Source organism: Centruroides vittatus, unplaced genomic scaffold, assembly GCF_030686945.1.
Source record: "Centruroides vittatus isolate TY-2023 unplaced genomic scaffold, ASM3068694v2 scaffold_149, whole genome shotgun sequence".
Lineage (NCBI taxonomy): Eukaryota > Metazoa > Arthropoda > Arachnida > Scorpiones > Buthidae > Centruroides > Centruroides vittatus.
The window spans coordinates 165,060-309,238 of record NW_027122681.1 but is presented as its reverse complement, the minus strand read 5'-3'; the positions used below and the strand labels follow the sequence as shown (position 1 = coordinate 309,238).

The 144,179-nt window shown below is 34.2% G+C and overlaps 4 protein-coding genes and 1 non-coding gene across 11 annotated transcripts; 3 read left to right on the top strand and 2 right to left on the bottom strand.

The window, feature by feature from the left end:
- Positions 1–23,594: 23,594 nt before the first annotated feature.
- On the top strand, positions 23,595–45,486 carry LOC136987295 (nucleolar and coiled-body phosphoprotein 1-like). Its single transcript, XM_067285007.1, is given in 9 exon segments — positions 23,595–23,782; positions 32,240–32,292; positions 32,362–32,465; positions 34,297–36,943; positions 36,945–37,323; positions 37,403–37,474; positions 38,314–38,382; positions 42,276–42,356; positions 44,834–45,486. Coding segments are annotated over 9 exon segments (3,666 nt in total). The 5' UTR covers positions 23,595–23,677; the 3' UTR covers positions 44,990–45,486.
- A 3,819-nt stretch (positions 45,487–49,305) lies between these two features.
- On the top strand, positions 49,306–73,075 carry LOC136987264 (TGF-beta-activated kinase 1 and MAP3K7-binding protein 3-like). Its single transcript, XM_067284971.1, has 8 exons — positions 49,306–49,502; positions 59,872–60,021; positions 60,660–61,758; positions 61,832–61,974; positions 71,311–71,407; positions 71,477–71,551; positions 71,617–71,784; positions 72,864–73,075. The coding sequence occupies exons 2-8, from the start codon at positions 59,920–59,922 to the stop codon at positions 72,869–72,871; spliced, it is 1,692 nt and encodes a 563-aa protein (XP_067141072.1). The 5' UTR covers positions 49,306–49,502; positions 59,872–59,919; the 3' UTR covers positions 72,872–73,075.
- On the bottom strand, positions 73,050–119,759 carry Dap160 (dynamin associated protein 160). Of its 7 annotated transcripts, none has more exons than XM_067284963.1 (42): positions 119,612–119,759; positions 109,989–110,130; positions 109,814–109,877; positions 108,497–108,684; positions 107,607–107,712; positions 107,364–107,534; positions 107,129–107,295; positions 103,857–103,940; positions 103,633–103,783; positions 101,346–101,457; positions 101,122–101,271; positions 100,908–101,048; positions 100,299–100,389; positions 100,071–100,210; positions 99,837–99,975; positions 98,554–98,613; positions 98,318–98,478; positions 98,020–98,228; positions 96,271–96,409; positions 95,448–95,594; positions 94,659–94,720; positions 94,529–94,590; positions 94,241–94,431; positions 92,174–92,212; positions 90,950–91,012; positions 89,277–89,321; positions 86,352–86,498; positions 86,115–86,280; positions 85,834–86,031; positions 78,571–78,692; positions 78,353–78,453; positions 78,212–78,284; positions 78,030–78,137; positions 75,902–76,000; positions 75,665–75,832; positions 75,526–75,597; positions 74,667–74,807; positions 74,483–74,601; positions 74,329–74,411; positions 74,161–74,244; positions 73,589–73,762; positions 73,050–73,522 (listed from the first exon to the last, which is right to left on the bottom strand). In XM_067284963.1, the coding sequence occupies exons 2-42, from the start codon at positions 110,089–110,091 to the stop codon at positions 73,374–73,376; spliced, it is 4,989 nt and encodes a 1,662-aa protein (XP_067141064.1). In that variant the 5' UTR covers positions 110,092–110,130; positions 119,612–119,759; the 3' UTR covers positions 73,050–73,373. The 7 variants fall into 7 exon arrangements, with proteins under 7 accessions (XP_067141064.1, XP_067141065.1, XP_067141067.1 ...); XM_067284964.1 differs by lacking the exon at positions 74,161–74,244 and adding an exon at positions 73,840–73,914; XM_067284966.1 differs by lacking the exon at positions 89,277–89,321.
- Positions 119,760–120,031: 272 nt separating this feature from the next.
- Positions 120,032–127,746, top strand: LOC136987182 (enoyl-[acyl-carrier-protein] reductase, mitochondrial). The gene is made up of 4 exons (XM_067284873.1): positions 120,032–120,337; positions 124,365–124,475; positions 124,886–125,160; positions 127,259–127,746. Exons 1-4 carry the CDS (start codon positions 120,044–120,046, stop codon positions 127,671–127,673), a joined length of 1,095 nt encoding a protein of 364 aa, XP_067140974.1. The 5' UTR covers positions 120,032–120,043; the 3' UTR covers positions 127,674–127,746.
- A 1,146-nt stretch (positions 127,747–128,892) lies between these two features.
- TRNAF-GAA (transfer RNA phenylalanine (anticodon GAA)) lies at positions 128,893–128,965 on the bottom strand. Its single transcript has one exon. It is a non-coding gene; the product is annotated as a tRNA-Phe (tRNA).
- Between the last annotated feature and the right edge of the window lie 15,214 nt (positions 128,966–144,179).

Sequence of the window (144,179 nt, the reverse complement as noted above, 5' to 3'; positions counted from 1 at the left end):
GTGTGATAAATTAACTTTTTCCCGTTTATGCATTTAATTGTAACTGACTATTATTTAACAAAAGAGAATCGTCGAATGAAAAAATTTATAATAATTTCTTTCTTTTTCAGATGTACGACAACTTCATAAATATTGAAAAGATTTCTTCCGTGGCCTTTCCTCTGGAGTTTAAGTTCAAGGTAATGGCTACTGTTTCAATTTTATTTATTATTTAGTTTATAGTAAAATTTTTGCTTCAGATGGACGATTTTATGAAGAGATTTGGAAGGAATCCAATTGGTATATCCGTTGGTGGATTCTTTTATATTAAGAGAAATTTTGTGATCAGAGTAAGTATTGAACATCACTAATACGGGACAAGGTATACACTTTTTATCGTAAGTTGTGATGAAATGAAATTTTAGAAAACATAAGAAAAACTAACATTTTATCGAAAATTAGTAAGAATTTAATTACGTTTAATTCGAATTTCAGGTAATTAGCGGCTTATACTCCATATTGTCTTCACTTGTGCAAATTAGTGGAGTATTAGAACGCGAAAATAAGTGTCTTTTGCAGTACAGAAACAGCACAAAATTTAACACATAATGCAACTGTTTCGTATTATTCACTCATTTGATTAAAATAAGAAAATGACCAAGGTTAATAATCCTACATATCATTATGAGGCTTCAAGGATGAAAGCCGGAAGAGGACTCTGCTAAGACCAGTGAGCATAACACATTGTCAGAAAAAATTAGTGACATCGATGAAGACGACAATGATGTTTATTGTGATGATTCGTTGGGCATCAAGTACGGGTAAAATAACTGCTTCACGTGACGAAACGATGGCTCTGATATATTTACGCGTGAAACGAATATCCTGGCACAAGAGTTGCAGGTAATTGTGTCCAAAATCAGTGGACAGCCAGCAACAGAAGCAGAAAAACTAGCTCCCGTCGTCCCAAGAAAACCAGAGCAAGTTCTGCTGTCATCAGTGTGATCAGAAAATTACCTCGAGACTATGCACTCTGGACTCGCTCTCCTTATCAAATTTTCTCGAGATCTGTCACGTGGAATCGGAGTAATTTATTATTAATGTTAAAGAAATTATCTTCGCTCGCTCGGTAATGCAAATTACATTTTTATATTCGAGGTTAACAATTCTTTAATGTGAAAATTAATTTAAAATTATAAATAAAATCTACAAACATATTGCTATTTAAGAATATAAGTAGATGTTTCTGACGTTATATACTAATTTATGTTGGGTAGACATTCAAATTTATCAAGAAACAAAAAGTTTGTTTCTAACTGAACCGTTCGGTATTTATTGTCTCTTTTCATATTGTTGGTACAAACACATCATTTTAGAGAAAATGACAAATAGACAGAGTGAACAAAGAAGATGCAAATCTTGCTAGAAATCTGATGATGCGACGACGTTTCTATCGAAGTGCATTTATTGTTATTTACTTCTACATTTTTTCAGTCTTTATTTTTCTTCACGATGTGACAACTTAATACAGGAGTGGGCAAGCAAGAGTTCAGTGGAAGCCGAAATGTAGGTTTTACAGAATGCATGGGAACCGCAGTTCTGTACTGTCGTGGCGGATAGTATGGTAACACTGGTAAGAATAGCACTTTTAGCAAGAGCCGCATATAACTCAAAAAGAGTCGCTTGCGGCTCTCAAAGCCACATTTGCCATGCCTGACTTATTACATTCGAAAAGTTTTGGAATTGTATCTATTTTTGTTATTTTTTAACCATTTTACTCTACTTTTACTATATGCATTTATAAAGATAAACAAGTGGTTGAGGATTTAGAAAGTTAAACGAGTACGTCTTGGTACGATTCTGAAGTCTTCATTGAAATTAAAATCGAAAGAACATCAAACATAATCTTCAATGATTCGACCAAGTTGTTCCATTTTCTACATGAAAACGTCTCATCGATAATTTTTAGTTTTCATAAAATATTTTAAATAAATATTTTCCTCTTAATCTCTGCACTTTTTATCGCTAACTTATAATTTTCTTTTTAATTAGCTGCATTTATTTCTACGAAAAGTATTTAATTACTATTTCTGCTTATCAATTCTTCTACTAGGGATATTCATTGACCTCAAACAATTTTATGTAAAATGCGCTGTTTATTCCAGAATAGAAGGTGTAGAAGCTGCTCTACTCTGACCAATCAAAGCCTTAAAAGCACTATAGAATTCCAACTGGAACTGGAATTCTAGAGTTGGCCATTAATTGTTCAACTAACTGAAAGGTTTTCGTACTGAATTCGTGTACATTGTACTGTTTCCCATAAACTAATGTTCTGCATTATCCGAGGTGAATTGTAGAAGAATTCTTTTTCAACGAATGCAAGAGAACGTATTACATTGTGTTGTGCTGGTTATTTTTACACCTGTGGAAACCTAAAGACTGGAGTTTCCGTTCGGGTTATATCGAGTTTAATCGGATGATTCGGAAGTGTTTTTGTTCGGGATCATGAACGTCTGCAAGAATTTATAGCGATACGTTAGAAAAAAAGTTGTACAAAAAAAACAGAACGTTGTGTTAATAACGTTTGCGCCAAGACTTCGCCTAAGGAAGAAACGATCAAAACGGCAAATCACTTACCGAGTGATCTAGCTAGTGTCATTGGTACAAAGGCTGTCCACACGTGAGGCACAAATTCTAGAACTGCAATCGGAGAACACATTTGGAAAATCTATCATGACAATTGCAGTTAATGGAAACTTTGTCGACTACTATTTACACAGCGGTTCTGAAATTAACATCATGGATAAAACTACGTACGATGCCATCGGACGACCCACAAATCAGTTATGAACAGAACGAGTCAGATCGTATGATGCAAGTACTCTTTCGCACCAATCTTACTGAAGAACGCACCATCTTCTGTCACAACATCCTCAATTAAGAACCGTTCTAGGTAGCAACGAGAGAGCTTCCAACTTCCTCGGAATGGATGACATGCTCCACTTCGGATTTTTCTCTGCAAAGATTTATGACGTTAGCCTGTGTTAAAACTCACCGGAAAATTGTAGGGCAGCTTCCCAAAAGTTTCGAAGAAGAACTGAAACTCTGTAAGATAATCTTTAAGCTCAGAAATGATCGGTGCTCTTATTGCAGTAAAATCAGATTTGCACACAAAAGAATGAGCTGTGGTAATTATAAATTTAACGGTAACCATTTTAAACTTTAATTTGAAATCAGAATCAGAAGCTCATATACAATTAATCGGGGTCTGCTGCTCTTAAGCCCTTATGTTTTTCATATTCATGTTTATTATTTTTCCGGTTGTGTTTTATATAACATGGGAAATATTAGTCAAAAAGCTATTAGTGAAAAATTGACACCTTCAGATTATTACATTTTTGGACTCGGACTTTGAGACGTCGAGAAATGGAAAAGAAAATTCGGGGTTTCTTCTGTATATACGTATGTTATTGTAAGTGGAAGACCTGATTTTGTTCACCTTCGTCTGAAAGTTAATAACGCCTGCGCCTTTTGTCGAAAAATTTATAAAATTTTCAACGAAGGCTTGTGTATTAGGGGGATTGATGTCATTAAATTTTAGTGATTAAATGTCGAAGGAGCGGAAAGATAAAGGGAGTAGTATCTCAAATAAGGTCGAATTTAATGACGATTTCACTCGTTATTAGCATTTACGATTTTTGTATAAAACTCGTTTCCACTCTCATAGTTAACCATTTTGCCAATTTATAATAATTAAAAATTATTAATTTTTATTATAAAATCTCATAACAGATGACGCCATCAAAGTTTTTAATGTCGCCGGGAAATTTAAGCAATCAATTTTCAATTTTTAAGCTGTATTTCTTTAAGAATAAGTTACTTGAAAGAACTTTAAAATGTCAAATTCAAGTTTTTCTTCACAAGTCTCTCAGCGAAGACTTTGTAGAGAAACACACTACCGTCAGTGAAACCGTAATTGAACTGCAATTTGAAAACATTGTAGACCTATACACTCTCTCTTTCGTCTGTTTGTTTGCCTGTCTTTCCTTTATCTCGAGAATGATGTTAGATACATTAAAGTCGAGAATAGATGTGGAAAGCTACACTCCCGAGGCTGGATTAACTACACACGGTCTTTCGTTTTTCACCGGAAGTGACGTTATTTCAATTCAATGATTTTTCTGTACAGAGTTAGATACATGACCAGTATAATTCCTATATTAAGTACGATACACGGGAGCAGGAGATTAGTAAACTAAGAGCATTATAATGAAACATTTCAACCCGGCATTGTAATGATCTCACAAAAAATAATTGCACGTTTCACTTATATGTTTTAAATGCGTTGACCGATTTTAAATGAGTATTGTCACATTTCACTGCAATTAATGTGGCATTCACTTTTCGCTAAAGGGTGTTACTTAATTGTAAAATTAGTGACACATGGGCCAATTGTTAGGGCCAGATCTCAGGTAAATTACAATTGGTTATTTCGAAATATTCACAGATCGATTATGAAGATAAACTCGACAAAATTATAAACAATTGTGTATAACAAAATTCGGTTACGCATCCGAGCTGTAGTAATTCATCTCTCTTCGTGTTAATGTATATCCTTCTGTAGCATCAATTCTTCAACAAAAATATAAAATCTTTCATGAAATTATGAAATAAATTTTAATATACCACATATCTGACATTTGATACTTTTATACGGTTTAATTTTTTAAAAAATATACAGAAAATCCTCATTAATTCGATCTCAGATAGTTCGAGTTGCGTTAGTTTGTAACTGTACTATTTGTCCCAGCAGGGGAAATAGCGATTTACGCGTTAAGAAATTCGGTTAGTTCGAAATACGGCTAATTCGAAGTAAAACTTCTGTCCGAAATTCTGTCATATTACCGTGTTAACTCGTTCGTCGAGATCGAAGTGTGTCCGTGCCATAAAAGAACAATCGCCCGAGAACAATTCTAATGTGGAAATGTGGCATTCCTTTACGGTAACACATTTTTGGGTGATACCTTATTCACGGACTACTCTTTTTACTCTTGTCTTATAAAATACGAGCTGGTTTTAAAGATTTAAACATTGGGCTACAAATAGCAGAGATTTGTATAGCAGTAGGCTATTACGTTTTGGTAAAATAGTACTTTTTGGACCCGTTTTTTAAAAATTTTCAGGAGTTCTGCGTTACATTTTATAAAACCTCTCAGGCGATCACAGAACACGTGCTATTTACTTGAAGTTTATTTATTTATATTATTACAGTAGAGAGTCGTTAATCGGAATCAATTGGAAACTGGGGTTGTTCAGATTAGTGATTTGTTCCGATTACCGATTATCTACGAAAAAATATATTAACCTGTCCGATGTTCAATTTTTTTTCCGTTGCGTGTCGCTTCGTGTTGAATTTTCGTCCATTTTAAGCCTAACGAAAATTTTTATAATAATAATCGAGGCTATCGTATCGTTAAAAATTATTTTTTCATTTTGTACAAACAAAATTAATATATTAAAGAATATAAAAACATGTAAATTATACTTTAGAAGTAAATCTAGTATCAAAAGCGTTCGATTCGGCACGACACAGTCCGACTGAAAATCGTTCCGATTACCGGAGATTCCGATTACCGGGGTGCCGATTAACGACTCTCTACTGTACTGCTATTTATTATTTATTAAGGAAAGTAGCATTCTCTATTTATAACCGTATTTCGTTTACTTAATAAATTACATCGGTTACTTGGCATTTGACATATTATACTGAAACGCTTGTATATAAATCTCGGAAATTAGAAATTCATTAATTGGAAGTAGAGAATTTCTCATTTTTCAATTTCAAATTGAATTTTGAAGTGCTTTATTAATAAACATTCTGTCAAATATTCAATACAATTTCAATTTTTGCATTACAAGGAACAAACTGCTTTTAGATTATATTGGCTATATCTAGTACGAAATGACGTATTTCATGTAATTTATTTATGGTTCAGCAGTAAAACTCCCTTTTAAGATTGAAATTGAACTTATGTAATGTAAGGCGATTCAGGTATACAAGAGAGTTAATTGAGAATCTCTAGAATTTGGTCAATAAAATTCGAATTGAAACATTCGTACAATTCTTATCTCGTATAATTGAAATATTATTGATTAAATTAAATATTTCAGTTTCTCTACAGCGTTAGATAATATTAAATTCGTTATGAAACTTTCATTATAAGAATATAATACGAAATACGAAAAAAGCAAGTACACCAGTTCCGTAAATAGAAATGTGCCAGAGGTGCCCAGGCAAAGGGCGTAGACCCTGGAAGCGCAGAAATGACTTGGACCAAGTTTTTAAGCGTAGTTAAATATGCTCGCACCGAGTGCATAAAAAGTTAGTTAAAGCGCTGCCGCACCCTTGTTTCCTTTCGCTCCTTTACATTTACTCACCGCATAAAGATTTTTATTAATAATGGAGTAAACACAAAAGAAACAGATTGGTGCTGTAATATTCTAACAACTAATTTACATAAAGACATTAATAAAGCGTTGTATAATAAACACCGATTTACTCGATTAGTTTTATAATCGATGTGTATTATAAAACGATTTCCAGAAACTGTAGTGCTTCTCTCTGCAATTTTAATTTTCTTCTAGAAAATCAAGGCAAATAGAACGATACAATTAAACGAAATTTAGCAGATTTGCTACTAAATCGACTTTTTTAATTTCTGTACACGTTGATATCAGTGGATTTGGTTAATTGATAGAACGAATCAAAGCCATAGCATATAACAATGGCGTACAAAAACCCGATAAGTTTGGATTTTATTTTAGCTCCAATTCTAAAATCTGCTAAAGTTTACAAATTAGATTTCTGTATTCGATGCGATTGCATTAAAAGTGAAAAAAACAGGCAGAAAAACAATTACTTTTCGACGTTATTCTTGATATATAGCGGGGTCATCGAAGTGTTTTTATGGATAATGACATTTCTTCACATTATAAGATTATATGACATGAATTTATATGCTTTTCGTTTAACGTACATGTATAAAGATTATGCTTTTTCAGCGGCAGTTGCCATCGCTTTTTTATCCGTTTATGTCTCTGTCCAATTCAGCATTCTGAAGAAGAGCAAGATTTTACTTCATTGCGTAATTAGTAGTTACCAAGGAGAATGGAAAATCATTGAGCAGATAAAAATATATTTGATTACTAGTCTTTCTAATTTATTTTTTGTATCCATGGTACTCAATATAATGGTTGCGATTGTGTATTATTCAACAATAAAGTCACTAAACGGTACAGACACGAAAGCCTTCGTTTCTGTCTTTATTTTCTCACTTTGGTTGTTATTTGTAGCAGGACAAATCATATCGTTGCTATTAATATGTACAATATTATTCATTACTTTGGGCAAAAGATTCATAAATTTGTCCGCAGATCTATTGAAATTAAACGTGAAAAACCTTTTCTCATTAGAACTGAGTTTAAGAACAAATGCAGTTAATGCACTAATGTGGAAACATCAAGAACTTTGGGAGTACATCGAAATGGTTAATGAAAAATGGAGTATTCTCATACCATTTATATACACTCACTTTATGTATGCCACCTGTTTTCTTCTGTATGCCACATTATTTGTGAACATAGAAATGACTCTAAAGATTTCTTTTGCAATCCTTTCTCTCGTATTTCTTTCGGGAATGATTTTAGTGAGTTGGAGTTTATCGTTCTGTACAACATTGGTAAGTATTTAATACTCGATAAGTGTTTGAAAAATTTCATATTTTTAACTATTATAATATGTCAAAATGTTCACTTTTAAGGGTAGGGTGGGTTTTATGAGAAACTGCAAATGCTAATACAAGTAAAATCGTTATTACGTCTGATCCTACTGGAGACACATACGGCCCCATTTATCAGTCTACCGCTTTGACTTTTAATCCCAAAAATTTTAGAGCAGTAATCTCCTTAACAAATAAATTACCTTGCGAAATTTCATAAATTTTCCAGAAAAAGCACAAGAGTTATTACAAAATCGAGCGCAAAAAGAAAAGAGAAGATTCTAAGTAAGGAAAATTTAGAAAATAAGAACAAATTGTAAATGCAATGCCATTGGTACAGCTATCGAAGCAACAGAAATACTCTACCAAAATGAGGAATTCAAGTTGAGATATTCTATAGAACAAGGGTCGCCATTCTTTTTACACAGCGGGCCAAGCACCTGAAAGAATGACGAGCGCAGACCACATAACCATTTGTTCAATGTAGTATACTGAACATTAGGACTGTAGAGTCATGTAAAAATATACCGACTTAGCTTTGACTTGGGGCGGAATTGTTACCAAAATTAACCCGGAACTTCGGATGTCATCACCTGACCTGAAAATAAATTATTCTATAAATAAAGTTCTAATAAAGATAGAACGTAAAAACTTTTTTATTCCAAAGCTAAAAGACTGCTCTAAATAATAACACATTCAATATATAAATATGTATTCGATAACTTTTACTTTCCCGGCTGTTATATATAACACAGATGAAAGAGTAGCGATCGGTCAAAAAATGACCCGTCTGGAATTTTTACATTTCTGGACTCGGGACACCTTGAAATGTCGAAATATGCAAAAGTTTCGGGGTTTTTTCTGTATGTATAAATGTTAGACTGTATGTGATTTTGTTCACCCTGTTTGAAGTCTGAAGCCTAATAACTTCTGTGGTTTTTAAATCGGAGTCAAATGGGTTAACACAGGAGTTATTAAGCTTTAAAATGGTTGAACTAAATCGTGCCTTCAAAAACATTCTAACTGCTTAACTGAGAACATCTTAACGGGTTTTACTGTACTATTACGAAATGACAAAAAGCTTAATTTTGAGGGTAGACACGAGTTTTATTTTTTTTTTAAATTATTGTAGGGCAGAGGGCGCCACCGCGATTTTGGCGTGCTGACAAACTTCGCTCTTGGACGCTGTCAAGGAGAGACGTTATTCTTTTTGTTCCGTGCCGACCTAACCTACTGTAAATACCTTTTAATAGTGAATGATACTATTGTATATATCTAGCAAACGTGACGAATAAAGTAAGATACTTCTCGAGGATCAGTGTCTCCGTTAATCCTCACAGACGAGCAAAGGACGCGGGACACGCCGTCGAGATCGAAGCGATCGTCATCTAAGGTAGGACCAAACTCGAACCAATTCTATCGAAACGCGCCGACGGATTTTAGTCACATCGCTAAATTATGAACGCCAACAACGAGTAAAATATCCATTAAGTTCGACTGCACTGGAGATATGACACATGACACTTTTTATGTCTCCATTCTGTGGACTATTCATTAAGAACCAAAATTTAATAGCATAAATTTCCCTCTTTCTACACAAGCAACCGTGCTAAATTTCGTTTCTTATACTTTATCCATTTTGAGATATTGTTTAATATCTCGGAACACAGAATAATGAAATTAAACAAATTACAGTAAATGCCAACACGCGCGCGAATTTTTCCCCTTTATTGACAACTTTGGGGAGGTTCGAGAGTTCTACAAGCGTGTACATTTGCAAACAAAATTTGGAGTGAAATTTGACACGATTTCAATACTTTTCAGTTTTATATACATAACAAGCTGAGAAGTAAACTGGGGGCCGGATCAATTAGCGGGCCAGATAAATTCTTATCTAGTCTTCTTCAGATCCGACCCGCGAGATCCTAGTTTTCTTTTCTATGTTTCCAAGTAAAATTCTGTAAAGCAGGGTGACCCCTGCTATTCAGGAATTTACTAAGAAACAAGGAAAAGAAGACAAGCAGATTGTCCTTTTTCGTTGTACATTTTAATATTTTTTTGACAGATGCTATAAAATCAAGAATGTGATTTCATGAAACAACATGCAAGATTTCGAGTGTTTGGATCATTCTTGAAAACTTCTTCTAATTTCAGTTATAAAAATATAATTAATATTAATTGTGATCAGTGTGATAAATTAACTTTTTTCCGTTTATGCATTTAATTGTAACTGACTATTATTTAACAAAAAAGAATCGTCGAATGAAAAAATTTATAATAATTTCTTTCTTTTTCAGATGTACGACAACTTCATAAATATTGAAAAGATTTCTTCTGTGGCCTTTCCTCTGGAGTTTAAGTTCAAGGTAATGGCTACTGTTTCAATTTTATTTATTATTTAGTTTATAGTAAAATTTTTGCTTCAGATGGACGATTTTATGAAGAGATTTGGAAGGAATCCAATTGGTATATCCGTTGGTGGATTCTTTTATATTAAGAGAAATTTTGTTATCAGAGTAAGTATTGAACATCACTAATACGGGACAAGGTATACACTTTTTATCGTAAGTTGTGATGAAATGAAATTTTAGAAAACATAAGAAAAACTAACATTTTATCGAAAATTAGTAAGAATTTAATTACGTTTAATTCGAATTTCAGGTAATTAGCGGCTTATACTCCATATTGTCTTCACTTGTGCAAATTACTGGAGTATTAGAACGCGAAAATAAGTGTCTTTTGCAGTACAGAAACAGCACAAGATCCAACACATAATGCAACTGTTACGTATTATTCACTCATTTGATTAAAATAAGAAAATGACCAAGGTTAATAATCCTCCATATCATTATGAGGCTTCAAGGATGAAAGCCGTGAGAGGGCTCTGCTAAGACCAGTGAGCATAACACATTGTCAGAAAAAATTAGTGACATTAATGAAGACGACAATGATGTTTCTGGTGATGATTCGTTGGGCATCAAGTACGGGTAAAATAACTGCTTCGCGTGACGAAACGATGGCTCTGATATATTTACGCGTGAAACGAATATCCTGGCACAAGAGTTGCAGGTAATTGTGTCCAAAATCAGTGGACAGCCAGCAACAGAAGCAGAAAGACTAGCTCCCGTCGTCCCAAGAAAACCAGAGCAAGCTCTGCTGTCATCAGTGTGATCAGAAAATTACGTCGAGACTATGCACTCTGGACTCGCTCTCCTTATCAAATTTTGTCAATATCTGTCAAGTGGAATCGGAGTAATTTAATATTAATGTTAATGAAATTATCTTCGTTTTCTCGGTTATGCCAATTACATCTTTATATTCGAGGTTAACAATTCTTTAATGTGAAAATTAATTTAAAATTATAAATAAAATCTACAAACATATTGCTATTTAAGAATATAAGTAGATGTTTCTGACGTTATAAACTGATTTATGTTGGGTAGACATTCAAATTAATCAAGAAACAAAGAGTTTGTTTCTAACTGAACCGTTTGGTGTTTGTTGACACTTTTTTATATTGTCGGTACAAACACATCATTTTAGAGAAAATAACAAATGGACAGAGAGAACGAAGAAGATGCAAATCTTGCTAGAAATCTGATGATGCGACGACGTTTCTATCGATGTGCAGCCATTGATATTTACTTCTACCCCCTTTCATTCTTTATATTTACCGACGATGTGATAACTTATCACATTCGAAAAGTTATGGGATTATATGTATTTTTGTTATTTTCGAACCATTTTATTCTATTTTTTTCTATATGCATGTATAAAGGTGAACGAGTGGTTGAGGATTTAGAAAGTTGAACGAGTACGTCTTGGTACGATTCTGAAGTCTTCATTGATATTAAAATCGAGAGAACATCAAACGAAATCTTCAATGATTCGAGCAAGTTGTTCCATTTTCTACATGAAAACGTCTTATCGACAATTTTTAGTTTTTATAAAATATTCTAAATAAATATTTTCCTCTTAATCTCTGCACTTTTTATCGCTAACTTATAATTTTTTTTTCTTAATTAGCTGCATTTATTTCTACGAAAAGTATTTAATTGCTGTTTCTGCTTATCAATTCTTCTACTGCAGATATTCATTGACTTCAAACAATTTTATGTAAAATGTGCTGTTCATTCCAGAATAGAAAGTGTAGAGTACTTCGCTGCTCTACTGTGACCAATCGAAGCTTAAAAAGCACTATAGAATTCCAATTATAACTGGAATTCTAGAGTTGGCCATTAATTGTTTAACTAACTGAAAGGTTTTCGTACTGAATTCGTCTACATTGTACTGTTTTCTATAAACTAATGTTCTGCATTATCCGAGGTAAATTGTAGAAGACTTCTTATTCAACGAATGCAAGAGAACGTATTACATTGTGTTGTGCTGGTTATTTTTACACCTGTGGAAACCTAAAGACTGGAGTTTCCGTTCGTGTTATATCGAGTGTAATCGGATGATTCGGAAGTGTTTTTGTTCGGGATCATGAACGTCTGCAAGAATTTATAGCGATACGTTAGAAAAAAAGTTGTACAAAAAAAACAGAACGTTGTGTTAATAACGTTTGCGCCAAGACTTCGCCTAAGGAAGAAACGATCAAAACGGCAAATCACTCACCGAGTGATCTAGGCTAGTGTCATTGGTACAAAGGCTGTCCACACGTGAGGCACAAATTCCAGAACTGCAATCGGAGAACACATTTGGAAAATCTATCATTGACAATTGCAGTTAATGGAACACTTTGTCGACTACTATTTACACAGCGGTTCTGAAATTAACATCATGGATAAAACTACGTACGATGCCATCGGACGACCCACAAATCAGTTATGAACAGAACGAGTCAGATCGTATGATGCAAGTACTCTTTCGCACCAATCTTACTGAAGAACGCACCATCTTCTGTCACAACATCCTCAATTAAGAACCGTTCTAGGTAGCAACGAGAGAGCTTCCAACTTCCTCGGAATGGATGACATGCTCCACTTCGGATTTTTCGCTGCAAAGATTTATGACGTTAGCCTGTGTTAAAACTCACCGGAAAATTGTAGGGCAGCTTCCCAAAAGTTTCGAAGAAGAACTGAAACTCTGTAAGATAATCTTTAAGCTCAGAAATGATCGGTGCTCTTATTGCAGTAAAATCAGATTTGCACACAAAAGAATGAGCTGTGGTAATTATAAATTTAACGGTAACCATTTTAAACTTTAATTTGAAATCAGAATCAGAAGCTCATATACAATTAATCGGGGTCTGCTGCTCTTAAGCCCTTATGTTTTTCATATTCATGTTTATTATTTTTCCGGTTGTGTTTTATATAACATGGGAAATATTGGTCAAAAAGCTATTAGTGAAAAATTGACACCTTCAGATTATTACATTTTTGGACTCGGACTTTGAGACGTCGAGAAATGGAAAGGAAAATTCGAGATTTTTTTTGTATGTATGGATGTTATTGTGTGTGGGAGACACGATTTTCTTCACCTTCGTTTGAAGGTTAATAACTCCTTTGTTTTTGTCGAAAAATTTATAAAATTTCCAACGGAGGCTTGTGTATTAGGGTATCGATGCCATTAAATTTTAGTGATTAAAGGTCGAGGGGTGGGGAGATAAAGGGTGTCGTATCTCGAGTAAAAACGAACTTAATGACGATTTTACTCGTTATTAGCATTTACAGTTTTTGAATAAAACTCGTTTCCACTCTCAAAATTAACCATTTTTCCATTTTATAATAATTAATAATAATACATTTTTATTATAATATCTCATAACAGATGACGCCACCAAAGTTTTAAATGTCGCCAGGAAAGTTAAGCAACTTGCAGCTGATGGTTTTTTTTAAATCATTATTTATCTACAAAAAAAATCGCAGCAATCTATTTCATTTAGCACCAAGGATATATTTATCTCTCTCCTCTCTGGTTACGCCACTATAAACCAGATAAGATGCAGATAAATAGATTATTCTTGAACTTTCATTTTAAATGGAAATTATACAATATTACTTGAATAATATTTTGTATTGTTTATAATCTATTGACTTCAAATTCAATCTAGAAAAGTTTGTTAACAAGTCTTGTCGAGTTTCGAGTAAGTTGAAAAACTTTCAATAATAATAGTTGCATAGTTGCATATAACTTAGTTGCATAGGATATACTTTGCTACTTACGTAATATTTTTGCAAATTTGCTGACTATTAAAATATATAGTTTGATACACACATAGGTTGTCAGCATAACTTGGAATTTAACTTTGAATATGCAAATGAAAGCTGCCTGTACAAAGTGTACGTACGTAAAGTTAAAGTAGTTCAACCAATATTTACTGATATTTACTGACTGACTTAGTGACCGACTAACTTTTTATGGTAAAGTAGTACAGTACATACAGTATATCTTTCCTACCGTGACAAAGTTTGGCCACCTCCGCTAGTTAGTACAATACATTACATGTATAATAAATAACGTGCTAAAAAAAACAGGATATTGTAACTAATTAAACGAGTTATTGTCTATGTTTCAGTTCCTATATGTTTTACCTGTATGGTGTCAGACTGCAGGCGAATTTAAAATTGTTCAAGATCTCACCATTGAAGCTATCTTATTGTCACCATTACTGACTATACTGTTTATACGTGTAAAAAAATGTAATTTTATTAGTAATTTTAAGTGTTATTAAAATACAATCTAGAAATAGGCATCCTTTTTTTCACGTGAGTCTCTAGTGGATATTAATCGCGCAAATTTTAAATTTAACGTCACCAGTTTCTGGTCAGTGCTATATTTATAATTTTTAATTGGCATATTATGCAATAACCATTGTTTTAGAATAATTATTTAAATACATTATTTCGAGGCTCTCCAGCGGCCTGCAATTCCGTTTCCTGAACACTGGGAGTTTGGTCGTGGGTTCGTGCCCCTTCAGAACCGACTAGCCACGTGGTTTTCCGGGTTTTCTCCACCTGTAACGCCTGAATAGGGAACGGTCCTACAGCCAACAATAATATACAATGGTTTAAACCACGCACAATTTATTAATCAATTTTCTCTTCTACATATGCATTTTGGGTTGACGTAAATTATATTTATATAGATTGTTAATTTTCTTTAAATTTCTTATAATGACATTTACTTAATACAGAGTTACTCTTTAATTGCAACTTGTCTAAGTACAGTACATTATCGAAAGACAGTAATGGAAAATGTCTGTGAAGATAAATATGCTTTCTCCAAAGTTTACGAAGATCGAAATTTCGCAGTCAATTATCGAAGTAAGGTGCTGAATGAAATGGAAGAAACGGAAGAATTTATTTCATTTTGCCTGCATAAAATATTTCGTGATGGTAAGTTTAAGTTTAAATGGCAATTTACGTTGGTAAAGATTTAGTTTATCCTTTAATGAAATCATCTAATTCTGTTAAATAAAGAAACGAATTACAAGATCATAAACTTTCTGTTATAAATAACAATTAGACTATGATATTACCAGGAAGATAACTTAACAACGAGTTTCGTAACTTTCCCGGCTGTTATGAGATTTTATTTAAAAAATAACTTTTATATTATTAATCTTAGTATTAATAAATAAATTGTGCGGGGCGCTATCTATTATGAGATTTTGTTATATAAACTTTCTATATTTTTAATTATTATAAGCTTAACTATAGTTAATATACTTATTACTATATTTTAATTATAATTATTATTATAATTAAATAGCATAAATGGCCCTCATTCACAAGCTAATCTGCTAGATTTTGTTTCTCAATCGTTACACCATCTTAAGATATTCAACGAAATAGACTCCAACACGCCCGAGGGGTCAACTTTGACACGACTGGAATCGTCTCAAAATTGAGCCTCCTAGATTTTTTCAAATATCCACGTTTTGAAACCTCCTAAACCCTAAAAAAGCCAAAAAAAAAAATTCGTTACTATGTATATATTTGTATGTTTGTGTGTCAGTGTTGGCATTTATTTTTTTTTATTATCTCAAGATGGAGCAAAGATTAAAAAACAAAATTTGGCACGGTAGCTTGGATATGAGGTGCATTGGTGCTGTTTAATTTTGGTGGTTAAAGGTCGAGGGGTTGAGAAGATACAGGGTTGTCACGTTTCAAATCTCAAGAGGGGTCGGACTTAATAATGATTTTACTCGTTATTAACATTTTTCAATTTTTATAAAACTAAATTCCTATCCTCAAAATTAAACCTTTCGCTATTTTATCAATATAATAATTATAAATATGAAAAGATTTTATAACAAAATCTCATTACAGATAACGCCGCACATAATTTTATTTATTTATTATGATTAATAATATAAAAGTTATTTTTAAAATAAAACCTCATAACCGAGAAAGTAATGCAACTCGTTGCTAGATCTTTTTTAGATATCATCGATTATTTAATTATTTTGAATTAAAATCAATCGAGTTTTGATTCATTTCGAAAATCTACACAATATATATATATATATATATATATATATATATATATATTTTTTTTTTTTTATTTAATAGAGATCTTTCATGGTAAAAGACTTCTTGAAGTAGGATGTGGTCCAATTGTTCACAGAATAGCAGCAGCAAGTAAAATACTTCTCGGAAATTATTTTATCTGATTATTCTGAGCACAATCGTGAAGCTGTTCAACAATGGATAAAAAACGAATCATCATCAAAAGATTGGGATACTTTGATGCAAATGGAGGCATTACTTGAGGGATTCGGGTATGTTTAGTGAGTCGATTTTATTATGTGTAGAATTTATTAAGTATTTTTTAATTTTTCTAAAATAAAAATTTTAAAATATAACAGTATAGAAGTTATTCCCAAACTTCTTCGAGCCACCGCTTCCTTTGTTCCATAAACTTTAATGCATTCAACTGTACCCCATCGCCCACAACCAGTTTTCCATGGTGGAAATATTTTTAGAAAAACTTTTCTACGAACCTCACTCTTGTTTCCTTAACGTACAGTACAGTCCATAGTTTTCCACATCTGGAAAATCGAGACCAGATTTGGAAACCTTAGATCCTGGTTAACTATATACGAAATTTCGATACGAACCCGAAGCCATGTTATTTCAATTCAAAACTTTCCCTAAACGGTGTTAGACAGATGATCAGCACGACTCTATTGTTCAAGGAAAAGTATGATATACAGGGGCAAGCCACTACCAATTTTAGGTGGAGAGCATATATTTAAAGCGTTTAATGTTACCTATGGTTCCAAAATGGCGGCTCGTCTCTGATTCCAGCAAATAGAAGAAGGGAAGCAGTGGAGATGCACGTTCTAACCTAACCTAACCTACTCTAATAAATTACCATAATTATTACCAACAATATTATTAGAATGGGTTAGGTTAGGTTAGAACGTGCGTCCCCACTGTCTCCTTGCTGGAATCAGACGAGCCGCCATCTTGGAATCATCGGTAACATTAACCTTTAAATTTAATTAATTTAAAAAAAATATATATGATTAAAAATTGCAGCCTGGCATTGTGACGATGTCACAATAAACAGTTGCTCGTAATGAATTAAACATTTATTATAATAATATTAATGATACACTGTAACTTTTCGAAAATAAGTTATTGTTTCTAGTAAGGTAATCTCTTATTATTAATTAAAAGAATTATACAAATTCGCGTATTTCATTTGAATATTTATTTAACAGAAACGTAGAGGAAGGAACAAATGAAATTAAATTTCGCTTGAGACGGAAAATAAAACAAGTAATTCCTTGTGATGTCTTGAAAAAAGAAATCATTTCTTCAGACGTCGGAAAGTTTGATGTGCTGTTCACGTCATTTTGCTTAGAGGGGGCCTGCACCACATTAGAGGATTTTAAATCTGCTGTTAAAAATTTCAACAATTACATCTTGCCAAATGGAGAATTAGTAATGGTGACGATATTGGATAGCCCCTATTATTATGTAGGAAATAATAAACTTACAACTCTGTCAGTAAGTCTAGAGTTTGTAAATGAAACATTAAAGGAAGCGGGATTCAGTAAAAAGCATTGTTATCTTACAGAAAATAACCAACAAGAACGAATTTGTAATTTCAGCGGTATATTAATATTATCGGCTATTAAATTAATTTAATTTTGGCTGCAATTTGAAAATAATTGTATACCTATAAATTCCCGCTGTCGTCTGTCTGTCTGACTGTCCTCGAGAACGGTTTTAGGTATGTGAAAGTAGTGACAAGATATGAAAAGGTTAATAGCTGGTTCAGACCATCGTGTGATTTCAATTTAACTATTTTCTCCGGGATAGAGTTGAATAAATGATAGGTATGACTCAATTGTTAACGGGAAAAGTGTCATATACAGGGGCAAGATAGAGCATATATTCTAGAGCTAAAATCGAAGCATATATTTTTAATTAAATAAATTCAAAATATGATTAAAAATTGCAGCCCGGCATTGTGATAATGTCACAATGATTTTTGCTCGCAGATTTTATGAATTGCTTTTACTTGGAATGAATCATAAAAAAAATAATTCATTTTTAAACATTATAATGTCTATGAAAATTTTGATTGTACAATATTCCAGTATGTAAGATTCAAAATAAAATGTTCGCATTAAAGGCGATAAAAGTATTGTTATTATATTTATTTTATTATTAATGTGTATAACTCTATTGTTAATTTATACACGAAACAACAACAATAATAATAATAATATATAATAATATACAATATGTATTATACATGCTTTTATCTCAGCAAATTTTTTTGTCAAAAAGAAAGAAGAAATGAAGAGCATAATGAAAACTCCATGTAAAATTTCTCTACTTCTTGGGCAGAAGAAAAAACCCTTTTCGGATGGTGAAATAATGAAAGAGAGCTTATCTATTTTTGCTGAAAACAATGGCGATTCTAGTGTTAAGAATGGCTGAAAACATCACCCTTTCCCGTAATACAGTCTTGAGAAAAGTAGAAGGCATGGGAAATAATGTACCGAAACAAATTAAAGTTGTTATTGCCCTTTCCAAATACTCTTCAATTACAACGGACCAAAGCTGCTGTGATATTACTGATAATGCACAATTACTCTTTTATGTTCGATGTGTTAATGAAAATTTTCACGTTACTCAAGATGTTCTTGGTCTCTGCCAGCTTTCATCCGCAACTTGGAGACTTTTCCACCGAAAGTCTTCCCGGAGATAAAGGCACGTGTACTCTGTGGTTTTTTTCGGAGAATGTTATTCAATTGCATTAAAATTACTTTAGTTGCCTAATCTCAGCTAATTGACGTCACGCAGCGGCCAGATAGCCGAGCGGTCAAGGTAGCGGCCTACCGCTCTTGGGGAACCAGAATCGAGTTCGGACGGATCGAAAAAATCCCGAGGGAGTGGTCCATCCGAATATGTCGGGTCCCGTCCCTCACTACCCGGCCACCCCATTGTGGGCCTGGCCGAACCCATAAAGGGCTTGGTAAATAAATTTCTCTTGGTGCCCACAGGGTGGAAAGAGTTTTAAAAATAAAATAAAATTATGTCACGCGATATGTGTTGTTATATTTAATTTTTATTTAAAGTAACAAACTAATTACATTGGCACTAAGGCCAGGGTGATGCAGCTCCTGAAGCATCCTTTGGATACGCTCTCTCACTTTATACCAATGCATCGCGCGACTTTACAGAAGAATTACAGAAAGCCTGACTAGATCCCTAGAAGTTTTGGAAATATTATTTCCGTAGTCACTCATATACAAATAATTTTGCCACTATTTTAATCACTAAACGCAAACTACACAATGTATTTCGTGTTAAAATTTATCGTGAATTCAATACACGTTTTTCTGCTGTTCACACATAAAACAATATCCGCGTTTTAATACAGAACAACAGAAAATTAACTTAATAAAATGTAATAAAAGTCATTGTTAGTACGCTCGTATTTTTGCATGTAATCGGTGAAGGAGAAATACCTGTTGTATGTTATACTTTTAGCTTAAGAGTAGAATGATGGAATAGGCAACATGGGCGATCTGCCAAAGGTGGTGATTCCCAAAAGAGGTTTCTATCTGAACCTGAATCTTATTTAAACATTAGCAACGTGAAGAACACCCGAAAATCTCGACAACACGTTGGATAGGTGCGAACCCGAGACCAACTATCAGTTGTTTTATCCTCCCGGCCACCGGTAGACCCATTTACAGATTAGGGCTAAGTCCAGCACTATCGAAAAGTGAGGTTTTCAATCTTCAGAAGAGTCTACGTTTCTGAATTAAAACGAAATATATTTATAGTCATATTGATTTTTTCTATTTTGAATATCGTTTCGCAGGAAGATTCGCCTTCCAACAAATCTTTGATTTTCATCAAAAGAGTGAAAGCACTGTACAAAGCTTTAGAAACCTGAAAATATAATTGAATCAGTACTGAATTATAATTGTCTTTCTTCTCCTTTAACAAGTATATTGGTAGAAATTATCAATGAATGATAATTTGCTTTAAAGAAAACTACAAACCATTAATGGAAAAGATCTGGAAAGAGTGAAGAATTCACCGCAGGAAAATCCAATTTCCTTGTTATAGAAGAGCTTCATGAAACACAACATCTGAAAAATTCGTGAAATTTTAGATAAGATTTTCGTTAGTTTTTCATTTAATCGCTTACCTTTAGTTTTGTAGTCAAAGATAAAGGATAAAAGGAAAATTTTCGAACTTCTTGATACGATCCATAAAACTGAAAACAATTAAAAATAACACTTTAGTTTCTTTGCGTTAACGTACGCAGATAAAATTTCATGAAAAATCTTTCGATTGATCCTTCCTAAATTTTAATTCATATGCAATATGTCTTCTAAAGGTATTGTGAAAATTTTTGAAAATTATTTATCCTCGAAGTTTGAAATTTTCCATAGGTATTCCTTGAATATAATTTAATTATTTAGTTAAAATGTGTATGGATACCAATAGTATTTCAGAATCCGTACTTATACACGTGACTGTGTTACGTTGTTAATAGTTGCACGAGTGCCAGCAAACCATACCGTGCATTTCCAATACAGGAATTCACACGCAAGTTTCGAGGAAAAAGCCATAAAAATTCAGATTATGCTGCAAGTACGATCGGTATTTTTATAAATACTTCGTGGAAAATTGTGATCTGAAAGCATTCTATATTCCTATAACATGGAGGACGAGTCTACTAAAATCTAGAACAATCCATAGTTGCAACTAACTAGATAAACCATTCTGTGATAATGATATACAGTATTGTGTAATATGGCATCGGTAACAAAACGACAACATAATAAATTTCAAACCAGCGATGGCCAATCAATAACGGGAATTTCAGTCACCTGACATTTGTACTAAATAGTCCGCGCAACGAAAGAGTAGACACGAGTCATCCTAAGGGTCTATATCAGATGAAAGGGATGGCAAGAGACATGCGGGAGTCGACACGTGGATCTGATGCCGCGTATCCTTCCATCCCTTTTATCTGTCATATACCTTCCTAGTTATCAGAAAACAATGGTTTAAAGATTATGTTTGAAAAGTATTTAAGTTAAACAATTACCTGAACAAAGAGTTTCGAAATTTCATGAGAAATGAATATAAGGCTAACAATCACAAGAATACAATAAGGAGTTAGAAAGTATCTCAAAACAACCACTCCAGATCCTCCGAGTGTTATGTTGTAAACAGCCAGACACAGGGAATAAATTGCTGCGAAATAGGCAAGAAATGTACAGTTTTTAAACACTTCATTTATGTAATTGAGAAGTTGATAAATCTCGTCGTGACTCTCCATACATCGTTGCATTTCTCCAACATCCGTTTTTAATAACGCTTTCCTACTGCTATGAGCTATGTTCGATAACTTGAATTTCATGATATGTATGATAACGTACATTGCTGATGTTAAAAATATAAGTAAACTGACTTGATATGTACTATTTACACTATTCAGCAACACGCAGAATAGTGCAAAATCACCATACTTTTTGTATCTTTTACTAATTATAATCATCATGGTCGGAAATAACGATACTAAGAAAACGTAGAGTGATCCCCAGTATATAAAAACACGCGATTGACGACGTTTTATCTTCTCGTATTCGTTACAATCGACTCGGACATTTAACGATAGCTTTTTCCCTCGAAGAAAGGCAGATATCAAGAAACAAAATAAAGAAAGAGTCAGGAACATGCTGGCGAAGAAGACTGTGCCTTGTTTCGAAGCGTGATCTAGAATGCAACCGATATGTCTTCCTCTTAATTTGTAGAGAATCTCCACAGTCTTTGAAGACAGATGAGCAAAGAAGACCGACTGTACAAGTGTGAAATAAATGTTTAATGCGGTTATTTTCAATGTAGATTTCTGTTCTTTGCAATGTTTTAAGATGTCTAAACCCACGAGATTCGTTAGAGAAAATACTGGACGAAGCAAACAAGTCAGACACAATTGATTTTCGGCAATTGTTCCGTTTGAAACTTCCACGAAGAGATACATGATTGCGATATCTTCTTAATGCATAGAAGTATGGTGCGTTATAGATTATATATGGTAGCGAAGTATGTTATATAGGTTTATACAACCAATGCCATAAAACTTCTCTATATTATAAAACACTAGATGATTATCGTGAATCAGAGTGATATTTTAACCGAGATATTACTCAATGTTTGCTTTCATTTAATTCTTAAAATACCATTACACGTAACGTAAATGTTAAACTCTACTTATTTCTCAGTATTAACGGAAGTAGTAAACAATGTTTTGAATTCTTTGCGTGAACAATGCGCATTCATTGAAGGAATTTTATTTCTGTCTCACGAAATCTTCATTCTTTGTGTCGTTCCATGTTGACTTTAGCATATAAGATTAATAACTAGAATATTTCAAAAACAAGTTTTTCGGGGATATATTAACAATGGATTTTTAATTAAATTTACATTAAGTTTGAACGTAAAGGTATTAACTATTAAGATCCATCACAGGCGAAGTAATGACTTTTTGGTTAATGCTATAAAGTGACGTTTCGCTGTCGTTCATGTTAATGGACGCCCTGTAAAACAAGGATCTACAATTGTATACATAATAAGTTCCGTCTTATCCTCGGTATTTCCTGGACGATTTTCAATGCTCTTGAGGAAAGAGGATTTTATTGACGTTATTTCGGGAATGGTGACTTCCACATTTTCTTTTGTTAATGGAATTATTTTACTCGCGGTAGCAGTTTTATCTCCAAAGATGCAAATGGTTGCGTCTTATACAAGTTTCATCCAGCAGACTGTTTCTTGAAACATATCCCAATCATATTTTGTCGGTAAAGCGAGTTGCGTCGCGAAACATCATTTAACATCGAGATGTCGGCTTACTTCTCTGGAGTACCCGTGATTGAATCCAAGCAGTCGAAAGAAACTCTATGGATTTTTCGAGGGTTATTCTCTTTTTAATATGTCTCGCTACCCGGCGCCTGGCCAAAACCACAATGGGCCTGAAAAGAGGATGGCCGTCTTATGTGACGTGTAACGTGGCAGCCTACCGCTCTGGGGACTCAGGATTGAACCCGGACGGGTCGAAAAATTTCCAGGAATTTTTCGGGGCGGTCTGACCGGATACGTCGTCCCAGTCCCTCACTACCCAACCGCTTCATCGTGGGCCTGGCAGAACCCGTAATGGACTTGCTTAAAAAGGCCCTCTTAATGCCACAGGGAGGAGAGTTAAAAAAAAAAGTCCAATAAAGTTTCTCGCACGTTAAAATATTTATTATTTAATATAAATTATATTGAAATAATATAATATAATAATTATTTTAAATTACTGAAATATAAATATTTTTCACATCTGGCAACACTTTACAAAGAGTGCGACGGTACGTTCATCGGATCGTTAATGTTTTCACGTTTTCTGTGAGTTTCGTGTAATTTACAAAAATTTATATTAAAAAAATGTCCGTGAAAGCTGACAATTCGGTGGTAGATTCTCTCGTTTACGAGTATTTAAAGCAAAAACATAACGATTTAGCCGAAGTCTTTCGTAAGAAAACAAAAGCGGTAAGTGTGCTTTTCCACCACGTGGTCGATACGTAAAAGTAGTCAATTTCATAAAATTTCTATAAAAACTCGCTAAATAACTGATTCTTCTTAAAGCTAATTTTAATTCTAAGCGCGTTTATTAAACCTTTATTCGTATTTATTAAATATCGACTTTAATCAACAAAAATCTACTCAAATTTATAATTATATAGAATATATCCATCCTAATAAATAGAGGTTTACTTCCTATTGTAAGTTATAGTGATATAATATAATTATATTATAATAATTTACAATATGTTATACACAATATAATTATAACACGTATACTCATCATATTACAGGTTTTTGTATAGAACTTAGCAAGATTGTTTGTTCATTGGGTATAGTAAATATTAAAAAAATCTTAACAATTTTTGCTTGTATCTATCCGTAATCATGTAAGGTAACATTACGAGATAGTACATGTTATTACGCAGCATATGGAAATCTTTCGGAATTCTCTGGGTGTTTAAAATAATAATAATAAATGTATAATTTATATACATTGTTAACTTCGAGCGTATTAAGTATACCGATTTCCAGATCTATGTTAATCGAGTTAAACTGAATGACCTAAATATGGAAGCGCGTTCTGACTTGCCTGTAGGAAATTCTTGGTTTGAATGAGTTGTGTAGGATGAATGTACTTCCTCGGTGAAATATTAATCACTTTTCTTTAAGTGTTAAAAAAAAATTGGCATTACCAAAACATTATATAAGTTTTATTGTGAAATATGAAAAGTATTCTTAGTAACAGAGCAATTTATCATTGGATTAAAGCCAGGCAATCTGCCAAATTATCCGGTTATAATAAGGCTAAGTTAATAATTAGATATGAAATAATTCGTTTGGATATCTCTGAAGAAATTATTAAGCCACCAAACGCTACACCGTGATAATTTCAATAATTATTATAAATTATTCATTTGTATTATACATCTTTGAGTAGTATCTATTATATAAAGTAATTACATTGTACAAATGAAAATTTTCAGGTATATTAACCTCTGTATTATGGTTATTATAAATATAAAAATTAAGCTGATCAGTTAATTAGGTATAGACTCTTGTGTTTTATGTTGATGTATCATAAACCAGCAATTGTTGTAGTTATTGTCTATATTTCATACTTTGATTTAAAGTTTCAAACTTCTATAATTTGACCTAAGGATTTCATTTAATTCAAATTAAACAAGTCAAGAAGTCTAAAGAACCGTTTATTAGGCTTTTATGGTTTATTGTAAATCAAATTATACCGTTTTACATAAATTTTTATTGATGTTTCTTTGAACTGTGATAAACTTTATTCTCTTGTCAAAACTTTTGTATTTTAATTCTAGATTTTGATTGCTTAATGTAGGCCTATTATTTTCTTTGGACTTTAAGCTAAAACTTCTTGTTTACTTTGAACTATTTGATTGGCTTGGCTTCTTATATACATATATATATAAAGAAATTTTTCTGTTTTGTTAAAGCTTGATCTACACATGTTGTTTAAAATGAAACCAAACTTCTGTTCTAGAAATATAACTAAATGGTACAACTAACATTAACAGTCAAATTCAAAATTTTGAACATTATATTACCAATCATGTGCAATTAGATTTGAATCAGTTGATAACAATCCTCTATTTGGTGTGAAATGTAAGGGTTATTTCGCGACCCTCACCAGAAAATAGCAACGGAGCAATATGCCAACATTAAATTCTGCATAAAACTAAAACAAAATTTATTTTTATGCAGAACTCTGTACTAAAATTAAAAGAAGTTTTAGTTTTAGTACAGAAATGTTTAAGTTACTGAAACAAGTATGTGGGGATGATTGCCTAAAGCCGTGGTTACACTATGCGATTTCCAGCCGCGCAGGCGACTGCAACCGCGGTGACTGTTCCCCGCTAATCCCCCCCTCGAAAACCGGCGCGACTGCAACCACGACTAGAAACAAAAAGTTTGTTCTACTCGCGATGGTTGCAAACGCCTTTGAGCCACGTCGTACGATGGCAACATCGAAAATAGTTCGTCATGGCGGATAACAAGAATATGGATGACACGTGTATAGAATCCAGGTTGATCGAACTTATCCAGTCTCACGAATGCCTGTGGGACTTTAATTCTTCATTTTATCGAAGAAAAGATAAAAGAGCGCAGGCATGGCGTGAGATAAGTGAAAGTCTCGGCATTGATCGTAAGTACCATTTTTAGATTTCTGGATATAAAATGTTGATTGTTTTTAGTTTAATAACAGCAATATTGTTTTAAATATAGCTAAAGAACTATTAAAGTAGGTAAAAATTAATTAAATATAGCTTATTTTTATTTATAGTTAAATCAAACACAAGAATCCACTTCTGGCTGCACGTCTGATGAGGCAGAAGAAACAAATATAGTAGATGTACATGACGATAATGAAATCTTTAATGAAAGTCTTTCATTGTCGCCATGTACATTTGATGCACAGCCACCAAAGAAGAAGAAAAAGATGGCAGGAAAGGAGAAAGAAAATTTTTACAAATGTGCAATGAATGTATGATAAGTTATTTAAAAATGTATAATTTATTTATTTATAGTTTACAGTTCAGAGTGAACAACTAAAAAACTCAAAATTATTGAGTAAGTGTTCACTTTAGTAACTGATACTATAAATATTACACAAATACAAAAATTATTATTAAATAATATGACTGAAAACATGATCTGCCTCTTCATTTAAGATTGTTTATTAAATATTTTTTCAGGCTCTCTGTAATGAACCGAAGAAGGATGTGCTTGATCAATTTGGCAATCTTATAGCCGCCAAACTAAGAACACTTCCTCGGAAAAATGCCTTAGATTTGCAGATGAAGATATTTTCCCTTATTGTAGAAGAAGAAAAAAATATTATGAATAATAATTAATTAATAAATATCTTTCACTTATTGTATCAAAGTTGTATTTCTTAACTCAAAATAGTGTATCATTTATATGACATAATTATAATAATTCCAAACTTTTTAAATATTTTTACATTTCACATTTATTATTTAATAATTTTATAAACAAATTCCATCTCATTGCCATTCTACTTGGCCGACAGTATTAAAATATGTTTTGAATTCGTCACGGATTGCTTTCGCCACTGCCGTTGACGGATTTAAATTACGACTGCTTTCCGAGGGTGTAAACTGTTGATGTTGCTCTCCGAAGTTGTCACTGGTAGTAGCTGCGAGATAAGATTTTATTTTTCTTTCCCGTAACATGTGAAGAACACAACATGTTAGAATGATTTTTGCAGTCTTAGGGTCAATTTACACACAACAGTGATGTGCAGGCACAGTGACCGTTTGGTGCATAAACATCAATAAATATCACACACAGCCAATCAGAGTTTCATCTACAACACGCGATCTGTATTCTGTCAATCATATAAGTGTCGTACATGAAATTCTGATTGGCTATGTGTGATATTTATCGATGCTTACTGCACTGTGCTGGCACGTCACTGTTATGTGTAAATCGACCCTTATCCGGGGATGATAAAATCACTGTAGAGAAGACTCACCAAACAGAAGTGAGGATTCCAAATGCATTTTCGACAACTCTCCTTGCTCTTGATAATCTAACAATAACTTCAATTTGAATTAAATTAAACAGTTTTCATGAGTTATACACTATTATTATTAATAATCATCTGTGGAGGATGGATAGGGTGCTTATTGTACCTGTTGTTCTCTCCTCTACAGGTGTCATACCACACACACTACACAAAAGCCTGGGCACATTACAATTGAATAGAAACACATACATCACACTACAGAAGGCCACTATATTGAATACATGTCATATTGTGAGAAAATTCCTGAATACAGACACACACACTGATACACTTCTTTAATTTCTGTTTTGGTTACTATGCCTTGACTTTGGTCCGGCATAGTACACAGCCACCGGTGTTAACCGAGTATATCTCACTTAACCCAACATAATAATAATAATAATAAACTGTTTTAAATAATTAATATTAAATAGCTCTTTTACCTATAATTAAAGATGGATTTCTCAGCTGTCGACTGTTTCGTTGGTAAGGCCTCATTACTCGTGAAGACATACCAATTCCTTCATCTGTAACAAATACATATGGAATTGGCTGTCCTCCACTTTGAAGAGGACTATCAGGTGGAAAGTCTAACTTTCCATCATTAATGGCTTTCTACAGATTTGATGCATTCCAAAGTGAAGAATCGCTCTGTCTCCCATTAGTGCCTGCATCCACATATATAAATGAAAGATCTGCCTGCACTATTGCCATCATAATCACACTATAAAATTTTTATTTGGAAAAAATAGAGTTTTAGCAAACAGAATAACTGAGTACAACCTTAAATAATTGACTAATAACAAAAATACTACCTTTGTAGTTATAATAAGCAGATCCAGATTGCTTAGGACATATGATTTGTACATGTTTTCCATCTGTTGCACCAAGGCAATGAGGAAATTGCCACATTTTATCAAATTCCTAGCAATATCTTTTCATTAGCATACCGTAGATGGTACCTTCGAAAAATAAACAATTGAAAGTTATTGTTAGATTTATTTTGATTACATTTAATAATATACAATTGAATAAAATAAGTGCTTATATGAAAGAAAAAATATATCGATTAAAAATGAATTAAATCATTCAAGCTTTCCTCTAAACAACACTTACCTTCAAATATTCACTTTTATAAGATTGATAAATAGCATCCAAAACTTCTGGGATAATGACTGATATCGAATTATTGGCCACTCTAAATTGGTGTGCCAAACTACGAAACATTTCACCTAAATTATATATGAACCATTTTAATCATAAGATTGCATAAAATATAAATTAAATACAAAATATATTATATTCTTACCGGTGCTAAGTAACGAAGTGTCAACGAAAGACGTTCTCCGAGTGAAATAGAACCTCAAAGATGTGTATCTTCTTTAGCTATTATGGGGGTTATCCTCCTTAAAATACTTTGGAAAGTATTTGTATCCATACGGATATATCCCTTATAACCGTCGGCATCCGAAAGCCTTAATTCGTTCATCAGCTGGTGGAAGCACGATTGTTTAGCCCGTTGATTTTCATTTCACCAAGTTTTAACCCAGAGTGAGCGTTTTTTCTTATTTTTCTCTTCGTGTATTCTTGCCAGCTTTAACAAAATTATCGCCTTTTTTCTCTTATTTGTTTCAGAAAAGGAACTGCTTGCCATTTTAATAATAAAGGTGGCTAAATTCACGAAAATAGACAAAAACAAGCTACTGTAATTTTATTGGTTTATTATAGGGTCACGTGTTCCGAGTTGCAACATCAACAAATAATGTGTGACCGCGAGAAGACGCACGCGATTCGCACTTGTTGCAGTCGCCTGCGTGGCTGGAAATCGCATAGTGTGACCGGGGCTTAAGCCTACAAGTTTACGACTGGTTTCGTTGATTCAAAGATGTCAATTAAAAACGATCCAAAAACTGGTCGTCCAAAGAAGTCGACTGCAGAGAGTAACATTGATAAAGTGTGACAAATATTAGGAAAGGATCCGAATGTGGCCTGAAGAATGTTGTTAGATGAGTTGAGAGTGTCAAAGGACTCTGTCCACAATTTTACATAATCATTTAAAGAAATGTAAGATCTGTTTCTGCTTTGTTCGGCACTCACTCAATCAGAAACAGAAAAGGTGCGCATTCATCGTGCTCGGGATATCATCAAAAGGGCTCGCTGCAATCCAAATTTTTCTGAAATTATTATTATGGGTGATGAGACATGGTGTTGCTAATACAACCCATTGAAAAAACGTGACAGTTTCATGTGGGAGTTGTCAGACGAGCCCACACCGGAAAAACTTTGTTTTCAAAAATCACAGGTCAAGACTGTGCTCGTTTGTTTTTATGATTTCAAAGGTATGGTGCATAAAGAATTTGTCCCAAATGGCCAAAATGTTACTGGAGAATATTATTTGGGTATTTTGGAACGTCTCTGGAATCGAATTTTATGTGTACGACCAGAATGTCAAGCTTGAGGAAGCCGAATACTGCCACACAACAATGCACCCTCGTACAAGAACGCCGCCATTCGTCAATTTTTGGCTCGAAGAGGTATTGTAACCCTAGACTGTCCATCCTGTTCCGATCTGGCTCCCTGTGACTATTTTCTGTTCCCAAAACTTAAAATTCCAATGAAAGGGACTCGGTACGGGGACATTCCCGAGATTGAGGCTGCTGTGACCGCAGTACTGAACCAGGTGCCAAAACAGCTGAAAAAGTCCTTTGAAATGTCATTCTAAATGTTATATTGCTGCAGAGGGGTCTTATTTTGAATAAATAAACATATTTATAAAAACATTTCTTGTAGTTTTTCTTCCTAGAGCAAAAGTCTGGGTTCTTTTTTGAAAACCTGTATAATGCATTTGTTGCTTTTGTTGTGTATTCTAAATATGGCAATACTCGACACTTCTAGAAAAAATAGCTTATTGATTTAGCTAGAATCACGCTAAAATAATTTAAATCTTGAAAGTTTCTTAATCTTTCACAAGATGATTTCATTTTTCAGATTTTATAGGAATGAATTTACTACGTATCAGATGATTCCTTATGTGATAAATTGATTTGTTGGAGTATAGTTGTATGTGTTTATAGTTATATGTACAAAATCTTTTAAAATTCAAAGGTTCATCTACAGAGTAATTTGAATGCAGAATAAACATCAGTATTAAAAAGTTTGAATAGAAAACTTTTAATATAGAATACTTGCATTGTTTGTTGTATACAAAGACAAAATACGAATGAATAAAATATATAAAGTAATTTGCCTAGAAGTTGTTTGTTAAGGAAGATGCACACATGCAGCGCGGCAAGGAAAAGCGGTGTCGCAAACACAGCACAACCACACAAGCAGCAATCTGCTTACATTTCGGCGCATGCGTTTAGTATTCAAGATGTCAAATGATACCAACACTGCTGCTGCCGCTATCCATGTGTTTACAAGTTTTGTTTTGTACAGCTTGCTTTATTTAGCTAACTTTTGTTGAAGATTTTGGATTATAGATATTTCCTTGGATCGAGAAAGAACTGGTGTACAAAATACACTTATTCCTCGATTAAGATCTCTCGATAAAGAATACTATTTCGAGTAAGATTCGGTTGTTTTGTTCTTTGAATTAAATTATATATGATTATTTGTGTAGAATTTGTGTTAAATTTATTATCCTTTCCTCTTTATTCTGATGTTTGTTATCTCGGTTAACCGCATCAAACTTTCCGCCATTAAAACATCACGTGATTGTATTTTCTCACGTGATTACCAGAACTGTTATTGGCTGATAGAAACGCGTCTTGGCAGCAGTTGCCACAAAAGATAGAATTCAACCAACTTTTGTGGCACAAGAAAAGCGGCACAAAATCGACTTCTATGACGAGAAAAAGTGTCGTCATTCCGCCACTTTTCCTTGCCGCGCCGCATGTGTGCATCCTCCTTTAGGCTGCAATTTCCTGATAAATTTAATATTAATTTATTAAATTTATCAAGAGATAACAGCCTAACAGCCATTATTAACACTGGCCTCTAAGCTAGTTAACACAAACTGATATATTGAGGATATTCGTGGTGGGAAACTTTTGCGTTTAGAAGAGTTGCATTCTTCGGAAGCTATGAACTGTGAATTCGATTTTGCCAAAAGGATTTGCAATCATTATTACTTTCCTGGGTTCTGCTACATATAACAGAGAGAAAGTATGAGGACTGGCTTACTGAGATTTTTACATTTTTGGACTTGGACCTTGAAACATTGAGAAATGCAAAAAAATGTGGGGGGTTTCTTTATGTATGGATGTTAGTATACATATGGGAGGGCACAAATTTGCTCACCCTCTTTGAAGCTTAATATGAATGATTAAAAGTTGCAGCTCGGCATTGTGAAGATGTCACAATAAGTAATTGCTCATTTTTATTAATCAACTTATTAGATTTACTTTATAAGCGTATGAGGAGTAGAGTATTAGAGACATTTTATTTTTTAGCCAGAACCAGTTGTATCGGAAAGTAGCACGAAAAAGTATTGGTAGCCGGTATAAAGTACTTAGCAGTTGCTCAATAAAAACAATACTATGTTAGTCACCAATTACGCATGCTAGTAGTAATTTTAGAAAAAGAGCCTTAATTATGCCATTTCACATTTCAATTAGAAGTCTGCTTTTATCGAATGTTTCGTGTGAGTGAGGGCATTGTAACGTTGTATACATTTATATATTGCACTATATAACACACAAACACCTTCCTTCCCTCCCTCTCGTCACCTAACTGAAAATTTGGCAGATTAATATTAAGAAAGTAAACTTGATACTTTCAATAAAAACAGATTAATTTTTATTATCACCATTGCATTTAATTAACATTTTGTAATTAAAACAAGTCATTTTCTTTTATAGAAACCTTTGCCTCCAAACTCACCTAACATTCTAGAAGTTTATGATGGCTTCAAGTAAGTACTTGTGTGTTAAAAGATTAATTTCTGTTTCTGGAAACTAACAGAATATTATCTTTTAAACAGAAATTCATTTCAAGCAGTGAAACGTCCACTTCCGAGTTCGCCAAGTAATGCACTGACGGGGAGTCCGGCAAAGCGAGCAAAGAAAGATAGTAGTTCGTCGGATTGTAAGTACTTTCTGGTCAAAATAAACAAGTTTTGATAAATTAAATATAACAAATCTCTTAAAGCAAACTAATCTTGTTTGTATAATTATCACAAAACAAAGCAAAACACTAAGGAAGTTAACACGCCAATATTTTATACAAGATTAAACACTTTTTGAGACTTAAGCCCGGTGCAAACTAGTCGATGCTATTGCCTTTGATGTGATGTAGGATGAGATTTGTGTAGTCACGTGACTGTTTTCCTTTGATGATCTCATTGTGATCATTTGATCGATGGTTAAACCTGTGACTATTATACAAATTTAATTTGGCATTGTATCCGATCAGTTTGCCCCAACATTGACTAATGTGAGACGTGTAGGGCTAAGCGTCTTATATCTCTCGGGATCAGATTTTACACAACTCTTTTTAATTCAAACATAACGTCACACTAGCATTTGAAAGCCATTTGAACCCCAAGAAGGGATTCAAAACATTCATATACAGGTGCGACGTTATATTTGAATTAAAAATAGTTTTGAAAGATTTGATGCTGTGACACACAAGTTTCATAAAAGTATTTTATTGTATATTAAATATTGACTCCTTCACTTTCTTAGCATCTTGAACTGTTTAACGTTTGTACATTTTATCGTTAAAACATTATATAATTATTTTGTCACTTTATTATTATTTTCAAGGAATATTACTATGAAATAAAGCAGAGGGTTTAAATAAAGATGTGGCTACTGAGAGAAATAGAATAGCAAAGAAGCATAAGAATATAATAATCACATTGTATAACGTGCAGTAACGGGACCGTCCCAGTAATGCTCTGCATTCATTTTACACTACCCATGCTCTGGGTATATTAAAGAAAGTGGCAATACAAATGGCGGTGATTTTAAAATTTACATTCCTTCTTTCCACTATTGTTCATTTTGCTATATAAAGCTTCATTATACATTTACACAAAGTTAATTAAGATCATTTAAGTACTACCTTCAAATAATGTTATATGTATTTCTCACAGTATTCTAATTTAACAATTTCACATTTTTCGGAGTTATCTTTTCTAATGATAGCCCACCAAAATGGAGGGGAAATTGTCAAGGGGACAATTATTACAAGAAGTATGGTGATAATGTACTGTACACTCTCATTTAATATTTAGTAACTGGTGTTGTGATACACTAATATAGAATTAAAAAATACAGTAGAGCATCGTTTATCCGACCCCCGATTAACCGACTTATCAGTTAACCGACCGCGTTCTAGTCGGCAAATTCAAATGTCTGCTAGTGATGTGGCGCTACAATATTTGGTTATGTCTTGGCTACTTTAATATTATTTTTGTTAAATTTTTGCATGTTTTAGCTGGCAGCACTGGCTCGACCATGAAAGGAAAGCTATATTTAAACCAAGCCTAATACATTATACTAATAATGTATTTTTTCATACTTTTCGGTTATCCGACTTTTCAGTTATCCGACCAACCCCAGTCCCCAATTAAGTCGGATAAACGATGCTCTACTGTAACTGATAAATAAGTAACTTAAGGTAGTAAGTTGAGAGTTTGTCTCTCTCCAATGGGCTGACCATGTGGAGTTTACTTGGTTTTTTCACATGTCTGGCACCTAAATGGGCCAGTTTCCTCATAGAAAGCCCTCCCGGGGTCATCCTTCTTTGGCAAATTTCCCGTGCATTGCATTGTTGTATCTCACCAAACCAAACCTTTAATAAATGAAGGAAGAATTTAATGATTTAATTTTGTTAAAATATATTTGAATAAGTTTCTATTTTTATAACAAAAATGATTCAAATTAAATTAATTCATCTGAAATTATTTTAGCCGACTCAAGTGACGAGGAACGGCCTCCTACCAAACAAAATGGAATACAAAAGTCAAATGGTAAGAAGTCGTCGTCGTCTTCTTCTGATAGTTCGTCAGAGGATGAAAACAAGAAAAAGATACCTGCTACTACACCTTTAAAAAAGACTTCACCTATTAAACAGATTTCATCTAAATCAAATGCCACAACCAAAAAACAAAGTGATAGCTCAGATTCTAGTTCAGATTCAGATACTAATCAACCTGCTACCAAACCTGTTATACCTCAAAGAGTGCCTAACAAGCCATCTAAGGCCCCGATTAAAGCTCCCGTTAAAACTCAGTTTGGTTCTTCAGATTCAGAATCCGATTCGAGCAGTTCGGACGATGATAAAGCTCCTAAGAAACAACTGTCGTCTGCAAAACCATTAATCACTAATGCGAAACCAGTCCCAAAAAAGGCAGACGAAGACGATTCTTCCGACGACAGCAGTTCCGAATCTGAAGCGGAAAAGAAAGTGCCCCAACTTCCCAAAAAGCCGGTTCCCATTGCAAGTAAAAAGAAGGAAAGTAGTTCCGATAGTTCCTCTTCTGAAGATGAGAAACCTAATTTAAATAAAGCTGCCGCTAAGCAACCGGTGCAGTTATCGACAAAAGTAGTAAAACCTGTAGCTAAAAAGGCTAGTTCGAGCGATAGTAGCGATAGTAGTACTGATGAAGATACAAAAAAGAAGATTAGTTTATCTGCCAAAGCATCTGTTCCTAATTTGACTACCAAGGCAGTAGTTAGTTCAAAAACTGCATCCAAAAAGGAAAGTTCAGATTCTAGTTCAAGTGATAGCGATTCTGATGATGACATGAAAAAGAAGGCGAGTTTACCTGATAAAACTCCAGTAGTTAAGAAGCCAATTGCTCCTAAAAAAGCACCAAGAAAGGAAAGTTCAGATTCTAGTTCAAGTGATAGCGATTCTGACAATGATACAAAAAAGAAGCCGAGTTTACCTGATAAAACTCCAGTTCTTAAGGAGCCGATTGCTCCAAAAACTGTATCTAAAAAGGAAAGTTCAGATTCTAGTTCGAGTGATAGTGATTGTGACGAAGATAAAAACAAGAAGGCAGGCATCTCTGTTAAAGCACCTGTTCCCGTTGCTAAAACTCTAAATGTTGCTTCAAAAACTGTGACCAAGAAAGAAAGTTCTGATTCTAGTTCTGATGATGACGATGATGCAAATTTACCCATTAAAACACACACACCCTTTCCAAATGTAACTACTAAAACTCCGATTATGTCGAAAGCTAAAACACAGAAAAGCTCGGATTCTAGTTCAGGCGATTCGAGTTCAGATGAGTTAACTAAGAATAAATCTGTTAGTTCTCATAATTCGAAAAGAATTCAATCTCCTACAGTTTCCAGTAAATCACCTTTGAAAAAGACAAAATTAGATCTTAAGAAAGCTCCTGCAGATAGCAGTTCAGATTCATCATCCGATGAAGAAGATCAGAAGAAATTACAACAGAAACCATTACAAGCAGCAAAACAGACTAAAAAAGATTCGTCCGATAGTTCTTCAGATTCCGATGAACCGTCTAAGAAAGTACCGGCTGCCCCGAAAGTGCCAATAAAAGCTGCCATCGCAAAGAAAGAATCCAGTTCCGATTCTTCAGATTCATCTGATTCCGATTCCAAGAAGAGCAAACAAAAGTCAGTTTCAACTCCTGCTGTAAAGAAACCTGTCAGTACTAACGTTGTAAAGACCCCAGCAAAAAGTAGTTCAGATTCGTCATCAGATGATTCTTCGGATGACGATAAACCAAAGGTTAATATAAAAAAAACTTTATTAAATAAATCGCTCGGTGTTACAGATTCGGCATCCAAAACTACAACAGGAAAACAAGTAAAATTAAATTCACAAAAACAATCAAAATCGTCTAGTGATAGTTCAAGTTCTGATTCGGATGAACCGAAAAGTAAAACAGTAACTCCAATAGTGAAGAAATCGCCTCCAAAGCCAATAACACTTCCGAAGATGTTAAAGGGAAAGTCGGATTCTTCTAGTGATAGTTCGAGTTCCGATTCGGACAAAGAACCTCCGAAAAAAATTGCAAATGTTAGCATAAACAATACAAAACCTGTATTAAATAATGTAAAATCTCCAGTTAAAAGTAATTTGGTTACTCCATCGGTAAAGAAAAAGCCAAATGATTCTAGTGATAGTTCAAGTTCCGATTCGGATGACGAACCTCAAACTAAACCTGCGGATGCTAGTTTAAACAATGCAAAACCTGCTAATGTCAATGTAAAATCTCCACCAAAAAATAATTTTAAAGTTACTTTGCAGAAAAAACCAAATGCATCTAGCGATAGTTCCAGTTCAGATTCTGAAGATGAACCTCCAGCAAAAGTTGCAAACATTACCACAAATAATGTAAAATCCCCAATAAAGAGTAACTCTGTGGTTATGTCTCGGAAAACTTCAAAATCCTCAAGTGAAAGTGATAGTTCAGACTCTGACGGCAAGTCGCAAATGAAGAACGTAACTCTGAGTGCAAAACCTGGGAGCAATACAACACTGCAACCCAAGAAGTCACAGTCAAGCAGTGATAGTTCTGATTCAGATTCAAAAGCAACAAAAACAAGCACCTTCTGCATTGAAAACTCCTATAGTTAGACAACCATTTGTTAAAGCTACACAAGATTCGGACTCTGATTCTTCATCCGATTCGGATGACAACTTGCCAAACAAATCAATTGGTCAGACCAAATCGACAACGAATTCTGTACAAAAGGATGTTGATAAAAATGTATCCAAAGAAGCGAAAAAAGGTAGCAGTTCTGATAGTTCGTCGGAGTCTGACTCGGAAACTGAAAAAAAGACTCTAACCGTGAAACACAGTACCCCCGATGCCATTCAGAAGACCAAGATGGGAGCTTTCGAATCGTCAGATAAGGAAACTGAGAGTGAGCTATTTATCACGCCCATTGCGAAAACAGACAATCAGTCCGAGGCTAAATCTAGTAAAGGAAAGAGGAAAAAATTTGAGAAATCGGTAAAATTTTTAACTCGTTTAGCGATCAAGTAATAATTGGAGATTATGATAATTACTTTAATATGCTTTTTCTTTTCAGTCTGATACTCCGACTTTCAATAATTCACGAAGTTTTAACAATTCCAATAGATCATTTAATCAAAGAAAGAATGTAAGTTATGTTTATTTTCAAATGTAATATTTTAAAATTAACGAAGATAAAATAGAATAGCAAGACTTATTTATACTTCCAGCATTGAGCGAGGAAATTACTCAATGCTTAGTCGATGTATTTCTGTTGTAGTCATTTATACTTCTAGTGCGGAGTGTGCAAGTAAACGAATGCTTGCAGATTACTCTCCGTCGTATGAACCAGTACTAACAAATGAAACAAAATATTGTCCACGTTATACTATATAACACAAACTAAGTTAGGACGTAATCAGTTTAAAAGGTTCTGAACATTAGTTGATTGGTCAAAAGAACTGAAGTTCCACAAAAGTCAAGACTTCTCGGCTCTTAACAAACTGGTCAACACTTGCCAAAGGGGACAAACTGGCAGTTTGTATCCGCTTCACAGTGGTTTGTATGCTAATATGAACTTAGCTTCAATGTTCGACTGCCATATCAGATTAGTAGATCAAGCATATTCATAGTGTGCACATACCCGCCACTGAACCATCTTTACAACTATATAATGACGCACGATCTCTCTGCTCGTACACTTACCGGAGTATAAGTACGTCGATGCTTTTCCACTTGCCAGTTTTGTGTTTATTCCCATACCAGAAGTATAAATAAGTCCATAGAGTAGGATAGAATGTCATTACTGTTGTAATATCTTAGAAAAGTATTAATAACGAAGTTCTACAATCTTCTAAGCAATCCTGATTGATGCAAATCGAGAAGTGCTAGAAGGTGGTATTTTTGTTTTAGTTTTATTTAATGTGCCATTAAAGCAAATATTTTTCATTTGCAGTGTCGTATACTAAAATTAATTTCTTTTTACAGGAAAATTCATTCAATTCCAGCAACATCAGTCAAAACAAAAGTTTTAGTTTTGACAACAGCCAAAATAAGGTAAGTGTTGGAGTTAATTTTTTATTTTAAATGTTAAGTAAATCTGAAAAAAAAAAATAGAAAATCAATTTGACAAATTATAAATGCTCTCAAAATATCAATTAAATATTGTACAAAATATATAAAGGAATAACACCGGAGTGAAAATAAATGAAAATCAACAACTTTAGTGCCTTTGACCGGTCAAAGGCACTAAAGTTGTTGATTTTCATTAATTAAATATTGATGATTTAGAAGAAATTAATCATTATCAGGAAAGTCTCGCATAAAGAAATGCTCTTAAACTGTTTTCTTTACATTAAAAAACTCGTGGATGAAGTACGGCGGTGCTTCAAACTTCAAATCATTTGAAGTCCAAATCGGCTTTTTCTATTACAAACAAACAATTATTTATTGTGACATAATCACAATGCCAGGCTGCCATTTTCTTGTCACAATACACTTAAGTTTAGTAGTGTCTTGGCCCTTTACATCATACCTTTCTTGTTATCAATGAAGTCATGCTGGTCCTGAGTCTGTTCAGGAGAAAATTTTTGAATTGAAATAACATTACTTCTGATCCAAAGTGGAAGTTCATATATAGTTAATCTGGCCCTCCTGCCCCTAAGTTTCCGTATCTGGTCTTGACTTTCATCCATCTAACAACATTCTCGAGATTAAGGCAAAACAGACGGACGGACAACAGTGGGAATTTATAGGTCTACAACTTTTCAAATTGCAGCCCAATAATGGAAAGTGAATTAATATGTTCTCACACTTTAAACAATGCCCGTTATAAGTTGTGAAATTTAGCCTATGATTGCTAATATGAGATTGTATTCTTTGTTTAGAAGCTTACTGTAAAGGTTTATACAGGCAGTCCTCTACTTATGAACATTCGGAGTTATGAACAAAGTTGACAGATGGTGGGTTAACGTAAGCGTGAGAGGTAGGTGAGAGGCTCTGAGTTTGGACTGTAGTTGTGTGTGGTGTCATTTGTTTACTATTAAAGTGCAGTTGGTTATTTTTTATGTACAGTCAAGTTTATTTTTGAAGTTTTACGTTAAAACATTTACAGTACATGCATATGTACATTTGTAGTTGTTTTAAATGAGTAATTTTAATAAATAATGTACATGTGATTGATTTGAATTTATACTTCCCTTTAACAATCTTAATTCAACATTATTCAAGTAGCCTAAACATTACATAATTGTAAAAACAACGTTGTATTTGAGTTTTTGCACCAAACCTCGTCTTTTCGACTTGCGAACGACCGCTACGAATGGATTAAGTTAGTAAGTAGAGGACTTACTGTACTTCACATTTTGTTTACTGTCAATAAAATCAAGTTGAAATGTCTCCGCATAAAAAGTATATCAGGCATATTATGCTTAATGACTTTCAGAAAGGATAAAAAGCCATACAAAATGTAAGAACACTCGAAAGCTGTCTATGAAGAAAATTGCAGGAAGGAATTGTTAAAAATTGTACACAATATATGTAACCAAACTCACCTAAAATAAAGTGAGAGGGGGAGACGACTTGTACACAATAGATCATGTTTATACTTTCAGTGCATTTTTTCACTGCACAGAAAGTTCAAACTCTGAAGTGTTTGGAAGTTACAGTCATCCGAAATACAAGGTACTACTGTATATTTACAATTTAAAGACACACAAAAGTAATTGGGAGGCATTGTGGTATTTTTCTTTGTAGACTTTCCATCCTGTGGACACTGAGAGAACCTTTTAATCTAGTCCAGCCAGACCTATAGATTTCCATTGTCATCTGTCTGTCTATCTTTCCTTAATCTCAAGAACGGAGTTAGATAGTTGAAATGTGAGACCAGATATGGAAACCTTAAAGGCATGAAGCTCCAATTAACTATATATGAACTTTTGATACAAACTGGAAGTCACATTATCTCAATTCAAAACTTTTTTCCTGAAAGCAGCTAATAGACGATTGGCATGGTTATTTTTAAAGGAAAAGTATGTTGTACGGAAGCAAGCTGCCACTAATTTGAGGTGGAGGACATATATTTTAAATTAAATAAATTAATAATTGCAGCCCAGCATTGTGGCACCGTCACAATAAATAACATTGACCAAAAGACTTCTATTTTGCAAGCATCATTACCAAAATAATGGTTGAAGTGCCAGCATGTGGAGAAAGATTACTTAGAGAAAGTAGCATAAATTGGGATTATGTGTAATAGGTACAGTTCAATTGCCATTTCCAAAGTTCAGACAGGAATTGAACTGCCGTCATACAATATATTAAAAATAAATCTGGGGTAGAATTCAAGATTTTTAAGTGTTTTTGTGGATGGCAATAATGTCGTCTTATACATGAGACTAGGGGTAAGAGGATGGAGTAGGAAATGATGAGATTCAGTTAGAAAGGAGTCACTCAAAACAATTAACTACACTTAAACATTTATTTGACAGCATGAACATTTGTACAATATGTTACACAACTAAAGAAGACACAGTATTTGCATTTATGCACATTATCATCACGGAGAGAGAGAGTTTACAAAGTTTGGTACCTTACGAGTCTGAACTAGAAATCCCACATTGAAGAGAATGGAGATAAGTTCTTGACATCAATTAAGTCCTGGAGAATAGCAGCACACAAACAGAAGGACAACAAGAAATCCAAACACAAACAAAACTCCAGATGGTAAGAGCACACAGGCACAGATCTTAAAGCAATGAAGAGTGTATGACAACTGACTAAAATAGGCCATTCTTTGTCACATCAAAGGTGCAAATTCCTTAGAGGTGACTAAAAGTCGAGGGATAAGGTGGCACTATTAATTCTGAGAAAGCACTTTCAAGTCAGAACATTGACATATACTAGCTTCTGACGAGGTTATCATTGGGTTTGCTTTCCTTTAATTCGCTCAATTCTCACAGTTGGATTACTGTTTAATTTGATATTGGGCTACTGTCACGAAGGATCTTTGTTCAAATTCAGTTCTGTTATCTCAATTTATCATTGTTTGTCAGAATTCGGGCATTATTCCTCATTTCTTGTTGAATTTGTGATTATAAAGTAAATATTAAAATAATTTTTACTTCACCAGTACTGGGACTAGAGTACTAATGATACTATTTATTTATTTATTTGTACATTAAATGGTTTTGTTTGATAGCTTGCTGCCAAATGTAATTGGTACATTAAAGTTAAGTACAGCGGTGCCTCATATAACGTACTTAGTCCGTTCCAGGTGCACTTCCGTTAAGTGAAAAGTCTGTTATACGAAATGCATTTTCCCATAGAAATACATGTTAAAACATCTAATTCGTTCTGCAGCATAAAATAACCGTACTGTACCATAAAAAAAAAAATGAAAATGGAGCAGTTACCAATTATGCTGGGTAGTCAGATGTTGTGAGGAAGATGTGAAGGAACACTTTCTTCACACATTCATACAAACACACACTTTTTACACATTGCAGCGGCTCTCTTTATATTGTTTTTTAATCTGAGTCAGATTCAGGTGAGGCTACTGGGGCTTGCAGGGTCAACTCCTCTTGTTCCATCCTTTGTTTTTTGGCAGCTGGCTTCTTGAAAAACATGTCCAAGGTGGTCTGTTTCTCTCTCTTCAACACCTGTTTTCCAAAATACCTACATCAAGAAGCTATTCTGGGAAGCCAAGAACGGAAAAACATCTAAAAATAGTAGATTGTCAATGACAATGGCAAAAGAGTGGAAAAATCATTCGCACTTGATCGCAGAAAGTCCGTTGATCGCGTTACGTAATGGCCAAACAGAAAGTCCGTTGTTTGCAGCGTATGTTATACGAGGCACCACTGTATATGATAAATTAAAAAATTGATATTTAAATTATTAAAAGTATACTTCATGGGCTTGAAACATCATTTATTTTTCTGTCTCAATAGGCACCGTCGCCATTTCGTAGAGTACGATCCGAAAGCATAAGCGTCGACCCAAAACTCTCAAATAATTCTTTCGAAGCAAAGGTAAGTACACTCATTACATTACCAGTAATGTTTAATACGTATATTTTAATTAGTTACTAGTAAACGTTTTCAATTATATCAAAATACATTACGTCAAACAATCGAATGCAAAGTTTACTTTTGAGAAATAGACTTGACAATGCAGCAAGCCATCTTAATTAAACATCGTGAGAAGTTCTTTAATATTTATTCACTGTGGACTAGATGAAATGGGTGACTCTTTAAAGCACACAAATAGGAAAATACAAATGATGTAATTCCCTTAAAATGAATCGCCAATACACACGAGAAAGAAAATGCTTTCTACCCGGTTGACGTGCGCATTTAGAAAACTTACTGTCCTGTTTAGAATGAAGACAATGCTAACCTGATGGCTCATACCTTGGTTTTTAAAACCCTTATTCGGGTGGAGCATTAGCAAAGCCTCTTCTAAAATTTGATTTGTCTATTTTGATTAAACTTCTTCATTTTACATAATATGAGACAAGGGAATTAAAAATGTAATAAAAATAAGGGTGCCCCGTGATTTCATTCTTGAGATACAAGGTCACTAGTACAAGCTTGTACAAAACAATATTTTTTTATGTCAGCAGCAACATCACTGCTACAGTAGCAGCAAGTGATCGTCTTAGGGCCCCAAAACGTTATTATTGACTTGCTAACAAATTGACTCAATTCTTAGTTTGTATACATACAGAAAGCAAACTGTGCCTAGTAAAGCAATTAGTAAGGAAGACATTCGAAATTCTTCATTTGCATTGCAAGGCACATGGATAGCAAAATTAAAACATCAATAAAAGATTTTTTCTTTTAATTCTTTCCACCTGTGGACACTAAGAGGGCATTTCTTTTAGAAAGTCCACTATCGTTTTGGCTAGGCTTATAACGGAGCAGCCGGATGAGGAGAGATGCCTAACGTATTCAAACAGACCACCCCCATAAAATTCCTGGGGATTTTCGACTCATCTGGATTTGATCCCAGGGGCCGTATTCTGGTCACCATCTCTGATCTCTCATCTCTCACGAGCTAATCCAAATGATTAGCCAATCAGTTACCGGCTTGTGAGAGACGAGAGACCAGAGATTGTGACCAGAATACAGCCCCAGGTTTCCCAGACTTGTAGCCATCCAGCTGTCATCGGTGAGAGATAGCTGTTGTTGAGTCTGGACTGTGTGAATATATATCATATGCCTACTGCTAACTATGCTGATGTTATTTATATTAGTACAATTCTAATCAATAGTCATCATCTAAATGTAGAGTTGTGAGTAGCAAAAAGTAATATATAGTTTTTTCTAATTGCAACCCCTATGTTTAGATGTTAATTATACATAAATCTCTTAAATTTCGATCTTTAATCAGTAAACCTCCTGTGATCCTTAGGTTATGCTTGTCTGGTCTATAATAGTTTGCCAATATGCTTAAATATGAAGTACGTAATGCATAAATTGACTAAATAAATGCAATAGAGCAATTTAAAGAACACAGGGCATGATTTTTGTGCCTGTCGACTAGTTTTTATTTAATTGAAATTATTTCTGTTATGATACTGTAGTGTTCTTCCTAATCTTCGGCAGAAACAAGTACAGAAAAACCTCGTTGGTTTGAAATTCGGGGGACGAAACAGTCACAACTTTCGATTTGAATTATCTAATATTTATATATTTCTGTATAATGTGCCAAATACCACATAATTTATTAAGAAACTGGAATATGGCTATAAATACAAAACACTAATTTTGTTAATTAATAATTATTAATAAAATAAATAAATTGCAAGTAAACAGAACGTATCTGGTGAGAACCACCCAGGTTGCCAGATAGGTTTTATAAAAAATAAAGCAGAATCCCTGGAAATGTAGCCCAAATTATTTTTACAGTAGCCCAAAAAGTAGTAAGTCACCCAGTAGTAGTAGCCTAGAGCCCTACAAATATCTCAATCTTCTACTTGCAATCCCGAAACCCAGTTGTATTTTACGAAATGAGAGAAAAAAGCGGTAGTCCATACATAAGGTGACACCCAAAAATGTGTTACTATTATAAAAGCAAAGCCATAATGACCAGATTAGAGTTGTTCTTGGTCTATTGTTCTTTTATAGCATGGAGGCACTTTGATTTAAGTAAACGAGTTAACCCCTGCAGAATGTGGAGGGCCGACCATACTGCCTAAGTGCCATTATGCCAAATTAATTGTATACAGAAAACTGATGAAAGTGATTAACCTTAAAGGTTTTGTACTTTCACAAATCTTGTCTGACTGTAAAAATACACACTATTGGACCAGTTTATTTACTTAGTGAAGGGAACATTGCGTGATGACTCTTTGACATGTCACTGTGCATTACCAAAAGGGGATCTTAAACTTGTTAAAGTTTTAGTCTGTTAGCTGTGATAGCAAATGTAATACTACATTTCGGTATTTTACAGAACTGCATTTACTTTAAATACACTTAATGTTTTTGTTTTGTTTTTACAGAAAGGTGCCAGAGGTTCGTACGGAGAAAAGGCGTACGAGGTCCTCAAACACGTCAAAGGTAAGAACTTCAGACACGAAAAGACGAAAAAGAAGCGTGGTTCTTACACGGGAGGAGTCATAACTACAGAAGTTAACTCTATAAAATTTGAAGATTGAATAATTTAAAGACATTTGGAAGAACCTTTTCCAAACTAAATGAAATGTTCAGTGTCGTTACATGGACTTTAGATATCGTCCTCTGCGGGTCACTTTGGAAGCAGCGTGTTTCGTACTGATAGTTGTTGTTTGACAAATGTGCACTGTCTAGGCAATTGTTATGGTCTTTTTTTTAATATATATATATTATTTTTTTGCAGGTTGGAACAAGCCTTAAATTCAAATCATTTCTCATTACAAATTTTTCATTTCAGAAATAAATGTGTATGTATTAAGTATTGATAGCAATTCTTTTTTCTGTTTTATCATATTGTATTATGTATATAATAATGATAATTCAATTAAGTAACTTACATATCATGGCTTTTCTTTATATTTTATGCAATGTATTGTTAAACATGCATCGTGCGACGTTGCACTCTGTTTTAAGTGATTATATTGTATTATAATGGAAGAGATGATAACATTGAAATAATTAAATGGTTTTTTAAAGTGTATGGTTGTTAGTTTTATATATCTAGTGCATTATATATATATAGTATAATCTCTATCGTGAAGTTTTGGGACTAAAAAGTACAGACCGTAATAACGAGATTCATATTAACCAAACACTGCTACTTCTCGGATCTTCTCCCGACTGCTATAGATTGATTTCTTCTATGATTTTAAGTTTTATCTCTAGTGATGAGTCTGTGCACCTGTGTTTTGCCATTTCCAGTCACTCAGAAAGACTGGCACTCTAATGGAATCTCCGACAGCATTCTTGCTTAGTCTTTCCCCGAAGTGAAGAAAGCATATGAAGCTAGTGTGTGTGGCCTGCAGATGACAAGAAGTGCTGCGGTGACGTCAATGTCCTGAAAATTATGGTACGTATTATCTTTTTATTAACCAACCTGAACGACATAGCTCATATTCTGGAAACCAAAATACATTTTGTGTTACTTATTAACCAAACAGCTTCATATTAAAATCCCAATCTTTTCTCACAGGACCGGAAAATGATTTCATAGTAAACGGTGCTTCATATTATTTAATGTATTGGATAAAAGAAGTTATATTGAAATATGTTTTCCTAACAAAATCAATAAAACACAAACATTTGCCAGATTGCAATTCCTAAACCAAGTAACTGTGAGGATTTGGTTTAAATCAGTGCCTCATAATTTACTGTGGTTGATTCAGACAAGTGTCATTTTCATATCTAACATTGGCTAACTCCGTTTTAAATCACTCTGACTTATAGCAGATGAAATTCTCGATCAAACAGATCGTCATACTGTTTTTTATTTTTCCTCCGTCCTGTGGACACTAAGAGTAACCTTTTAATCTTGTTCGCATGGGTTTGGCGTTGCCCTCAATGGGCAACTGAGTGGAGAAGGACAGACAGACACAACCTCTGAAAAATTTCCAGGGGTTTGTCACGACAGCTTTGATTTGATCCCGGGCTTCCAGCTTAGACGGCCGAGGTGGTTAGGGTGTCGGCAATGCCATTTGGGCTTGAATCCGAACAGGTCGAGATACCCTGGGAATCTTTTGGAGTTGTCCGTTTGGTTATGTCACATGCTGTCCTGACCTTCATTCTATTGTGGGCCTGTCAAAATCCATAATCGGCTTACTAAAAAAGGCCTCTTGGAGCAGAGTTTAAAAAACAAAGGACATTTGGGTAGAGCAGTTTCCGCTTACAAATTTAAACATGTCATTTTTCAAATTATTTACGTATAAATTCAGGTGTAATCAGAGTGATAAATATCTGGTATCGAAATTACGAGTATATACGCATTTAAAAGGTATTAATAATGAATTGCAATCGGTAATTATCGATTGCAATACTATTACAAATATACATTTCATTGGTCAATAATCAATGTCACCACTCTTCCAGGACAACCATGATATTGTAGTTTCCTGCAATCTACAATGTCATGCATCAATATAATAAATATATATTACATTTAAATGAAATTTAAAAATGCAGTCAGGTGCCTACAAAAATGCCACGTAATGATGATATGAATTTTTATAAACCAGCGTTACTTAGTACCCCAACAGAATAATTGTTTCATTAGATTTGATTAATTTAAATGTTCTGTGGGCACTAAGAAAAGCCTTTTTTCATACTATGGTAGGTTTGGCCAGAGACCCACAATGGCGAGGAACAGATCGTCCTTGAGAAGTTTCTGGAGTGGCTTGCCCGAATTCGATCCGGGACCCTCCAAAGCAGTGAGCCAGTGTTTTTCAACCTTTTTCATTGAGTGGCACCCTTGATTGAAAAATAAAAAATCGTGGCATTCTTGACCGGCGGCGGATTTAGAATCTGAAAAGGGGGGCAGATGAATTTTTTGCGAAAACGAATATTATGCGCAATGCCGGGGAGGGAGTTCCCTCCCCGGGAAGAAAAATTTTAAAAATTGACAGTTTTAAGTAGCGTTTTAATGCAAAAATAGTGTTTCTTCGTGTACAAAATCAAAATTTAAGTCCATTGAATTTTGTCGAAATACTGACAATGAGTTATCTTGATCTACACTTGAGTAAATTTCCAAGAAAATGCCTAAAGGTCTTAAACTTTGTGACACCCCAATCGTGGCGCCGTGGCACCCCGGTTGAAAAACACTGGTCTAAGCAATCATGTAGACTTGTCCATGGATTTTCATGCAAAACGTCCATCGTCATAACATTTTTAAAGCGTTTTTAATATAAATTTCCGGCTTTTTATACGAAAATGGCCACGAATCGTATAGTATCTTCGTAAACACGACCGTATTCTTCAGGATCTTGGAGCCAGTGCCGTCTTTAGGGGAGGGCCTGCGGGGCCCGGGCGCAGGGCCCCGAGGTCGTAGGGGCCCCTGAATCCGAAATTAATAAAGTTACAAAGAAAACAAATAGGTTACTTGAAATGAAGAAACCATTAATAATACGATTGAAATTACTCCTTCAACACGTAGTGTGAAGTGTTGAGTACGGGGTGAAAAATCTCACTGGCTAAAAGAAAAAAAAAACAGGTCAACAGATTTTCTGGGATATGTTAAAAGTATAGGTGATAGCACGATATCCGTAACCGGTCTCGCCCGTCTGTAATCTAGCATTGATTCTGTTTCTTCGTGGGTGCCCCCAACATTCTTCTGGCCCAGAGCCCCTTACGTTCTAAAGACGGTACTGCTTGGGGCATCGTTTGCATATTTTGATACATGAAAACGTGATAACAATGCAAATATTAGTGATTATTAAAAAGCACTTTTAGTATAAATTCCTCTTGCACAATCTAAAAATGGCATTTAACCATAACAGCCGCTTCGACGCAAAAATGAATATCCCTCTTAAGAAAATTGGGTTTTTTTTTTTTTTAACTCTTTCCGCCCTGTGGGCACTAAGAGGGCCTCTTTTAGTAGGCCCATTATGGGTTCGGCCAGGCCCACAATGGGGCGACCGGGTGGTGAGGGACGGGGCCCGACCTTTCCGAACGGACCACCCCCCGAAAAATTCCTGGGGATTATTCGATCCCGGGTCCCCCAGAGCGGTAGGCTGCCACCTTTACCGCTCGGCCATCCGGCCGTCAAGAAAATTGGGTTAGATTTAGCTTAAGTAGCCAAAATGGCGGCTCGTCTCTAATTCCAACAAACAGAAGAAGGGAAATAATGGGAACGCACGTACTAACCTAACCTAACCTATTCTAATAGTTATGGTAATTTATTAGAATAGGTTAGGTTAGAACGTGCGTCCCCACTGTTTCCCTTCTGTTTGCTGGAATTAAAGACGAGCCGCCATTCTGGCTACCTAAGGAAAATCTAACCGAAAATTGCCCTTTTTTTTAGTTTCAAATTACTGTTATAAATTACACGAATCTTTTAAATGTCTGTTAAACATTGTTTACAACATTAAAAGGTATGATAAATGCAACGAGTCGGTCAGACAAATTCTTTATCTTTAACCTATTACAAACTTTACAACGAAATGACGTGAAGCGGTTTAAAATAAGAAACTGTTGGAAGCCATTCAAATAAGTATTTTTGCCAAAAACCAAAGATATTTTTGATGTATAGGTATTTAAAAATGAACTCGACACTCATAACCCCGAAAACCGCATTCAAATTTTAAAAAAGAAAACAATTAATAACAAGTAAATATACAATAAATTATTATAAAAAAATAAAATATAAAATATTATGAAATTATTAATTTATGTTATATAAAAATAATAATAATAATAATAATAATTGTTATTAATATAAAACGCTAAATAGTTTTAAAAAATATATATTTGATAATAAATATGACGTAGATGTATCCCCGATGCTAGCTCCCCAAGCGTCAAAAATCACTCCTAAGTCATGTCATGTGTTGTGATGTTTCGTCATCTTACGCTGATTTGAGGCAAGAACTTGTTTTTTTCGACTGAATTAAGTGCTTCATTTACTCGTAACAGTAAAAAAAGTAGGAATTTGTAGTGTATGGAGGTCGTTTATTTAACTTTAAATGAGTTATTTCTATCAGAAATATGCTTACAGATCACTTACAGGTAAGTCTATGCAACAGTAACATTGTACTTGTACAGAGATGTAAACATGTCTGTTGACAAAATAATGTTGTTTACTAAATAAATCTCCCATGTATTCAACAATAAATTAAATATTTAGTAAACTAGATAGGTATATTAACTCTTAAATGCAAAAGAAATTGAATTCTTTATATATTAATTAAGATCCAATACATTTTTGACAAATTATTTGCTGTAATTTCTAATTAAAAACTTACATTGACAATTTCCAGAAAATCCATGACAAATTTGTCACCTGAGAAGTGTCTGTGATCATCATGACCTATTAATTCTGTTATTTTATATAAACAAACTGAATAAGTGCTTAGCTTACAGAGATGACGCTTAACTGCGGTCGTGTCCGATTGTCTACAGCGGAAATTGTGGACTTGCGGACCGTTCGGTAAAGTCGAGGCTTCGAATGGAGGGGTTTGGACTTTAACTTGGCCGCGGAGCGTGCCTACGGGAGTAAAAATGGACGATATCTGTGCTCTCGTCTGCTTGTCCTATAAATGTTACTTTAGTTAATTCTCCCATTCCTCGCGGACGGCTTCCTCTTATAACTCTGGGAGAATCTTGATTTCTTCCGATCCTTGTTTGGTTTGATACGGATACCCGCTTCCTTCCTATTTCTCTTTGATTTTACGCTCTTCATCAGCATGGTCTTCTTTGGAAGAATATATTTTTTTTGTTTTCTTCAAATTCTCCTTCCGTCACAAGTGCTTCCATATTTGTTTCAGATTAAAGTTAGAAAGAAATTCTTTCTTCATTCTACATAGATTAGTTAATGACATAAATGGTGTGCCAAAATATTTTGTCTGTTTGCTACGTGAGAGGTGTGATGCGTGAAAATCTTTTTCTCCGCCGAGTGGCATAGAATTGCATTTTGGAAGTTTGCGTACGACCGGTGTTCTCGGGTTTACGATGGTTCGATGGCTCGGCGGATTGAGACGACGAAGAATGCATTTAAGATACGGTTGAATTATTAGCCGATAATTTTATTTATCGGATTGTGCTAACCGTTATGCGTGTTATAGTATTACGAGTTATTTACTCGTGTAACTTGACGCAAACCAGTGATTTCTTGTGTTGTTTGATAATAAATCATGTATTATCTAACAACATTTTTAAATTTTATTTTATTTTGTATAAATATACTTTAGTTGAATGCTCTATTTATAATAATTAATAGAATTAATAGATTGTGTTACATATTTTAAATTGTGTATTCACTCGATTTGGAACTCGATACAAACTACTAATTTATTGCTCTGTTAGATAATAAAATGTATTACTTACAGGCACAAACATTTTTTAAAATTTATTTAATATAAAATATACTCTCGAGTAAATATTTATTATTTAAACTTTGCATGAATGTGTTTTATTTACTTATATATATATATATATATTTTCTACGTATAATGTAAATCATTATCCTACCTGGTATGCAGAAGTGCTGGTTCGAGACTCATTCTAGGTCATATTTTTCTTTCAGCATTTAAATTTCTAATTGTTAATATTTATAAAAGATGGTGGCAAAACTTGACCAAATTCCAGAATTATTGATTAAAAATAAGCTGTAATTTAGCCCTTAATTAAATCTGCTTTTAGCTTTATATTGACAGTTTATTACGTTTTGTTTCTAGTTTCGAACTCAATTAACAGTTTTATATCCGTTGATGAGCGTTATCCTGTCCGTTCCTTTTTAATTCCTTATAGTTTTGAAACATTATCATTTGGGAATGGGAAGGAAATTGCGGTTAGGTTGATATATTTGTATACTTTGACTTCCTATTTCTAAACATTAGCTTCCTTTCTAAACATTTCACCAATTTGATAATACATTCATTCGTTTACAAACTTAATTTAGATGTAGAAACTATTTAAAAAGATCTTTTAAGAAATTTAGAAGTATTTAAAGTACTTTTTGGGTATGAATGTAGCTCTGAATGAGATGGTTGGGATCTTACCAGCCATCGCCATCGGATGGTCCGTGGAGAAATTCGGACGTCGATTGACTCGAGGTTACACGAAGTATGACAAAAGAAATGCAAAATACTCAGTTGTTTTTCCCTTGCACAAATCATAAACTTATTTCAAACAACCGGCAACAAACTTCACACTAATTTGTTAAAATTAAACAAACGAATTTCGTATTAATAAAGTAAAATGGAACTTTTACGATCATTATTCTGCAGATGTTTGTATTGTTTAAAAATGTTTATGATAGTAGTGCGCGGAATTCAAAATTGTGAGTTTAGCGGTCCGTGAGGTCAGAAAGGTTGGCGACCGCTGCTACGGACTGCGCTCGTAGGAGTAAAAAAGCGAAAGGAGCCAATGATCTACATGTGATCCTTTGCGAAATAAGTACTAATCTGTAAATAGTTAAATTTAAGCAAATATTGTAAAAATTAATCTGAAATACCATGTTGATAATGAAGATAATTTGACTAATTAGATAAATGAAGACATTCTTTCATATATTATCAGTTAAAAAGATTAATTGTTCATTACTTTATAAAACTGCAAGATTATTTCTAGGCTGTGTTACGGTATATTTATTCACTGAAACTTTGTGTAAAGGTAAATATAAAATTAATTTCTAGTTATTGACCTTGATAAAGACAGTAGTGCAACTGCCTGTGTTTAGGGAAAACTTTGGCAATGATAAATAAGTACAACCCAAAAATAATTGGGCAGTTTATGTTTGGCAGATTATTCGTTCATTAACATAAGGTAATGCAGACACACATTCAGAGAAGGACTGGATTGAGACTTTAGAAGGCCTAAATATTCAATACTTAAAATATTTTGGCTCCTCTATATACCATATAAGTAAATTTTATTACAACTTTACAACTAAGGATGTTATGTGGTAACTTATTCAATGAAATTGTTCATTAGATGAATTAATATGGCTACGTCATTGAAGGGTAGACACCCCAAACACCCTAGAGGGCCCAAAATTGAATCTGGGTGAGCAAACTCCAGGCTTTCTGGGGGGTAATCTGTCTGGAATATGTTACTATCCTCGCCAGTTGGCTACCTCGTTATTGACCGGCCAAATCCACGATGGGTGTTAATAAAAGGCCCTCTTGGTGCACACAGGACAGGAAAAGAGGGAAACTGAATCCCTTAGATGTTAGCTTACAATACATCTGTAACATTTATTTGTTGTTTAGTGGTTCCTTATTATCTCTATAACTGTTTTAATAATGATTAATTTTGCTAAAATCAATATAATAACTTGTTAAACGTTTATCAAAATGAAAGGAAATGGTTCTGACTATAATTTAAATTTTGGCTCATAGGACACTTAAGAGATCTGTTAAGATAAAATGATAAGTTACATCAGAATGTGTAGGCGTTAGAAGTTATATATAGAGAAGCAACATAGTAATTGCAATTGAAACCACTTCCTCAGTGCAATGTAAAGATCATATCTACTGAAATTGATAACAATTGGCTGTTATGCTAATTTGTTTTTCCAACTAATAAGCAGATGAGTCAGAGCAGTAAGTGGGCTAAGTGTGTGTATAAACAGCCAATTAGGCCTAATTTAACTGTTTAGGCTAGGTTAAAATTCAGGTTTTGTTTAAATTATTTTGAATTTTAGATAATGTATGTGATATAAAGAACTTAAAATATGCGAAATTGATTATGCAAATGGACCTTGTCTGAACCTAAACTGCCAGATTATTTTCATTTGGTGAATAACACAGATATTCATTTGATTGGCTGTTTGTTTGTTTATTAACTTATGGCAACACGCACTTGGGCAATCTGCTTATGGGAGGATGCCTTCCAAGAGGTCTTTTAAGGGTAACTGGCCCCTATTCGAGCATTACAGACATGGAGAAAACACGAAAAACTCCTTGTGGCCAGCTCATCGTGGCGGGGCGCAAACCCACGACCGAACTCTCAATTTCCAGGGAACAGAACCGCTTGGCCACTGGTGGGCCCATTCGAGTGGCACAAAAATTAGTAGATAAAAAGTGGAATTTACTTATTATAAAATAATTTTCATAAATTATCGTAATTAACAATACCCAAAAATACTGATAACACAAACATTGAATGACACAATTTTTTTATGTTCAGATATGCAAATGTGACAAAAAAATAGCAGTGTCTCGTAGTTATCTATTTCACTTTTAGTATTTTGTGATACAGTGCAATTTTACTGGGAACAAGTGAAACGGCAAGGTTGTTTTTCGGACATGTCTCGGAGACTCACTACTAAGCGGGATCACTTCGATGCTCACGGCAGGTCTCGTTCTCATTCTTCGATCTTCTTTGGTGTTGCTGGTTTTCGGCACAATCATTCAAACTTCGCCAGCCACGACCACAATGTCATCCACAATGCATTTTCAGTGAAATTAACCTATCCAATGTCAAAATTTCTCTCCGTTGCATGTCGCCTGTAAAGGATTGCTTTTAACAGAGTAGGGACAAAAGTGACACGACCTTGTGAATTGATCCTGACTGGAGTTGTATTTGTAAACAGGAGGGGAAACAAAGGGAGCATTGTCTTTGTTTATTGGACTTGCGTGAGGTTGGGGAATGTGTTTGCCACATGTTAGCTTGCTAGAAAAAAATGTAAACAAGTGACAGACATTATGGTGAGCTTGTTTCGTTGGAAGAACAGCTGACGTCTTGAGAAACTTTTGACGAAAGGAAGGATTGTGATTGGTCGGAAGTTGTCGTCCAAAAACTCTTTAAATAATAAGACGAGCGAGAGAAAAAGGGAGAGGGGCAAGAGACCTAATACGTGGTAGTCTCTGACACTTTGGAAGCCCGCAGAGTGTAGAGTGCTCTCCTCTTAGAAATTCCTCTGGGAAGGGTTAGTGTAGAGACAGGATGGCCGTGCAGTTGAGCCGACTCCCCAAGTGACTAGGCCTTTTCAAAGTTGTGTAGTTCCAGATAACTAATCCATTATGTAAGACACCACCCATTGTTATCTCGTAAATACTTTGTTTTCAAACTTGTATATTCTACCTATTGTAAATAAACTGTAAATAGTGTATAATTTGAGTATGGAGGTCTGCTTTTCTGCAAACCCAAGTAACAACATTCTCGAGTCGTAAGAACCAACTCAAGACAGATTATCATAAAGATCTTCACTGACGCTGTAGTCAACTGGAGCAGCTTAGTAGATCTTCACTTCGCCCCAGGTTGAATTTTTGTCCATGCCTAACGAAAATTTCCCATTTTTGAAAAAAATAATCATGGCTATCGTATCGTCCAAAATTATTTTTTTATTTTGCACCAAAAAAAATTATATTTCGGAAGTTAGCTTTAATATAAAATTATAACAATTAATGCTATCTAGTTTCAAAAACGCACAACATTCACATTTCCAACTTCCCAACAAGCAACACATGCACAAATCTTGCACTAGTTCCTGTTTGTAGAAAGAGCGTCGCCTTTTTGTATTTTATTTTGACTCGGTTCTCAGTCCCCTGACTGCCTATAAGTCTGGTTTTTTTTGGCGCACGCATGATTTGGGTATCAAATACTCTGTGCCACCCCCGACATGTACTCCTTCGTACCTCTAAGGTGTTTAGCCGTTGACGGCATTGTGATTTTATAAACAAGACGTAGTCTTGTCAAAAATTACTTTTAATTACAGTTATGGGTTGTTAATCAAAAAACCTGTGTGCGGAATGGCTCAAGCTTATAATATCTTATTATGCAGACGTACGACCAAGTGGACGAGTGGCACCCACCGCTCAAGAATCAAATTCAAGTCTGGGAATTTCTCTGAGGGTGGTCTGACTGGATACGTCATTCCCCATCCCTCAAAACCAGGCCACAAGGAGTGGAACATTTCTAGACACACGAATGGTTTAAAATAGATGCAGTTTGTTGTATTTCTTACGTCAAACACTGAAAATATTCGCCACCTCAAATTCATTAGTTAGAAAATTTCCTGTTACAAGGCTATTTTAATATTTTATATAGCTTATTTTTAATCCTTTTTTATTTTCCTGGCTCTTATATAACACAGGAAAGTATTGTAATCATGTCAAATTTGATCCTCGGTTTTTCGAAAATTGTCACATTTCGAGACCCCTTAAATCCAAATTCCAAAAATTGCACGCGCTTGTGTTGGTGCCTATTTTGTTCAATATCTCAGGATGGGGTAAAGATTAAGAAACAAAATTTGGTGTGGTTACTTGTATGTAAGGGGCATTGATGCTATTAAATTTTGGAGGTTAAAGGTCAAGGGGATGGAGAGATAGACGAAGTCCTACGTCGTGTCTCGGGTGGGGTGGACGTAATGAAAATTTTAATCGTTATTGGCATTTACAATAAATAAAATCTCATAATACCTAGGAAAATTAGAACATGTTGCTGCATTTTATTATAACTTATTGAAATTAGTAATATGTAAGAACAACAATTTTTACATTATTATACAGCTAATAAACATAATATAGGTATTAGAATAAAAATGTGTATTATCAAAGTTACATTTTAATATAAATGGTTTGTCACACCTTGAAGTTAAATGATTAAAGACAGCAGAAACAAATTATTCTGTGATATATGTTATCATTTTAAAGTTTTCTTGGAATTACAGCATAAGAAGTGTAGCATATTTGCTTATGGATTACCCTCGGATAATGCAGAACTTTGCACGATTGGGGTTTTACTATACATCTGTACGCATGGATGTCTGCAGAAAGTTTTTCACGAGTAGATTATAGGTTACAGTATTGTACCAATACAAAAAGACAGACAAAACACCCGTGGTTGAAGGTGTAAGGTTATGTATCTTAATCACTTTTACAGTTATAATCTGTAGAATTTTTTACACGATCCTAGGTGGGGTGAAGTGCCCCATTTTCCCCTCTACGGATGACCATGTCAGTAGGCAAGATTAATAATAGCTCCGAATGCTCGATCTCCAAAATGCAAACCGGTACAAAAGTTTCCGTTTTCCGAACGTAATACAAATGGGTATATTTCGAGTGACATTAAATCTGCATCTCGCATAGTTAATTTACGTATTAGAATTCCAAAAACTGTTATGGGAATTGGAATATTTAATTTTGAAAGTTGACGTCGATTGTCGTTCAATTGGTTGCAAACTGGAGGTTCTAAAAGTTCACGACAGGGACGTACCAATTGCAAATTTTAAACATATTAATAAATATTGATCTAGTAAGAGTTGTAATAGCAGTTGTTCTCTATTTTGAAATGTTTCTAATCTGTAAACGTTATCTTTTCACTTTTGTCAGAGACCATCCTTCTTATCTGAGTCCGTGTTTTGTTATTGCCTAATTTTGGCATTTAAGATAAAAAATATGTAATAGATTAGGTGTTATGTTTTTGCTTTTTAACTCATTGCGTCACATCTTTATTGCATAATAAACAGGTTCTTGAATATTCTTAGTGTGATAGTGTTAAAATCTAGATAGCAAATGAGAGAGAGAAATAAATAAACTCAGCACTTGACACGTTGATTCTTTTGAGTCGTATTGGTGGTGTGCATTATGTTAAATAAGCCAATAATTCCTGGATTTGATTTTGTTACGAGTGAAACCGTACTGTCGTGGACACTTTATACAAACTAACTTCTGTGTGTACTTGTGTAAACGTTACTAGATTCCTATACTTATTATTGACTTTTGTTCTCAATGTATTTGATATCGTAGCTTGACAAATATGTGAATTTTGATAATGCATTAAAAAAAAATTCTCCGTTTATCAGTCGATATCAAAATAGCATTTTATCAGATTTGTTTGATTTGATTTCGTACGAACCCAAATCTACCGACGTGTCTAATTTATTTCCGAGATAAAAACTAGTGTGAGAAATTCAGAATCTATAGATTAAATTCTAAATTTGCAGCATTTGGAAGTTGCTTCTGCCATTCGTTTACTGCATTCTTTGCAAACAATATTGCGAGCCAAAATTGGTCTGGAAACATTTCTCCTTTACTAAAAGTTCATTTCTTTAAATTAGCCATATTTTCTTCAAATATATGACCATCAATTGTATAGAACAGGGGTTCCCAACCCTGCGCCCGCCGATCGTTTTACGTGTGCCCGCCGCCGTGCGACCACAATAAAAATAAAAATATTTCAGTTTTCGATAAAATGCTATGTAAAAGTTTTTTCATTTTTAATGATTAACCAGACAAAAGAAGAAATGGCATCCAACACAGATAAAAGCACAAAGCGAAATGCGACCGATCTCTTTTTCCCCTCGCGCCAAATCTTCGCCAACCAAATTTCCCATAACTAAAGTGAAATGAATCGGTCTGTTTCTATGGTTGCCGTGACAATGCGAACATTTGTGTGGAGCTCATCCAGCGTTGCCATATTTGGCCACTTTGCGCCAAATTCGGCTACCCTTTTTTTAGTTTGGCGTAAAAAATATCATCTGGTGCATTGGCTACTACTATTGGACCATCCTGAAAAATTCCCAGGGATTTTTCGACCCGATCGGATTCAATCCCGGGTCTCTCCAGAGGGGGTAGGCTGAATTATTGTTAATATTCTTGTGTATGTTAAATTACATTTTTGAAATTAAATGTTTTTTGTATATCATGTGTATGTATTATTAACTATGTCCAATTCTAAATTTACCTTAAAAAAATAAATGGTGCCCGCCATTCGACTGGTACTTTAAAATGTGCTCTTAGGTTGGGGACCCCTGGTATAGAAGTTCCTGGCAATTTAGTATTTATTAGTACCGAATGAAAAATTCAAAATGTCAGACCTTCAGAAAATAGGCTCAATACTCTGCTATTTAAATTATCCTCTTTTCTGATTGATTATGTAGAGGATACATATGTATAAGGGAAATTAAATAACTCCATACTTAGTATAATGGAACTATTTATTTGAAGTAATGTACTTTGTTTTGAGAAGTGCACATTGATGCGCGGAAGTTATCACGGAGTTGGCAAAGAATTTAAGATTAGTACAGGATATGCCACACTATGTGACATGTGTCTGGGAGATTCTTCTGTTAAATTCCTTTGCAATTTTGGGATAACTTTTGGATTCTTCTAAGGTAGATGTAATTGTCTTCTGTAAAAGAGAAGACAATTACATCTACTTTACATCTACCTTAGAGATAAACATTGCGGGAATGTACCCTTTTATGCAGTTATCTAAATAGAGAGGGTCAGAGCGTTATTTGCAAGGTTTCCAAAAGATGTATGCAGATATTTTACAAATTAGGTGTTTTTAAGCAAAATTTAAAGTTCTTTGCATCTGTGTTCTTACAATGGTTACGTCCAATCGCTCAAATGAAGTTGGGGGAAATTAATGCAGTTCCCGGTTGTTGGCTTTTTGCAAAAACATTGGTGCCTTTTTTAAATGTCTGTTTAAAAAACATTGTGTGATCTTCAACGTCATAAATTCCTTTTGGACAGCAAGAAGTTCATTAGTTTGCTTCCTGCACTAAAAATAGCTCTGACTTTTGTTTTATTCTATTAATTAACATATTACGTCGAGTTTATAATCGTACACGTTATTCTGCGGCGGCGACACGTGTTTAAATTTTAAAAGTTTTAATTTATCGGTTTAGTGTTTCAGGCAATTTATAGGATAGGCCAATTTGATTATTTGTATGATTTAATTTGAATTTTCCAAAGTTTACAAAATCCAAAGTTCTGACTTTGATAATGCACATATTAATAGACAGGAGGGCAATACAGAAAGCGAAACCCGTTTAATAAGAATTTATTTTATTGGTTGGATTGGTGCGTTCGTTTGGCTGCCTTTTCGGTGGTGGGCTCACGAGGCGAATTGCTCAAAGGAAGCTTGGATATTTTGGTAAAGGTGGCTATCCTACTCTCTGTAGTATGTTGACGATACTTTAATATGAACTCTCCGACAGAAGGCATTCGCCTGCAGTGGGCAATGCACTAAAGTATCTTTTCCTTGCATACGTCTGTTCTGTCTGTCCGAAACTTTTTCCGGCACCAGGGGTAATGCTCTCACGTATGGGAAGCATATTTTAATTTCTGGTCACTGTTGCTTTAGTTAATGGCATGTTTTTATGTAAGGTCGTGTTTTTACTATTTAGCCAATTGAAAAGGCTTTATTATGTGTAATTCCATTTCTGATTCACTTCTGCCATTCTATACAGTCAAAGTTACGGGATTGTCAGTAGAATTGAATGTTGATTTCTTGTGTTGTCGGTTAGAATATTAACTTGTCATTGTTCTAACTATGAAAGGAATCTGCTAGACTTTGTCTCTCGTGGATGCTTAACAGAATCTCTGCAGGAATTTATCATTTTATCTGTAATGGAAACATCCTACAATTTTGATATTAATTATGTTTAAAGTTTTTTCATATAAACATCACTTTAAAATTGCAGGTAATTTGGAGACTGCATCATTAGTCGAGGATAAATCAGATCACAGCAATGAATTCCCTAAAGACAGTTAATGTAAAGCAGTTGGAAGAGGAGTTCAAATCCCAATTTCCGGATTTGCCTAATGAAACCATACTGGCTTGCATTAATCAGGTATGTATGACGATTCTTTGAGGAATAACTTGATCCACCAATTGATTGATTGATGTGCTATAATATATAGTGCAACACTTGGACGATCTGTCATGGGGGTGCCTCTTGGAAAGGTTTTTATGGGAAACTGACCCCTTATTTAGTTGTTAAACGTGCAAAGAAAACCCAGAAAACTCAACATGGTCAGCCCTTTGGTTAGTGGTAAGTGATGACCGACTACCAGTTTTCGGTCATTTTAACTGCCCGGCGACTGGTGAGCTCGACTCTGGCTGACTCAAAAACTTTTGTTGTATAGACGGCCACAAGATGTATCCTGTACTAAAATGGGCTAGCATGTTCTGGATCTGTTTCAGGTTGCCATAAATTATTATAGTTAGCAAGGGTTTGGGAATTGTTTGTCTGGTCTTTGGCCTATGCTGTCTGATCCTATATGGATCAGGTTGTCTACATTTGTGACTGACCATATTTCTGTAACTCATATCAATTAATCAATCATTATTCACTTGGTGATTTCACATAACCTTAATTGGTGATCCAATTATAGTTATGTGAAAAACAAACTTCTTCAATTAATCAATGTCTTTCCCATAGATAAGTGGTGATATTTAATTTGATGTAAATTTTTCTTCTTCCTTTAGCATGGACCAGATAAGGAAACATGCATCAAGATCTTGAAAGACATAAGACAAAATTACATGCCATTGCAACAGATGGATAAGTTTAACAGTGAGGAATTGAGTGAGAAGATAGATAGTTATGATTTTAAATTCAACAATTATGGCTTTCAAGACGATAATACATCTTTAGCAAAAGATATGGATAATCTTCTGATTGTCGACAGAAAAGAAAATGTGGATCGGAACCGCATTGGCAATGAAAATTCCACCGCGGTGCCGGAAAACCAGTCGATCCACGTGACAAATGGCAACTTTCTGCCCATGCGGAAATCATCTGCATCAAACGTGTACAAGCTGTCATCTCATTATGCAGTTAGTTCGGGATACGGAGACGTTCCGCCTAACTCGTATGTTCCGCCGATCAGAAATGCGTATGTGGTCGACCAAGACAGAAAACCCGAAGTGTCGACGCAGTACGTTCCTAATTATGCTAGAGGCTTTTCTTATCCTGTCACTAATAATGGAAATGTTCCCTACAATTCGCAATTTTCTCATCCCATTCCTTGCTCTGGATTTTCCGGAGAGATGAAGACGAAAGATTACAGCATGCCGCTTTATGTTATGGTCACGTCGGCCTCAAATTATTCTTCCCCGGTATTGACAATGGCCCAGCCACGGCTGGTGCTGCAGTCTCCCAACCTTTCGCAGTCATCTTACTATTCTCCAGTATTATCTCACTTACCTCCTCCATATCATGCCACCAGGATATCTCCCATACCATTTTCTCACTCGTCTTCGTCTTCCCCATCTCCACACTATCCGACTTCTGCCACTCCCACTCCCCCTCTTTCCACTTCCAATGCAAACGGTCCTCCCCTCATTACATATACTTATCAAGGGCCATTTTATTTTGCCGAAAATCATCAGAGAAGCAACGAAATCCCAAATCATCAAAATTACAAATTATATTCTGAAAATACATCCGGAAATATTGGGAACCAGAACGCCATTTTGAATCTGCCGACTGCGATCACGCCTCAACTTTCCGAAGTTCTGTTTATTCCGAAGCACCAGATCAAAGAAGTTAAAGAAAACAAAGTCGAAAAGGCTTACGAGAAAGGTACGGTGACAATTTCTTGATTTTTACAAAGAAATTTTGTCGCATCTTTTCAATATTTCTCTTTGTTATTTAGCTCTTGTTGATCATCAGAAGATGCAACTTCAAATGCTTAACTTTGAACTATATAAACACAAACAGTTTTGTTACGCATTGAGGAAAGATGTAAATTTGCTAGAAGAAAGACTACAGGGAAAACGGAGAAATGAATTTATTAACGTGAGTGAATACAAAAATTTATTATTGTTGCCACGTAAGTTAATAGATTATTAGACTATAGCTTTCCTTATTAATGTCGATTATCCACCGGAACCGACTAAAAAATGAACTTACAGGACACACAACACCTCTCATCGGGGAAGCACTCAAATGAAGTCCTCGACTTTAAAAATTTCGTATAAAGCCAAAAACGTTAAAAAATCATTTTGAATTTTCCCAATATAAGCATGCATACATGCGCACACGCGAGTCTTGAACAACATTGTTTTGTGAAGCATGAAATGTGAAAACAAAACCTAGTCAAATTTAATGAGTCATAAAACACAAACACTCGATCCACCATCACTAAAATTATAAAAAATGTTTTAGCAATTATTTTTTGCTCAATCAATCAAGCTTCTTTTAGATAATATGACGAATTTAATCTCTATAATCCAAATTATTATTGGTAGACCAATCTCACAGCAATCTCATTGGCAAATTGATTTTATTTTGTAAAGACTTCATCATCAGCATTTCGGGCTGGTCTAATATTTTCCAGCCCCTCTTCAGTGCTAAAACACTAACAAAAAAGTAAAATGTTTAAGTAAACATTTCAATTTTCTTTTTTGTACATAACTTATTAATATATGGCTAATCTAAGTAATATTGTAAACAACACTTATACTTACAAGTTTAAAAAATGTTTCCACCACACACGTATAATAAACACACTAAAAATACCAATTACTAAATAAGCCGATAAATATTCCCAAAGCATAAATTACGTCGTAAATTTACGACATTATTAGCACCCGTATACATCATTCGACACATTTACAACAGTAATCGTGCGATGACGTCTTAATATTTTACGATTTATTTTATCCCGGCGCCGTCTATCAGATTATACCAGTTATAATTAATTTCCATTCCTTTCGACTGATTAATTAAATTATTATTTTTTTGTTTTCTAATTTCTATATGTTCCTTAAATTTCCTTTTATACATGTCTTTTTCAACATGCAAAAATTTTATATTGTTTCTATTAATATTACAGTTATTACTATTAGTGTGGTTAAACCACGGAGAATTATTATACTTAAGCCGAATGGCCGCTTCGTGTTCTTTGACTCTAATTTCTAGCACACGCCCGGTTTCTCCTATATACGTACGCGGATTATGACAATTACGTTCGATTTTATAAACAACACTAGCTTTTTTTAAAGGATCTAAATTATTATTACTAATTTTATTAACATATTTACAAATATTTTTTGAAATTTTATTGGTCAAAGATGGGGCCAAAGAAATATTATGATTATTAATACTTTTCTTACAATTCTCAAAGATATTTTTAATGTAAAGAAACTTTTTATATGTTTTAGTGTTATACCTATTCCTTAAATAATATATTTTCCATTTTTTAAGAATAAAGTTTGGATAATCGTTCAATAGGAATTTCGTATCTAATTCTTTTAGTTTAATATTTATGTTATAATTATTGGATATTCTTGTATATATGTTTTTTAATTCAACAAGGCATGAATTCTTTTTAATGTAATCAGGAATGTAAGAATGGTAATTAATAGTTTTGTTAACGTTACATGATTTTTTATAAGTTATAAACTATGGTAATATCTAAATAATTAATTTTCTTATTTACTTCCTCTTCGATATCAAACTGTATATCCCTGTCTATGTTATTTATTGAATTGTATATAGTTTCTTTATTAGTCAAATTTCTATTATATACTATCAAATAGTCATCTACATACCTCATTAACTTTACACCCTTGATTTTACTAATTTTTTTATCGATGTCAATCGTTACCAATTCAGCTAATTTTGGCCCCATCTTTGACCCCATACTGATGCCATTTTTTTGTCTATAAAACATACCTTCAACTTCAAAATAATTATTTTTGTAAGCAAATTCTATTAAATTTATCAAATTCTTATGGATACTAAGGTCTTTTAAACTATTTTCTATCATAAACCAAGTTATGCTAGGATACATATTTTTTACGTCTAAGCTCATTAAGCAATCTGAATTCTCCTTATTTAATTTTAATAATTTATTAATAACTGTATCAGCATTTTTTATACTATGGATAGAATTATCTATAACTTTTAATTGTTGTTTTATGTATTGTTCTAGATCAGGGATGAGCAACACGCAGTCCGCAGGCCGCTTGCGGCCCGTTAAACATGTTTATGCGGCCCGCCAAGCATTTCTAAAATTGAATTTATTTTATCGACTTTCTCCCATCAATATATTGTTATAAAATTAATTATAATAAAATGGTAGTACATACTAAACCGAAACAACTTTTCGTGGCGATTTACTCACTTGTCGGCGACTTGTTTAAACATGCAGTACGAACACGCCGCGTCTGTGCTTGTTTGTGTTTGCTTCTGTCACACAATCAGTCAGACTGGTAAACTGTTAACTAGCAATTTTAGAAATTCTTGTGTTTCTTGAAAGGCGTGAGTGCAATATTATTGTCAAAAAGGTAATATTAGAGTTTTTTTATTTAAAATTAAGTTTTTCTACAAATTTTTTTAACTTTCAAATTTTTAATCCATAATAGCATGTCAGAAAAGCAAACAAAAACACGGAAGGTTGCGGATAAGCACAGGCATTTCTAAGAAAAGTGGAAATTTGATTATTTTTTCACTTTCGTCAAAGATAAAGCTGTATGCTTAATATGCTCAGAGACTGTGTCGACATTAAAAGAATATAACATAAAAAGGCATTACAATACAAAACATGAACGACAATATAAAAACTTAACAGGACAACTCTGGATAGATACGTTTAACCAAATGGAGAAAAACTTGGAAAACCAACAGGCCATTTTTAAAAATCAAGCTATTTTATCAAATACGGCAGTAAAGGCTAGTTTTGTTGTCAGTCAAATACTGGCAAAAAAAATGAAACCCTTTGCGGATGGAGAGATGATAAAAGAATGTCTGACTGCTGTTGCAGAAATAGCATTTCCTGATAAAATAAATATTATTTCAAACATTAGTTTATCAAGATTCACCATTGCAAGGAGAATTGAAGACTTGTCCGAGAACATAGCAACAACGCTCCATGAACGCATTGCAAAATTCGAATACTGTTCTTTGACACTTGATGAGAGTTGCGATATTAGCGATACAGCACAACTGGCTATATTTTTACGTGGTATTGACACCAAATTTAATATTACCGAAGAATTGTGTTCACTGATTCCAATGCAAGGGACTACAGCCGGCAAAGACCTGTACGACGAACTAAAGTCTGTGTTGGAAAATTTTTCAATTTCATTAGAAAAGATTATTGGTATGTCGACAGATGGAGCACGAGCAATGTCAAGCATGGAGGTAGGAGTATCGGGAAGGCTATTTCAAGACATTAAGGTCACAGGAAGGGAAATATTCATTAACCACTGCATAATTCACCAGAAAAATTTGTACGCGAAAAGATTGAGTTTACCAAATGTCACAGTACCAATAATTAAACTAATCAATTTTATAAAGTCGCGCGCATTAAATCACAGTGAATTTAAAGAATTCCTGAAAGATTTAGAAACTGAATATGGCGACGTGGTTTTTAATACTGAAGTACATTGGCTTAGTAGAGGTGCAATGCTAAAAAGAGTATACAACTTAAAAAGCGAAATATAATTGTTCTTGGATATGAAGGGATATGCCTTTCCTCATTTTGGTAATAAAGAATGGATGTGCGATTTTGGGTTTCTTATCGACACGACTCAGCATCTCAATGATCTTAATGTGGAACTTCAAGGCAAAGGACAGTTTATTCACAATTTGTATGATAAAATTCAGGGCTTTGAGCACAAATTAAAATTGTGGAAACAGCATCTTTTGCAGAATAATGTGTCTCACTTTCCACATTTAGAAAAAGAAAACGTTACTACTTCTCAAAAATACGCACAATATATAGACATTTTAATCGACGAATTTCAATTGTGATTCCAAATGTTCAAAGCTGAGAAGACAGCGGTTTCCACGAAAATGTTTTCCTCGCCATTTAATATCGATGTGGATACAGCTCCCAAAGACTTTCAAATGGAAGTGATCGACATGCAGAATAATACCGATTTAAAAAATGTATTTTTCTCAGTAAACATCGAAAATTTATATAAATCTTACGTGAGCCCTGAGAAATTTCCGCTTGTGACGAAAAATGCAAAGCAAATGATGTCTCTGTTCGGAAGTACGTATGTTTGCGAACAATTATTTTCAACCATGAAATTAATCAAAAATGACCACCGATCGAGACTGAGTGATGCACGATTAGAAAGCTGTGTACGTGTAGCTACCTCATCAATTCCGGCTGATATTGATCAGCTTGTATCGAAAAAACAGTGACAAATTTCTCATTAAAAATTTCAAGTAAATTCGTTTTTCTGTTCTTGTTTGTTTTTATTTTGCATTAAAATTTGTATATGAAAGCTTTACTTTTTTTTTAAATTTTATATTTTTATTCTAAAAATTATTATTAATAATTTACAAAACTTTATTTATAAGTGTTACTTTATGTGCGGCCCGCCAAAAAATTTTAAAATTTAAATTGGCCTGTTGAGTAAAAAGGTTGCTCACCCCTGTTCTAGATTATATAGGATAGAAAATTTAAAGTCTACAATAGGTCTAAATTTTTCTTCTATTTTATGTGTTTTTAATCTAATATTAAGTTTTGGGGTTCTATTATTTTTATCTATGTTACTTACATTATTATTAGTATAACTTTTTCTAATTAATTTTATTTGTTTTTTTATATCCTCATAGGGGTCATTATTTAATTTTGTATAAATGTTACTATTAATTTGTTCACAAGTCTTAATCGTAAGGTCATCATTCTCTATTGTTACTAATTGTCTAGTTTTATCAGCTTTTATTATTATGAGATTATTTCTATTAAAAAATCTTATAATGCACTTTATACCCTTTTTTTGTTTTTTAATTTTATGTTTATCTTTTAAATTAATACCTTTTTTTAATTCCTGAACAATACTACTCAATAAATTACTTTTATTTTCTTTTTTAATTGGCAAATCTTTTATATTTTTATCAATAGTTGCTATCATGTATATTGTAATCTAAGCCCAGTGCCAACACATGCTTTACATAACTTGGTATCATAATCTTAGAATTATTTACTATAAGTTCATTAATCCATTTTTTCTTTTCTTTTAGCTTCGGGTAGGAAAACAACTCTTGTAGTTTGTTCTCCTTTTTATATCTATACTCATCACCCACGCCTTTATATGGGTTTTCTTTATAGTTAAGGTTATGTACTAATCTACGTATTTGGTATTTAAGGTTATTCAATTTTTTATATTTAAATCTAATAACAGATATAATAATTTTACGTTCAATCTTCCAAATTGCATGTTTAGGTATAGTTTCACATATCGACTGTTTCAGTTTCATGGTATTTGGTGTGCATTCTTCCCTTAGGAAACACTTCAAATAATTCATGTCATGCTCTAACATTTCTGCCGTCTTCGTAACTTTTGCCAATCTGTTGCCAAAAATTTCAAAAAATATTTGTAAATATATTAATAAAATTAGTAATAATAATTTAGATCCTTTAAAAAAAGCTGGCGTTGTTTATAAAATCGAACGTAATTGTCATAATCCGCGTACGTATATAGGAGAAACCGGGCGTGTGCTAGAAATTAGAGTCAAAGAACACGAAGCGGCCATTCGGCTTAAGTGTAATAATTCTCCGTGGTTTAACCACACTAATAGTAATAACTGTAATATTAATAGAAACAATATAAAATTTTTGCATGTTGAAAAAGACATGTATAAAAGGAAATTTAAGGAACATATAGAAATTAGAAAACAAAAAAATAATAATTTAATTAATCAGTCAAAAGGAATGGAAATTAATTATAACTGGTATAATCTGATAGACGGCGCCGGGATAAAATAAATCGTAAAATATTAAGACGTCATCGCACGATTACTGTTGTAAACGTGTCGAATGATGTATACGGGTGCTAATAATGTCGTAAATTTACGACGTAATTTATGCTTTGGGAATATTTATCGGCTTATTTAGTAATTGGTATTTTTAGTGTGTTTATTATACATGTGTGGTGGAAACAATTTTTAAACTTGTAAGTATAAGTGTTGTTTACAATATTACTTAGATTAGCCATATATTAATAAGTTATGTACAAAAAAGAAAATTGAAATGTTTACTTAAACATTTTACTTTTTTGTTAGTGTTTTAGCACTGAAGAGGGGCTGGAAAATATTAGACCAACCCGAAATGCTGATGATGTAGTCAAAATAAAATCAATTTGCCAATGAGATTGCTGTGAGATTGGTCTACCAATAATAATTTGGATTACAGAGACTAAATTCGTCATATTATCTAAAAATACAGCAAACCATTTATATATTATATCAAGCTTCTTTTTGTGGAAGAAACAGAACTTGGTGTAAAATAAACAAAGTTTCGAAAAAGTTTACATTGTGGTAACTACGACCCGTCAATTTCTTTTATCTCGTTGAAGTTTTCGCTTGTGAGTAATGTCTATTCAAATGCTCACTTGTTTATAGTTTCCAATGTGTGCCTAACACTCCTAATTGAATTAATATAACAGATGCATACAGTTTTTGTCAGATCATAGTTTATCCATAAAATTGTAATGGAATATAATGTGTAAAGTATATCTGTAATTCCCAAAAGATGCTAAGCTAATTTATTTCCCTCACTAACTGTTCATCTTAAAACATTTAAATTACATATATACTTCAGAAGTTTAAAGTGTGGTACATTGGATCCTGGTTAACTCAAATTGGTTGGGGAAAAAATCATTCTTTGGTTAAAGTTTTGAGGAATTCGAGTTAACCAGTCCGATTTAACATGTTAAGCTAGATGATTGGGGAGAGAAAATGACTTAGTTATCCATATTCCATTGTAATAGGGTGTATCTTGTAACTGTCGGAGATACAATATAGCTTGAAACCTCGTGCCAAATATCTCCTAGAAGAAAGTAAAAACATCGAGTATGGCATTAACAGTTTTTTAGTTTTGTTAGCACTTTTAATGAACTTATTTAATTTATCGTCTTCAGGCCAACAAGGTTTACATTCAAATTTTAGAATATTTTTGTTCTATATTTTTTAATTTCAATTTAAATATTTATTCCATTTAAGTCATTGTGTGCATTAGTTTACACCCGCATCAAAGTTGTGATGGCAGATGCATATTACTATTTAGTTGTTTATATAGGGCGACCCACACACTGGGTAGGTCAACTGTGGGTGTGTTACATGGTTCCAAGGTTGTTGTGAGATGTGATTCCCGTATGAAAATGAGTTTCCGGTCACTGCAGCATCTGAGCAGCTTTGAGCCCATAACAGGTTGTAATTCTGTTCAAGCACCTTTTCTGCAAGCTTTGTGGTAGACTTTCCTTTCACCACATATTCCTGGTGCTTGGCTAGACGGCTGGCAGACATTTGTCTTGTGACCCCAATGTACGACATACCCCATTCTGGGATTCTCTAATGGCTTGGCGTAGACTCTAGAGTTTTAAAAGGTGGAGAGTTTATCCCAATTGTTGCAGATGAATCTGTGTGAATTCGGTAGTGGGAATAGGGGCAAGAGAAAGTTGTATTGCCTGAATGTGGAGAGGAGTCCAAAGTATGGCAATGCTGGTTGAACTCTCCACCTTTGAAAAATCTGACATTTTTCTACTTATAAATTTGTATTTTGATTTTCTGTGCTCAGTTGTCTACAAAATATTCTAAGAGTCTCTTGGAGTGGCAGGTCGATGCATTTGATACCTTGCCATTTGTCTGGCAGATGTGCGTGTTAAAGTATACTGATTTAAATAGATGAAATTTTTTGTTTTGATTTTAGTGTTATTAATGTTACACAAATATTAAGCTTTGACTTTAAATTGGGTTTAAATAATAGCCAGATTTGTATATACCATAGTGGGAGTTACAGGCTGTGGGTGCCGAGTTGTTTCCGGCCGATGCAGTAAGTAACCGAGTATGGTTATATCTATTGATAAATAAATGATTTCTGGAAACAAAGGTCCGGACAGGGTAAGTGGGAGTTGCAGGTTCAAGTCCCACTTCAGGCTGGTTCCTTTCTTCCAGAATCTTCTAAATTAATTAGTAAATCTAGCAAGAGATGCCTAACTCTGCCAAAATAACTACAGGTAGCGTTTAACTATTAATAATAGTAGTCAAATATAATCTGAAAATTGTTTGACTTTAGTGGAGTATATACAAGTGTGCCTGTAGATAATTTTTACAAAATCCTTTCAGTGTATTAAGAAAGAATACACTGAAAGGATTTAAATATTTATTCCATTTAAGTCATTGTGTGCATTCCATGCATTGACTGACACACTCTCATATTGATATTTTGAAATTAGACTGATCATGAAGCAAAGATCCAGAGTAGAGATGGGCAAACAGGATTCGAATTTACAATTACCACTTATCGTGAAGGCACATTACCGGTTATGCTATCCGAACCTCTGTCGGATCAACATTCAGGCTATTTGTTTGATATTTGTAAAACAGGAACTGTCGGGCAGAATTGTTTCAAAGGTTGTGAATTTAAGTTTCGATAATCCCTTAGTAAAAATATCATTTTGTCTCAGTTAATTAAAAGAAAGAGACAAAATTGATGGAGCTTATCTATTAAAGTTTTTTTTGGATGCATCCGGGACCAGACAAGTTTCCTTTTAAGCATTGGATCTTTTGGCAAACTAAATGTTAGTCATCCTCGGTAAGGGTTCGAGTTCACGTCTACAAGTGTGCAAAAGTACTATCGCACACTCAAAGATTTGAAGTTGCACGGCTTCGATATGTACAACACCAATGAATAACTTTCCAGTTTGACTACTGATCATTACGTGTCCTCTGGATCAAAATGCATGGGTGAAACAAAGTCAGTCCCGCCCATTTAGTTTGAACCGATTATGCCTCCACTTGCATCATAGAGGTTATTTATTCTCAAGGTGGTCTTTCCACAAATAATGCTCTTATAAATGTCAGCTTATTTTGACACAGACCCATCTAGATCTACATTGATGAAAGGTACAGTACAATAAATATAAGTGCTGAGATTCTCCCAGATTTCAAAATGGCATATCAAAGAGACATTTTAAAGGAAACAATTTGTCTTCCACGTAGTGTAAAGCTCTGTTACTCGTCAAATTCTCAGAGACTTTTATCGTTGTAAACCCCACACAACACACACTGTACAAAGGAAACACAATAGTCACGATTCAGTATCGTCTTTGGAATGAGCAGATTTGGTCCACCCATTAAATCAAGAGTTAAAATTATGCTTGGTGTTTTCAGATGGAAGAAATACAGAAACTAAGAGAAGAAAATATGCAGTTAAGGGTCGATTGCAAGTGCTTGACCTTAGAAGTGGACATGCAGCAGAAAGGGCAGGGTGAGTTGTATTTCCATATTTCATAACCGGTGTCAAAAACGTTTCGTTAATGCCCTTTGATTATTACAGTGCGTTTGGGGGTGGTTGACGAAGGATTCTACAAAAACATCTTTACTGGCCCGCCGATTCCACATCATAACTCAGGTCGGTTATTTAAAACAATAATATGCTTGTTTTAATAAAATAATTTTTTAAATTCTGTTTTGCAGAGAAGAAACTAAATCTCGCTCCGGCTGCTAGCAAAGGTAATCGGTACGAAGGAGAAGACGACGAGGACAACCAAAATGACAAATGGAACTGTTTGAGATGCACTTATGCCAATCACCCTGCCCTGGACCTCTGCGAAATGTGCGATCATTCCAGGCCCCACCCTGCAGGTAAAGATTCCGTTTTGCCCCCCATCGCCGCCGACCCCTGTTACTGTCACGGACGTCAGATAGGTTTCCGGCACTGACGTCTCCCCAATTGAAATGAGAATATCTGTTAGCGAGAAAAGATGTCACCGGTGCCAAATCTATACACACAATCGCCCGCATAGTCACACAATCTTTAATTTTGCTTGCTTCCCTTTCTTATCTAGACCAGAAGTATCGTGGGTGGAACCTGTAATTTTGGATTTGCATTCGCATATCACTTTTGATCCATCTAAGGAAGAAAAATTGATGTTTTTCTTATTCAACTGCAATCTGTATTTTTTCCCCCTCCCAAACATAACCGTGCAACCTTTTGTCGCTCTCCTCAGTTCTACCCAGTAATAACTCAAAACGGTTTCAAACGTACAAAATGTTAAAGCATATCATTTAAAGAAATTAAGGATTGTATGACTTCGATGTGTCGATTAATCTTTTACATTTCGTCATAGCAGATGTCGCTCGGGTGTCAGAAATCTCCATAGTTCTTTGTTATAATTAGCACTAAAAGTTGTATTCTACAGAGGGTTCCAAAAGTTTCCATACATACAAAGGTGAAATGTAACTTCTAGTAGTACTTCCTATGTGAAAACTGGATTTTGTTTAGGCATTTGCATACATGAAGAAAACCCAGCACACTGCATCTACCAGAATTCAATGGTGGGCTTTGTGTCATTGTATGGAGACTTTTGGGACACTCTGTATATTGTTCATTTCCGTACAAATCTGTACCTGACTATTTATTTCTGGGACACACACAAAGCAGGCATTATCACCATAGAATTATCAGTACAAATATCCAAAGTTAAGCATGTACAGTACAAAGTGTCGGCATTATTTTAATATTCGTGCCTTAACGGTCTGTGTTTCACACTAGATTAACACGTGTATTCCGGTAACTTTTTTCCTTTTATAACTATTCCAATATTAACTATAGTCTTATTTTAATGCCTCCGTTGAGGAGAGATAAGAATGTAAGTGTGCGAAAAAACATATTTTAATTGTATCTGTGTATTGGACTAATTGTGTGTTTGTTTTTTTAACAGATGGATAATCGCATCACTTATCTACATTCCAAGGCAGTTATTTAAAGCTCAAATGTTTTCTGCTGGTCGGAAAAAGTGTACATAGCGTCGATAATAAGCACACACGTAGTCCCACAGTGTATTAGATTTTATATGAAAATAATACTTATTGTGTCAAATCAGTGTTGTTCATTGTTAATTCGCTCATTAAAATAAAGAAGTTTCCATTTTTATTCCGTTCACTGCTTGCTTGTACATGACGGAAAGGGAATGTTTAGTTTGGTACGCGGTCCGACCACATTACACACGATAAGATTTTAACAAAAATAACACTATGAATTTTCTGCTGAAGTAACTGAATGTATGGTTGAATATTAAAATATGACAAATGCCCTTTTACGTGTATATAAAATTCTTGAGCAATAACAGCATATAAATGAAAAACAACGATTCTTCATGCACTGTACATTATAGACATTGCCTCGAAATTTGGAATGTGTAACGTTAACGACACGCTCGCCGCCCCGTCCTTCAGACGTTGAACAGTTGAAGATCCAACTTGACCACCACACTTCCCGTTTCCACTTCGTACAGCTGCAACTGCTTGACGACGGGTTCGTGTGTTCGACGAGTCTCGTGGTAAACGTCCATCACTCGGATTTCTGTCCTCCCCAGGAAATCTGAAGCAGATCGTGTGTCTTTAGTCTCCAGTCGAAACCCCAATGCTCAAAACCCATCCAGCTTACCGTTCGGAGAGAAGAGGTCCCTGTCAAAGACCGAAATGCAGAGCACGTCCCGATCTAGGTCCTTCACCAGAAACTGCATGGATGCGTTCCAACGAGGATTCAGTGTATTTGGCACTACTTTAGTTTTGTGTTCTTGCGATCCCATGCTGACTTCACAGTAAGGATCACTCTGTCCTGAGGGGCACAAAACGTAAATGTTAGTGCGCATTATTTAATAAATTCCGCACTAAATAGAAGGCTTATAGAATTACCTCTGTACTTATTATAAGTAAGCTCAAATCCCTCTATTATATTCACCCACAGTTTGCCAACAGATGGCCTAGAAACTGAGTTATAAAATTAGTATAATCATGCAACATGCAGTTAGTAAATAAAAGGTGAGAAAACAGAAATTTCAAAATATTCCCAAATTAAGAAGAGAGAAAATCGAAGAAGCTGTAATGTTTGTGAGTAAAATTTGCATGCAATGATAAAAAATTTAAACAGCACATGCTGTGTTAGACAAGTTCGAGCACGCTTAAAAAAAAAAGATGGGATCGAAACAAAATTTGCCACTACTGCTCGTGACGTACCGTTGGAAGAACAAGCTTTTAAGTGGATGCCTTCCACCACAACGACGAGCAGACGTCCCATCCCAGTTATTTTTTTTGATTTCACTGAAAGGTTACAAATTTCCACACATTACAGTTCTCTGCAAACACGCAAAGCAAATCTGCGAACGTCCTCCTAAAGGTACTTACAGGAATGTTGACGTTTCAAGAATTTCCTTTCTGTATCGATGTAGTGTTTAGAAGCCGTTTCGATCTTTCTAACCCACGTGTTTCTTTTTCAGGAGGGAGATTTAAAAGTGAACAATTCAAACATAAACTCTGGAGTAAGGGTAACGAAACATACCTTTCGGTCACGCTGACCGCTTTCAGACAGTAAGACCTTTCCACGTGGTTAAACTGGAACACCGCCTCATCCACGTTGTTGTCGTTGCTCTTCATCATTATTTCATTGAGGAAAACGGGCTGTAGGCAGTAAATAATTAATAATCTAACTCCGTAAAGATTCTAATTGGATTAAATCTACAAACCTGTTTATACATCTTGTATTGGGAATTCATGGCCTTCTCCGACGTGAAAACGTTGACTATCTTGCCAATGTCTTTGAGGGGTTGCGTCAACAGAAGGAAATCGTTGAACAGAAATGCAACCAGTTCTTTATTACTTTTCGCCTGAAAAAAGATTTATCACCTTAAAAGTAATCCATGCCCATAGAAAAGTCCAAGGAGAACCCCCTTCTAGTGTTATACACTAGAAGTAAACAGACAGAATATATATATAACGTATGTCGATAAGTCACGAAAACATCTGTAATATATAATGTCTCCTAAAGCAAAATGAATGCCACTTTCATTATTTCTAATCACATATTAGCCATACAATAAGAATAAGAAGTACAAAACAGAAAAGTCCGTGCAATTCTTATTGAGCTTCATTATATAGAAATGGGTAGAATTAAACTTGCTTCGAAAGTAGTACTGACGATTGTTCATTTCTGAAATGAACAAATTGCGAAATTTTCTCTATTTCCAAAATGTAGAATTCATTTACGGAAAACCATAAAGTGTTACGTTATAACTAATGCAAAAATGTAAGGGTCTTGGTGGCGATTGCCCAGGCGAGACGCGTCAGGGGCTCTAAGTAAGGGTTTGTGGCTGAGGGAACGATGTAAGTTGTTAATACTTGTTGGTCAAATTTGAATTTACTGCCATTGGTGCAACTTTGATACTCCTCTGATCATTAGGTGTACCCAAACTCTGCCTTTAATCTATACCAAGAAATCTTACGTATTATAATTGCCACAGTAGTAATTTCCGCACTATTCTTAGAACGTTTGGACATGCAGATTCTAAATATTTAATGTAAGGATGAAAAAATCTTCGTACGTACTTTAATTAATGTTCCGGAATGCAAAATCTTTCTGGGTCCCAGGCAATTCGTAAGCGAATTAAAGGTAATTTTCTGTAAAACAAAAAATATAGTTAACGGATTTTCAGCAATTATTCTAAACTCTGAATTGGCTCATCACCTCTATGAGTCCGTCACAATTCACGTGACTCTGCACCCACTCCAGCCTGTCGGAATTCTCCTGTTCCCTGACGCCTTCATTCACCTGATTGCAAAGCTGTTCTGCTAGATGCAGGGCTTCTTCTAAATACGAAGAGTCCGGATGTTCTTTGGGCGTGTGTTCACGTATCTGCAAAATATATTTTAATCACATCCATTGGTTCCATTCCACCAGTCATCGTTGTCCCGCACAACTTACCTTTTTAATAAGTAGAGGATATTTGGTGATCCTTTGCATCGGTTTGAGCAGAAAGCTACTGAGTGGCATTCCCTTTGTACGCGGATCGAAACAACATCGCTGTCGAGATACAGATTATTAAAATATCAAGTTACAGAAATAAAACTTTTACCACAAAAATATTCCTAAATAAACACAATTTCAGTAGAACATCTCTTTGTAGCCACCCTAAATGTAATCAAGCTTTGTTGCTACAGTTTTCCGAGTTCGCTTGGGCCAATTTCTTTAGTCAAAGAAAACCCGCCTCTGCTTTAACAAAAGCACACAAGCGAACAGATCAAAATGGGCCAAAGAAATGATGTATTAAAAAGAAAAATGGATGGCCTAGGTCAGGGATGGTGAACCTTTTTGAGTCCACATGTCATATTGTAAGCATATTTAACTTTAAAGATGTTAATGCGTGCCAAAGTCTTAGACTCCGAATAATGATATTTAAAGAAATTAAACGAATACGCTTTAATTCGAATAAATGTAAAAAATCTGATTGAAAAAAGGATGATTGAAAAGGACAGAAATCATATGATACATTACATGCCAGATGATTTCTCTTGCATGCCATAAGTTTGCCACTCCTGGCCTAGGTAGATTATTGGCACAGTTTAAAATGGGAAGAACAGAAATATGTTCAAAACGTCGAGGTGGCAGCTGTGTGATGATACGGGCATCATTCAGATGGAATGGGAAGTCTAATGTGGCATTCATATGGGGCAGAACGAACGTAAATGACTGTCGAGAAATGCTGGAGAAACATCTCTTACCATTTGCAGAGAAAATAGGAGGTCCAAGATGAACCTACCAACAGGCCAAGCCTCAATACACAATACTAAGTCCTATGAATGGTTTTTGAGTAATGGAGTGCCAATTTTGGACTGGCTACCTTGCAGTTCCGATCTCGATCTCAACCCCATTGAGAACCTGTGAGAAATGTTTGCTAGAGCCGTGTATGCAGGAGGCAAGCAATACTACACAGTATAGGAACTGAAGAATGCAATAGTAGCTAAATGGAAGGAAAACACTTGCAAACTTTAATAAAATTGATCCCTAATTTCATTTTTAGACAGGTATATTAACACCTGCCCTCAAATTGAAGGCGTGACGGTTAATTGTGAGGGGCTCAGAAGGAATTAAAAATACTGTCAACGTTAGACCTTGCACTCTCAAATTTATGATATTGTGTAACTATTATATTTAAGACCTTGAAAATGATGTAACAACATGAAGTTTTCAATATTCAACAGGAGAAGGAAGTTTTAGGTGGCAATTTCAGTACTTAAACATTAGTTAATTCAGTAATATGTAACAGCTTGGCGTCACAAAAACGTAGTTGCCCATAACGGCAGAAAAAGTGAGAAATAGCGATCCGTTCCCAGGCCTGGAAACTGTACTTCAAAAATGGCAACGGTTGGTCCGAGTCACTGATACATCACTTGTATCAATAATGTGAAAGCCAGTTCAATTATTAAGACTTTTTCCAACGCTCAGACAATTGTTTTACTAAAATTTCGAAAAAATTATTAAAGTTTTATTTTAATAGTAACATTCCATAAGCATATCAATTCATCGATGGATACTAAATAATTCTGTTTAGTACTGTGCTGTACTTACCAGAATGCATTATAATACGAACAGCTTGCAATCGCTGTAAATGTACTCTGTACTTCAATATTCTGTATTAAAGTATGAAAGTTTGAATTACAGCATATTGCAAAAGATATACTGTACAGCACGATATCATTTGAATTTTTTTATTTATTTCATAATCTGTATTCAGTAAGGTACTCTAATTCTGTACGTCAACTTTTGCATAACCCATTAAGGCAACCAATTCACTCACGTAATCAGAAAAGTACACTCCAAAGATGGCCACATAAGTAAGGTTTTACTGTAATTATTATTATAAATTTACATTGAACATCTTGCTGTTATGTTTCAGTTTCAAAGTTTAAATAAGTAATTTGTATCACCATAGAAAAACAGTTGATGTTCCATTGGGACTAGCATTTCATAGACTGCCCACATCATTGTGCAAAGTGAACTATTAAACTTTTTCTGGTGCGGTGTTGCCTAGAACCAAATAATAAAATCAAACCTTGGCTGCCTCTTTGAATTCTGGAACGTTGTCGGTTTTCTGTTGTATGAGAATTGCGGCATTCAGTTGGCAACTGCAGTACCTTATGTAGGGTGTGAAGTGGGGCAACTACAAAATGAGAATCAAATTCTAAATTTGGAAAATTGAAATTAATTTATGTGTACGTCGTAAAGTCGACTTACATTTTCGCACAAAATGTCTCCAATTATCTGTATAATATTATTGTTGCTCATTTTCTTTCTCACTCGAAGAGCTCTGCAAGTTAAGAAAACATTCAGAAAGTGGGTCATTTTTCCCACGAATTTAACTCCCGATCCACTTACTTGAGAAGTTTGGTGTTGCAGATGATTAACTCGCTCCAATTGACGAAAATAATCTGCAATTCCTTTTTGGACAGCACCTCTTGCAAGGGTTTGTGAAAGGTCTGCAAAATGGAAAGTGTGAGCCTAGTCTCGAGTCGAGTGAGCCACGACATCCAGGGTGCCGTTACTCGAGATTAGACGCTCAATCCTACGATTTAATATATATAAATTTCACCTACGTCCAAGACGATGGCCATGTCCGCCATGTAATCCTCTTCGGTGTTGATCAGTTCGTGGATGTAACTTTGACGTTTCTTCTCTTCGAGATTCAGCGCTTGAAATGCTTGAGATTCCACAGCCCCTAAAGTAAAAGATTAGATGTTAATTATGCTCTTTATATTTGGAATTTCAATAACAAAAAGAATCTTAAAAATTGCATCCATATTCATAGAGGTTGTTATTTACATTTCGTCTCTGTACACGTGACCATATTTACAGGATTTCTTTCAGCATTATTATATAATTACTTTACAGGATAGGATGCCCACCAGTGGCCAGTGGATAAAACCACCAAACACTGGTAGTCGGTCACGGGTTCGCACCTTACCAACTTGCTTGTTGACCACGCGAAATTTTCAAACTTTTCTTCACTTATATAACTCCTAAATAGGGGCCATTTCCCATAGAAAGTCATTTCTGGAGAAGTCCCCCATCACCCATGTGTTGTATTACTGTAAACAAGTAAACCAAACTTTACAGAACACAAATGTTAACAATACGCTTCATTATTATGTATGATCTGAAGTATAAATTTCTGGAAATGTTCGTTCAACAAGGCAAGCATCAAAGTACTGTTTTAACTATAAAAAACAAAACCTGACTTATTCAATGCCCGTTGTAGTCACAAATTTCAAATTGATTTATCTGATAAAGAAGAATGTAATTGGAAAGCTGTTTGTTTGTTTTAAGTTATGGCAATGCAACACTTGGATGATCTGCCTTCTGGGAGGTCTTTTTTAAGGGTTACTGGCCCCTATTCAGGTGTTACAGATGTGGAGAAATCCTGGAAAAGGGTTTTCTCCATGTGACCAGCCCCATCCTGGCAAGATGCGAACCGAGGCCTTACCTGGACCGAATTCCCAGTCTTCAGGGAACAAAACCACTTGGTCACTGGTGGCCCATTCTTCTTAGACTATTATTTAACCAGTATAAAATATTTTATATATACACTCGTTGGCAAAAAAGTTATACACTTGGTTAGAACTGTAAAATTTGGTATATGGGTATGCCAAGTAATGCCACCAGAGTGCTTTAAAATTCTACCCTGGTATCTTAGATAAAGGCTCTTGGAGACTTTCAGTGTTCGGAATTTTCAATGCACCCATTATTTAAAGTTCTTGAAATTCCGGGTGTGCCCATATAATGTCATCAGAAACATTCAGCATGGCTAAGAAAAAATGGTTGTTTTTCCAAATTGGGCTGTTCTGACTGACCATAAAAAGGTGTTGGAATGGTGTATACACGAGGGAACACATACATAGTGGAAAGGCTCCAGACTACCAGGAGAAAGAATCATCTGATCGTGAGACAAGCACCAACAGTTAAAATGGCATCCTGTTTCCTTATCATTGGCAAGTCACTAGCAGAGGTTTGATTTATCTAAAGCAACGCAACACCGTGGGCCATCTGCCAAGTGTGGATGCCTCCTGGGAGGACTTTCTATGGGAAACTAGCCCCTATTTAAGAGTTAGTAACGTAAAGAAAACCCAAACTTCACTTGGTTCATTGGTGAGACTCAAAGTCACGACTAGTGTTCATGGTTTTATTCACTCTGCTAGTCATGGCCAACCAGTGGCTGAAATAAATTTGCACATACTGCTGTTAAAATCTCATAATGACAATGAATGGCCTGATTTTGATTTTGGAAGGCCTGCCAAAAACATCTATTTTGTTTAATAAATGTTTGACTTCCTGAAATTAGCAATGGTTTATTTATTTACAGTATGCACCAAGTTTTATAATCTTTATCATTGATTATTGCTATTAATATAAAAAATAACTGGCTAACCTTTCCCATCCAGTTATTTGCTCCCCCAAAGCATCATCCCGCTGTTCTTCGGGACTCAGATTCAAGTTCTCAAAATTTCATGGGTGATTTTGACGATTTGATCCAGTCTCTCACCACCCAACTTGAATCCATTGCAAACCTGGCCGAATCCCGATATTGGATATGAATACAGATTTTCTTAGCGCACACGGGACAGGGAAAAAAATCAGCAAGAACAATGTAAACAAACAACACATATTATCATTCAAATTTCTATATTTATGCCCGTTTCATTTTGTTATTGTCAATGGCATTTGTATTCTAATATAATAAAGCCACACCTCACTTAATGACTGAATTCCGTTCCTGCGAATTGGTCGTTAAATGAGGTTTGGTGTGGTTTGTTTCTTTGTGGTAATGTCCAGCATATCATCATCTATACTTTTATAAATTATAAAAGAAACCTTTTAGCACTTCATAATGTGAACTAAACAAGACAAAAAAAAAAATATATATATATATATATATCTTTGTAATTCTTTCCACCCTGTGGGCACTAAGAGGGCCTCTTATAGCAAGCCCATTATGGGTTTGGCCAGGCCCACAATGGGCCGGCCGGGTGGTGAGGGACGGGGACAGACATATCCGGATAGACCACCCCCCGAAAAATTCCTGGGGATTTTCTGACCCGTCCGGATTCAATTCCGGGTCCCCCAGGGCAGCAGGCTGCTAACCTTGACCGCTCGGCCATCTGGCTGCTAGATAGATATATTTAATATCCAATCACTGACTTAAGCCAGAGTGTCTTTTTTTCACAAACTGTCCTTAATAAATAAAAAAATAAGCAAACAGAAAATATATTTTTGTGCTCGTTAAAATTATTACGAAAATAAAGTCTAAAATATGATCAAGTTTAAATTCTGTTGTAATTTTTTTGGAATTTACAATTGTTTCACTTAAATGAAAATTTTGGGATTTGAATTAACGGCCACCAAGAAAGCTTTTAATACTGGGCTCGGCTGTTGAAATTTCAAACTCGGGTCTAAGGTTTCAAGTGTCAGAATATGATGAATTTTTATAATGTCTGATTATCGTGCCCCTATCTGGAGTCCTTGTTGGGTTTCAATCATCTCCCCAAACCAAACTGACAGACTTTTCAGACAGATGGCAACCAAACTGCATACATATACGCATCAAAATAAATGGGAAACTAGTACGGCCAAAGCATGGCAGTAGCTTATAGTGGGCCACAAAGCGTTCAGCAATTGAGAGAGCAGCTTCAATAGATAGCTACTACAAAGTTTTCCAGAGAAGCTCTGTCTTTCCTGAAACACTTAAGGTTAAGTGTAGTGTAGTCAATTGGGCTTGTCTTAAGCAAACTAGCAGACCTGTCAATGAAGAGTAACACATTATCAGTGCCCTCTGGACAGCTCTTTTTATTCCCCTTATGAAAATAAAAAGAAGGTGTCAGGTAATGAGAGGCATTGCAGTTCCTTGTACACTGTACATAAACAACAGCAATAGCCCACAAGAAATGAAATGCCAGCTGCAGAGGAGAGGCATGGTTGTTATAGAAAGGTCAGAGGTTTTGATATACTTTCTAATTCTGGCCTTGAAGAGGTAGATTACAACACAGCATCTGAAAATGAGAAGGAAGTAGCCTGACTGTTATCATCATAAGCAAGCATTGCATAGACAGCAGCACACAACCTAGTAGAGGGAGCAGCACAACCAGATGCTGTGCTCCTGGGAAAGTGATTCCAATGCTCTCTCTCATCCAGATGATGGTGCAAGGCCAGCCAGCCAGGAACAAGAACAAATGACTGGAAGGAGCAATGCCTCTGGTTGCCCTCAAAATAGAGATGCCCTGCATTGACCCAGAACAAGAGAAGGAGTTAGTCAAAAGGAAGAGTGACTCTCACAGTCGAGACAAGACTGACCACTGCAGTGCAACCTTCCATCTATCTCTGATGTACACAAGGAAAGTAGCTATGCAGTACACCATTACATCCCAATGTGTGTCGTGAGTGCTTCGGGTGTTGCTGAAATATTAAATATTGTTTAGAATTTTGAAGCAGATCTTTTTTAAAATTTCATTTATCTTTCATTTTATGGCTGGACAGCCAAAAGAAGGATGATTCCCTAAAATACTGATTGTTGCAATTTGCAGTAGTAGTATACCATCACGAAAGTTGCATGCATTTCTGTATGCCGGTGTGCGAACTCTTTTGAACTTCTATAAACTTTGCAGCTTATCGACTTAAAGACACACTGATTCAAATAGTCTCTTTATTTTCATAATAAAAACTCGCAATTTTACAAATATCTCTTGATAAGTTTAACTTCTGAATTAAAGAATTTTTTAAATCAACCATAATCTATTTTAAATTTTAAATATGTTTTAAAACTATGACGTGTTATAGGAATCTTATTAAATTCAAAGTGTGTCGCTAATCCAAACAGATAATGTACTGCAGTGTTTCTCAATCAGCTAGAGAGAAATGTAATTCTCAAATAACTAAAGTGGGCATAAAAACATCCACGAGGTCAAAAGAAATGGCGTTCTGATTGAGGTAACGTCCCAATGCTTCAGAAAGAGTTGACAGAAGGGTCAAAGGCAATGAAGGAGGCAGTTGTTTATAGGATATCTAAGAAGCATTGGTCCAGAGCTATTATTACAATGACAGGAAGCATCTGTAAAGACAAGCCCAGAACAACTTGGACATGCAGGCCGACGACCTGAAGCCAAAGTTGTCCTGAAAGGAAAAGGGACCTTCTCATCTCAACTGGGTCTTGGAGGGATCAGTTCCCCTACTGAAAGGCCAAGGTCTGTATGGGTTCCAATCATTCCTGCCCAAATGCCAGCTGCCTCTCTTACCAGAGCTGTGGTTAAGTTCTGGACTGACTATGTTTCAAGCCCAAGTTTTTTGCTGGCTAAAGAAATTGACAAAGTCAGATATACAAGGTCCTTTGACCTAACAATTGGAAAAGAAGCCAGACAAAACTAAACTTGCTGGCTAGATCTAAAGTCCCTACACCCATTTGATGTGAAAGTGGAACCCTTTAGATCATATTAAAGGCCAATGTAGGTAAGGCTTGTAGAACCACAAAGTGAGTATTTATAGCCGAAAAACAAAAGAGTATGCTCAAGAGACTAAAAGGAATATATGGATCAATATATAGATTAGTAAAACACTAGGCAGCTCCTCTCTTAGATGGGGAAGAAGAAAAGCTCTATGACACAAAAAGATGAGCATCATTCAGTTCTTGATTGTGTGTATAAAACAGCAATAGCTTGTACAAAATTGTAGGCAAGGTTAGAGGGTTGGATGCTGAGGGCAATGAAGGAAGTGAAAACTGGTTTCCTATGGAGGCTGTACTGCTAGGGTATAAGCATTTCTCAGTCTGACTGTTATTGTTCAGACACCTTTAGTGATTACGGGATGCCAACTGCCAAAGATTGAGCCACAGTCTCTAGAACTCTATAGTGCCATTTGGTGGGGCAGAGTCCTAACTTTCAGTCATTGATACAAGACCTGTACTTTCTCGATTATCTAAGAAATTTAAGCAGTGTCGTGGAAAAACAATTACAGTTAGTTCCATTCTGCGTAGACATGGGCCGACAAAACTTCGACATAATTTGTTTTTATACTATATACTTTAATACTAGTAAGGGGTTACTAACCAAAAGGAAGGAAATGTTAGAATTAGGATAAAACACAATAAAGCACAATTTACATCACATCAACAAAAAAATTTATTCTGTACATCATACAACCGTGCAATTTTTCCTGTTATTACACAACAACTTCAAGACAATTTTTCTAATTTTTTTTCTCACAATGCACAACATCATACCATTTTTGTATTCTCTCTAAAGATTATTGAAATACAAAAATTTGCAGCGGATTGCAATCGCTCCCACGAATTACTCATTTGCGAAAAATCACAATACGATCAACTATTGCAGATTATCATGCATAGATAATTTAAGCTTCTATTGAAGAATGAAGAAATAGTTTTGAGATTACTTTCGAGTCATCGTGTCTCTACGCCGTCTACCGTTTGCCTTCTCGACGGACAAATGTTTGTCGTGGCTTCTCGAAAACAAAAATATATAATTTTATGGATTCTGTGCAATAATAAATTATACTCGAGGTATAACAAATATTCTTTCACACCAGTTAGTGTCAACATATACAAACAATAGAGAGCTTAAAATAAGTGAGATTCAAAATGTTTAAATGAGTTTCTTAAAGTAACAAAGCAAACAATCATTAGATCTTGAGAGAGTAGACCATGTAACAATGTTAATCTTCGATAACGTGTGGAAATTTTCTACGAAATAACGAAGTCACGCTACAGAAAATGTCGTATTAACAGCTTGTAAACGAAAATCTCAACAATAATTGAGATGATGTTAAGCTTAATACACAATTTAGCCACAATTAGAATAATTATAAACTTCCACGAACATCTTCCTTCTTTTCAATATTTTAGCTTGCATACCTTTGATTTTAAACGACGGTCGCTAACTTCGAGCAGCGTGCGTTAGAGAATTTCCACACTTTATAATATATTCGCACTGGTCTGTACTCAATCCGTGAGAATAAAAAAAAGGAAAAGAAACGAACACCACGTTACTATTTAATCGTTAAATATTTTTTTGGCACAAAACATTCCATAAACTTGACTAAGTGGTAAAAGCTATGGAAACGTTTTAAATAATAGCCTTTAATGTAATATATTAGTTCATTGTTCGGATCGTTTGTCTATAGTAAAACTTCGACTACTTCCTCTGGATTCGAGTATTGCAATGTCTTAAATCTACGCATTCGCATCTGCACTTTCGTAACTATTTTTATCTCCCGAATAGTGTAGTAGAGGTGGGTCTAGGGTAGTTTGGTATAGGAAAGAGATTTAAGTTACAGGTAAAATTTCTCTATAATCTAAATGCAAACCAAAATTTCTACCCTGGACCCACTACCACACGTGTCTTAAAGATATTAAAGAAATCGACAAAGAAACATATTAGTTGCAAATTTCACGTATAAAACAAAATACGAGTGTAAATAACCAGAAACGAGCTGCACATATAAAACCAAATATACAAAATACAACAATAGATTAACGTTTGCTTCTGTATAATCTAATACTACTGTAAACGACGTGTATATATATGTATGTATATATATATTAAATCTTCGAAGATACACATTGTAAATAACTTTTTAAATTTCACACAACTCTGTCATTCTGGAAGAAAGACTACAGTTATTTTATTTTTTTTTTGTGACTGATTTAATTCAGATCTTCATGGCCGGTGTGGTAGTGGGTGCCAAGGATGTCTTTATACTGGTAATCGTTTCCTCCTGCAAGAGGCAGAGAGGGATTCATCAAATCATCATCACATAAGCTTCATACTATTGACTATGAAGTTAAACATTATACTCACACTGTCCGGGAGTAGGTGTAATTCTGGATTTTTCTAGCGGTTCTACGTAGTTGGCCGGGAAGAGACCGACGACACCGTTAATTTCGCCCCTCCACCAGGCGGTGTCTTCTTTGTTATGTACAGTAATTACTTGGCCTTTTTGGAATGTTAACTCGTCCTCATGCTGAGCAGTGAACGGATAGAGAGCTACGACTTGATCTGAAAGATAAAATGAGATCATTTTAAGAGAGTCTTTGATTGTTTTGGAAGAATAAAACAAAGAAAAATAAAAATTTTAAAACCTAGTGGCGGTTGAGATTGAGTAGTTCCATTCACGGTCTCTTCCGTCTGTTGTTTTTGCTGCTGCAGAGCATCCGGAGTGCTTCTATTGCTATTAGTTCCGCTTCCGCTCAGCGGTTTCACGTACGAAGCAGGAAACCATCCGATTTGCCTCTTCTTACCTTTGATCTAATTTTAAGAGATTATTAACCTCGTCTGCTTACGATTAAATGAACAAAATACATTCGATCGAACGTTACCTGCATCTCTCCCTCCCACCAACCGCTCGGACTCTTCTTCCGAACCTGTATTAGCTGTCCGCGTTCCAAACTCAACTGACCCGGACTAGTGGTCTGATAAGGTGCTATCACAGTAACTATTTCTGGCTTCTTAAGCATTTTTGTATTCTATGGGAAAGATACACACATAAATATAATGGACTTTTAAAAATATGCATACTATTCTGTCAATAAAAAGACTGTACAGACATAAATTTGAGAAATAAGCAAGCGTATCTGCACAGATAAGGTTTCAAGATACAATGTTAGGTGCATGCAGTTTAGAAAATTAACAGACTACACAAAATTACGTTATGACTAATATTTAAAAATTTAATTTGATTTTAACACCTTAATTACAAATAACTTTATATCTAAACTTACGTATTGAAGAAGCCGACAAAGTAAACATAAAAAGGAAATACACACATACATATACAGATACGGTTTTAAAACAGCTTTGGGATTACGATATTTTTAGTATTACTTTATAATTATTATAGAGTCCCAAGTAAAACAAATAGGTATATAACTTAGGACGTTCATTGTACATAATTTCTATCACTCGTGATGGAGAACACGTCAATTAAAAATCAAAAAGTTACAAACAAACCATAAAAGCATTTAATTTTCTTAACTAGAGTTCTGTTAAACATTAAAAAAATGATTACCTTTTTTTAATCGTATGCTAAATTCGACCCTATTTGACACTGTCCGAACAGATATGTGGCAGTTCAAACAACCTAACTTTGTATGCAAATGTTTTGCTCGCCAGGTACGAAAGAGGAAACCTCTCACGTGTGGATAATTTTGGAAATTCAGTTCCAAAAGCAAGCAAAACTTGCAAGCGGCACGAGGACAATCAACCGCTACGAAAAAACAGGAGCATTGACACTATTTTCGTAAAAAAAACCTTTACTAAAACAGTCCATTCTGGCAAAGACGTGACCGGCTCAGCCAATCCATGATAATATAAGGACATTCTAAATGCCATGGAAAATTTTATACCCAGAAATCACCCATTGCATACTTGCATTATGCAGGTTACAGGTGTTTTTTCCACTCTTGGCACCACAAATTCCATAGTGTCTGATTTCAGAAATAAACTTCTTACCCACAGAAATCTCTTTCGAGATTTTAACATACAATATTTCGTCACCTTTGGATCTGTTACTCATCCCTCCCAATGGCACCAAATAGGGATACTTTAACTACAATCACCCCATATATTATTTGTCACAATTCACCTTGAAATTTAAGACAAATATGAAGTAAATATTAATCTACAAAGTTGAATATAACCAAAGTTGAATACCTCTAGTAACAAATTACTTAGTACTAATCATCAAATTAGTGGATTTATAGCCCAATTATTTGAGGCAATTGTTCGGTTATGCATCTTATTGTATCGATTCGTTCCTCGTGTAATATTTATCTTAGTAATAATAAACTAAACTTCAAATAAGAACATTGAAAATATTTCATTTCTGCATCAGCACGGTAAAAAAAACACGAACACCTTTCTATTAAAAGAAATTTTAATGGCCGAAGAATAAATTTAAATTTCGTAGTTCCCGAAGGGCATTTAATATTAAAAAAATTAATTACCCGAACTTTTCTTTTTTTAAACAGAGTTGCGACAATCTTTACCTTGAAGTTTATCTCGACTTCACTTTCTATCGCCCACGACTGAAGTTGTTTAGACGTCCTTCCTCGTAAATTATTTACAATTGCCGTATTGATTTTTTGGCTTAAATGAATCAGAAAATTTCCCAATTTCCATCTAGGATAATTAAAGTTATTCCTTCCAAAAAAAGTGTAAATAATTACTATTTTTGTTTGGAGAAAGTCCAGAATGTTTAATAATGCTTCCAGCATCAACAACAACCGTTTCTTTGAAAGAAAGGTCATAAATTAAACTTTAAGAATGCAAAAAATGTTTTGATTTAATTATAATTAATTACGTGTAAGTTTAACGAAAACAATTTAGGTGTGATCGACATTTATTAAAAAATGTAATCGTAATACTAAATTAGAACGTCGACTTCGACCTCTTAGAGGGAAGACGTAAATCCAAAATTTTGCCGATAAGTAAAACAAATTTAACAAATACATTTCTTGTAATTGGCTTATATACTTTTCAGACTCGAATTGATCCGGCAATCGATAACATAGTATCGTAGACAGAAATGACGAAAATTTCGACGTCTCCAGCTCGAAATTTCGGTATCTTCACACGAAACACTTAAAACGAAACGACTGTCGGACGACCGATTTTGATTAACGACCATTTAACGTTTGCTTTAAAATATAAATACAGAAGAAAAATTGAAGATGGAATCTTATAGTTTACTTAATTTTTTTTACAGCAATGAAATTTAAATGATACTTCTAAAGACGTCTTTAGAAACTGAAATTTTATCGAAAGATTTATCTATAAATCTTCTGATAAAGCTTCGTATATAAAAAATGGTCGATGTATATATTCCTTTTTATGTTAAGAAGCGAAAAAATTCGATTGGCCATTCGTTTGTACACTTATTCGAGAGATTTTTTTAAATCTCTTTTGTCTATAAAGGCATATAAAATTTAAACTGTTTCTAGAATTTAGAAAATGCATCTTTATATCTAAAATTACAAAAAAAAATGTATAAAAAAGCAAAAAGCGTATTTCAATTAAGCAGAAATTTTTGTATTAATAACTCGATTACCTGGAAAAACTCCAAATAACTTTTTAACGAAACCAAATTAAAAACGTATTTGACAGAAGAAAAATAATTATTTTCTTTATGAAACGAATTAAAAATTTACTTTTTAACGGATGTAATTTGCAATTCGCAATCGGCGGTAATCGAGATATCGTACAACTAAGCTTTTTCTTTCCCGTTTTAAGTTTTAAAGGCACACCTTTGGCTTGGGACTCTCGACGGCCGGTACCTCCGATTTTATGGTCTACGAAGGGTCGACAACATCGTCAGGAAGTACAAGTTAGTAACAGAGATTCGTTTGATTCATATCATTAAAAATGTAAATAAATAACTTAATTAATTACAGTCAATTCTCGATAACCCAAATTTAAAAAAAAGAAAAAGACGACCATTTCTTTTCGTCGCGGTAATTTTGATTTACATCGGAGTTATCGAGGATTTACTGTATTTTAAAATTACACGTTATTAAATTATTAATAAAAAATAACCGAAGTTACTGGAAACCGCTCGAAAATAAGCGTCAAAAAACAAAAAGGTGCAGTAATATAAATATATGTAACTTTATTTGATTAGATTATTGTGCAGTAACGTAAGATGTTAGTATTTTGTGCAGAAGTTTAGCGTAATAATTCAAAACTCAAATGTTACCGGTAAGAAACTGACCTAGAATATCTCTTGCAACTTATATCCAATTAATCATTGAAATGCATATGAAATTACATTTTATGTATAAATTTTCCTAGCTTTACAATACGCGAACACTTAAAAACAGAGGTCGATCCCATAAGATTACAATGGAAAAGAAAAATTTGTAGGCATTGGTGCCTCTTTTATGTTTGAAAATGTTTACATACATAAATACTTACTGTTGTGTTACACGTAGCCTAAAGCAGGCACGTCAAAGATACGGCCCGTGGGCCAGTCGTGGCCCGTGAGACAATTACTTGCGGCCCGCAACACGAACTCGATAACACTATTTGTTTACATTATATCGTCTGATAAAATGTAATATTTTGTACTTAAACAAATAATACTTAGAGTTATTTATTTTTGTTTAATTTTTTGTTTACATTATATTTTCTCTATTTCGTCTTTCGAATTTCAAATTAAAGTCCGTCTTTGCAAGATTATTTATTACATAATTCACACTATTTTGCATATAAAATGAATGTTTTCGAGATATTAGTAAATTACAATTTATCCTCATAATTTGAGTTTTGCAATCTTTATTTTCGGATCAGTTTACAGACCGGCTTCGGGCCTGTAAATTGGCCGAAAATGTTCTGCGATTAAAGTTATTGCTGGAAAAGTACAAATGACGTTTTTTTAAACTTATTGTCAAATCTCGGGTTAGTAAAAAAGAGTTTTTTGAGTCGGCTACTTTTTAGAAAATTTTTGGCTTCGAAAGTTAAAAACATCTGGTCCGCTGTCATACTCCAGACGAAATAGTGGCACTTAAGTTTGTTTGAGTTTGACACCCCTGGCCTAAAGGAATAGTGGACTATACTGTACTAGGACAAGTTCATCATGATAGAACTGAGGTGGAGCCAGAAAGAAGCGATCCTTGCACTTGTCGGGCACGGAAGAGGCAAAACAGAGTTACAGCTGACATGATGTTCATATGTTATGTAAAATATACAGAAAAATAAATGAAAATTTGATTTTGTGTTATCCCAATAGTAGTAAGAATCGAAATAGGTAATGACATTGCAGTTCATATTAACTATTTGGATGTAAGTTGCACAATTTTGAAGACAAACTCTAAGGAAAACAATACAAAAACTTCACAATATTATTATAAACAGACATGCTTGACAAAAGTGAATTCAAACGCACGTAAACATGCACATAAAAAGGAAAAATTAAACGTACCTCTGATGCCGAAGGAATTTCTGTTTTCCTAGCGGGTGGATTAAAAGCGGCCGTTTCTTGTACCTAAAATTTTAAGAAAAATTAAAACATTAATTACAGATACTTACAAAAAAGTCTATTATAATAAACAAATAAGTACAAAGTACATTATCGATTAGCATTAACAATTAATATTGTGAAAAAATATCTCTTAAATGTTGGAATAACAACGTTGTCGGGTCTCAAATATTTCAATTTATATACAAGTTTTCCAAATTCCATAATTTTGAAGGTATAGACTAATATACGACATAAAAATTGATAGATTTTATACATTAATTTGTAATTACATGTAAAGAATTTCAAGTGAAGTGTATCATTATCATTCAAATACTTTTGTAATACCAAATCATTTTAACTTAAACTAATTTTATATTCATAAATTATTAAAGCAACGTTTTAAAAGATGTTTTGTCGACTTTTAATTGTGTCCAAAATACTTATTCAAAAATTCTAAAAGTTTATACAGATAATTAAGTACATTTTGAATAAAAAATGCCCACGATGTGAAATTTGAGTACAAAAGCCGACAAGATAATTTTAAAAATTTAGTATAAAAATGCTATTTCTTATTACACCCGGCAATCTGAAAGTCCTTCCACGTAGCAGTCATTTGAATCGCCGCATTGTACCACATCACGCCGCGTCAAACATATGCACATTAATAATAAACGCATACTTAAGCAAACACAAAAAACAACCCATCCTGAAGTAAAGAAGAAAAAAACCCAGTTTGCCACTGCGTAAAAAAAAATTATACATCCTCGGCTCTGCAAAATGTCTGCTAATTGAAGTTCTTCCAGATCATTCAAAATAAAAATAGGTTTCTTGGACAGAATAAATCTGTCTGTGGTAAAAAAACAATCAATGATTTGCATAAACTTACAAATAAACAGACGACACAGATTAAAGATTTAATGCTGTAAGGATACATAAATTAGAATAAATTGAAATGAAGTGAGGGACAATGATTTCAATATTTTCAATTAAAAACAAAAAAAGAACATATAAGAAGATAGGTAAAACTTGATGGAAAACATTAAGCTTAAATCACGAATCACGCTATAAATTAAAGCAGCAAAACATAAATACGTAACGTCACAAGAACAAAACGACAGGAAATTCGCATCCGAGACTTGACGGCAACACGGCATACGTTGTCTGAAATAAATGAATGAAACTAACCTGGTTATCGATTGTATCTTCTATACTTTCCGGGGGTTCCTAAAAGTCAATTCAATAGCAAAGTAGAAAAGAATCAGAATCAGAGAATAGAAAAAATCTGTTAATAAAGATTAGTAATATGAAACCGAAAGGAAAATTATAAACAAACAAGAGTTACAGACTTCTTTTTATATATTTGTGTTTAATTTTTATAGAAAGTGTTATATGTTAGATTACTTTAATTTGTTTAACTTGTTAAGTACATTGATTCAAAAGTTTGACGTGTATAATTAATGATTTAAAGCTACTCTGAATACTCTGTTCTCAAAATAAGTAATAGACCTGCATTTATTTTTGCATATTTCATAATGTAAAGGTGTAAAGGAATTAAAGGTGTCCGAAAAGTATCTAACATTTCCTTACGTGCGTCGGCAAGTAGATTAGAGCAATTTTGGCATCCGTTTATTTTTTTACCCACAATCTTCGCTTTCTCAATTTTACGCAAATAAAACATAACCATTTAAATAACAAACATATTTAAAAAAAATCACATTTTAATATAAATTTCTTGTTTTATATGAAATCAAAAAGGGAAATATTGCTGGTAAACAATGAGCAGCAACAAAGAGGAATAACCTGAATTAATAAGAAAACATTTTTCTGTGAGCAATGTAGTGTTATTTTATTTTTCTATTATAAATATCTAAGTATTTTTATTCCATTATTCAGAAATACTATGAATTGTCAACAACACCAGTAATGAAACTACAGTTTTGCTGCTGGTATCTTTAAACAATGAAATGGATTATGTTATTCCAGATTGCCATTGAGCTGCTGTGCTTTTAAAGAATGTCTAATTCAATTTATATAATGTGACATAGGTCGTTGTAAGAAAGTAAAATTTATATAAACATGAGTATTCTTCTTGGTAGTTTTGGAGATACAGCTGTTTGAAAGTTGATAACATATGCAACGATAATGAATAAAACACACATTACGTTCACAACAAGTGCTCAAAAATTGAACTACAAACCCCAATAAACTTTACAACTTGTGTCTAAAGACGACTTGTCACTTCTCCGAGTTACTTGTTGATGGCCACGTATCCGTTGATAAGACACAAATCGAATCGCAGTATCTCAAAGAAGCAGATGTTGGACACCCTCCTAAGGATGTAAAGTTAGTTTTTATACTGTATTAAGGTTGATGGTTGAATTTTTGAGCACTTGTTGCCAATGTAGGACGTGTGTGTCATTATTATTCTGTATGTGTGTACGTGAGCAACTTTCAAACAGCTATATCTCCAAAACCGTCGAGAATAACACCGACGTTCACATAAATTTTTTGCTTACAATGACCCGTAGTATCGTCTCCCGACCCACCCTGTATAAATTTGACTTTTGTTCAATACTTTTATTTTTTCCTGAATTTACTTAGCTTTTTATAAATGTCGGCTTCTCTAGTTATTAAATAGCCAGCCAGTTGCCAGATTTGGCGAGAAACTGTCGATTAGATTATTTTTTAAGCAGACCGGTAGCTTGTTTATTATAAGGGTCAACAATACTCGTCAAAACTTTCGTCACCGAAATAAATATATGAATGGGAGAAGAACTTCATTGTTACTGTGTAGATTTTAGAAGTAACGATAATAATTAGGATTTTCTTTATATTAATTCATGTAAATATTAATTTTACTAGTGAATTTTGAGAGATATTTCTGCGATTTTTCTTAAAAATGCGGCAAGTTGGCAGGACTATTGTGAGAATTTGATGCGTTTTAAATAAAAGTTAAAGATAAAATACATACTTTAATTTTCCATTTTTCTTAAGCGTGTAACTGTTTTAATGTATGAATTAAAATAAAAATAAAATTTGACATTTCTGATTAAGAAAAATTAAACACATTTAAGAGAAAGAGAGAAATAAGAACAGAAATTTTAGTCAATTTGTTATTAAATTCAAATGAAAACATTTAAATTTATTTTCTATTATTACAAAGAAATGATTAAAACTCAGAATAGTAATAAAAAGTATCATCTAATTGCTACAGTTAAGTTTAAAACGTTACTAAATTTAAATATGAATTACCTGCATTTCTCCAGGAAGCATGGTACGAACATAATTACTTGGAAAAATACCAGATCTTCCGTCTATAACTCCCGTCCACCAATCCCCTTCCTTTTTAGTGACAAGAACAATTTCACCTTGTTGGAAAGAGAGATCGCCGGGTTCTTGAGACTGATAAGCATAAGCCGCAATGTAGCATTCGGGGGAGATGTCTGTTCCATTATTATATAAAGGGAAAAAAAATCTTATTGTCGCTTCTTGAATTTATCCTATCGAGGCGCAAAATAATCGATAAATTCTAAATTTTACCTTCGTCGGGTAGCTCTTGATCAGCATCCATCTCTAAGGGCATTGTGTTGTTTTTCTTCAGGCTAGATATGTATATATTAAAATTAATAACTAATAAACAAATCACTTTAATATTAATAAATCTACTTACTCTTCGTCCGCTTTACCTACGCCCGATAACAGACGAACGTACGATTTAGGAAACCATCCAAACTATTAAAAAAAATATATTTCCATAATTTCCCGTAACTCCATAATATTAAATTGAAGTTTAATTGTATGACACGTTGTAGTTACACGTTGATTACGTATACATGGTGTGTCTAAAAAGTTCAGTGAATGCTAGAACAAAAGCAATGATACATACATAGGAATTACTTTTATTGGTCTTAAAGTATTCTCCATGAGACACAATATACTTTCGACAACATTCGTAAAGCTTCTGGAAACAGTTCAAAAAGTTTTGCTTTGGAAATGTCTTAAGAGCTGCCACCACGTGGGCCCGAACCAAAGAGATGTCGGAAAAATGCGATTCCTTAATGATCTCTTTGAAATGAAGGGGGAAAAAAACAAGTCTGCAGGAGCAAGATTGCTTTGAATAACTTTGTACTGTGCCATTGTTCCATTCCTCTTTGATGCCACCTCTCACACAGACGGTGCTCAAAGGACAGCAGTGGCCTCACTGAAGCCGCGCACATTGCACACTAGAAGGTAATTCTTCACCAGAGGTCCACATACATACAGAACCTCATGGATGGCATGCGTCACATTTGAGATATCAACCAAACTTTTTAGACACGCCACACACACACACACATATATATATACATAACAATATATTTTAATTCTGAAACTAGTCCTTAATTATTATTTACTGCTTTAATATAATCTTAATTTCAATGTAGGTTTCAGAAAAGTGCAATTAATAAAATGTGTTTACCTTTCCTTGAAATTCTCCATACCACCACATATCCTGTTGTTCTTTTACACTTATAATGTCACCTTTATTAAATGTTAAGTGGTTATCTTTCTTGGCCTTCCATGGAAATAAGGCTTGAGCTTGTAGACCTTCCGGAACCGACTGTCCCTTCAAAATACATATATTTAAATTTATGCATTTATATTACCAAAAATTTGTTGGTACATTGGAAATTAGAAAAAATAAAAGTAATTAAGAAGAGTTAGAAGAGTTCTCCAAAGTTAAAAGCGATAGCAATGTTCTATCTAAATGCAGATTCTGTAGCGATTTAAAATGAATTTGAATAGAACAGTGGAAAAGTCGACATTTGCGTCTGTAAATGTTGACTTTTCCATGAAGTAAACATGTACAAACTAATAGAATAACCAACCAGAAGAAATTATCAGATATGTGCTTTACTACCAACTATAATTATGCACAAATTATCAATTTTGTAAAATACCGTATTTACTTGCATATAAGACAAGGTGTAACAATTACTATTAAACCAAACACCTAATTCTTGGTTTAATATTAACAAATCAAGCTTGTCAATTGCTCGTGTGCGACGATTTAATACTTAGATGAGCATTATATCAAGTTAGAACAATACCGATTACTTAAAATAAGAATAAAATATGTGCAAGATATTAAATATATTAAAACTTAACACTGCTTTATATCGAGAATTTACTATATAGTCAATGAATTTATTTTTCCAGATTTAAAAGTGTAAAATCGTATGTAAGTTTAGATGGATTAAATTGGCAGAGAGAGTAAATAATATTTGATTTTTATGACTTACCTGTCCGGGTATAGGTGAAGCGGCTCCTATCCCCGATTTGAGAAGCTGTGTGAAAGAAGAATTTTCAGAGGGTTGTAAGGTATCGCGTATGGCACTATCTCCCAAATCGCCTCCATTTTCCGGTGCCTCTGAAATTCCCCTGTAATTTTTGTAAGTAAGCATTTTAAATGTAATGTTAATTACTTAAACAGTGATTACAACCCCAATAGCAGGTTATTTTATCCTTCAATAATTTTATACACTTATAAATATTTTATATTAGTAAACTTTTATTATAACGGAGGATTTTACATAGAAAATTTTCATGTTGATAATACAGAAAAAGAAGTTATGCGCAGTTGAAAAAAGTATGTGCGATAAAAAAGCTCATTTCTGACAAATAATACCTCAGACAGTACATTAATATTTAACAGTTGGCTTTTATAACGGCATTCATACAATCGTCATTGTATCAACACGAGCCAGGAATTGATTCGGAGTGATTTCATCCCAAGTTTGCTTGAATTTTGCTTTAAACCACCCACACTTTCTTGAGGAATTTTCTCAATAATTTTTAAATTTTACCATCCATTTTCTCTAAGGGAAAGGTTGGAACTGCTCAATGGCCATTTTAATATGTTAACATTATGTTGGGCTAGCCAAGATTTGCTGGTTTTAGCAGCATGGCACTTGCACTATCCCGCAGAAAAATAAAATATCCGTAATATTGTAATTTTTCTAATGATGATAATAGGGTTTTTTTGATATTTTGCTGCATTTGCTGATCCCTCAATGAAATGCAAATTTCCACACCTTGGGCTGACGTGCCACGCCATAACGCTTGCTGGAAATTTTATGGTGTGCTGTACACTCACAATGGAATGCCTGTTGCTTTCTAATGACTCTTTTTACCTCCACCAATGCAGACTTCAAACTTTGCCTCATCACCAAAAACAACCCGCTTCCACTCTTGTTGTGTCCCGCATTGGTGCTCTTCGGCCCACTTTAATCAGTTTTTTTATTTGTGTTTTTGTGAGAAACAGTTTTGTTTCTGTCCAAGAAATATCATCTGTCACAATTGTTGAGTAAAATATATTTTCTTACCATGACAGAAGCTGTAGCCAGATGGATATGACAAGTTTCATTTGAAACTTCCTTTCCGATAATTTCATTCCATTTGTTCACTAATTCACCAAGTGATGCCTCGATTTTTTATAAATTATTTCATAAAGATGCTTGTGATCAGTCTTGGCCTTCCAGTTCAATTTTCTGGAGAAATTTTACAAGTTTCCTGATATTTTAAAACACTACACCATATTGTGAAATTATCAATTTTTAATTCATTTGCAATTTTTCTTAAGGATTTTGCCCTGTACGTGGTGGATGATAATTACTTCACGTACATCAACACTTCCAGCCTTACCACGTGCCATTTTCATTAAACAAATACACCTCAATAATGTTAATAAGAAAAATATGCAAATATCACGTGTCGGCTCATCTACACATTTAGGTACAAGTTATTTAATGTATTGTCCGAGGTGTTATTTGTCGGAAATGACTCACTCTGTATTATCAACATGAAAGTTTTCTATGTAAAACCCTCAGTTATAATAAAAGTTTACTAATATAAAACATTTATAAGTTTACAAAATATTTCTGTTTGATGTTATTGAAGGATATGCTAGAGATCGATTAAAATAACATGCTGTCCAAGTTTTTTTGGGTCAAGGTTGTATATAAAGTAAAATATATATTAAATCTTCATACTCAAGCTTAAGTTTCATCTCTGTCCCCACTATGTGAACGGTTTCTGCCGTCGTATTTATATTAGTGCTTGAAGATATATCCGCGATTCCTTTATCTTCGCCGACAGCCGTGCTTTCGATCTTTTCCGCGTAAGCTTCCGGAAACCATCCTTTCTTGCCGTGAAGTTCTCCTCCCAACCAGCCTGGTTCTGAACTCTGCCCTTCAGGAACCTTTTTATCAGAATAAGCAAGTTTTTATTTATTTCTTTATAAATTTTAACTAAAACTTTACAATTTTCTTAAATATTTCATTGACTTACTAATATAACATCTCCTGGCATAATTGAAAGTTCATCTGGATTTCTAGCTTCAAATGCGTATATTGCTCTATATTTCGTTACTTTGAGAGTGATGTTTTCGTTTACGTCGGTAGTATTCTGTACCGAGACATCCGATATTGTTTCCGCAGGAACGGTGAATGCTGAAATTTAAAAAAAAACAAACTTATTTTGTAGTTTTCAAATCTATAATTTAAACAAATTATAAGATTACTTACCGTTCCAACTGTCGGATACCGGTTCTACGTTTCCATCCCCCCAAACATCGAACTGATTAGCTGAATAATTGAAAATATAAATTAAGCGTAGTGTAATATAAATCAAAATACTAAATATTAATAATTATAGATATCACTGAAAACTTTTCTTTATAAATTAACATTAATTGTAATTGCATTAAGATCAATTAATAAAATAGATTAAACTGAAAACATTTGTTATCCAAAAATGTTGTACCATCAAAAACAGTGCTAGTTTTTCATTTGCCTGTTAGAATTTTTCGATGCATGCACCATCACATGGCACATGTTTGACCGACACTCAAATTCGTCTTACGCTTACCACAGCATCTCCATTGTTGCTCCTCCCAAGAAAGCCATAACTTCATGGCTCTTACAGATTACTTGGGTTGCGTAACAGAGACCAATTTTGACTTTGCAAACCACCAGAAAACATCTCTGCTGCAGAGTTATTGTTTTCATTTACTGTGCCTCTTAGCGGTAGTAGGTGACAAGACGTCCGAATGCAGACGAGAGACAAAACCGACGGTTACTCTAGTCATTGATGTGCGTCATGTATTTCTCTGATAACAATTAACATAATTCCATAATTTAAAATGGTAGCATTCGTTTTGGAAGACCTCGTGTATGTATCAGTGTTCTATACACAAAAAAATTTTATATGATCAACACACAATATCAGCTGGCTATCATATAAATATTTCAATTGCAAATTAAATCATAGTTTGCAATTGAAATTTTATTGCTATATTACTGGCAATATATTAAATAAAATTTAATATTTTTAAACAGTCAGAGGAAATACTTAACTGATTGATGGGCTAAAACTAACTCCGAGAGAACACTATATTATAATTAAAGCAAACACGCAGAAAAAGTGTAATTACAAAATGGCCGAAATTGAGTAAAGTGTGCCGTCTTAACCATGTCGAGAAACACGATGAAGTAGAAAAATAATAATGTTCCTTCTCTCTATGAGGCAGTTATAAATGAGTGGTTTGAGGCAGATGCTGTTTCTGCAGCATCTGCCTCAAAACACCCATTTCTGTTACTGTTATTTTGTTCATTATCTCAAAATAACTAAATTTTAACATGTTTCCTTTCTGTATCATGTGCTCCAATTGGTGCATGCGTGCATTTGTATGTGTAATAATAAATAATGTATATATTTGTGCAAAACGCACGGCGCTAATCGTCTCAAATAAACATTTACATGATTAAAACACAGTATAGAAGTTATTTTTTCATCTAAAATTTCTTACTTTTTTCTTGGACAAAAGCATTTCCTTTATTATTTTCTTTTTGTTTCTTTAAATCTAATACTTCCTGCCGTTTCTGTAGATAAACTTGTTGAAGTTTTTCAGTGTTTTGAACAAGATCGGAAAGCTGTTGCTTAAGTTCCTAATTTAATACATAAGAACGACGACATTTGATTAGATCGTTATTATTGCTAATTAAATCTACTTTATCGGTTAATCGTAATATTAATTTATTACCTTCAACTGAGCAGTACTTTTATCTAAATCCTGCAGTTTTTGAGTCGCTTCTTTTTCCACATTTGTTAACGTATCGCGTAACTGATGCAGGGTGATTTGTTTGTTATTAAAATTATGCATAATAATGTTATAAGATTCACCTGCATAAAACATTGTAATTGCATTTATAATTAATAAATAAAATATGCATTTTATTGCATTTTACACAAAAAATACGTAAATGCTTACTTGCAGGATTTGAAACATTCTGATTCGATTTTAACTGTCCCATAAGAGTTAACTTCTCTTGACTTAGAAGCAACAGGCGATCGTTAACATCCTAATGAAATACAAATTAAGCTTTTAAATAAACCTATAAAACAATTTAATATTTTTCAGCTTAATTCTTATCCAAATAGTTACATTTAATTTAAAGATCAGTTTTGTTGATTTACCACTTACGTCAATTCCTATTTGATCAATTAAACTGCACCTATCTTAGTGACGAGAAACTTTTATGAGTTAGTTCGACTCAAATCGCGGAAACATATACGAGATGCTTCAAAAATACTGTTAACACCAGTACAAAAGTAACTCGTCGTGTAAGATTTATAACGGCAAGTTGTCCTGTGCATTGTTCTCCGTAGTGTCTTCTAAAATACAACCCGATTGCGGAATTGTCGGAAAAGAAAGGCCCCACTACTACTGTCACCACGACTGCACACCTTCTCTACATAACCGTTAACGTCTTTTTGAAGCACGCTTCGTTACTTCAAGCAAAATTCTAAATTATTTTATTTCCAAAGACATCGACCACCGAATTATAATTAATATATATAATTTTTTATTTATACTAACTTTTAGTTGTTGTTTGATGGAATTTAACTCTGCTAATTTTGTATCCCTTGTAGTTCTCATATTATCTATAGACGATTTCATATCTGCAACTCCTTTCCTTGTTTCTGCCACGCTTTGAGTCATTTCGTTTATCTTGTTGTTCTACATTAATTTTTTAAAGTTAAATTATGTTACAGAAATTCTATTTTAAAATATTTTAAACCAAATTGCATACCAGCTCTTCTAATTCAAACGTCAGATTTTTATTTCTATTTTTCATATGACAGACATTTTCTTGTTCTCTTTGCCTTTGCGACAACAGCTCCTGACACCGCTGTCTTTCCCATTCCAACTGCCTCTGTCTCTCCATTTCTCTGCGAGCGGCCTTTAAGTCGCAACAAACAGAATAAATTTCTGAATAATTATTACCGTTCTTTACCGAGAAAGGCGGCACAGTACCTCTCTTTGTTCCAGGGCTTTTCGACGCTGTTCTTCTTTCTCGTGTTCGAGTTCGCGCTGCTTGGCTAATTGCTTCTCTAGTTCTAACTGACGCCTTCTTTCTTGTTCTTGTCTGAAAATAGTTTGCCGGTTAAAATTGTGTCTACATATAACGCCGATATACTTTTACCCTAGAAAATTATATTTTGGTTTTAACTTAGAAAGGGTCAACTAAACAAAATCTGTTTGTTATTCTAGAATATTGCTGTCGTAAATTATGCAACGGTAGCAGCTATTCACTTGTGTCGTTAACAGTGAAGTTAAAAATATACTTGGGGAGTTTATAATATTCAAACTAAAAACTCTTTTTAGAAATATTAAAATACAGTATTATATTTCCTTATATCACGACAAATGGGTACGATTATATTACTTACAATACCTGAGTTATAAATATAGTAGTAAACAGTACTTTACTGACTTAATACGCTTACGAACACAAACAATCACGTGCATTGTAAGTGAGCCGTGGATTTCATAATGAAAAAGTTATTGTTGTGCAATAATTTTATTTTGTTGTCTGTTAATAATGTAGAAACTTTATTTTTATCACATATAAAATTAATCTAGAGAGATGTTATATAGTCACTGCGGCTCTTCTCGACCCTTATTGCAGCTCCGTATATCAGACCCAACCCTAATTATATATATTACATACATGCAGTATATAGGTTATACCTAAAATACGGTCTAATATAGGATGCGGTTATCTAATATTTCTATGTGGTAAATGGCTTCTAGTATATACATACTAATGAAGAAAATAAATTCCAAAGAACAATAAAAAAGTTTTTTTAACTGACGAAGTAAACATCTTGCAACAGACCTATTCCCATAGGTGAGTAGGTATTTTTATCTGCCCTGTCGTCGACCTCCATTGGAACGTACCATAATTTACACAACAGAGGATAAAAACTCGGGCAGTGGTCTACAGGAAAAAAAATCTGTTGTGAGGTATGTACTTTGTCGTTTAAAAAAACTTTTTTCCCATCATTCAAACATTTTTTTATCATTCTTTGAAATTTATTATTTTTTAAATAAAATTACAGTCTTTTTACAAGCTTTACCGGTACAAGATTTGTAATTTTTACCAATACTAAGGGATAATTATACACTCGGCAAAGAATTTTACCGCCGAGAGCAATTTCGTTAGGTAAACATTAAATGGTCCGTCACTCGATAGTGATGAAGTAGAACGAGCAACCTTGAAGAAATTTGTTGTATTTTCATCTGACAACAAAGATTCTAAAGAAAATCTTGCACACAGTTACTTTTTTTAAATAAAATTCTTTAGTACGTGTCTAGATAAATTACCGTTCGATACACTTTGTTGTTTCGACACACAACTCGCTACATTATGTCAATTTTTATTTCATAACCTCATTTTTTACACACCAGCCATGACACAGTAAATTTGCAGCTAAATGTTCTACTTATGTAAATTACAATGCAGTTTCTATGTATGTTATATTGTAACTATCAGTTCTATTATGCTGAAATCGTGCCATTGCAAATTAACCAGTAATTCTTACGTATAAAATATTTCTTTTACAGTTTACAGTATTATACAAATTTATAAACTAAAACGAAACAAAGTAAGTCCAGAACTTAAAACATTCACTAGTATGTGCATCTACTCCAAATTTACTAAACATAAGTATAACGATATAGATTTTTCTATCTTAATATCTATTTCCTGAACTTACAAATCAACCTGTTGTTAACTTTGGCTCCTTTTAAAAGATACAAAATCTCTCTTGGAGCAGACTCTACATAACTATTACATAAGCAACATGAAAATCGCCAATTCAAATCAGGATACGAGAAAATTTGTATTCCAATACAAAAAACGAACAATATGGAGCTGTTAGTTATTATCTAAAAAGAGATTTCTATAAAGAAAACCTCTGAACTGTAGAACTGCAACATAAAAATAACACATAAATAGGGACCAGTTTCCCATAAAATTCTTCCTAGGAGGCATCCGACCTTGGCACATTGCCACAACTAAATAAACCAACCGAAAGTGCACACAATAACTTTTTCAATTTTCGGATTATTAAAGCTCTAGAAATATAATCAAATCCCTAGGAAAGCCTAGTGCGACTCAATTTACAACCGACATGTCAAATCAGAAATATTAAATTGAAACACGCATTTGTGTAATAAAATTAAATCGGGGTTTCCGTAAACAATTTGCTGCAAAGCAGACGTTCTATATGCTGTAAAGTAATCTTAAAAACGTTACCTAATGCGTTCTCTCTTCTCTTGTTCTTCTCTTTCTTTTCGTTCTCTCTCTTCTTGTTCCTTTCTCTGACTTTCTACTAAAGCTTGCCTTCGTTTCTCTAACTCTGCCTGTCCTTTTTCGAAGTTTTCTCTGCGTTTGTCTTCAAAAGTAGCTGAAACAACAGTGTCGGTAATATTCGACGGAATGGTATTTTAAAGTGCCGCGTAATTTTTAAATATAATTACCCTGCGCTTTCAACTTTTCTTCTTCCTTCATATCGGAATAAACAGGAATTTCTCCCAATAAATTGTGACTAGATGACGAACCGGCTGCAAAGATTATAAGAAATTACTTAAATAAAAATTTTAAATGCCATAAAAAATATATGCATACATATTTTTTGTGTTTGATATATATGTATATATACATATACTGTATTTTACGGACTATAAGACGCACGACTTATAATTTTTAAGCAATTCTTTTTAAAAAATACCTATAAGATGCTATGGACTATAAGATGCACCTGAATTTTGGAGGCAACTTTTCGAAGAAAAAAGTGCGTCTTATAGTCTGTAAAATACGGTATATTTAAAATTAGAATGTCAGATCTATTATAACCCTTTGACAAATGATACTCATAAATACACACGGCGTGCTGTACACCATACGCATGTACACACACACATTCTTCAATCACAATAGGCTCATATATTTATGGACAAATGTAAAACGTTACAGACAGCTTGGGGACTCTATTGACAGATATAGAAAATTTTTTCCACAAGGGTTTTGTGAGTCTAACAAAAATTTAGCATAAAATTTTCTAGAACAAAGACAAACGTGGTGTCTATAGTCTATTTATCGTAACTTGGCACCTACTGTAAACAAACTAAGACACACCTCCCTTTGTTTATTGGTTTAAACCCACATCCATCAATTAGAAACTGCGTTGCATCTTATTCGTCCGCAGAAAATAGTTCTTCGTTATTTATAAAATCATTAACGAAATACTAGTCATTTAGCAATGATTATAAATGTATAAATGTAATTATTTCATATTTGTTAAATTGTTATTTTAATGAATATTTGCACATTCTGAATAATTAAAAATAAACTTTTTTTGGTTATGCGCACTATAATGTTTTGGTTTCGAATTCCATTCATTACAATAGCGAGGTTGAGGTTGAAGTTTTAAACGCAAAAACGTGTACGTCGGACATTCGGCGCCACTTTCCTGTAAGCCTAGAAGTTTGACAATGGTGTTTGGAATGTCGAGCATGATTCTACTAACTTTCCAAACACCACTGTCAAACTTCTAGGCTTACAGGAAAGCGTCGCTGAACATCTGACGTACACATTTTCGCATTTAAAACTTCAGCCTCAATCTTGCTAATAACTATCATTTCGAACTACGTGTTGTTGAATTACAAAAATGGAAAACTTGAATGTAAATACGATTAAACATCGACAAGGAAAAATCACTGAGGAGCGCAGATAAACAAATAGTACTAAATTTGTTTAATTCTTTAACTGAAACAAATCCAGAAGTCTGTGCGAAGGATATAGTGAAATGGTAGCAAAGACAACAGGGATATCAGAAAGGAGCATTTACAGAATTCGTAAAGAATATTTTACTAATGGTAAAGTAATAACTCCTTCGGAAACCCGTAAGCGTACTCATTGACAAATATGATGAATTCCCAAACTGTGCCATTAGAGGCAAAGTACACAATTTTTATTTTTTAGGGCTGTTAATGATAATCCAGATTTATCAGACTTTACTCGATCTACGATATATAATTTGTTAAAATTACTTAATTTTAAATATACGAACCGAAACAGAAATAGTAGATTAATTAAGAGAGACAATATCATTTTACGGCAAAGACGATATCTACGAAAAATAAGAGAAATGCATTCTTTAGGCTGTAAGATTCACTATTTGGACGAAACATGGGTTAATGCGGGCCATACCAAGAATAAAGTATGGAAGGACCGTTCAATTACATCATATCTCAAAGGTTTTGTCTGGACAATCTACTGGATTGAAAAAAATCCTTCTGGAAAGGGAAAACGAATAGTTCTCATTCGTATAGGCAGCAATACGGGTTTTCTTAATGGTGGTCTATATGAATTTGAATCAAAGTCGACAAAAGATTACCACGAAGAAATGGATAGCAATAATTTCAAAAAACGGTTTGAAAAAATATTATCAAAATTAGAAAGTAATGCTGTTGTTGTCATGGACAATGCTCCATATCACTCAGCTAAAATTGAGAAGATTCCAAATTGTAGTCGGAAAAAAGCAGACATAACTTCTTGGTTGGAAAAACTACGGTTTGTCACGACAACAAAATGTTAAAAATAGAACTTTTGGATATTGTTAAAAAGTTAAACATAAACACAATAAATATATTATTGACGAAATGGCCAAAGAAATAGGTGTTGATGTATTACGTTTACCTCCGTATCATTGTAATTCAAATCCTAGTGAATTTTATGGGCAGATATGAAAGGTTACATCGCACGTCACAATGCAACATTTAAACTGTCAGACGTGCAAATTTTAATGAATAAAGCTATTCAACAAATAACTAATGATGGAGAAAATGTATCGAACATATAGAAAAAGAAGAACAACGAATGTGGGAACTTGATGAGATTTCGGAAACTGTTGTAGAAAAACTGATTATTCAGTCGAACACAGGTTGTGAGTGACGGAAGCGATATAAATGATTACTTCAAGCGACTATCTTCTGATACAGATTATTAATAAGGTAAGTTTACACTGTAATTATATAAATATCACATAGATAAATTCATACATTACAGTAACGTTTTCCTTTAGAGGTTTGCGTACGATTTTTTAAAAAATTCTCCGGCAATCCTTGTTTTGTTTTATATCTATTTAATAAAATAGTTATGTAGATAAAAATTCTGAAGTAAGTTCAACAACAAAATTATAAATTTGTTTTGTGTAAGTCTTAATAATATTCTATATATTTAATAATAGTTTGTCAAAAATTATATTTAAATGATGGAAATAATTTAAACAGCTATGTAAAAATGTTAAAGTAGGCTATAACAACTTTTCTAAGTATTATATCTCGGTAATTTTTAAACTGTTGCGACCACTCTGACCGACTTTAACGCGTGCGGAGAAAGGGACTTAACTGGTCAACACATGTCTTCTTGATTGTGATTTGACCAATGAAAATCTCTGGCAGATTAACACGACAAAATCTTTGTTTACAGTAGGTGCTACGTTACGATAAATAGACTATAGTGGTTATTCACACTTGCCGTTTTTCTTCTGAATAATTGGAATTTTTCAACATAATTGAATCAAAAGAAGAAAATTTTGTCTGGACAGGGATGGCAAACCTATGGCATATGTGCCCAATTACTAATATATTTATAAATATTAATAATTGGAGAGTATTTATAATGAAAAAATTAGTATGTCGATAAGCAAATAAAAATTATTTAACTCGAATACACAAAGATATCATACTTGATTGAACGCTTGCAGATCGTTTACGGCGATGAGATGGAGGAATGAGTTCCGGAGGAAGGGAAGAAGGAAGCGTGTCACCGGCTTTTACGTTGTCGGTCAAGTGCAAAGCTAACACAAACTCTTCGCAGGTCAAACGTCCGTCCTGATCGATGTCGGATAAATTCCTAAAATTAAATGATTCGGAAGTATTTATATTACTTAAGACTTCCAAAAGAGGTCGTGTAAAACTTACCATATTTGAGCTAGAACTCCTTGTGGTAAACCAGACTGCATGAGAAGATGTCTAGCTTGGGCTCCGGTCAGAAACCCGCTTCGAGTACGATCGAGAGAATTAAATATCTGCGTGTACTTCAATTTAGATTGCTGAGGTATTGCCCATTCAGTCAGTGGTGGAGGAACTCCTCTGTAACGGAAATTATTATTTTTAATCGACGAGACCAACCAAATTCGAATGTTAGAAAAATTATTTCCTTACGTGGGCGAGTCCTGACTGCTAACTGAACCTGATCTCTGCAATTTCGCATCCACTGGAGAAGCCGAACGAATAAACCCTGCCGACGGTATAGCACTTGGAACTGGTCCTGTAATAATAAAAACGGTTCAATAATAATCCCACTGCCGCTTCTTAATATTTCAAGTTTCATATATTTTAATTATTAATTCAGTGTAATTTTAAAATTTATAATGGTTTTAAAATACCGAAGAGGAGCGTGAATTAATTTCACTAAACAGCCAGATACTGAGAATTACATCAAATATGGTAGAACTCCAACTGTCTAATTGCCAATTAACCGAGTGTCCAGTTATCTGAAAATCCATTTGCCCTCCAGCACACTGCAATTCTCTTATGTCGGCAAGCGCATAATCAGTGACATATATTTGACACGACAGATCCAAACAATCAGTAGGATGCTACTCACACATCGACAAACAAATATGGTATGTGTACAAAACCGTGACAGTGCCCTGTAATTTCATTCTCTACACGTTAAGCCGCTTATCCGAATCACCCGCAGAACAAATCAATTTGGAGAATCGGAATTCTACTGTAAATATAAATTTACTTTCTACCTATCGGCCGCTGTAATAGTAAGTTGCTAATTTAAGAACGTCCCTTAAAATTCTTTGAAATTTAAGTAGTTGCGCTGTAGAAATTTGATCTTGTGAATTTAATAAAATTATTTCAGATGTGTTTCTAAAAAATTAAAATTCTCTATTTCCTATTTGTTAAAAGATATTAGTCTCGTAAAAGACCATCGCAATGATCTCGACGATCTTTCTATGACGATAACATAAAAAGTCTACCGTCGTCGTCATCATGATCAAATAACAATTAACATAGTTATATGTACGTATGTTCGTTACCTATTCCCATAGAAGGTTGAGATGGTCTAAAATTACTCATGGCTGGCATAGGGGGTGGTGGGGTTCTTAAAGATGGAGGTAAGGCTTTAGGTAACTCATAGCCTTTCAGTTTCATTTGAATCAGGTGCATGGCTACGGAAAACTCGTGTCTATCCATTTTTCCGTCGGCTGTAATATCCGCTAAAGACCTGTAAAAAAATTTATAAATTTATCAATGTGAAATTTACATAGTCATAGCTAGTATTGTTATTTTTACTATATTATAATTACTTTATTTATAGTTATAAAATTATAACAAATTGTAGATAATCTCAAACTTAATGTCTCTAGAAATCAAATTCTGCATAAGGAACATTTATATCTTAAAAATATACAAGCATTATTTTTGCTTCTATGAGATCCAATACAAAAAAAATGAAACTAACCCGATAGCTCGGGAACTAAGCACGAGAGGGGAGAGAGAAAGCTCGTCTCCATTGCTTTTACTCGACATGAGTGGATGTGTTTTCTTACCCTCGGTCAATTAATGTTGGAGTGCGGGAATAAACAGCAAATCGGTATCGTGTTGCTTGAAAAAATCCACAATGGAAACTTCAATTATTAACTAAAGCTCACAATGAAGCGTGTATACATTTTCAAATGGCATACACTATTTTCGGAAGGCAGAGAACGTTTAGGCCAAGTCGATTGCTTTCTTCAATATCCCGGATATTGTAATGGCAGAGTGGGTTCCCAGAAGCCAAATGATCAAAATTCTCAAAAGAAATTGCACAAACGTACGAGAAAGAAATGACCAGAATTGTGGAGAAACATATACCATGACAACACACTGGCCCCCATTGGTTTGTCTGAAGCACTTCTTAGCTAACCGCATCATCAACGTAATTGATCACCTAGCCTATTTGTCATATATGGCTCCATACAACTTCTATCTAATACCAACAGATATCATTGTACTGTACCATTAAACCTCATTACATTGCTATATTATAAGATTAAAGTTTAGCCATTACTTAGTAAACGATAATTTCGTACTGCTGTTTATTCACTATGTTGTTACTAACTTATTTAACCAAAAGTTCCTGCTGCGAGTCCCTACGGCGATTTGGTCGGGGAAAATCTAAAGGTTCGTTATTATGAAATTCCGCCGTAGGCGATTTTTGCTTAAAATAACAGACGTTCGAATGTTATTTTAATTATAGAATTATTATTGATTTGTCTTAAAATAGTTTAAGAAAATCTCTCTGCCATACAAATTAAGTTATAGCCGAATTTATATTGCTTCGTAGGATTATTAACTATAAAAAATAGACTTACCATATATGAGCTAAAATTTGTGGAGGTAAACCAGAATGAAGAAATAACGTCTTTGCTTGATCTCCTGAAAAAACAACAATGTACTGTACGTTGAGATAACGAACAAATCGTATTTTTATTAAATTGTAAATCGATACTTTAAATTACATAACAGAATTAATAAATTATAACCGACCAGTGATAAATCCATTGACGGGCTTCAATTGGAAGAATTGCTCGTCAAACTTTGCTCTCGCTTCCGGAGCAATTCTCCAAAGATCTGTTCCTATGGGCATCATTCCTGTCTTCTTTCTCGTTCACGCTAACACATCATATTTCTATACAAAAAAAGAAGTTTTAAAATCGTTATTTTTAAATTACTAAACGGAACAATTTGTAACTATTAAGCTTTCACGTATTTAATATATACGAATACTTCAGTTATTGATAAATAATTTCTACTTAAAATTTATACGCAACATTTACGGGAACGAGTTATTTATAGTGACTAAACCAATAGCTCTCGAAAGCAACAATCCGCAGACCGCCTATGCCCTGTCCGCTCCTTATCCAGTAAACATTACCTTAAATAATGACAGGTCGTGTGGAAAAGTACTATCCATCCGGTAAGCTAACATAAAAGACGAAATGCATGAAAATACTTCTCTCCGGCTAAACAGACAGAACTGCATTTCAGAAACGAGACTAGGTCGGTTCGCAGACTGCCCGGTACGAACCATATGTCTAGAATTGTCGAACTAAACATTATCACTTGATATTCATAGTAGTGTAGTTAAAACAGGCCAAAGTATATTTTATTTCTTATACTTAACCACTACAATCAATAGCTGTATCTGGATTAAGGTTATAAGAATAAAGTGAATCGCACATTATTGATTTTTTAATGAAACGAGACGTGCGGTAATCAATACGCGTGCACGTATTCCTATCTATCAAACAACTGTGTCGATTACTATTTTAAGTTAAATATGACTGTATTAAGAATCACGTTCCACATTTATCTTAATATGCCATTCGTATAATTATTATGAAGATCATTAGCACGAATATATTCGAAAATTGATAAACAATTCCACATTTACTATTCTCAGAAGCGAATAATTAAAATTTATTGTATCGAATAAAATAGTATACGTAGGACTGTCTATGAATAAAGTAATACGTTAGAATGAATTTGCAATATTCACATATCCTAGAATTGTGGCCATATAAATAATATATTGATAAATTATACCAGCGGTTTCACCCTTAACTGTCTTTGGTAGTCCAGCCCGAATGTTTTACATCACAACACACCATATTTATGTTGTAACTTAAGTGTAAACAAGTTTAATTTTATACGTATTGATTGATTAACTGTTCTGCTTGAGACGACGAGGAATTCGAGAAAACTAAAAGTATTTCTGTAGAGAAATACAAATTTTTGGTTGACTTAATCCAGCAGAATACTCGTCTGTACATTCCTAATGATGAAATAACTATACATAACTATTAAAGATTAGTGAAGAATCAACAATGGCAAGGCTAAAGGAAATGTTTAAACTTACGAAAATAATTTGAAGCAAGTTAATAAAAATAGGCATACAACGCTTATAATAATCAAATGCTCAGTAACATATTTGACACGTTCTTTCAACTATCCCATTTCATTTTTTACGGAGAAGTCTGCTTCTACTCAAACGTTGCTTTTTAGCATTTGTGAACTATCTCTACACAAACATTTCATAAGAATGAGTTATGCCAGTATAGTTTATATGAACACGCACGTGTACGCATGCACACACAATGTATTCATGCGTGCATGCATATATGGGATGTTTCGAATAAGGCGTTACAAGTCAATAACTCGGAATTAATGCTCCTAATAAGAAGATCGATAAGAATAAAAGTTTAATATTTTCGAAGAACCTTTTTAATTTCATAAAAATAAATCTTTGCTATCCTCCCTTCTGGGTGAGACGGGAGGACAACTCTGAAATTTCAGACAACCCCCTAATTTTTTTTTATAGCTTTGGATTCTGTATTAAAAAATAATAAACTTATGAATTTTTTTTATCAAAAGCATCCGAGTTATTGACTATAACACGCACGAAACACCTTGTACGCATGCACATATTGCGCGTGTGAGGTGTTTTGCGTGTACACGCACGAATTTATAAATAGATAATTTGCTAATGAGAACGGCCAAAAAATAATTACGTGTCTCGTTAGTAAAATATATTAAAAATCACATAGTTTTAATATGCAACGAAATAAAAATTACCTGTGCGTAAATAATATTCTATTTATTAACAACTTACTATTATTAAATCTAGTAAAATAAATATAACTTGTTAAACACTATTTTACATACATCTTAAATAATAATTTAACTCTCGCTCCGACAATTTATCGTCGAGTAGAATTAAATCTTTATCGTCTACGTTAACCACTACCGATAGGACATAATGTAAAACATCTGCTGGTATACTAGTGTCGAGTTACGTTTGCAGTTACAAAACATTTGCCAAAGAATTAATCTTGCAGATTATAAATGTTATCAGTTATCAAATATAAATTATTTGATATATAAATATTAGATTTTTTTCTCAATTATAACATTACAAATACCGTATAAAATAATTCGTGCAAATAGCATACCGTACGGAGTAAAGAATCTATAAAAACAAATCCGACCTTGATTTTTTATTAATAAACGGTTAATAAATTAATTGGCGTGTCGACGTTACGTTGGGAAATTTTAATTTAAAAACCTCCGCAAGAATTTATTAATCGTGAAATTAATTTAAGTCGACCCTCTTTCAATTTTTCCTTGTTAATGAGCAGTCGTGTCACTGAATAATTTTTTTAATAAATATATATATATATGATAATAATACAAACCCGATTTTTGATTAAAGCCGGACAATCTGCCGAATCGTCGGGCTATAATAAGGGTAAGTTAGTTATTAGAAATTCTAAATTATAATTATCGTGACGGCAGCTTAACCGTCTACTTCTAGACAAATTACTTTGTATATAATCATTAACTCAGCCGTATTATAGCTCGATAATACGATGAATCGTCTAGCTTTATACTAAATATGTTCTATAACAATGGGATAAGACAAATTAAAGACAAATTTACCTACAATTCCAGATGCACAGCTCAATTATATCATTATATTTCCTTTTCTTTACTTTTAATTAAATGTTTTATCTTGTCTCCAATTTACTTATTGAACTAAATCATAAGCCATTCTAGAAAGTTAACAACGATCGACCTTAAATGCACGTCCACATTAAGAAAGTAACAGTACTAACAGAACAGAGAGAGACTGATAGCGTTACAGATAACACTAAATAGCATTTGGTATCTTCAGTTATTCTCTACTAGCAGAGATATAATACCGTAGTTTGGATAGTCGAAGTGTTTGATTCTACCTTAAAATTCGTCGGCCAATTTAGACTACAGCTTTATTTGAAGAGAGAGAGAGAGAAATGCATTTTTATCGACAACACACAGTCTCTCCTCCCGTGGCAGCTACAATTCTACGGCCCCTTTGGACTAGCAACGAGCAATTCCAGTTTTGCAAACCGCAGAACACGAAACATTTTCTCTGTAGCAGAATTGTATTTTCACTTACGGTGCCTCCTAGATCTAGTAGAAGAGAGATTTAAATGTGGACAGGAGACAAAACTCTATTGATTAGCATATGTCGCTTACTTCTCAGATAACAACATAATTATAGTAATTTAAAAATGATTTCATTCATTTTGGAAGACCCTGTGTATATAAAACTTATTATTCTAACGCATGTATCTTTTGGGACTTTTATACTGCTATAAATTATTGTGGAATTTGATTAGTAATAAGCGTGTTGCCGTTTCGCGAATGTTTTAATAAAATTAACTAGCTACATCAATTTAGCATTAAAAAAATTATTGTAATAGCTTGGAAATGTAGCAATATTTAATTATATATTCAAATTATTGTCATTAATGAAGTTTTATTTGCTTTAAGCCTGCAATTCATACCAATTTTAAATAGGATCTCTTATAGAAATGCATGCCAATACACCCGAAAAACACAAAGTAGTTTATGTTCTCTGCTATTATCACTGTCGCCGGCATAAAGCCTGTCGGATAGCCAATTTCAATTCCATTGTTTGATCTTGAACACACTGCTATGTCATTGTCTATTGTTTGTATACTTGTTTATTAAATCATTGGATGCAGTTTTATCGAAAAAAGAAAAAAATAGGACAAAGACAAAAGCAAGAGATTAAAATTGAGTAATCAAAATTTACATCATAAACAAAAGTGATAACCAGAAAGTAGAAAGGCGAATGTGACCGTACAAAACAACTGGCAGAACACAGCAAACAGTAACCGAAACACCAACTAAGCCAATTCCCTGGGAGATTCTAACACAGGGAAGTTGTGCGGTTCGTCGGGTGATATGTAAAAGGAACTCCGAAACATAAATTCTTTTATTTCACATAAAATTTTATCGGAAGATATTCGTAAACAATTATCTTGAATCGAAATAAATTTTTATTACTTATAAATTTCGCAATAAACTTTCATAGTCAATTTTATGTATGTATAAAGCATTGTTCGGGATATTTTATTTGTAATGTATTATAAAATTTTATTTAGAAAATTTAAATGCATGGAAACTAATTTCAATTAAGCACTGTAATATCAGACGGAAGGTTAATTCTATTATAAATTCTTTTAATTAAAAATACAAATGTAAATTCGGTCGTTACTACATTCATTCAAAAGAGAATTATTCAAAATATCTACAAAGTAAAGCTTGAAAATGAACAAAGAACCTGTATTCTAAATTCAAATAATTCTTGTTTAAAAATAAATAAGAAATTTATTTCACGACAAACTAGGCATTCCGCAAATCATATTTAATGGATACGCATGTTAACGACGTGTTTATTAGGAATCCCTACAAGTTTTCTCCGTTATCGGGTCAATGCCGAGAGAACAGATCCACTCCCTTTATACTAGTTTTGTAATTTTCTTTTTTGTATAAATTACAAAATGTAATGTTTTCTACAATTAAACAATTTTGTATTTATTATTACGAGTAAACTGATTCGCCCTAAATTCGGCACATTATTGAATTTTTCCCATGTCTTCGTTCAAACTCGATATTTAATAGTATCCAAAAGGAAAAACAATAGTAACTCAAATAAAGTAAAATTTCTCTAACTGAAACGTCTAACTCGAATATTTAATTAACTCGAAAGAAATGAAGCACTCGATAGGTGTCGATGGAATAGCATAGGGATTTAATGTCTCCAACTTGAAATTCTTAATTCAAATTTTCTCAAAGTCAAAGTTTTTCATGGTCTCCCGACACCAATTTATGTTAATTTCAATCTCTCCGACTCGAATTTTAATATTTATTCTATCCAAAGTGATCGTAATTATTGGATTTCCACGAAATTTTCGGACGGTTAGTCGTATCTACTCTTCGACACCAATTTTCGGACAACGTTCCAGTCCAAAGCGAGAGGCCCTCTCGATTTATCTCGACAAGATGTGCCCGTAAAACTGTTCAATTCCGTTAGTTACGTCAAACATTTTGCCGAAAGGCATTATACGGGCCGTTTAAAACAAGAAAAAGTATCAAAGATTCTTTATATAATGCAAGAGAGATAAAAATACAAATTTATTCAGAATTGACATTTTTTACTCTATTGTTCTCTAAGTTTTTTCCTGCCCCTTGGAGCTTGGAGTTAGAGAAGTTTTACTGTACACCGTTACTTGAACTTTTATATATTTAAGACGAGATGTATATAAGAAACCCTCGTACAGAGTTATTTTTAATAAATTTTTCGGCTATTAACAATAATTCCCGTATTTGAAATTAAACTTGTATTAAAATTACATTCAATTTAAATACTAAATTAAATCAGATAATTTACCTTATTAACCGGGTCTCTTTCCTCAACATTATATAAATTTTAGTTATTTTTAGATCGGTAATACAAAAATCGTTCAATACGCATCCTACCAGGATAATGACCTTAACAAAACTAAAAATTTCGAACCAACGAATCTAGGACAACTATTAAAATGGGTGTTAGCAGTCTTATCTACCCGTCCGTAAACTGGAAACGTGTGTGATAAACGCTCAAACAACATCCACAAAAGTCACAAAAAAAATCAGAGGTCAATAAAATATTGTATTTTACAAGTAAAAACAATCAAAAAACGGAGATATAAAATAACGAAAATAAAATTCTGTAACAACGTATTCACCGTAGTCAAAACATGACTTTTTCCTATGTATTTAATTATATCGCACTGTCTTAATTGTAACTTACGTCGTTAAGATACGTCTACAATTCTATTAAATAACTTAACGAGTGGAACGCAAAGACGCCGTTTTCTTATCCCGTTCGATGCAATCATAAAATTAATTTTTATTTTTGTCTACATTGTCTATTTACTTTGTTTTAATTATATATTCTCTCCGAGAAAGTTAAAAAAGACTATAAATTATGCTTGACTTTCGATATCGGCACGAGTTAATAGAAAATACATTTTTCTTTCGCGGTAAATCCTCTTAAACTTTAACATCTATCCAAAAGATATAGCTAAAAACATGTTATAACTTTGGTACTTTATATATCTAATTTATGAATATAAAAATTAAGTAAAGATCCTAAGAACTGGCATATATTATCCAAAAACAAACCTTACACCAAACTATATAAACACAAAAGCATAGTTTTATACAAAACAAGTTATATAAACTCAAAAATATTTAATGTAACAAACGTTTTTGTCCTTATCGATCAGACATCCTCAGATTACACGATATGAAACAATAGAAAATTAAAGTGAATACGGAATTCAAATCGTACTTTAAAACCAATGAAGTTCTGGCTTGCGTCCACTGCGATGAACATATACGCGTGGTAAAATCGAACGAACTTTACGTGATTAATAAAATGTGTGATGAAGCAGTCTGCTAGATTGTTCCACTTCCAGGATCAGCCTGTTTACTAACCACAAACTAAAAATATTAAGAAGAAGATTCCACCGATAAACAACTCGGGCTCGGATTTTAAATTGTATACCATTGCGAGTACCACACCAAATTCTCGTGCCGTCCAGCCGAAACGTGAATTACTCCTTTGTCCGGAATATACGTGCCATATAAGGAACGAACGTTAGTCGCTTAGTAGCCATCTTCGTTGCCAGATCGGCTCTTGTGGTATCGTGGTGTCGGCATTCGAGTAACATTTATTTCATTAAATAAGGTCCCCAAAGTGATGATATGCCAAAGAGAAGCTGTAAAGTCCTCCTTTTTAAAGGTTAGATTGTGACTTAATAAGGAAAGAAATATATCGAGGCTATATTTACACAACTTTTATTATTAATTCCTATTGTTAATTTCTTACCATGCAAAATTTATAAATTAAACTTTATTATGGGTATGTATAGAGAAAAAAACTAGCTCGGTACGATATTGATTCATCGTATCAGACATCACCAGGAGTCTAGGAACGTATCTTCATAGAAAAGGGAATTCTGTACATATAAATTCCTTTAATGGATATTTACTCGACGTGTTTAGTAATTAAATATCACATCAAGATAATTATATAATCAAATAAAAACAGAGCGTTCGAGTCGACTAAACGAAACAGGAAACAGGAATAGATAAGTTACTCCGTTTTATTTAAACAGCAAACTAATTGAGCTTCAAAATGTCTGTTAATGATTTTTTACAGCATTTGATTAATCTTACTACTAGATAATTTTAAAACTATTTCTAGGAAAAAAATGGGGTTTTCGTATTGTGAAGAGAGATTTTTTTTTATCTGTAAGGCACAAAAACCAGTGTAAGATGGAATTTTATCAATTGCGAATGCTTTTAAATGTTATATTTATATTTAAAAAGTTGTTAAAACGAAAATTGGCATCTATTCCAGTTATTTGCTTTATATGTTTACTTATCACAAGAAAATGTCCTGACCTAATGAACTTTAAATGTTAACTGCTGCAAGTAATCAAGTGTAAAATCTCGGGCTTTAAATGCAACCGATCGTATTATTACGCACCATTTTCCTCTACGGACACAACAAAAAAAAAATTTTTAAAGTAACATCATTATAAATCGAATTTTACAGTAAAATGAAGTGATTCGGCACAATTTTTCTTAAAAGTTTGCTACATTTCGACGAGAAAAGATTATAAAAACACGGTATAATTAATAAGGGACAAAATTTAAATACTATAAATATGGATTTTACGATATTACGAGAAGTAATTCGTAAATTAAAACGTAACTTTGGAATTAATAGATTCGAAACTGGTTTGGCGATTTACGAACGATATCGAGTTTTACAGGATAATTCTATGTTTTCCGTACCTTAAATTTCCTAGTTTATGACCTATAACTTTAACATTTACGATAATGGTAAAATTAAAATACGAGTTTAGCAATCCTAAAATAAGTAAAAAGTTTATTTTATAAAATCAATAAGCCAATTACACCTTAATATTTTAAAATATTCAATATATAAACCGTAAATTTACTAAAGCTCAAGTATCTATTTAGAGAATTAGGTTAATGTAACCCTTGGTGCCAAGATGGCGGCTCGTCTCTGATTCCAGCAAGGAAACAGCGGGACGCACTTTCTAACCTATTCTAATAATTTGGTTGCTAATAATTATGGTAATTTATTAGAATAGAATATTCGTCTCAAAATAATCAAGCAATAAAAAACAAAAAAACTGTTCAAAAAACAGCAATTAGTAATGGTCTATTAACAAACAAAAAATTCAACTTTGTAATTCTATAAACAATACAATACATAATTTGCAGGTTATAATTTAAAAAAGAAGCATACGAGTTAAAAGTAAAGTTTTACGTATGACATTACAGTCTCTCCTACGGTAAATGCCAGAAATGATTCCCAGAGCCCCCGAAATCCGGAGGGGACGTAGCGGGGCAGATTCCGCCGTCGGCAAAGACGTTTTACAGAAACTATGGTCCGCAAGAGAGCGGTAATGCTCTCTACTGCAAAGAGAATTGCGAGACTTACCACTCACGGGTCTCGTCTGCAATGCCATGCACGTAACTAACGTCGTTACAAATTTCTCACTGCACGGTAACTTTTCGAACGCCCGGTATTTCGTAACTAACCGATTGCAGACCGAGCAGCACGAAACAAATCTTCTCCAAATACGAAGCGGTATATAAAATTAAAACTCGGAACTTCGACCGATCGCGAGCAAGTCGGTCCGAACGGATATCTTTCCGGATTGTCCCGGTAAGTAATCGTGACAATTAGCGCAATAAGGACACTCGTCTCTAAGTTCTACCATACGTTTAAGCACCGATAAACGTAGAAACACGCACTAGATAACGTATACACATCAAAAACCGAAACAATCCGTCGCTTCGATCGGAGCTCATTAATTATGCACGAAACGTCACACTGCCGACGTCACCGGACGTATTGTAATTAAATTAATCCATTACACACGCGTTAACAATTACAAACGTACGGAAACGGATCGCGCACCCGCCAAATCTCGCGCTGCGGGCAACACAAAGATAAACCAATCGATTAACCATTAAGACAAACAAAACACGAAAGGTTATTCCGTAGTTTAAACAATAAAAAAAAAAAAAAAAAAAAGGAAAAGTAAACCAGGCGGACACCCGGCAAATAGGGTTAAAGAATCGGCGCTTAAAGTACGTCGGTGGGGACCCGTGTGACGTTTCGTAAACGAATTACGGGCCTTTATTATAGCTTAAAGCGCCCGACTCACCGCTTTCAGATGCCTTTTCTACACCATTTATCGGAAAACAAGTACGACTGACTTATCTCCATTTTCTTTGCTCCGTCAACACCCGCATTTGACGAGAGTATCCGATCCGCTTAGTTTCGTATTCGACGACGCAATGGTTATTAAAATTCACCATAATTATTATAAAAATATAATTAAGTAAATAATACGAAATTTAATTCGATTTCAAAATATAAATTCTCAAATCGCGTGCTTATTTTTAATTACGTCACGTCTCGCCCCCCTTAATTAAAGCGTCGCGAAACGTCGAATTTAATTTATTTAAACGTTTTTAAATATTTAATTATAGTAATTATAATTAAATTTTACTTTCGTAAACGTTTCTTTTTAAATACGTAAAACAGAAGATATTTTGCTGCTATATTTCGTCGACAGGTGTCGCTTTCGGTAAACATGGCACACGTGAGTTTGGTCGAGGTAACGTTGAGGTCGGTACGTTGGCATTCTCCACTGCGATTCTGTAGGAGGATGATGTCGGCGTTAGTCTATAGGGAATACGGCGAGCCTTTGAAGGTTATCAAGAAGGAAGAGCAGAGCCTTAAGAAGCTCGAAGGTAACGAGGTTCTGATTAAGATGCTGGCTGCTCCTATAAACCCGGCCGATATTAATATGATTCAGGGAACTTACGCGCTGAAACCCACGTTTCCGGCAATCGGAGGTAACGAAGGAGTCGGGGAAGTAGTGGAGGTATTAACATTTGCATGTATTTGATTAAGGATTTTTGTCTAATTATAAATACCTACAGCAAAAAGACATGTTTTTAATGTAAAAATAATGTAAACATGGACCTTTGTTGTGTCCACCGATTACTTTTGCAGGTACAAATACCCTATTTGTGATGCCCGCGTAGAAACGGATGAAACGTGTCCGACGGGAGCGTCGGCGCCGTGCGGTCTGTGGGAACGAGTTTCACAGCGGGCCGACCACACATTATTGGGAGACACATGAATGTCAACAAATATACAGGTTTATTCGGTTGTCACAATGCGATGTCGTTGATCTGCCCCGGAGGAAGGCCTTTTGTCGGAAACTACCTCGTAGTTCGACATTACTGACATGAGGAAAACCCAGAAAACTCGCGTGGCCGGGTACGAACGCACCGCCGACTACCGGTATTTGGCGGTTTCGTTTGTTCGGCCGCCAGTGGGCAAATATAGTCAAAGCTTGTTCTACTAGGAAAGAAATTTGATAATCTTAGCACTTGTGTTTCTTCTATGAAAATTGTATACGTGCTATATCTACACCAGAGAACAGTACAGTTTCACGTATCTAAAAGCCTTTTACCGGTGCACGTATCATCACTCTAAACCAATTAGTTACGAACGTTTTTGAACCTTAACAGTGATGATATGCGCACCGGTAAAAGGCTTTTAGATACACAAAACTATATTGTATACGTGCGTGCGTGTCTTAGAAATAGTAGGGATTTGTCGTATATTTGGGTCTTAGCTTGTACAAAAATAATATCCAAATCCAAAAACTAAAGTCATGCGTGCATTTTAGGTATGTTGTTTGTGAATATTGTGGCGTCACTTTCATGTAAATTTTGTCTGTGTTTGGGTTGTTGACGTTCACAAAAATGTTTGAATGCAAATGCAAGTAGTGAATCCCTAACATATTCGAACCAGACTACCACGAAAAATCCTCAAGAATCTGACCGGATCCAAGTCGGGATTGTTTGCAGAAACAGAATGCCCTTTCTTGGCCGTCTAGCCATTATAATTGGCATTTGTTTACTCTTATTACATTTGATTAGTGATAGTGTACTTTAGAAGGCAAAGAATTCTGCCAGGTCATACGATTGTCGCATAACTAGAAAAAGAGGTGTAGAAGAATGTACTGTCTACTATATTGTTAAAGTCGGCATCTTAATTTGATATTGGCTTATCCTTTGTCGATAACTGCTTTTTCTTGTTACAGGAAGGAAACCTGCTACTACCTAAACACAGTTTCTTGTTACTGAGTTAATTTTAATAACTCGTTATGTTACTAATTACATCGTTAATCTCATATCTATTTAGTTATATTAATTTTAAGTTTACAAAGGTTATAACAACAGGAAAAAAGCAATCTCCATTTTAAACTTAAATAACTATAAATACTATTAAATAGATAGAAAATTGAGGGGAAAGATCAGCTCTGAACCGGACAGACACGTTATTGGTCGAATTATCGGGGTTCCGATCTGATCTTTGTCTTTAAATGTGCTTAATTTAGAATCAAACTGTACAAGGTCACCTTATCAGAATATCCTAAGAATAATCCAGCAGTTGACTTAGTTTATTTATATTTGTTAAAATTATTGAAATGATTAACCTTATTTATTGATTTAGCCATATGTTAAAGGTTAAGAATTAGTGTTTTTCAACAAATGGAAATTGAACTATTCTTGTATACTACAGTGGAGTCCTTTACAGCACAGGTGATAAGATGTGTGTTATAGGAAATTGTGTTATCGAGACATGCATTATCAGACAATTTCATGCAAGTTTAAATCTAGGTTTAGAAGTTAAAGAAGAAAACGTGTACCTCTGGAAGACAAAAATCAGAAAACGGTAAAAGGCATAATTTTGATGGTAGAGACAAGTATAATAAAAACATTGTAAATGCTAATAACGTGTAAAATCATCATTAAGTATAACCATATTCAAGATACGACATATGACTTCCCTTTATCTCTCCACCCGCTCACTTTTAACCACTAAAATTTAACAGCACCAATCCCCCTAATATGCAAACCTGCCTGCAAAATTTCGGACATTTTTGACGAGTTAAGCTTCAAAACGGGTGAACGAACCTGTAAAAATCTTGGGGGGTGATTCTTTGACTAATTGCAATATTTTCCCTCTGTTATATATAACATCCAGGAAGAAAAAAAAAATGAAAGTGCATAGTTAATTGTAATGTTTTACGGACGGTAGAAACCAATTTACATAACAGATAAGAAAATGTCGGCTACCCGGACAAGATTATAATATACTATTCAATTAATAATTATAGAGGAAGACGAAGTATTGTTAGTTCTTGACATCGACTTCCATTGTCGAGAAAGAAAGCTGTCATTGCAGTAAAAAGATGGAAACTAGAAATACGAATAACGTACACATAAATTTTGAAATGTGTTCCAACATTATCTTCTTATCCAATAACATTTCGTAACTAACGCAGTGATGATGTATGTGACAGTAAGAGGTACAGTTCTAGATTAAATATAATTGTTTTATTATTATTATTTTTTTTTTCTGTCCAATTTAGATGGTCGGATGTATACTGTAGGCAGCGAAGCAGCTAGTATTGTCTATTGTGTTTGTCCTGCATTACATAACTAAACATTAAAGTGGCTTTTCTGATTTTTGAATATAGATAAAACTATTTTGTGTGTGTAAAATATTTCATACAGTTCTATCAGAATTTAACTATTTGCTTATTTTATTATTCGATTTAGTTTATCATCCAAAAACATATTTTTTAATCACTTTAAACTTCATTTTTACATAATATTTATTATCAGATAAGATCATAAGATAAAAATTATCATGTAGTACTAAGTTCAATTTAGAAACTTCTCGAAATCTATCATTTATTCGTATTATTTTACGAATAAAAAGTAAATTCGTGTAAACGTTTATTTAAGATTCTTTTTTGAATGTCTTAAAGAAATGCTTATACGAATGTCGGCATATAAAATTATTCATTTGCCGAATACCTTCAAGGTCTAGTGAATGTGAATTGAGTAACCTTGAATACAGAAGAGTCCGATTAAAAAATTGAAATGCTTATAGAAATATTATTGAAAACAATTTTATGATTGAATAAAAAAAAAATATGATTGTTTATTACATCAATCCTTTCTACTCTATGATTACTATGAAGACCCTTATAACAGGCCCATTAGAGGTTTTGATAGCTAGCAATATAGTAACCAGATGACGCGGGGTAAGATCAGACTCATCTAGGCCAGAAGTTGCACGAAAATTACCGAGGATTCTATCGGGACTCGAACTCGGGTCTCTCGGGCTAGTGTGTCGATTCCTTAACTGCCTTGACCGCCCTGTTGTCTACACAAACGTTTAGAAATTCAAACCTTGCCAACTTATCTACAAAGATATAACACTTTTTTAACTCTACAGATAAGTTAGCAGGATTTCCTCGAGTGTTTGTGCCTCCGGGCTAGTTTATACCATGCGACTGTTGCTGACATTTTTCTGCCCGACACCTCGGTGCCTCATCTGAACAAATTTGTAACCTTGGTTTGACATTGTTGTGATTAATCTTGTTTTATCAAACCAATCATTTAATAATGCAACGACAAGATTAATCACATGTTAGATCGTGTTCTCGCCATCCTTGAAAGAAACAAATGCTCTTGCACGCAAGTTATATTCTATTGCAGTGTATAAGCGTGAATTGCGACTGAACCTTGTCTGTGTTTTTGGGTAAAACAAAATGTCCGCGGTAGTCGTGCTGTATAAACCTGCCTTTAAGATTACGTGGAAATCTCTTTTTAATAGAAAGCTAGCGTTTGTTCCTTTTGACGGCAATTTATGTATAAGACTCCAAAGATAAACCAGCAAGGCTCAAAATTACTCGGGTTTTAAATCTCTGGAAAATATACTTTTAAGTAATACATAAACTTTATAATCACTTATAAAATTATAGCATAAGATTCATTATATTTTTCAAAATATTCCAATAAAATTTTTGTCGTAAATAGGTTGGTTCCAACGTAAAGAATTTAAAAGTAGGATCGTGGATAATACCTTCCTTACCCGGTTGGGGCACATGGAGAACGCATGGAGTATGCGTAGAAACGGGATGTATAGAGGTGAGTATTAATTATGCGAATTTTACGACTAATTAATCCTTATAATTTTAATTTAATATAATTGAACGTTCTTTAATGTGTAGTAAACATGTTTAACGTGAATATCTTGGTCTGTTCTGAAAGTTTTTCTAAATTATCAGTTTTCTAATCTAAAACGAAGTCTTGAAATGTATGATTTATAAACAACACTAATGCACTCGTTAAAAACGTATTGCTTATCCTGAATATCCTGTTGCTCAAGGTTTTCCTCGAATATACTTGAGACCTTGAAAAAATCTCTACTTGTTGTTTAAGACAATTTGATTATGTTTTGATTCTTCAAATTAATATATTTGCAGCATAATTGCTGTGATGTAAAGCTTTAAAATTGTTTTTTAGTAGATTAATTCTTACGATTTTTTTTTCTTTAGGTCGACAATAAAATTCCGTTAATCGGTGCTGCCACTATGGCCGTCAATCCCTGCACGGCGTACAGAATGTTAAAAGATTTCGAGGATTTAAAACCGGGAGATTGGGTCATACAGAACGGTGGCAACAGCGGCGTCGGCCAGGCCGTCATACAGATTGCTAAACAGCAACGAATACACACCATTAATGTAGTCAGACAACGTCCAAACTTTAACGAAGTGAAGGAATATCTGACCTCTCTAGGTGCCGATTTCGTTTTTAACGAGGAAGAAGTAAGGTAAGTTTAAATTTAATACATTGCCAAAGAAGTTAATTGTCTATTTAACATTTAATAAACTGTTTATTAAAGTAACCGGTATGTAAATGAGAAACTCATTTGTTATTAAATCGTCAAGAAAGTTATTGTAAAGTTTTCCTGCTTTTTAATTTGAACCTTTTATTGACGTCAAGGCCATTGTTGAATTATCGTAACAGATAATTTATTTTATCTGTGTTTCAACAATTGATAAAGAATTTTTTGACATTTTTCTTGTTGCAATTGGTTAATTCATATATACATTCGATAAAGGAAAGTCGGAGTTCGTGTTCATTATTTGTACTTACATTTTCACTTGACATAACACTTTTTGATATGGAGTATATCCATAATAAATGCTATTTGACTTGTTTTTGATAACGTGAATATGATTTTTATCAGTTAAAATTTAACATAAAATGTTAAACACAAATAAAACACTTTTAATAAACATATAAACTGAATCTGACCTACAACTACAAACAGTATCGCCAGTATTTAATCAAGCCATAATGTATCTAATCGTGTAGTATCTTTATAATTAATTAGACATAATATGGCTTGGTTAAATTCCATCAACACTGTTTAGTTTAATTTAATATTATAAGCATCTTTGGAGTTCTGAAGTTGTAATGGTGTAAGGCAATTGAAGATCGACAACACCCTTTTTGTACAAATATATCAGGATGGTCAGACCTTGTCCCAATAGGAACCATATGCTGTGTATCAGAAATACAACAGAGCCTTGTTTCATATTGGAATGATATTTTATATATAACCTATACACATTATATGTGTATACAGAGGAAACACACCAAAGTCAGACACTTATCACTAAGTAAAAAGGTAGGAGCTGCAATAAGGGTATAGAAGAGCATCGGGCGGCTCGCAATAATGGATATACTGTAAGCTAATATTGTATGATGAATGGTCTAACATCTTAAATTGAAACCAAAGACCATTCATTAAAGTATTGACAAGGATATATCTGGGCATGTCTAAGATCTAAGAGCCTAGGTGGCCCATGTCTAAGATTTGCTGTTTTTAAACTTCATCCTCAAATGCACCATTCGCCAACAGATTTAAAAATTTTACATTGGAATGAATTAAATATACATTTGTAAAATAATTTTGTGGTTACACAATTAAAAATTCATATAAAGTAATAAACTGTCCCAAGAACAGCACAAAATTGGGTAGACAAAGACCATTTTTATATAAATGATAAAGGTTCCTCCGACCTTCATTTGTGTCTACTGCAAGAGTGGCGTAGCTAATCTGCCGGATACGCATGTTTATATATTCACAGTTTTTAAATTATTTTGTCAGTCATACAATTAAAAATGAGAAAACTTTCTATAAAATCTGTCTTGTACAAAACAAAGTCACATAAGCTACAAGAAGAGGTTTGGAGTTTTTGCTTCATTCATGTTAAAGTGAAATAACAATGTGATTATAAAAAAGATCTGCAGTAGTACTTCAAGGGAATACTGTTATATACTCTCACATCTTGGTGAAGTAATGCCATAGATTTGATAGAAGAATATGTTTAAAAATAAACAAATAATCGACACACACCGGAGAAATATACAAATAATCCTTCAATAAAACCTCTAACCGGCATGGGGTGTGATTAAATTGTGTACACTAACGTTTTCGTTAGTGTACACAAGCTACGTTCCTCAAGTTACGTGTAACATCCTCAAGCTACGTTCTTTGTAACGATCCATGTTATAATGGATCATTACAAAGAACGGATAACGGATCTGTTGTATTAAAGCTCTCTCTGCCTGAGGCACGACTATTTTTTAAAATTGAATTCTATGGATATTCTGCTCACACGTTCAAAGAATAGAACAAATTTCCTTCCCGAATCTTGCCTCAAGTCTCAGTTTTTTGTCTTTTGGGATGGGAAAGAATTTTACTTCCTTGACAAGGTAACAAAGCTTGCAATCATTTTAAATATACTACAATAAACCACATTTTCTTATTAAATTGAAAATTTAAGCACTAAATATAATTAAGTAATTAAATTACGTACGAAATTACAAAGTTAAAATAATTTTCTTGTGAATTTCAGGTCGGCTTCGATGAAAGACTTTTTCAAATCTATTCCCAAACCCAAATTGGCACTGAACTGCGTCGGCGGGAAGAGTGCCACCGACATCATGAGGCATTTGGCGGATAAAGGCACCATAGTGACTTACGGAGGAATGTCCAAGGAACCGGTCACGGTTCCCACCAGCGTGCTAATTTTCAAAGACATAAAAGTCGTGGGATACTGGATGTCGCGTTGGACTAAAGAAAATGCCGAAAGCGAAGAACGCAAGGCCATGTATAAATATATCTGCGATCTTTTAAAAGACGAACGTCTGAAGGCTCCGAACTGTAAACTGGTACCCTACGACAACTTTGCAGAAGGCATCGGTGCTGCCATGCAACCTTACGTCAGTCATAAGCAGATTCTAATAATGGACGAAAGTACAAGAATATAATGCGAGGGTAAATTTTAGTTTGAGAATTTTTACTTTAATCCAGCACCGAAACTACGAAAATGAATAGAATATAATGTAAAATTTTTGTTACCAGAAATTAAGAACAATAACCTCTACATTGTTTTTATAACACTCTGAGAACAGATATAATAATAGTAATAAACATACAGTTAAATCAAGATTAAATTAATTTCAATACTTTATGTAAGCAAAATTAATAAAAATATTTTAAGAACAAACCTTTTACTTGTTAATCGAACGAAAAAAATGATAGTCGTGTAAAATATTTTATCCGGAGAGCATATCGGCAGAAGTGTAATTGCAAAATACATTATCACAATTGTTATATTTTAATCAGACGGGTATCTATTTATGGAATTTTGATTGTAGAAATAGTTCAGATTTCATACAGTATTATCTGATACCCATATTCCAGCAGTAAGTCAGTCCATGCTCTAAGAATCCAATCTGATTTTGATTTGGAACCTAAAACACTCCGTACGTCGTTACCCCATTGTAACCTGCTAAATTATAGATCTAGCCAAATCTATGGAGGATATAAAAATGACCCTCGGTACCTATTATTTGAAGTGATTAAAAAAGTGCTAAATTCTACAAAAAATCTTTCTATCTCTGCCTTGTGAGCACATTTCACCTTTTAAATCATATTCATTGTGAGTTCTTTATCAAACCTTGTTCTACTCTGAGAACTTTTTTAAATCATGCCCATTCAGCCATAATGGCATGATTTAACCTCTACCTAGTTCTCTCTGTAATGGAAGCAACCGAGCGGTGATGGACAGGGTCTAACGTATGTCCAGGACAGAATACTCGTGAAAAATTTCTAGAATTGCTTGTCCGGATTCGAACCTGGGTTCTCCAGACATTATAAGGGATCCAAGTTTTGATTCCTGGTCGGCTCGGATTTTTTTCAAGAGCGAATTGACTTAAAGAGGATGAAATACCAAGTTGTTCTAAGTATTCAGGGCAGGTCGGTCGTTCCTCGTAGTGTTAAAATGATTTTTAAACGCTGTATCAAGAAAGCTTTAGTGATCGTGGGCTTATATAAACCATTTCAAAAACAAGCGAAACGGAGCCAAGGACGAGGGGGGAAATGTATTATCGATTTCATCCTCGATCATACTAACGTAAGGGAAGTTAATGTGTTTACTAATCACGATTTAATATGATGAATGAAAGGAAAAAAAATTAAACCATTTGCCGAAACCCGGGATCGAACCAGGGACCTTTAGATCTTCAGTCTAACGCTCTCCCAACTGAGCTATTTCGGCTGCGATGTTTGAAACCATAATAACTGTATATGTAACGTCTTACAACGGTTAATTACGGGGAGTGAATTTGTCGAACCGGATGTTAAGCGTGAAACGTGTTTAATCTTAAAAATCCAACAAGGAGTTGCACAACTTTCCCGGCAAAAAATTATGCGCGGCATCATCTGTTACGAGATTTATTTTAAAAACTTTTTATATTATTAATGCCAAAAAATGTTAAAATATTGGGTGCCATTGGGTAGCAAAGATTTCATTATAAGGCCGTCTTTGGGCGGAAAGGGGGAAAAAACAAACTTCGGGAAGAAATAAATTAGGAATGAATAAGATAAACGTTGCCCGACCTGCAGGACTGGCAACACTAGGTAAGCTAACAAGTACAGTATTGTATGTACATTGGCTGCTGACTGTACATACTCCGTGGGTTGTCTGTTGGAAAAAATTCATACAATTCACTTAAAAATCGACTTTGTAATTTGCATAATGCCAAAACTGTAGGTCCGACATATCTGGAAGGATTCTCCCAAAAATTTCCCGGGATTTTTCGACCCGTCCGGATTCGATCGCGGGTCCTCCACAGCGTCGAGCTGCCACTTTAATGGCCCGGCCATCCGATTATTCGTTTCCGAAGGGTCAATCGCTTATTCTGCAGTTCGGACTTCCTTCTTTCAAAAATAATTTATTTAATAAGTTTTTTTGGCACTCAAACACACACACACACACAAATTGTGCTACTTATTTAACAAGTTTCAAAATTTTTCGCGTCACACCGGTTGAAAATCCCTGGTATACGGCAACTTGGGAGAGATTCCACCGTATTGTAAACAAATGTGTATAAAGAGATCTGATTACTGTATTATAATTTTAATATTTTTACCATTTAACACTGCATAACTTAGCCTATATGGCTCTTGTGCCAGAAAACATTAAACGATCAACCAAGCAACCTTAAAGAAAAACCAGAAAACTCCGCGTGAAAGAAAAACCCTTCCAGTAGAGGCGCGATTAAGACATGTAAGTGATCGCGCTTCTACTGGAATTAATAGAGAGTTTTTAGCTCAAAACGTGACAAAATTGTGTCCTATTGTTCAATAACACCCGTCCGCACACTACTCACATCACACAAGAGTGGGAAGTTTGGAAAATTATCGCACAGCCCGGAAAACTCCACGTTGGTCAGGAGCGAACCCGCGACTAGTGTTCGGTGGTTTTATCCACTCGGTCACTGGCGAGTCTATTTTTTTTTAATGAAAAAAATTAAAGTTTAGGCACCTTTGTCTGAAGCTCTGTTCGAGTCACCCCGCTGCACCCACTCCAGACTATATGTAGCCGACTTTTCCAAGTGAATTTAAATATGGCACAACTTAGTAAAGGACTTAAATCTTTCATTATATACTGACACTTTGGAACGGGATTATTCCGAGAAATGGTACTAATCACGAAAATACTTTCCATTCCAGCGTACAAAGGAAGCAATTACTGAAAACGAAATACCTTCCAGATGACCTTCTTACTAAATAAATGAGGAAGTTTATCTCGAGATTTCACAAATTGAAAGAAAATGAATATATTTTAATACACGTATACTAAACTATATTAACAAATTACTCTTTGTCACTGTAATTCCGAAATCGTTTGAAATGCCCTCTTATTTCAAACTTGACGGGCTTACGGAATATTGCGAAACGATACTTCGTCGCTCGTTTAGTTTATATGAAATCGTATCGTTTCCTGTTTACAATTGTATCTTCGCCATTCTAAACACAAGTAGTGACAGATGATACTTAAAATAAGCAAACTTGTTATAGTTCTCGTCCTCCTTTTGCACGTATCAGCAAGAATGGGTGAAATTACAGGATTACACATATAGTTAAATCTCACGAGAAAAACCAACACGATTCGTAGTGTCTGCTTCAATTTTTGCCTAATAACTCGTGCGTTTACAGGTCTGGGACCACATAAATATACTTCTTTCGATATTTGGTGTTGGTCGACCCCAAAATTCAATAATAGCTAGACTTGTACAGTGTTAAATACCGCACCGTTAATTTTATAAACTTGTGTAAGAAAGAACTCCGCAACATTTACATTTACATTTACCAAAGGATTGGAAGGCCTCCACCAATAGGTATAGCCTTGGAAAGAGAAATATGAAGAGTTATAGAAGTTAGAAGAATGACAGGAAAGTGTGAAATATGAGCCTACAATGTGCCACCCGAAAGCCAATTGTATAACATCAATAAATACAAATTACAAACATATAGTTGTGTACAGAATGACTGCCTCTACAACTTGAGGCATTAGGAGCCCCATAACGGCTAACTTGTCTTGGTGCTCAACACACAAAACCCGTATGAACAGCTCCTTGAGGGGGGAACAGACAAAGCCTTCCATGGTTTAGGAGGTAACATAATAAAATAAAACAAAACAAATTAATACAGTTGCGTGTGTACACAAGACAAGGCCTCCATGGCTTCGGAGGTAACATAATAAAATAAAACTCCGCAACAACTAAACACTGGCAATAGGTTGTATGGCCATCGAGAGTTTGGGGCCTGGGAAGAGCGGATCTCTATAATCATTGTTGTATCAGTGGCGTAGCGAGGGGAGCAAGGGGGTGTATCATGCACCGGGCGCCACTCGCAGAGGGGCGCCCAAATGGTCTCCAAGACAAACTATATGTGTTTGTGGAAGGGAAAGGGAGCGCCAGTTATGTTCGCTAAGCCACTGTGTTGTATCCCTCCTCGGCAGATCGCCCACGAAGAACTGAACATCAGAAATCGATATAAAAGTCCAGCAACGAGTTGCTTAACTTTCCCGGCAACATTTAGTGATGCCACCTTTTATCATATTTTATTTAAATTTTGGTGATTAAATGTCGAGGGGATGTCAATATTAACACCTTGTTTTGAAATCGATATTTCAAATGTAAAATATGTTTCGTAAGAAAATATTTGCATTAAGGATCGTTAATTAAAAAAGTGTTAATTCATTATATCCGGTTCAGAAATAAAGACACTCATATCTGCTAGCAACTTGCTGAAAAAGTATGTGTCCTGTATTTTCCCGACGTCCTACATTTTGGAGCGAAGAGTCCTCTTTTTCATCTGTGGCATCTGGCCACCCGTAGCCTATATCGCAAGAAATTATTTCTAGATTCTGGAGACCACCTGAAGATTTCAAACATTCAAACAGTGGATATCTCAGCAACGTCTCTTAGATATCCGTAATGGATATTCGGATATCCTATAAATATTGTTAAATCCGAATGTTATCCTTCGGATGTCCGTCGGCCGTACAGATATCCCAGTATTGGATTGGTTTTATTCCTACACGGCAACGCGACAATGGGCGATCTGCAGAGAGAGATTCCTCCCGGGAGGATTTTTCTATAGAAAGGTGGCCCTTATTTGGGTGTTACTGACATGAAGAAAATCCGGAAAACTCCATGTGGCCGGTCCTTTGCCTCCTAAAGACAAACAACCCGCGACCGACTGTCACTGTACAGTGTACAGTAGTTTTACACACTCGGCCGATGGTGGACCCCAGTACTGGATTACTTGTGGCTTTCTAATGGCCATTTTACCGATGTATATTCTTTTGGTTAACAATACGGACGTCCTGTTCAAAGCCTGTTCAAAGTACAACATTATGATAATGGTAGGGAAAAGAATAAGTGCATTTTATTTTAAATTTTTCTCTTGTTTTAACGTAATTACTTTATAAACGTTGGTTCCGTTTAATGCACATGTCCCGGAATTCCTGCATCGTAGCTCGAAAAGCGTTGACAAAAAACAATCATCGGGCCAACAATGAATGTATTTTGTTTATTAAGTGTTTTATTTCATTTTTTATCTTGATTGTTTACTAATAAATCATTTTTTCTTTACCAGCTATTGTAATACATACCTATTTGTTTGTTGTTGTTTGTACACAGTAATGCGACACGTGGGCGATCTGCCTCCCGGGAGGGAAACCTGCCACTATTTAAATGTTACAAATGTGAAAAAAAACCCTAAAAACTCCAGTGACCGGCCCTTTGCTCAGGCACGAACCCGCAATTTGAGTGTATCCGATATAAATCGATTGATCCGTGCACTCCCGCGGGTCAATCGATTTATATTGGAGGTCGAGGAGTATAAGTTAGAAAGAATCTGGCGAATTAAAACTAGTTTAAGAAAGGAACTGACCTGCAGGAAGGGTGGGAACTTCCTAGTTTATATAATACAATGCTCTATCTTATAATACTCGAATATAAGTCCTAATAAATGTCGGTTACTGACTTGGCCTACTTTCCTACTTTCACGTATCCAAGGACACTAAAAGCGCGTATGGGATTGGATTGGTGGAAGAAGGCGACGAACTCTTAGGCGATCTGCCAAAGAGAAATATACCTCACGGGAGGACTTTCTATAGGAAACTCGCCCGTAATTGGGTGTTAGACACGTAAATAAATTTCGAAAACTCCAAGTCGCTAATCCACTGGTCAGGCGCGGTTTCGCACCCATCGGTGCTTAAATGGTTTTGGCCACTGGTAGGTAACGTCCACGTTTGTCCATCGAACTTTTAAAAGTATACATTTAAATAAGTAATCATATCGAAAATACTAATTGTTAGATTAGAAAACACTAAATTTTTTAGAACCCACTAATGACAGAATGGATAACATCACCGAACACCTGTATTCGGTCGCGGGTTCGTAGCTATCCGCGTGGAGTTTTCCGGGTTTTCTTCACGTTAGTGATACCAAAATAGGGGTCCTCTCAGTTTTTTACATTACGGAAGAATGTAACAATAACTAACACAACTTATTTCATTGTAAATTTCTAGTGTTTTTGAAATATTAAAAGATAAACAGTGAAAGATACGGGAGCTATTGTTAGACGTTCGTGTATTAATTAACGCTTTATACTTTCAGGGCAGGTGGTTTTAAACCAGATTAAAGCGAAAGTGCGGATATCTAGTCGAGTGAACAACGAGAGGAAACCAAACGCTTCAGCAGACATTTTAATAATTGTCGCTATTCAATGCCGTCATTAACTTACCTGAATCATACTAACGGGGAAAGTTGTTTTTATTTTTATATTTGGAGTGAATCATACGTGCAAAGGACAACATCCTTTAAATTGTTCCTCTCTTTAAAATGGGGAGAGAGAATTTTAATGGAAATTCTAAAATATTTTTAAAAATTGTAAACAAGTGACAGATTTTATTCCCCTTGTTTACATTATAAATGGGTCGTATCTGTTGAAGTAATAAAATCTTTTTCTTTTTACAATTACGCCAGAGAAACACGAGATAAATTCTAAATCTATAGTTTTTGGTGCTCTTATTATAGGATTTTTACGTGAAGATGTTAGGCATTATTCACTCAAATGAGCATTTAGAGTTAGGTATACAAATTTATTCGGTAACGTTACGCAACACATGGGAAATCTGCCGAGGGAGAGGATGGCCCCTATTTAGGTGTTATTAACGTGGAGAAAACCCGGAAAATTTCACGTGGCATGCCCGTTGGCCAGGCGCGAACCCGCCACTGACTACACTGTTGGGTTATTTTTATCCACTCGGCACCGGTGGGCGTGTACAAATACACATTTGGGCATTAGGTATTCAAGGAATTGAGCTTTCAAAACAGCATATTTAACTCTTTCCGCCCTGCGGCACTAAGAGAGTCGTTTTTCAATACCTATCGTGAATTTGGCCAGGCCCACAAAGAAGGCAGCGGGGACGTAGTCCAACATACCCGTGACTGACCACCCATGAAAAATTCCTCCGAAATTGCTCACCCGGATTCGATCCCGGATCTCAAATGGACATTTAGGCATTAAGCATTAAAAAGTATTAATACCTAAATGCCTATTTAAATTAATTTTTTTTTTTAGCTAAAAATTACAATTTCTATTACTTTTCTAACTTCACAATATATGTTTGTCTCCATTACAAAAAAAAAATAATAATTACAACAATTTTTAACCAGAAATCATAATGTAAGCGCCTCTAGCGACAATTTCAAGCGAATTGTAAAATCATACACGATTGCCACGTGACAAAAAATGACGACAATAAAGCCATTATTCCGGAAAAAAATAAATAAAAGAGAAATTCTAAGAATGAAAGAAAAATGAATGCTCTTTATTCTAACTTTCAGAATAGAAATGAGCTTTACTTAAATAATAAAAAAAATTGTAAATGCTAATTTTTTAAGTCCGATCCCACTGGAAGTACGACACGTGATCCTTTCTATCTCCTCACCCCCTCGAACTTTAACCACCAAAATTTAATACCTTAAAACCTGATAATACAGAAACCCCCATGCAAAATTTCAGAAATTTTCGACAAAGGACACAGGAATTATTAAGCTTGAAAATAAATTTCTTGAATAATAAATAAATTAATTAATTAATAAATTAATTATTTATTAAATTAATTAATTAATTTATTTATTATTCAAGAAATTTATTTTCAAGCTTAATAAATAATGTTATTTTAAATTTCTGAATTTATTATTTATTATGGATTAATAATAATATTTATAAATTTATTATTTATTAATTTTATTAATTAATTTTATTAATTTATTTATTTATAAATTTATAATTAAATTTATAAATTAATTAATTATATTTATTATTAAATTAATAATTAAATTAATTAATTATATTTATTTATTAATTAATTAATAAATAAATAATTTCTTGAATAATAAATTTCTCAGCGAACATTAAGGTGTTTGTTTAAGTTTTTTGTATATTGAAAGTGGGTGAACAAAATCGCGCACCCCCAAACATCCATACATACAGAACAAAACTTAGACCCTAAAGAGCATCCTAAACACTTCACAGAAGCATTATAACACTTTATTGACGTATTGTTTCGGGACATTTATACATAAGATAATGTATTTATTAATACGCTATATTTTAATAAATAAAAGAAGAAAGCACACACACACCACACACACATATATACAAAACACTATTTCGTAGCTCGTAAATCAAATTATTATAGATATTTACTTTAAAATTTCAATGAAAAAGCTACCACGTGATGTCACAATAAACACGCAACGGCACGTGACGCCAGACACAGGCCTATTGTCTGCTAATCTAAAGAAGTAACATGGCGATAGAAGAGCGAATCATTAAGAAACCGTGTCAGATGGAACCGAATCATTATTTTAAATCTTTCATCCTGCAAGCTCGGAATGAGTGAGATTGCGCCATTGATCCTACGAAAGCTCACTTCCGTATAAACTCTAGCTTTTCTAAGAAAGTAAGGAAGCAAAATCCTTTCGTTTTACATTGTTATCATAGCTTTGTTAATATAGGCGACATTTTTTACTATCACTTTCGAATGGAAACTGGATCTGACACAGAAAACGAAGTGGGGAAACTGTCGGCATATTGCACTGGGTAGCGAAATTTAGTGTAACTAGACATGTGCTACACTACATTTCGCTGTGATGATGTGTTACACAAAATGCTCGTGACATTTAAACCCGAGCACCGGAGATGACGTGTAAAAATCGCTTCCCCCAACATTTTTACACCTTTTGCATTCGATGCACCTTAAAACGTCGATAAATGCAAAAAAATGGAAGGTGTGTGTGTGGGGGAAAGCACGACTTTGTTCACCCACTTCAAAGCTTAGTAATTCCTTACCTTCTTTCGAAAATTCCCGAAATTTTGTGGGGAGGTTTGGGTATTAGGGGGGACGTTTTTATGAAAATTGGACCGTTGGTTCGGAAGATATGGCCACCTCCCGAACCAATCGAAAGACTTTAATTGTAGTAATTATCAGGGATGAGAACAAAAACAAATGGGGGAAGTCCAGCCTTTTTTAAATGCCAATGCGTGCAGGCGAGTAACACAGGCTAAAACTATTGTCAGATCGACGATCACAGGTTCGAGTTCCTTTATTTATTAACATTGTTGTATGATTTACAGGAAATTTATATATAGGTCTTATATATATTATGTATTAATAATTACAATAAGATACATAGTGAGGTGTATAAACAGAGAGATGTACTGTACACTACATAAATGGATTTTATTTAGATAAAGTATAATGTTAATTAGATAAATCTATTTATACACCCCTCACGGTTAGTATATAAATTTTAATTATATACTAAATATAAATATTATACACGAAATGGAATTAATTAAAGTCATTAGTCGTTGGGCCGATTCGAGTCAGGGGGATTTTCGAATCACGTGTAAGAGGAGAAGAGAAAAATCGACCAATAATTAACGAGAACGATGTCACTCTTACCGACGAACGGCTTCCCGGAACTGACGTCACAAAAAAATCCCCACAAATCTCTCACGAGCGTGTAAAAGTACAGAAGAGCTGGCCGGGAGAGTATCATTCACCTTGACATGGTAAGTCTCTTTATAGCGCATTCGTATTCCGCTTATATCGAGCTAATTTTTAAGTATGCGATGGTACGAAACGTTGTCTAAAGTAGTGTTTTGTATTATTATTATTATTTTAGGGTCAAACTTTAAGTTTCTCTGTTCAAACTTCTGTAAAAATATATTTTAAATGTTTACTAAACACTATATTATACCCCCCAATTATGAGTTGTAGCTTGAGAGAAAGTTTACTTTCTTTTTAAATTTTAACCTTATACTGGGATAGAAATTTAGGGATTTGTTTCTTTCCGGAGTCCTTTTATTCGGAGGATTAACTGAATAAAAAATGTCTCCACTTGGGTTCAAGGGCGTCCAATGGTTGGGCAAACGAGTCATTTGCCCTCACCAGGATCAGTTCTTCTAATCGAGGGTCAGGGGGTTTAGAAGTTGGAACGTTATAATTAATTCTCTAAGCAGTGATAAAAATTTCTATCAGCTGCCTCAGTCAGTAATACGATTGATTACGTGATATAAGCTATTGTCATTCTGGTTTAAGTAATTGTGATAGTGGGAGTATATACGCGGCTGCAACTTTTCCAGGGGTGATCAAAGAGATATACCTAGCTGCAACTTTCCTAGGGATGATCAAAGGGATATACCTAGCTGCAACTTTTCCAGGGTTGATTAAAGGGATATACCTAGCTGCAACTTTTCGAGGGTTGATTAAAGGGATATACCTAGCTGCAACTTTTCCAGGGTTGATTAAAGGGATATACCTAGCTGCAACTTTTCGAGGGTTGGTTAAAAGGATATACTCAGCTGCAACTTTTCGAGGGTTGATTAAAGGGATATACCTAGCTGCAACTTTTCCAGGGTTGATTAAAGGGATATACCTAGCTGCAACTTTTCCAGGGTTGATTAAAGGGATATACCTAGCTGCAACTTTTCGAGGGTTGGTTAAAGGGATATACCTAGCTGCAACTTTTCGAGGGTTGATTAAAGGGATATACTCAGCTGCAACTTTTCGAGGGTTGATTAAAGGGATATACTCAGCTGCAACTTTTCCAGAGATGATCAAAGGGATATACTCAGCTGCAACTTTTCCAGGGGTGATGAAAGGGATATCCCTTTGACATCTAGAAAAGCTGCAGCGGAGTATATCCCTTCACTCACCATTGGAAAAGTTACATCCTCACTCGGGGTCCTGGACAAGTTTACATTTTAGGACATTATAAATTGTAACAAGGATATTTAAACGACGTAATTAGATCCTTTAAACGTGTAAACAGTTTTATAAATAATCTTTCAGGAAACTCTTTTTATCACATATTGCAATATCCTGATTTCACGAATTGTTTTTATCTTACAGGATCCCGAACATCATTACATGTTTCAAGGATTAGTAAACAGCATTCTACATCCTTTAGCATCGACCAGCGTTAAAGATGCCGGAAAACTCGTCAAGCATCTTCAAGACGTAAGATTAATTACATTGATATTTTACCTTAACAGATACCGTGTACTTTTCCCCCCCACTCGCGCTTGGCTGAATAAATATGCATATTTGCTTCGTCACTCGAAAATATTGCGCCTACATTTCGGGTTGGTTGCGATTGTTTAAATACTATTTAAGGATATTTATGTTGGCGGAAAGATTTTGAAATATTTGAATATTCTTCATTATATATCCTTGAGAATTTAATTAGTGTTATAATCCGTAGTGTGTATAAAATTTGACAGGCAGTTGCCACGTATAATAAGTAAATAGGGGGGGATTAATAACTGAATTAATTAGTAGTCGTAACCTGACTATTAGTAGATTACTAGGGAAAAACTCACACAAGAGATTGTGTCTATAAATCTATACTAAGACACGAATGCTGCTTTCCTGTCATTCTGTTCTCATACCTACCATTATCTGTAAGATTGATTCGGGGGTGATATTAAGGGTTGGGGCCATATCTCCCGAACTAGTCGGCCGACCTTTTCGAAAATTTCTAGAACCATTCCCCCCTAATACAGATAGCAAAATTTCGGAAATATTCGAAGAAAAGAACGGGAGTTATTAAGCTTCAAACATGGTGTAATAGAGGCATAAAAAGTGTAGGCCTGCCAGGCATCTTTTAAGGTCTCGAACAAAAAAACCACTACTTCCTCTAATATTACTGATATTATTATAAAACAAATACTTAATTTCAGGCTATAATTCGCATCTTTATTGCGAATACAAAACTTGTTTAATTATATTTTAATAAAAAGTACCCTTGACGTGCATAGAAAGTCAAGGTTAGAGCCATATACCAAGAACAATCTTACATCAGAAGTTGCAGTCTCTTTGTGGAAGGAAACTGTAAATTGATAATTACGGTAAAACCTGTTTAAAACGGAAGAAATTCTTCGGAAAAGAGCGATTTTTTTACGGTAAAGAAAAAAAAATCTGTACAAAAAGGAAATCTGCCAAACCGGAAGAATGTTCGGTACCGCGCCATTTCGGTTTACACAGGTTTTACTGTATTTAAAAAACCTCCGGAACCAACAGCCCGATTTTTCCGAAAATTTCTACAAACGTTTCCCCCTAATACACGAACCTACCCGCAAAATTTCGAAAATTTTCGACAAAAGGCACGGGAGTTATTAAGCTTCGAAGTGACCCCACACGCATTCCTACGTACAGAAAAAAAAAGTCCAACTTTGTTTGCATTTCTGACGTTACAAAGCCCAAAAAATGCAAGTGTTGGAGGGTCATTTCTCGACCGACGGCCATACTTTTCCTCTGTTATACGGTATAACTACCGTAGAATTAATCTAGTATAATTATTTAGTATAAATATTTTTATTATTATATCAAACTGTTGATTTATTGTACTAGACACAGTATTTAAATTACTCACCTCCTAGCGCGTATGTTTTAAACAATAAAAACTTACTGTTATAACGTTTGATTCTACTAAAAATTACTGTTTTATGAGTTATAAAACTAGTTTAAAGTGTTTCAGAATACAATTTTTAAAATTTTTATGCCTGTCGAGAAGACTTTCTGTGGGATATTAGCCCCTAGTTAGGTGTCAGACACCCGGAATAAAGTCGAATATAGTCAGCTGGTCCCTATTGAAGTGCTACTAATTGGGAAACTGATCCCTATTGAGGTGTTAGTATTTGAATAACTGGCCTGTTTAGATGTTAGACACGTGAAGAAAGCCCGAAAACCTCCAGCGACCAGCCGGCGTGAGGTGTGAACCCACAACCATCAGGGTTCGGTGGTTTTATCCATTTTTTTTTCTCTCCACCACTAGTGAGCCCTGTCTATTCAGTTAAACGTATAATACATAATGTAGAGAAAAATTAATAAAAGTATTTAATACTTATTTAAAACAAATAACAGTAAACCAGAGAAATATCACACAGTTTTACTTTCAAAACCTTATGTAACGAAAACAATTATATTCTATTGTACACGCATAACCTTACAGAGAATCTATTTTACAGCGATTATCTTTCCATAGCTCATTTGACGGCGATTTTTATATTATATTTTAGTTCATACATCCTCTTAGCCATTGTTCGAAAATATTTCACCTATCTTTTGTCACGTTTCCTCCTTAAATTCTTCTATAATTGATCAATATTTCGAGAATTTCAGAAATTCTAAGTCAGTTAAGCTGCAACCGGTTATTGTTTTGTAGTAGTACCACATCATACATTTATCTATTATTTTACTTTCCCTGTAGTTATATATAACAGAAGGAGGGTATGGCGATCGGTCAAAAGGTTACCCCCCGCAGATTTTCACATTTTTTTGGACCCCGAGGACCTTAAAATGTCGTAAAAAGCAAAAAATCTGGGGGGGGGGGTTTCTGTATGTTAGTGTGTGGCGGGTACGATTTTGTTCACCCTCTCGAAGCTTAATAACTCCTTTGCCTTTTGTCGAGTATTTACGAAATTTTGCAGGGAGGATCGCGTATTAGGGGCATCGACTCTATTAGATTTCGGCGATTAAAGGTCCAGTGTGTGGGGAGATACAAGGGGTCACGCGTGGGAACAATTTCACTCGTTATTTATAGTACTCAGAATTAAGCTTTTGCCGGGAAAGTTACGCAACTCGTTGCTGGATTGTTTTTTTTCTATAATTTATCAATATTCGTGAATTATAAGCAATCGAAATCAGGATATTAACAACTACTCTGCAACCATTTATCGTGTTTCTTAGTAAGCACATAATTTATCAGCATTTACAGCCGAAGATGAAGTGAAATTCATATTTAATATTTCACCAAAAAAAAAAAAAACTGTTTATAAACGAGTTATCAATACACGAAGAGGTTATCATTAACTGTGTAGGTGTAATTATTTAAAATTTAAAAGAATTTCTAGTGTAAATAAGTACAAATTGCAGGTATGACTTTACACATTTTAAGTGTGGAATAAGTAATAAATGTCCTTCGATGGGGTATAAAACTAATAAAAGACGGATCCACGAGGAATATTTTACGAAATATTCTCGAACGGGACCCATTGATTGAATATAAATCTTGTTTACATAAGCTTAATTACAATGAATTACATAACATTTTAACGAGTCTTTGACGATACACTCAATTGTTGTTACACACAAGGACATTTTTTTACAGACGCTACGTTGCCAGAAATAATAAATTATATTATTTCCCCCCATTTAAAATTTAATTCAAATGCTATAAATTTTAATAAAAATGTTATATTCTGTGACGTTTTTTTCTTTCCTATTGTTCAGGTGTTTAATATCAGAGACTCTCCCGATTTATCCCTTCTAAACAACGATAATTATAAGGTAATACTTTTATTAATGTACACGTTAATTTTAATTGTACTCGTGTTAATAACCGTACATAAATTACAGTGCGTGGAGCTAAAAGTAGACGTGTTGAAGGCCAGAAAACTTCGCAGCATGGACGCTAATGGTAGGTAGTGTTAAAACTAGTTTCTTTTATGGTCGTTTATATTGTTTTTTTATAAAAGAAATTGCACTTTTTTTCAGGACTTAGCGATCCTTACTGCACGTTAATGATTATAAATTCCAATAGAATCAACGAACACGGCGACGTAATGAATAATCAATACAAGAACAATAACGAAGTGGTAAAGACTAGTGTGAAAGAGAAAACACTTCAACCGATTTGGAACGAACAATATAAACTGTAAGTGAAAGTTTAATAATGGAAATAAATACAGAGGTTTTCGGAATTCGAACGACTCGGAAATCGAACACTTTCTTGCTCCGAAAGTCGAACGACTCGGAAATCGAACACTTTCTTGCCCCGAAAGTGGAACTTTCGGGACAAGAAAGTGTTCGATTTCTGGATCGTAACGTAATTTCGAACGCAAAGACGGCAGTACTGGATGTGGATCACTTTTTAGGAGACATCCCGTATAAATATTTATTAATTATTTTGATTTTATTACGTAGAATTGCAATTAAAATACCAAATTCTTTTCTTCTAAAGTGAAATCAAAGACGTATTCACGGATCAATTACTCGTTTGTATTTGGGATAGAGACGAAGAGCGTACGACAGTTTGGGAAAACGTTAAGAGCGTCGAAAGACCCTCGGGTCTTATCAGGTATATTTCGTGTGTAACTGGCTAATTACGCTATTGTTTTAATTAATTAATTAACGTCTGATAATTGAATTTAGCTTGTGCAGACAAGTCAAAAATAATATCGGGCATAAAAAGTTTGAAGACGACTTCATCGGTGTTGTTGCCATACCTATAAAGGTTAGATTTTTCTTCTGTATTTTCTACATAATTAAATAATTTGAAGAGGAAATTTGCTGCTTAGATATGTAACAGTATAAGTTTAAGATTAAAATAAGATAAGAAAGGAAAGGAAATAATGAGGGAGCATCCGTTTAAATTGCAGGATATTCCTCCGGAAGGATGTGAATCTTGGTGGGACGTTACTACGAGGTTGAAGAAGAATGCTAAATTCGCTGGAAGTATAAATTTGCGACTGAGTTTAAAACAGGTTAACTCTTATTTATTATAATTAGGAGTCATTGCATATATATAACGTGTCACTCTTGATATATTGGTACGTTTATGAAAGAGAAGTGATATTAATTACATTTTTCATGCTCCTGGACGTGTTATTTTTGTATATCCTGAGATAAAATAATTGCTTTCTACAAGGAAATTGGATTAAAAATTCAAATTTAGGAACTAGTCATTGAAAAGGAATAAAACTGAAAAATGTTCCGCGTGTTTCAATCTGTATTGTGTCCTCTTTTATAGAACACAATACTTGTGAACATGTGATTATAAGTAAGTGTTGACTCACTCGGATCACGCGCTCCTGTCTTCTTGTGTAAACACAATACTTGTAAACATGAGATTATAAGTGAATACTGGATAGAAAACTTCGCTCGTATAATTAAAACATAAGAGCTGTGTTTTTAAATAACGATTTTCAGTTAATGTTACCCTTGGTGCCAAGATGGCGGCTTGTCTCTGATTCCAGCAAGGAAACAGTAAAGACGCACGTTCAAACCTAACCTAACCTATTCTAATAAATTACCATAATTATTAGCAACCAAATTATTAGAATAGGTTAGGTTAGGTTAGAACGTGTGTCCCACTGTTTCCTTGCTGGTATCAGAGACGAGCCGCCATCTTGGCACCAAGGGTAACATTAACCCGATTTTCTAATAGAACAATAAACCTAATTGTTTGTATTATGCTTTATTTTCCGTTGTAATCATTATTTAATTTGTTTTTAACAGAATTACGATCGCTACGACAGTGACCTGTACTCGCTAGAAGACTACTACAAAATAATCAGTGAATTAACGAGATATTCTATTTTTCATTTAGACGAGG

Excerpts from the sequence above, each read along its gene's own strand:
- LOC136987264 (XM_067284971.1), top strand. The coding sequence starts at position 59,920 with ATGAATTCCCTAAAGACAGTTAATGTAAAGCAGTTGGAAGAGGAGTTC. Across the intron at positions 60,022-60,659 it reads TACTGGCTTGCATTAATCAG|CATGGACCAGATAAGGAAAC; the intron begins GTATGTATGACG and ends TTCTTCCTTTAG. Across the intron at positions 61,759-61,831 it reads CGAAAAGGCTTACGAGAAAG|CTCTTGTTGATCATCAGAAG; the intron begins GTACGGTGACAA and ends TTTGTTATTTAG.
- Dap160 (XM_067284963.1), bottom strand. The coding sequence starts at position 110,091 with ATGATGCCCATAGGAACAGATCTTTGGAGAATTGCTCCGGAAGCGAGA. Across the intron at positions 86,281-86,351 it reads GGTGGGAGGGAGAGATGCAG|ATCAAAGGTAAGAAGAGGCA; the intron begins GTAACGTTCGAT and ends TCTTAAAATTAG. Across the intron at positions 78,138-78,211 it reads GAGACATTTTGTGCGAAAAT|TTGCCCCACTTCACACCCTA; the intron begins GTAAGTCGACTT and ends CTCATTTTGTAG.
- LOC136987182 (XM_067284873.1), top strand. The coding sequence starts at position 120,044 with ATGGCACACGTGAGTTTGGTCGAGGTAACGTTGAGGTCGGTACGTTGG. Across the intron at positions 120,338-124,364 it reads GAGTCGGGGAAGTAGTGGAG|GTTGGTTCCAACGTAAAGAA; the intron begins GTATTAACATTT and ends TGTCGTAAATAG. Across the intron at positions 124,476-124,885 it reads TAGAAACGGGATGTATAGAG|GTCGACAATAAAATTCCGTT; the intron begins GTGAGTATTAAT and ends TTTTTTCTTTAG.